At 41.9% G+C, this 144179-nt stretch overlaps 8 protein-coding genes across 10 annotated transcripts in view; 5 read left to right on the top strand and 3 right to left on the bottom strand.

Moving 5' to 3' along the window:
• The window catches only part of pkd2 (polycystic kidney disease 2), a 13736-nt gene extending 6590 nt beyond the window's left edge, over window positions 1–7146 (top strand). Inside the window, exons 9-15 of the mRNA XM_083766112.1 lie at window positions 70–190; window positions 366–464; window positions 778–899; window positions 1447–1564; window positions 5169–5332; window positions 5853–6000; window positions 6680–7146. Of these exons, the coding sequence (XP_083622238.1) occupies window positions 70–190; window positions 366–464; window positions 778–899; window positions 1447–1564; window positions 5169–5332; window positions 5853–6000; window positions 6680–6889 (982 nt within the window). The 3' untranslated portion in view covers window positions 6890–7146. The remainder of the gene's footprint in view (window positions 1–69; window positions 191–365; window positions 465–777; window positions 900–1446; window positions 1565–5168; window positions 5333–5852; window positions 6001–6679) is intronic.
• Window positions 7147–8239: 1093 nt separating this feature from the next.
• On the bottom strand, window positions 8240–26479 carry LOC310859075 (broad substrate specificity ATP-binding cassette transporter ABCG2-like). Its single transcript, XM_083765449.1, has 15 exons — window positions 26247–26479; window positions 24276–24335; window positions 23841–23955; window positions 23141–23293; window positions 22262–22419; window positions 19371–19522; window positions 19129–19233; window positions 17087–17337; window positions 15055–15137; window positions 13197–13286; window positions 12627–12751; window positions 12086–12240; window positions 11655–11744; window positions 11208–11320; window positions 8240–8941 (listed from the first exon to the last, which is right to left on the bottom strand). Exons 1-15 carry the CDS (start codon window positions 26456–26458, stop codon window positions 8794–8796), a joined length of 2010 nt encoding a protein of 669 aa, XP_083621575.1. The 5' UTR covers window positions 26459–26479; the 3' UTR covers window positions 8240–8793.
• Window positions 26480–32098: 5619 nt separating this feature from the next.
• LOC310858492 (inter-alpha-trypsin inhibitor heavy chain H3-like) lies at window positions 32099–45260 on the bottom strand. The gene is made up of 22 exons (XM_083764624.1): window positions 45193–45260; window positions 44549–44578; window positions 44139–44162; window positions 42851–43005; window positions 42519–42623; window positions 41793–41955; window positions 41152–41262; window positions 40139–40267; window positions 39608–39727; window positions 38869–39037; window positions 37870–37995; window positions 37047–37228; window positions 35527–35712; window positions 35309–35448; window positions 35057–35217; window positions 34885–34914; window positions 34713–34790; window positions 34362–34475; window positions 33903–34104; window positions 32914–33086; window positions 32458–32569; window positions 32099–32317 (listed from the first exon to the last, which is right to left on the bottom strand). Exons 1-22 carry the CDS (start codon window positions 45196–45198, stop codon window positions 32179–32181), a joined length of 2655 nt encoding a protein of 884 aa, XP_083620750.1. The 5' UTR covers window positions 45199–45260; the 3' UTR covers window positions 32099–32178.
• A 1757-nt stretch (window positions 45261–47017) lies between these two features.
• ppm1kb (protein phosphatase, Mg2+/Mn2+ dependent 1Kb) lies at window positions 47018–60157 on the bottom strand. 2 transcript variants are annotated; one of them, XM_083766139.1, is made up of 7 exons: window positions 60013–60157; window positions 56522–57033; window positions 55295–55395; window positions 52534–52699; window positions 51302–51446; window positions 50009–50143; window positions 47018–49889 (listed from the first exon to the last, which is right to left on the bottom strand). In XM_083766139.1, the coding sequence occupies exons 2-7, from the start codon at window positions 56986–56988 to the stop codon at window positions 49758–49760; spliced, it is 1146 nt and encodes a 381-aa protein (XP_083622265.1). In that variant the 5' UTR covers window positions 56989–57033; window positions 60013–60157; the 3' UTR covers window positions 47018–49757. The 2 variants fall into 2 exon arrangements, with proteins under 2 accessions (XP_083622265.1, XP_083622266.1); XM_083766140.1 differs by having other exon boundaries at window positions 56522–57029; window positions 60013–60149.
• On the top strand, window positions 57021–75190 carry LOC310858429 (putative E3 ubiquitin-protein ligase HERC3; the record flags this gene model as incomplete). The annotated part of the gene is made up of 15 exons (XM_083764536.1): window positions 57021–57052; window positions 61168–61238; window positions 64316–64436; window positions 64555–64631; window positions 64793–65017; window positions 65561–65652; window positions 65786–65916; window positions 68531–68645; window positions 71985–72110; window positions 72301–72447; window positions 72593–72759; window positions 72871–72937; window positions 73038–73096; window positions 73875–74058; window positions 75179–75190. 15 exons carry the CDS (start codon window positions 57021–57023, stop codon window positions 75188–75190), a joined length of 1626 nt encoding a protein of 541 aa, XP_083620662.1.
• A 1590-nt stretch (window positions 75191–76780) lies between these two features.
• pdcd4a (programmed cell death 4a) lies at window positions 76781–107387 on the top strand. The gene is made up of 11 exons (XM_083765903.1): window positions 76781–77201; window positions 87244–87531; window positions 88272–88369; window positions 92638–92757; window positions 93346–93567; window positions 93965–94062; window positions 96559–96673; window positions 101831–101938; window positions 103801–103911; window positions 105840–105979; window positions 106519–107387. Exons 1-11 carry the CDS (start codon window positions 77156–77158, stop codon window positions 106568–106570), a joined length of 1398 nt encoding a protein of 465 aa, XP_083622029.1. The 5' UTR covers window positions 76781–77155; the 3' UTR covers window positions 106571–107387.
• A 3319-nt stretch (window positions 107388–110706) lies between these two features.
• Window positions 110707–120336, top strand: mogs (mannosyl-oligosaccharide glucosidase). 2 transcript variants are annotated; one of them, XM_083764748.1, is made up of 5 exons: window positions 110707–110806; window positions 111789–112152; window positions 113018–113241; window positions 114035–114225; window positions 118324–120336. In XM_083764748.1, exons 2-5 carry the CDS (start codon window positions 111804–111806, stop codon window positions 120092–120094), a joined length of 2535 nt encoding a protein of 844 aa, XP_083620874.1. In that variant the 5' UTR covers window positions 110707–110806; window positions 111789–111803; the 3' UTR covers window positions 120095–120336. The 2 variants fall into 2 exon arrangements, with proteins under 2 accessions (XP_083620874.1, XP_083620875.1); XM_083764749.1 differs by lacking the exon at window positions 110707–110806 and having other exon boundaries at window positions 111982–112106.
• Window positions 120337–135458: 15122 nt separating this feature from the next.
• LOC310858933 (uncharacterized protein) lies at window positions 135459–137275 on the top strand (the record flags this gene model as incomplete). Its single annotated transcript, XM_083765240.1, has 2 exons — window positions 135459–135615; window positions 135957–137275. The coding sequence occupies 2 exons, from the start codon at window positions 135459–135461 to the stop codon at window positions 137273–137275; spliced, it is 1476 nt and encodes a 491-aa protein (XP_083621366.1).
• Between the last annotated feature and the right edge of the window lie 6904 nt (window positions 137276–144179).

Below are 144179 nucleotides of genomic sequence, written 5' to 3'. Positions count from 1 at the left end.
TCCTTTAAGGCAATTTTAATATAAGATGTTTTTAACAAACTGTCTTGACATTTACCTTCTCCCATCTAGTTTTACCCAGTTCCGGATTATTCTGGGAGATTTTGAGTTCTCTCAGATTGAAGAGGCCAACCCTGTCCTTGGACCAATCTACTTCACCACCTTTGTCTTCTTCATCTTCTTCATCCTCATGGTAACTTGTAAAAGGCCTGCCTACAAGGGTCCTTACCTAGGGGACTGCCTACTACTATTCTCCCACGGAAAATAAGTTTCATCATTTTTAATTGTGGCTCTTGTGTGTTTCAAATGGTGGATGCCTCATTTTGAAATGAATGAAAACAATTATTTTCTCACTGACTTTTGTATAGAATATGTTCCTGGCTATCATCAATGACACATATTCAGAGGTGAAAGCAGACATGTCTCAGCAGAGGTCTGAGATGGAGATGACCGACCTCATTAAAAAGGTAGTGCACCTACATGGATTATAATAACCTAATCAAGTATGTATCAATTATAATGAACTGTGTATGCATATGCCTGTATATCTTTATATGTCTGTACATCATGTATCTGTTCATTTATGTGCACTGGACTGATATTGATTATCAGTATATCAGGCTGGCTAGGAATCCTATGATATTGCAAAATCATATAGTAAAGCCATACATAATGAACTTAAACTTGAGGGTTAAAATATTAAGTACTGAACTATCCATCCAAGCTGTAATCCTTTAGAAACACCCTTAAGAAGCGCTTTCCTCCACCGTCTTCTTCCAGGGTTGTAACAAGGCCTTGATGAAGCTGAGGTTGAAGAAGACTGCAGTAGACGACATCTCAGACAGCCTGCGCCAGGCCGGTGGGAAAGTCAATTTGCAGGAACTTCGGCAGGATCTCAAAGGGTGAGCAGTTCAGAGCCTTCATATCAGATATTTTGTTCAGCACACGCATGCTAAAATAACACGGTTAATTGCTTGTCTGACTGAGGGTCTAAGTACGGACAGGGTGTGATGTTTTCTGCCCTTGTTAAATATGGGACTGTAAAGCCCCTTGAGACTGTCACAGTGATTAGATGAAATGTCCCACGTGGAACATTGATTTGGCCCAGGTCAGTACAATAAAGATGATCAAATACACAGTGGTGGAAGAAGTACTCAAATGTTTTACTTAAGTAAAAGTGTAAATACTGCAATGAAGATGTACTCTGTTACAAGTAAAAGTCACGTATTCAAAATGTACTCAAGTGAAAGTACAAAAGTATCGGCATCAAAATGTACTTTTCAAATAATTGTAGTGGAGAAAAAATAAAACATTTGGCTCTGAGGTGTAGTGGAGTAGAAGTATTGGAAATTGGAAATACTCAAGTAAAGTACAAATACCTCAACATGCAGTACTTGAGTAAATGTACTTAATTTACACCATTTACAACAGTTATGTTTGTGTGCACAGGAAAGGCCACACAGATGCAGAGATTGAGGCCATCTTTGCCAAGTATGACCACGATGGAGAGCAGGAGCTGACAGAAAATGAGCATCAACAGATGAGAGATGACCTGGATAAAGAGAGGGTGAGTCATGTTGCCATGTCCCTTTTGTACAGCGTGGCTGTATGGCAAATCAAGAGTCATCTCTGTCTGTCTGTCTGTCTGTATGTATAGTCTGTAATATATACTATACGTACAGAAAGACAGAGATGTATATATGCAGGGCTGCACATAAGTGGTGCGCAGGTGCGCATGCGGCGTCAAAATTAAAAATGCGCTGTCAATCAAGCGCCGGGAAGCGCTTCTGCGTACCACAGCTGGGGCCGCCCAGAATGATTATTATGGCCAGAATACTAGAAAATGTTGTGGCGAGAGCATTTCCAACCGACTGCCACTCAAAGTGGCTACTGGCCGATCACAGCAGTGACAGCACGTCTTGCGAGAGTGCACTGGCCATTGTGGCCAATCACAGCGCGTCCTTACTCAAACGAGGGAGGATTCCAAATCCAAGCATGCTGCTTTGCTACTGGGAGAGTGGGAGGAGGAGGACAGGAGTTTAGAGTTTACCACGGAGAAAAAGTTACCTGGCAGTATTACAGCCAAACTCTCGTCAAAATGTCCAAGAAGCAAGCGCCATTAAGTAACTATTTTGGTGTTCCAGCACCACCACCTCCAAAGAGACGCCAAACGGAACCACCAAAACGTGTGTTTGCGGAAAAGTGGTTGGATGATGTCGGCTGGCTCCAAACTAATGCTGAGCGCAGTGAGATGTGGTGCAAAATATGCCGTGAGCATCCCAATCTGGCCGATAAAAACTGCACCTTTTATACAGGGACAAAGAATTTCAGTCACCCAGCTTTTGATAAGCATGAGAAAAGCAAAGAGCACGTCAACATAGTTGAAACAATTAACAAGGATCCAAGTCGCCCACTTGACAAGTGGCAGGAAAAATATAATGAAGAACAGCGTCAAGCACTGTGCAACATATTTCTGTTGGCCTTTCACAAAGTGAAACATGCACGGCTCATGAGTTCATTTGAAGAGGACATTTCACTGTTCAAGAGGCTTGGAGTTAACGTTGGAAGTGCCTATCATTCACGCGAAGGGGGGTCCCGCATCATGCAAACCATTGCACAGACAATCAGCTCAGAACTGTGTGAAAAGTTAAAAGCAGCAGAATTTTGGGGTTTGCTCTTTGACGGATCAGAAGACATCAACAAAATGGAGCAGGAGATTGTGTACATTGTGTCGGTGTCTAGCAGTGGAGAGTTTAACTCAGATTTCCTTGGATTAATTAATCTGGGGGAAAAGCGATCGGCACAGGACATCGGAGGATGGATTTGTGCAGCTATTCCAGGAATGTGGTTTAGCGGATGAGTGGAAGACGAAGTTGGTCTCGGTGTGCACAGACGGGGCAGCTGTCAACGTGGGAGTATACAAGTTAAACTACGTCAGAAGGTGGTCATCGGGGATTCCCTTGTGCACATTCTGTGTACAGCACACACCCTGGAGAACTGCGTCAAATCAGCTGATCGTATGATACTGTACTGTGAGTCTTTTAATCGTTCCGTTGTCAGGCAGCTGCTAAGCTTTTATTTGCACTACAGAAAATATCTGATGAGAATGGCATTGTCTGTGTAAAACTAGGAAAGTTTCACAACATTAGATGGTCTGCATGGAGACAGGGGACTCTGTTGAAAATATGGAGAATGTTGCCTGCCATTAAAATCCAACTGGCTACTAGTGATGACAGTGACCTAAAACATGTATGCACAGAGCGTTTTCACTGTTTCCTAGCCAACATGCTTGATACTGGGGAGATCTTACAGTCCCTCTCCCTCAAGTTCCAGCAAGATAGATTGTGTATTGGAGAATGTAAAGATGAGCTGATGGTAGCTGTTGGACATCTGACACTTGCGTGACAGTGAGGGCAAGTGCAGGAAAGAGGCTGTTGCACATGCTGATGCTGACAGGGACAAGATTGGTGTACTGAATGGTCTAATTCAGGAGTTTGAAGCCAGATATGAAGCCCTCAAGGCATGTGACCAATTTCTCATTTTTTATCCTTCAACTTGGCCTCAGGAAATGAAAGACCTCCACAGTTTTGGAAACACAACACTCAGTAGCATCCTCCAGAATTATGAGGCCAGCATGTCTGTTGACAAAGACTCCACTCTAAGAGAATGGATGCGTTTAAAGCAAGCAGGGAAACGTTTAGCAGCCTCCTCTGTGTATGACTTGGTCAAAATAGTGAAAACAAACAATCCAGAGAATTACTCCAACATTCAGAAAGTCATGGTGTTGTCCCTTACACTGCCCTTGAGCAGTGCTGCATGTGAGAGAGGACTTTCACACCTCAACATAATAAAAATATAATAAAAAACAAGTACAGATCCAGCCTGTCAGATTCTCGCCTGTCATCCCTGATGCACATCCACCTGTGTGACCTGTCTAAGATGACATCAGAGACTTTTGACCCAAAACCAGCTGTTGACTTGTGGATGCAAACAGCTGATCGCAGGCTCAACCAGGGGAAGAGTACTAGGCCTGCATCATCATCTGCCATGGTTGAAATTGAGGACAGTGATGACAGCAGTCAAGAGAGCAGTGATGATGATGATGATGGCCAGCTTGTAGCATAAATGTTTAGGTTGTAGCTTTAAGCAAACTGAGCTCAAAGAGCAGTCAGTGTACAGTGTTTACAGAATATTGTATAGGTTGGTGGAGGGTGTGTAGAGCCCAGGATCACATTAGATGATTGACACAGGGGTGAAAAATGGGTTACAAAATCGTGGGATAAAAAATATATATTAAAAAAAAAGAATATTCAGTTTACAGTGTTTACAGAATATTCAGTGCTCAAGTTGATTTCAGTGTGTTTAAAAAACAGACTTTCATGCTTAAAGAGAAAAGCAGTAATTAGATTTTTCACTTGTTTCTTTTGTTTTGCATCCAACACCCTCACACTATATTTGCACACATCCACTCACCTACACTACTGATTCTACAGACTAACACACACACCATCATTTGTTAATTCATCTTTATTTATGAATAAATATCGTTTTGCTATAAGTTATTCATGCATCCCTCTTTTATCCATCCGGCGAGACGGGTCGCCGCATTTTAGGAGCACCAAGTAACTCCTCCAGGTGCTCCTCTGAGTACTAGACCAAAAAAGTTGTGTGCAGCCCTGTATATATGTATGTATGTGTGTATGTGTGTGTGTATGTATGTATGTATACTGTATGTATGTATGTGTCTCAACAGTAGATCAATCGACAATCACAGCACATGCCACTATGGGAATGACGTCACTAAACAGAACTAAACCTGACCTTTGGCCATGAATTGAATTGAGATCCTGAAATACCTAGTGAAGTAAAAGTGACCGTAAAACAATATGAAGTGCATGAACATTTTCTCTTCTGCAAATCTATAAGTAGCACATAGATTGTGCTATAAAAAAGTGAACATGTGTGCAAATCCTTGAATATATATTCTTTCACAGCGAATGTTTTTAAAGGTTTCATGACATTAAAGGTAAAAACCCTAGTTTCGGTTTGGGCTTTGGGTGGCAAAGCCTTCATCCAATCAGGATGAGAGGGGCCTTCCTCCAATCATGATCGAGTGGGGGACGTGTTTCACACTTTGGCACACGCTCAGTTTGTTTGTGCCCATGAACCAGGAGGACTTGGAACTGGAGCGTAATTCACTTACCAGACCGACCAGTGGACGCAGCTTCCCCCGTACCCAGGATGACTCGGAGGAGGATGACGACGAGGACAGCGGACACAGCTCCCGTCGCCGTGGTAGCAGCTCAGGGGGCGTGTCTTACGAGGAGTTTCAAGTGTACGATTTGTTTTTCTCTTCAAACATAATTGACAGTTTGACACTTAAGTTTCAAGTGAAAGCCTGTGAAACACACATTGGTTTATCAGAAGGTAATGTAATGAGTTAAAATAATTAGGCAGACATATCCATTAGGGAAAGAATATCTACCAAGCAGAAATCTTTAAATGATATACGGTAAACTTAGGCCTCTCTAACATACTAGTTGGAGCTGTATATTATCTTTTAGCAAAACAATTAAATTCAATGAAACCCTAACCCTATATATTATCACTGTTGCAATTAACCACTCAAAACTTCTATACTTGAATTGCCCTGAGTTGACCGGAGTTGGCTCTGTATTTGGTCTACTCTTTTTTTCCTTCTACACCAAATCCTTTTGCCTGAAATAAAAGATCTGCAAGCTCACAACGTGTCACTACGCGTTGTGAGCTTGTAGATCACCCTAGGTTCAACTGGTTAAACTAAAGTAAGCTGAACAAAAGTAACTCAATTAATTAGAACGTATTGTATTGTCTAGGCTTGTCCGGCGAGTGGATAGGATGGAGCACTCCATTGGCAGTATAGTGTCCAAGATCGACGCTGTCATAGTGAAGCTGGAGGGCATGGAGAGAGCTAAGCTCAAGAGGAGAGATGTTCTTGGCAGACTGCTGGACGGAGTGGTGGAGGTGAGTGGTCACCGAAAACTGCTACATTATGACACATTTTGTCACTGCCCGGGGGTAAACCTGGTGTTAAAACTGTAACTTTTTGGGGAAATGGACAAAAGAACCCTGTATTCCAATGGATCCAATGCAGTTATTATTTAGTCACAAGCTCTAATACTTTTCATTGGTTCAGTATTTACAAAACACACAGAACTAACCACTTTAAAACTAGGCCGAGACTATGACTAGGTCGTCTAGTTTTCATGAGTTTCATTAGTCAAGTTTCACCTGACTAATGTGACTAACTTTCACAAATTGCAAAAACAGCCTATCTGCAAGTTCACAGCTTGTAGAATAGATAGATGATCTGCTATTTTTGCAGGACACTCTTCTCTTCACATTGTGAATTAATTTACAAAACCATAAAAAGATGAAGTATGGAGATATAAAGTTTCTGCCCGACTTGCAATGAGTTATCCACTGGTTCTGAATGTGGGCTCTGGGGGGGGGGGGACCCCTCCCAGTCTGTAACTCTGAAAGTGTGCAAATGGAACCAAATGGACCAATTGGATTTGGTTCCTTTTGCACAAAGTTGAATTAACACTGATTGGGGTCCCAGAGAGACAAAATATTTTCAACCTGTCCTATTGCATATCAAACTGGGGGTCCTTGAGAATCACTGCCTTCATCTGTGTGTTAGGATGAGCGGCTTGGCCGGGACACAGACGGCCACAAGGAGCAGATGGAGAGACTGGTGAGGGAAGAGCTGGAGCGCTGGGAGTCAGATGACACTGTGTCACAGGTCAGCCACCAGCCACCAGCCACTCCAATTGGCCCTCGCCCCCGCCCATCTTCTTCACTGTCCACTGACAGCCCCGACGCTGGCACCAATGGGAGTGGCCACGTGTGAAGATTTGGCGCTCTATCCCCAGCTTTTCCACTGACGAACATCCATTCCATTCTGGTTATTAAACATTTCCCCCAAGTTGAATTAAGTAACTTGTGGAAACTTAATTGTTGTGAGTTGGAGGGGCATTTTTTCATCCTAAAACACAGGTACCTCGGTACAGTGTGTGCTGAAAGCCTCGGCATACCACAATGACAAAGTAAAAGTGCACAACCACCTCAAATATGAAATGCACTGAAATGCATTGAGGTACGTTACAGTATACATTGGAAATACAGAGCTGTTTAAAACTAAAGTGAAGTGTTAATAGGACAAGCATATGACAGTTATGTTAGAATGTTCTTTCTCAAGCTGATGCTAATGCTTACAGAACAATGCAAAGTACAAATGAATTAATGATTGTAGTGTTTGAAAAAGATCTATATGAAGAGAAAAGGTATAATGAAGGATTTGATGAAGGGTATACTTTAAAATAGAAGTGCATGAAGGGCACAGCATTTAAATGCAATACACTTTGTAAGTAAGCTTATTTTGTTAAATTGTATTAAAAATACACAGCATATCATTTTAAAATACTTTATCCTGAGAATTAAGTTTAGTGTCTTTTGATTTTTATTTGATTATACACCAGATCTTTTGTTTCACAATGCAAGACATTTGTTGTCCAATGTTAATTTTGCTGCTTGATACTTTTGGTACTTTTAATAGGTTACAATACAAAAGTGTGACACATTCTCTCTCTCTCTCACACGCGTGCACACTGCGCACACACACACACTGCGCGCGCACACACACACACACACACACACACACACACACACACACACACACACACACACACACACACACACACACACACACACACACACACACACACACACACACACACACACATTCACTTCTGCAACACAAAATGAATACCTTATTTTGATTTATATGATGCATATTGTAACTTGAAACAAGCTTCAATTTGGAGTGCAATTAGTGTTCATGGGAAACCCATGCATTTATGATGTTCTGCTTAGGCCCACCGTGCCTCACAATATTTCGTAGTCTATTTTGTATATCTATGTTATTGTACACAATAAAGTATATTGTTATTATTTCCTGTAATGTTTTATTGATTCAAATTGACACTGGTGCCATACCAACTATTAAAGATTCAAATTTCAATTACAAAACCAAATAATACATATAGTAGGTTACCGTGCAATGTTTCTAAAAGTTTGTTTTTAAACAATAGCATAAGAACACCATTTATAACTGTTCTCAAACACTTAATACTGTTGAACAAATTAGAGATCTACTGTAGAGCAAGTAAAACATTCAGCATCTACTTTGATTCAGTCATACAGCATCCTTCCCAAAACAATCAACATTACTTGAAGTGATCATTGTAAAGAATCATTCAATTTGGTGTGATTCAGAATGAATTACAGATTAAGGAGCACTCAATTAAAATAACATGGAAAAGATATTCTGGCCTAGTCATAATTTAGTTTATCTACAAAACTAATAAATAACCAGTGTAAAGCTCTTCATTATAAAAAATAGCCAGTGTAAACCTCTTCATGATATAAAATACTACATCTAATCTAATCCGAATCTTCAGCTTGGTAAAATAAAGATAACCAACGCACCAACACAGTCAGTGCAAATGTGATGAATCACAAAAACATACACATCAGCCACTGCCATCGGTGAATGTCAACTTAATTGCAGATTTGCTGATGGCAGTCAACGAGGCGAATAACAGCTGATACCGATATATCGGTCCATCCCTAATGCAAACCATACACATTCCTTCATGGCAGAATATATATATATATATTTGTATATACAGTATTGTTTCTCACATTTTCTTACTCACTGAAGAGGACAGTAAACTGCACAAGAGAGACATGCTCTTAAGTGAATTTCTTGATGAAGCGTAGTTTCAGGTAAGAGATGATGAGGAAGATGACAGCCATGACAGCCAGAGCCACGTGATTCTCCCACAGACCCCATGTGGTGTATTCTATTCCTAGATAGTCGAGGTGCTGTTCCCCTGTGCATCTGGAACAAGACAATTCAGGAGGTTTACTACATTCATTCTTTTTTAGTTTTTCAGTATATAGATAGGATAGGATCTTACCTGTCTTTTGAAAGATTATTTATTCATACAGTATGAGGGGGAAAAAAAGAAATGATCACATAGTGATATTTGTCAGGTGAAAGAAGCGCTGTCTCCGTTGTGTTCTCCCCCCCATATTAGTATGATTATTATTTTAGTTATTATGTGTATGTTTGTGTCACAACCTCGCGCCTCACAGCCGTTGTTTGCATGCGCTGTCTCTGTTGTGTTCTGTCGTCACAATAACTCAAAACCTCGCGCCTCGCGGGTCGTTTACGACGTTCTGTGCGTGGTTCAATGACTGTGTTTTGTTGTGGCTTTGCATTGGCTGCTCTGCGCTGTTTCAGCCATGTTTGGTTTGAAGTTATATCGAGTACTAGTTATATCGATACTCTTCTTTCCCCCGTCACCCTGTGAGTGTGACTGTGACTATGCTTCTCTGCTGCGTTTGCTCTGCACTGACTGTCTGCAACCTGCGTGGCTGCCAGGCATATTTGAAATCTCCCCTTCCCATTGGCTAGAGGGCAGTTTCTTTGTGATTTCTGGATCCAAGTACACCCTTTACCGCAAAGACTTGCAACGCACACTGTCCCGGGAAGCACCTCCACCTCCCAATTCTGCGTGTGTATAGCGTCAACACACGCAGAGATGACAGATCAGAATAACAAACACGCGATAGAGTTTGGTATGGAATGAACATAATATAATAATTAGGCATGCATCGCTTTGCCTAAAACACTGAATGATATAAGGACCGCAATTGGAAAAAGCCTACGTCGGCTCCCATGCATTTGTTGAAGAGACATCTATACATTTTCAAATTAACTAAAAAACATTGCATGGATGTACCTGGGACGTATCCTCAGTGATGTATCCTGAGGTCAACAGGGTTTCGGGTCTCTCAACATCATACCCCTCACTCAGGCGACCCAGCCGGGAGTGATCAAGTCCCGACTTACGTCCCAGTAGCTACCCTCAATCAGTCCCACTAGAGAAAAACCAGGGGCACACAATCTGTTGGAACTACTCCAGAACTACTCTGCCAGGGCTGGGAGGTACACTTCTGGCGCATGGAAAGACTAGGCTCTGTGGGTTGTCTCCTGTCCGGGCCCCTCCTACGTCTCACCAGGTCCACTCCTGCTCTCACCAGGCTCAGGACCTGTGCGTTGCACCAGAGTCCCAGCACCAGACAGTTCATTCTGGAATGGTTCCGCAGGGACATGGTGCCGCAGTTCTGCTTACTGCTTGCATGGCCCTCCTAAAGGCCTCACCGAGGGTTGTTGGGCTTCCTCCTCACGGAGGACACAGGCTGGGGCGCTAACCCATACTGCTCCCCCGGGTGGGGTCTACATTCCGGCTGTCACCCGTTTCTCCGGTGGTCACCAGACTATACCTGGTTGTCACATTCCTATGAGTCACTATTATATTATAATTATATTGTTATTGCTTAAATTATCGCTTTGGCTAAAACGCTAAATCCCGCGGATAAAGTAGGCTATGTAGGCTACATATAACTACAGGCATTAATAACTACAGACATTAGTCTACCCACCGCATATGTACAATTATATAGCTTACATTTAACAAACAAGCTTGATTGACATTTGTAAATAGGTCAATACAAAAACTGCTACCAGGAAAAAAGTAAAACTAAAACGTGACAACAGTATGGAGGGGCAGAAGAACTGGGTGCACTGCCCAGGCCAGTGTGCATTGCAAGTCTTTGTTTAGAAAAACAAAAAGAGAAAATATCTAATCTAGCATATCGTTGCTATAGGGCAGAAACCTTATAACTCCATATTTAAACTTTGCCATACTACAGTATCATACAAAAGTAGCAAAAATAGCAGATGTACAAGCTCAAAACACGTTGAATTTGAATCCTGAAATGTAGCCGTTTTGAACATACCAGAAGCTATATGAATGAACGATAATCCACATTTAGAATAATATATTGAAGAATATAACATTACAAATAAGAAAAGGATTTGAAATTAGACCATCATGAGCACTTTTACTCCATTTTCCACTTTCGCTCATGTACCCCCTGTAGTACGACTGCAGCATACCCATAGGCTTACACGACACGTACCCCCATTTGAGAACCATTGGTCTAAGGACAATATACAAATGAGGTTGAGTTATACAAATATTATTATGTTGTGTATATACCCACTGTTATATACTGTGCATATTAAATAAACTTACGTTAGGGCAGCTAGGCTCACACTGCAGTTGGTCGAGGCAGGAGACATGGCAGCATTGCGTATCGCAAGGTCATCACAGAACTTCAAACCCAAAAACTCATTGATGTTGAGGGCCTAGACATACAGTACAGTAGAGCTTTATCTATTAAAGTTACAGATATATTTTATACAGGAGAAATGTGATAACAATGATTCAAACAAAGTCTGCAAAGCACTGTAGCAAGTTGTTTGTATGCAGCTTAAACAGGAAAGGTTCTTTGGCACATGATGCAGACAAACAGGACTCGCTTTAGTAAGCAAGTGGGTAAAGCTCTATTCATGAAGCCCCTTTAGCCCCTTAAACTAAGTCTCCAGAATGCATCATTGAGGTATTAGATGACATTGTAAAATGTGTATTAAACTTATTTTGGAATGATTAGTCACAGTTAAGGAATCAAATGTCACTTACAGCCAGACCATAGCGAGGAATACTGAAGTACTTGAGCCAGGCCAGCCAGTCCATGATGGTAGGGAGGTTCACCAGAAGACCAGAAAAGATCTGAACACACACAAGATTAATTAAACCATTCTGAACTTGAGCCCCACTCTTCCTTCCTTTTGATCCCAATATCTTGTTCTGCTTGTTTGTTACAAAGGCTGCTTCATGCTGTTTAGTTCATGTCACCCCTCTTCATCTACTCAATCTTTTCTGTACTCACAGATGGGTAGAATCTGCCGTTAAAAGCACAATGATGAAAGGATGAAAACACAAATATGTGTAGGTAAGAAAAGCATGAATAAATAAATGAAAGCATCCTGACAACAAAAATCCACAAAAACAATGAGCACAAAAATCAAGACGTCAAAGGTTTTCAAAGCTCAAAGGTGAACTCCTCTGACCATCATAAAGACGAAGGTGATGGTCATCAAGATGTTTGCTACAGCGACAACGCTCTGGTCTGCTGATATGGCCATGGTCATGGCTGTGGCGGTGTACCCCACCAGAGTCACTGTCAGGGTGAAGGTGAGAAAGGCGGAAGTTGTGGCTTTCAAACCTGAAACCCCCCCCCACACACACACACACACACACACACACACACACACACACACACACGTACACATGTACGCATGCATGCATACATGCATTGCACACACATGAGATGCATGAATTAAGGATGAACGCTAGAATTTGCCACCAGAAATGAAAAATACCAAAAAGCTCGACTTGTTATCTAAACTCCAAACGAGAAGACCCGCTGCTGTGTGTATATTTCTAACCCAAGTTTACAGAATCATGTAGCAGAGGCTGAAAGAGAGTACGTGGAAAGCGCTCTGTAGCTCTGTTCTATATATTATACCTTCAATATGACTTTATTACTACTACTTGTATTGAAGCAATAATAATAATGACGTAGAAAACTGCTCCACCTTTCCATCTTACCGATCATGAAATAGACGATGCAGCTGAAGATGATTGTGGGGATGGTGCGCAAAGTGATGATGTCTGACAGGATCTTAGACAGAAAGTAAACAGAAACCCTGTAGTAGCCACTGATGTATTCATGCCTATCAGGGGAGAAATTAAAATATGTGAAAGCTTTGGTTTGCCATGCTTTATTAGTTGCTATACCAGCTCTGTGTAGTATTGTTTTAATTCTGTTAAATTAATACAATACTCTGTAACATTATACTGTTTAATTAGTTTGTAAGCTATTTTACAGGGAAATCATGAAATTAAACCAGATTAAAGTTTGGGGGCAACTGGGTCAAAAGAAGAAGTTCAATTTGCATTTTTCGAGACAAAAATAGTCACATTTACATCAAAATCAAAGTCAAAGTCTATCCATTTCTGAGCTCTAATCGCCCACTGAACAATGGTAGGCTTTACCACAAGGGTAATAGCCAGAGCTCACCCGGTGTTTGTTCTTTTTAAAGGGGGACAGGAGTTGTTGTGCTTGGCACCACCTGCTTCACATAGGTACAATAATAAATAATTTGGCATATTACGTACACAAAGAGCTGCCTCTCGGTGATGAAGAGTTCAGCTGCGGATACTGTGCTAAAACACTGGTTGGTGGTGATGAAGAAGAGGGCTCCCATCCTACAACAAGATATAACAGGAGAAGTTAACCTGTGGAAAGGTGTATTAACCACTTAAACCCTATGTACTCATCCTAGCGCCACACGTCGCAAATGGGAAGAAGGCAATAGCAGGAGGGTGATACTGTTTTTATTTATTTTTACTTGGAAAAGCAAACATGGCAACCCATGATGTTTCATACACCCAGTTGCTTGGAAAGCGCAAACTTGGCAACCTGGCTGAGTGTCCCTATTTTAGTTTTTCTTGTATTTTGCCGTATAAAAGCAAGCATGGCAAGTCGCAATATTTCTATATACAAAGTTGCTTGGAAGCCGCAAATGTGGCAACCTAGCAGGAATACTGTACTGTACTGTACTGTACTGTACTGTACTGTACTGTACTGTACAAGGGTGTAATGTTGTATAGGTACCTCGTTTTCAAAGTCTATAGTCATCAATATGTATTTAATTTATTATAAACATTTGTTTGAACGGGGCAAGTATTTTTCTTAACAGTTTCCGTGCCGGGAATGGATTACTCCAGGTTACTGTCGCTGCCAACCTCGCTAATCGCGACTTTTGTTTTATTTGTTTAATCCGCCGTAATGTAATAAATAAAAAGAAAATCCGTCTTTGCCGCGGAGAAAGAGAGTAGATGCATTTGTTTTGATGACGAAACCGGAAATCGTCACATGCTGTGGGCTGCTAGGGCTTCTGGGAAATTGAGGCCAATGCAAACGAATGGGGTTCAACGCCTCATGGAGGAGGGTCCTGTGCTGCGTCTTCCGGGTGTACCAAGATGGCGGGTGGTGCGATCGTTCATAACAAACGGAGGAAGCTTTTTTCGCTCGATTTTCGCGGATTAAAAGCCCAAATAATTCAGCGTATGCTCTAAAGGTAATACAACAATCTCGGCAGTGAAGGGGGGTTGATTAAAATGCGGGTTAAGCGTGTAAAACAGTCAAATGTTAATGAACGGCAATTAAAGATATTTATGGGGGGGGGCAATATCTCACAACGGGTAAGGGCTAGTATCAATAATAGACTATGATCTAACTTCGAACAGGTAAGAACTACAGTGTATATATATAACTTATACTATAGTGTCGCAGTCCCGCCCCCTTTCATGACGACGCCAGGCCCAGGAAATGAATCCCAATGCATTTTTCCCATAGACATTTCAAAAAGTAAGACCTTTTAAGTGTCGTACGAAGCCAACTCGAGTCGTGACAAATCATGACAACAAACACAATATTTTGGACCAAACAAATAATTACGAAGAAGAAAAACAACAAAAAAAGTGTTGTAACCTGCCGTTTTTTTCTACTTACTAATTCTTTGTTTGGCCCAAAACATTGTGTTTATTGTGATGATTTGTCACGACAAGAGTTGGCTTTGTCCGCGGCGTAAACATCTTTAAATAAATACTTTCTGAAAAGTCTATGAGGAAAATGTATATAAAAATAACGGGGATTTATTTTCCGGGTCTCTCGAGGGGGCGGGACTGCGACGCTCTATTGGGGTGGGGTTTAAGGATATCTATAGTTTCCAGTCTACCTATGTATTGTCTAATATATATTTATTTTATGTGCATCATATTATATCAATGTGTTTTCAAAGCAATAAATAAGAAGTCTCGACATGTTCCGTTCCTTCTGTGAATCTGTCGTACAGAAAAATAACAATGCACACACATGCATGCATGCATGCATGCACGCACGCACACACACACACACACACACACACACACACACACACACACGCTAGAACTGTTGTTGTGTCATACCCACCTGTTCTGGATCCCGCTCTGGTCATCTTTGACCCCAAAGAAAATGGCACCCACAATGAGAGCCAGGAAAATGTTCACTCCTAGCTGCAAATAAAATACATACAATATATATTATCTACCTGTATCTTTATCTAAATCTATATTTAAAGATAATACATACAGTATATATTATCTACTGTATATATCTGGACCACTACTGTATATAATGGACCATTACGGGTCCATTTGGTTTCATTTTACACTCTCAAGAGTTACACTATTGTTAACATAATGCATTACTAAATTTACAAAAGTCTACACAATTAGAGAATGTAGAAGAATTGTTATTTTGATCGTTTGCCTGTTGCCTATATCTCCTATGGTACCACATCAATATGGCATGGAATTGTGGAAGAAATATATAGAGATAGCTTGGCCCTCTTCTTGTTTCCCTCTACACCAAATCTCTGTACCAAAAGTAGCTGATATACAAGCTCACAAAACATCACAAATGCAAAGCATTGTGAGCTTGTAGACATGAATGTTCGCTTATTATGACATGCCCAGAATAGGGATGCTATGGTTCATTTGTTCAAGAAAGCTAAGGTTAAGGGACACTAGGTGGACAAGTCTTACTGTATTTCCAACAATTTAAACAGCAACACATTATGGGACGACAGGGCCTAAACAATCATCAGTGTGTTGATGACAGTAGTAGTGCATACTAATCTCTTTTGTCATCATGGCAGAGAAAGGTTTAACTCTGTGGCTCTTTTGGGAGATGGAAAAATGGGGAAGAGGCTGGTGACAAGGGAAGAATGAACTGATGAGGAATTAATCAAATACTGTGCTTGGTTCTTTTTGACGAAGAATAATTAAACATCAAGCACAGTGCTGTTTATTTATGAAAGACAGTGTTCTGGGATTAAGCAGACTAAGGTTTCCCATATTATTCATCCCTCTTGGTCAAGACCAGAGAACCAGCAGTACAGGAGAACCCTAGAGAAACACCAAAGATAGAGAACCACTAGAGCCAGAGAACGACCAGGACCAGAGAACCCTCAACACCCAAGAAGCACCAAAGACAGAGATCACTGGGGTGTGGAGGATGACAGCAAGTCAGCAACACATACTGAGAGAACGAGTGAAAGAGACTTTGCAGTCTAATCCTGACAGTTTACAGTTTATGACAGGGCTCAGAGGGCCCTGTGGTTCCCAGGGAGAAGGGATAAGCTAATAGCTCCATTCCCCCCGGCCCCTCATCTGGAAGCGGGGCGGCGGGAGTGACGGGTCACTTTCACTTCATTCCCCCCGGCCCCTCATCTGGGTGACGGGTCATGACGCCATCATGTGATGGGGTCCCGGCCCAGGGCCAAGGGTGGCTCTGGCCAGATATGATATCAGTTTAGATCCCTGGCCAAACAGGCAAGAGTAGGGTCACAACAGTCACCAAAGCCAATTAGGGTGCCCACACCACCCAGAGTCTCCTCTTGTGGAGGGGATTAATGTGACTTATTTGGGGCCAATTAACTGTTAATAATTCTTAAAGTGAGCTGACTTTTCTGTTGGCATTTTGCCGCCATGGGGTGGCTAATGAGAGCACCAAGTCCTTCATCTCCAGCTCCACCCACCTCAACCTCAACCCGACCCCACTGAACCAACCTGCCTCACCTCAACTCCTGTCTCTCTGCCTTGTTCCTAAACATAAGAATGTTTGAAAGGCATTAATGGGATATTGGTACAATATATTTTAAGCTTTTATCCTACTACATAGTTGCATAAGAGAGTCTGTGACCACAAGTGAGTTTGATGTTACTCTGCAGCACAATCCAAATAACACCATACAGTACATAATGCTGAATGCTGGATAGAAAATGTAATGTTTGAAACATAACCACTTAAGTAATGTTTGAATAAATACTATGCCCTAACAAATATGTATCTGATTTAATCCCAGCAACATTAATCTCCTATTCTTAAGCAAGGCACTGAATAACAAAGCAGTCTGAATAAGACTGTGAGTTAAATAAATGATTGGGCATGCGTTCTCAAACCTGGGCCACTGAGGTCTGTGGATTCAGCATGAGATTCTGGAAGGTTCTCTTGAGCACCCAGTGGAGCTGGTGGAAGAAGGAGGTGTTATAGGTGATGGTGTGGGACCTTGGCCGGGTGATGCACTCTTTCCCCTGGGCAATGTGCTCCAGCTCGGCCTGCATATCCCTGGAGTTGCGGCTGTTCCTGTACTCCTCCACCAGGCGCTCTTCAATCCTCTGTCTGGAGATGCTCAACTCCTCAAAGTCCAGTTCTTGCCAGGCATGCAGACAGGGAAAATAGAAGGGTTTCACAGAGATGAATAATCAAACCGTGATGGTATACTGGCATTTCTGGTTACATGATCTTTGTAGGATCACAGGAAGAGATTGTTTGGGCCCTACTGTATGGCTCCTATTGGTTCATGGCCGACTATGAATTGACTTATTGTACAGTGAACTTTAGGTCACTTTGGATCATCATTTAAATTAAAATGTGGTGGGTAACGGTGGCACAGTCAATAGTGCTGTCGCCTCACAGCTAGTAGGTCGTGGAAGGGCGTGTTCCCCCCTCCGCGTCATCAGTGCCCATACCCGAGGCGGGGTTGGTGAAAGGGCCTTTCTGTGTGGAGTTTGCATGTTCTCCCCGTGTCCCCTAGGGTACTAGGCACCCCAAGCCCCCAGTAAAGCTCTCCAACGTTGAGGGAGGTCGGCCCAAGTGGTAAGAACACGGACTAAGAGGCGGACCCGTGGAGTTATGACGAGGAAACCCTGTGCAGCTGGGCTTTAACATTGAGCGCCCGTTTGCGGTTCAGTCTATATCCTTTTAATACTCTATGAGGTACCCTCACAAAAAACAAGCAGTAATCCTGGTCGGAATAACGTGTTCCTTCCACACACTACGTCCGGCCGGGGAAACTCCCCCCTGTCAGTGAAGCAGCTTGGACTCCTCATGCATAGAAGGAAGCATGAGGTCAATCCGCTGCCCCCCCAGGTTGGCAGAGGAAGTGTAGCGCCCAGGATTACATTAGATAATTGACACTAGGTGGAAAAAAATGGGTTGCAAAATCGATAAAAAATATTTTACAGTCAATTCAAATGTGGTGTCCCAGTGACACACCCTCACAATGGGAAGAATCTGGGGTTTGATTCCTCTGTGGGCACTCCTCCTTCCACACCCTCAGTGAAGTGGATAAAACTATTAAAAAAACTAGTCCTCAGTGACTTGAAGTAGTTTCAATGTACTTTTCACAATGGTTTGAACTGCTAGTGACCTCAACCCTTAACTCTGAACTTTAAACAATACAAGTACAGGCTTAAATCATTACTAAAACCAACACGCCTCACATAGCAGTTCAGTTCAGTGCACCCAAAACCACATCAGTTGCCCTGCACCCTCTTTACATCCTGCTATAGCAATGGTGAAAAGCTACCAAATTAGGTTCAATAAACCCAAGGCGCATTGCCCCAAGGTACAAGAGGATTATTCTTTTTTTCCCTTCTTTTTCTGCACACTGATACAAACAACTTTTGACCTGGGGTCAGCCAGATTAGAGGTCCAGTCTTTGTTTGATACTGGCCAGACAGGATTTGAGAGTGTTAGGGAGCGGGTGGCTCAGGTTAAAGTCTTGAAGCGACTGGCAAGACTGTCTGTCAGTTAACATCCATACACGCTCAGTGCTTGCCATGAGAATACACAGAAATGAGAAAACACCTATGATACAGTTTGTGATCTGTTGGGGTTGTTTGGAGTCTGTAAAAATATTAGTGTATGAAATAATAAGTAGGTTCTTTTATTTTTTTGAACGTTTTTTTGTTAATGCTATTAAGATACATGGCTTATACTCATCTTTATGTATTATACAAAACCAGGGTATTCACTTTTCGATCCTTCCGGCTCTTCATCAAAGTATTGTTTATTCTATCTTTATAACATCCTTGAAATGGGATTTCTGCCTTCTTGTCAGTATCGTCTGTGAACATGTTGAAACGGTTTGTGTGTGTGTGTGTGTGTGTGTGTGTGTGCGTGCGTGCGTGCGTGCGTGCGTGCGTGCATATGTCCTTACCTTCAGAGCCATGATGCATCTTGGTGATAGTGATAGCAGTAGAATCTCCATTGATGACATCTAGAAAGAAGTCTGCTGGGTTGTTGTGAGGCTCACAGGTATAACCTGGAAGGAACAGTTACAAATTATGACACAGATATGCAATACAAATAACCTGGAACATAGTTAACATTATACAGACATTCAATATTTATATGTGGCTGTTAGGTAGTAGTGTTATTCAGTTTGAGGAGTTTAGTCACCAATGTTGCTGAAGTAGTCCAGAGCATTTAGTGCAGGCCCATGGTACACCATTTTGCCACTAACCAGCAAGGTCAGGGTGTCAAAAAGTCTGTAGATGGAATAGCGTGGTTGGTGGATGGACATGATGATGGTACGTCCATGACTGGCCATCCTGAAAACAGGAAGACAATAAAATGAGGACTGCATTATGTCGCTAATAATTCACCTGTCTCTTAATCCTCATTTATAATTATGGTACTAAAGCCTAATGTATCGTACAAATAGCCGACTATTGCTCAGTGGGAAGTTATGACAAATCACTGACAAGAGGACATACATTGCATCAATCATTGTCTCCACCAGGCCGAAGGCATGGGGGGAGAGTATGTTTTGCACTCCGTCCGTCCGTCCGTCCGTCCGTGTGTGTGTCCGTCCGTGTGTGTGTGTGTGTGTGTGTGTCCGTCAGTGTTGGGGAGTATTAAGCTACATGTAGCTGAGCTACGTAGCTGAGCTACATTTTGCTGTAGCTTGTGGTATTTTAGCTACATTCATATTTGTGTACCTCGTCAAGTAGCTCAGCTACCTTTTGGGTCATTTTTTGTAGCTTAGCTACTCAAGTTACAAGCTACAATTTTGGGCAATAACATGAAAGAAATATATTAATTTTGACCATTGGTTGCTGTGTTAATTCTTGTACTAGAACCCCCTTTGAAAAATCAAGGACTGTTCCTTTTTCTGATTGCTTTGAGGGCATATCAGCACTTGACAGCTGCCTCTAATTGGCCTCTGATTGGCCCTGGTATCACAGGGTGGGAGGGGTCTCCCAGAGGGGAGCAGGGGTCTCCTAGAGGGGAGGAGGGGTCTCCCAGAGGGGAGCAGGGTGAGGAGGGGTCTCCCAGAGGGGAGCAGGGTGGGGGGGTCTCCCAGAGGGGAGCAGGGGGAGGAGGGGTCTCCCAGAGGGGAGCAGGGTGGGAGGAGGGGTCTCCCAGAGGGGAGCAGGGTGAGGAGGGGTCTCCCAGAGGGGAGCAGGGGGAGGAGGGGTCTCCCAGAGGAGAGCAGGGGGAGGAGGGGTCTCCCAGAGGGGAGCAGGGTGGGGGGGTCTCCCAGAGGGGAGCAGGGTGAGGAGGGGTCTCCCAGAGGGGAGCAGGGTGGGGGGGTCTCCCAGAGGGGAGCAGGGGAGGAGGGGTCTCCCAGAGGGGAGCAGGGTGGGAGGGGTCTCCCAGAGGGGAGGAGGGGTCTCCCAGAGGGGAGCAGGGTGGGAGGAGGGGTCTCCCAGAGGGGAGCAGGGTGAGGAGGGGTCTCCCAGAGGGGAGCAGGGGTCTCCCAGAGGGGAGCAGGGTGAGGAGGGGTCTCCCAGAGGGGAGCAGGGTGAGGAGGGGTCTCCCAGAGGGGAGCAGGCTGGGAGGGGTCTCCCAGAGGGGAGCAGGCTGGGAGGGGTCTCCCAGAGGGGAGCAGGGTGGGAGGGGTCTCCCAGAGGGGAGCAGGCTGGGAGGGGTCTCCCAGAGGGGAGCAGGCTGGGAGGGGTCTCCCAGAGGGGAGCAGGGTGGGAGGGGTCTCCCAGAGGGGAGCAGGGTGGGAGGGGTCTCCCAGGGGGGAGCAGGGGGAGGAGGGGTCTCCCAGAGGGGAGCAGGGTGAGGAGGGGTCTCCCAGAGGGGAGCAGGGGGAGGAGGGGTCTCCCAGAGGGGAGCAGGGGGAGGAGGGGTCTCCCCGAGGGGAGCAGGGTGGGAGGGGTCTCCCAGAGGGGAGGAGGGGTCTCCCGCATGTACATTCTCAATTTAACGCTGAAAAATAAAAAGTAGCTGAGCTACTTTGAGCTACTTTTTCCATGTAGCTGTAGCTTTACAAGCTACATCTCTCCAGGGGTAGCTATGTAGCTTGATCAAGCTACTGCCATGGTGAGCTACTTGTAGCTTTACAAGCTACGCTTTCAAAGTAACTTGCCCAACACTGGTGTCCGTCCGTGTGTCCGTGAGCAGCTAATCTCGGCCACCGTTAACCCGGTCGATGCCAAATTTTGCACACACACTCCCTGGATGCCAACGATGAACCTCTGCCCCAAACTTTCCAGAACGGCCTGTTATAGCGCCACCAGGAGGCCGCTTTGTGCAAAATTTCTCAGACTCCATCCTGATTGGTTAAGATTGGCTTCCAAAGTTCACAGGAGTGCTCAGTTTCAAACAAAATGCTGCAAATCATGAACACATCGCGTGATTTCCGTGAAATTGTGCACCCACATTCCCACTAGGCCGAGGACGAAATGCCACATGAACAATTTCAACTCAGCCTCAAGGTGGCGCTATAACTGGCCGAAAACTGTTTTTACCTCTAACTGCACGGATCTGTGGATAACTTTGTATGCCAACTCCCTAGAGGCCAAGGAAAAACCTTTGCCTGGAATTTTTCACATCTGCTCTTTATAGCGCCACCAGGAGGCCGACATATGTAAAACACATTTTCTATTATTACTCCTTCAGATTTTATCCAAATTTCACGCAAATCGGTACACATGATCTCCATAGTCATGTGATCAAGACAGGTTTGTTTGATTTCTCATATTCCATCCTGATTGGCCACGATTGGCTCAGGAGTGCTCAGTTTCAAACAAAATGCTGCAAATCATGAACACATCGCGTGATTTCCGTGAAATTGTGCACCCACATTCCCACTAGGCCGAGGACGAAATGCCACATGAACAATTTCAACTCAGCCTCAAGGTGGCACTATAACTGGCCGAAAAGTGTTTTCACCTCTAACTGCACGGATCTGTGGATAACTTTGTATGCCAACTCCCTAGAGGCCAAGGAAAAACCTTTGCCTGGAATTCTTCACATCTGCTCATCCTGGTGGAGACCTGTGCCCAGAAGGGCACTTTTTCTAGTTTATTCATGCGTTCATGCTGATTCCTCCCTACCTTTTGAGCAGCAGCAGGACGGAGTTGGCAGTGCTGGCGTCCAGGCCTGTGGTGGGTTCGTCCAGAAACAGAACAGAAGGGTCAATGATGAGCTCCATGCCAATGTTGGTCCTCTTCCTCTCTCCGCCCGAGATCCCCCGGATGGTCTGCGTGCCCACCTACACAGTTCCATTTACAGTCACACTGTGAAACATTCATTCACCGCGCCAGGCCAGAACGGCTGAAGGCAAATTAATACGTTTTCGCTTGTGTGACCCTGTCCGTCCGTCAGTATGTGTGTCTGTCTAATCTGTGGCACCGCTGCTCACCTTTCTTCTTCCCATATCTCTAGGGCTGTACTGTCCAATAAATCACAACTTTCCCTTTTATTGTAGCAGATGTCATTTAATATATTTCTCTAATCACTCCTCAGAGAATACTGCTGATTTGGAAGAATCCATTGGCCCTTCACATTCTTCATGGATGCGTGACACAATGTCTTTCATTGGAGTAGGAGCCGATCAAATTCTCGTTACGGGGCTCAACTGATCTACAGTCATTGGGCAATCCTTGATCAATTATTTTGGGAGGTTGACTTCCCTTTCTCCAGAATGATTATCTGTGATCAATATAATGTAGTGACTGTGTCCTATATTTTAATGTGGAACTGTTCTCTGATGAGCAATTTCTCATTAGTATTGAATATCCTAATAGTCTGTAGATGTGACAAATGACCCATACGTATAGTACGTGAGCAATGTTTTTTTATTGTTTTATTTTATTTTATTATAATTCAGTACTTCACCAGTACTATTCATTGATGCTGTCATTGTCACATATATAAAACTTTCCCATTTAAAAAATAATAATCTATCTAATTCTAGACTTGGTGACTTTTACCTTGGAGTCTGCCACCTTTGTGAGTCCCAGCTCTCTGATTAAGTGATTCACACGAGCCTCCTTCTCCCCCTGAGGCAATGAAGTTGGGAGGCGCAGCGCTGCAGAGAAACGGAGGTTCTCCCTCACCGTCAGTGTACCCATCACCACATCATCCTGGAGGTGGAGGTGTGGGGCAACCAGAGGTTCAACATCAGTGTGGGGCAACCAGAGGTTCAACATCAGCAGTCAACGACTAAGGCTTAATTCATAGTCTGTCACATTATGGTGCTGACAATAAATGACAAGCTATTCACATATTCTTGAACGCTTGAAGATCTGTTCTTTTTAGCAAGTGACACCATCATACATCGACGAGTATAAATTGAGCTTAGGGAGAACACACATTTTACTAAGCCTGTTTTCATAAGATTCTGTGTTTTTTGTGCTTCTTAGTTTGGACAGGAAAAACACATAAATCAGCTTTGTTGAAATAATTGTACAAGAAAATATATGAATATAACAGAGACAAGAAGTGACAAAGAGGGCTTTAGAGATTTTCTTAATGCTATTCACAAATCTTAAATTGTTGGCTTTGTTGAAAAGTACAGTTGCAAATCAGGCCTGTTTTGGGTTAAATTCGGGTTAAAGTGGTTAATAATGCCGATTCCAGATCATTTGAAAATAAACCAGGATGGGAGATCATGATCAATAAAATAGACACCTGAACCACATAGCCTGAGAGACACTTGAAGTTGGGAGGCTGTGGAGCTCCATCTATGAGAACCTCCCCAGAGAGACCTGCTGGCTCCTTCCTCGCAGCGAGAACATCCAGGAAACTTTCAATTACAAAACAATGGAAAACAACATAAATTTCTATGTACACCAACTGCAAATATAATGTGTGTGTGTGTGTGTGTGTGTGTGTGTGTGTGTGCGTGCGCGTGTGTGCGTGTTTTGTCAAACGGTATATATCATAACGGTATATATCGCATAGCACTTTAAACGCCTGCACTTTAATAGTTGTGTGCACCTTTGTACATTGTTTAATGTACTGTCTATGCTGCAACCCAATTTGCCCTTCGGGGACACTAAATAAACTTGAACCTTGAACGTTGAACAAAATTTAGTGAAAGGTGGAGGTGAGTGTATGACTCACGAGGACTTTCCACTTCCGGTTGGTCCAAGAATAGCGTTCAGACCAGGTCTCATGATCCCACTGCAAGAAGACAATAGGTAGCATAAGGAGAAGAGACTGGAGCAGCACGGACATTTAGAGCCTTTTATTACGTGCTAAAGTATAACGACTAACGTTTCGACCTTGCAGTCTTCATCAGAGTCAGAAGAAAACTAGTCTAGGAAAATTGGCCTCAGATCCTGTGCAGCAGGGGCGTGGCCCAGTGCGTTGCGTTTCAAATGAAATGCGAATCAAAAGACAGGGGCGGGTTACACATGGAGTGGGCGCTACATCTAAATAAGACGGAAGGGAAACAATTGCTCCTTGAGCGGTGGTGGCCTACTACAATTCAATTTGGAAATGGATTCCCTTCGGACTATTTTCATGGTATGCACAGTGCTTCAGACCGAAAAGGGGAGTGTCCGCTCAGATTCTGAGCTCAACGTACTTCCCTCACATGGATACGGTCCTTTTTTCCCAGAAGTCTTTCTCGCCCGCCTAGTGGTGAAAAATAAAACTTCTGGGAACTCAGATTAGAAGAAAACAGGTAGCTTGCTACTCTAACCAGCAGAGGTGCCATCTTATATCATAAGAAAGTCTAATAATTAAAAAATAAGGCAAATTTGTATTAAATTAACCCAGTGGAGAAAGACAGGAAAGACAGATCAAGGGCCCTATCTTGCGTCAGAGGCACTTTATCCGTAATTTGGGGATTTAGCATTTAGCATAGCGTGCCCCCGTAAAAATTGGCTATGATGCCAGGCACCCGTCGAAGAAAACTCATTCCGGCCGCTTGTATTCGCAATCTTATTCTTTCGGTCATGACCCACACTTCATGACCATAGGTGAGAGTAGGAACGAAGATTGCTTGGAAGACAGAGAGCTTTGCCTCCTGGCTCAACTCTCTTTTCGTCACAATAGTGCGGTACAGCGACTGCAATACCAGAGGCAAAGACATTTAGGGATAAGGGGTATAGCACTGGCGAAATTAGGGCCCTTGGTCTGTGCCAACATAGCACAAGATGGTTGAGCCACAAAGTTTCTGTTTCCATGCTTATATAAACAAAATGTTATGGTAAATTTGTGCAAAATAAAAACATAAATCACACCCAAAGTAGTACTTTGTCTGTCTGTGTGTGTGTATGTGTGTGTGTGTGTGTGTGTGTGTGTGTGTGTGCGTGCGTGAGTGACTGTGTGTGTGTGTGTGTGTGTGTGTGTGTGTGTGTGTGTGTGTGTGTGCCTCACTAAGCCTCTTTGGAAATTCATGATATATTTCTATTATGTATTCATCAAAGCAAATTCAATCAGATTACAATATGTTTGACCTGTTCACACCCACAACAGATTATTTAAAACAGTGATAATCCAGCTTTTCACACCAGCCCACTGCACATACTTAAAATGTTAGTCTAAGTATGGAGAATAAAGATAATAAGAGAAAGGAGAATTAAACAGAATTAAAAAGCAGGCTGAATTTAAACCCCATAGCGGCACATGTGACAAATTGTTAATTCGATTCCCTGGCAGACTGCTCTTTAGTGCACCAGAGAGATTATATGCAAGAAACCATGCTTAATATCATATAATTAACACTAGACCAGGAAAACTTGTGTTGCATTTTTCCATGGGAAATGTCAGGTAAATGTAATTATGTTAGAGAGAAGTTATTTAAAAGTCAGTCTGTGGTTGTACATTATATGTTTTGAAAATTCAAGTCTAAAGTCTCATCTTGTGGTTTCTCATATAATGATGATGATCGTATTCAGAGTTTTATTTACACCTGTCGTACAACGTATAAGGTACAGTACATGTCACTACAGGAGATAAAGAACTTACGTGATGTCATTCCAGAGACAGACAGACAGACCAAGACGGAGCAAGACAGAGCAAGACAGATGGAGAGAGGAAAGCCAAAGGGGCAAAGTGAAATCAAATAACAGTTGCACCACTAACTTGAGGTCCATCAGTATTTGCCTGGGTGTGGTCTTCTTTTTGCAGAGGAAGCCGGACTTCAGCTTCACTTTATACTGGATGTTGTGAAAACTCACAGTGGAGCCAGGCGGCTGCTTGGCCAGCTCCACAGCTGTCAAGCCCGTTGACATTATCGTCCCATTGGTGCCAGGATCTTCCACCATGGCGATGTGTATGTGATTGGCTCTCTCCATCACCCTCTGTAGAGAACAACCTGTCAGGTTGGAACATTGATCAGGAACTGACAGAATGAAACGATATACATTGTGTAGCAGCCCTCGATTGTTGACAAAGACGGATGGTCTTCTCTTAAACTCCTTCAGTGCCACCTGGTGGTCACCAGTTTAGGCTCTGAGTGCGTAAATTACGTCTTGTCGGCCTTGGCACCCATTGCAAAGACGTCTAGAAGACGGGATTACGGTTTTGGCACTTAAACAGGTGTGTTTATTTTTTGTTCCAACACCGTGAAAACGATAAAATATAGAATAAATACTGTTACAATTTCATAATCTAATTATTTTAGTTTCACTAATAAAAACTTAAATTCATCACTTCAGTTATACAATCAACAATGTAATGGTTAATTTATGGTCAATTATAATAGCGGAGGCCCTATAGGCAGAATTTTGATGGAATCGTGCACTTGAATGTGTGAAATCTGGCACACAGTTAGAGCATGCCATAAGGAAGATTTTTGGCTATAGGGCCATCGCAGATTTGTCCCGTAGTGACGTTTGGAAAATGGCCGCCAAATGGTCGTACTCCACGTACTCCTCATCAGATCCCATTCCAGCTCGCAAACCAGCTCTGCCCCTGAGTCACCAGTACCCTCAGTGAGGTCAGAACACCAGTCTGTGTACTCTTATCCAGATCCCCTTCCAGCTCGCCAACCAGCTCTGCCCCTGAACTGCCAGTATCTGGCATGGTCTGAACACCAGGCCTTGTGCCCAGCGGCGTCAACTCCGCGGGTGCTCAGGCGCAGAAGCACCCACGGGCAAAATAATAAGCGGCGCGAATATCAATATGCAGTAATATGCACCCACTGTCCTGACTGAAATGTCCCTTCCCCAGTGGACATGTTGTCATGCACGTAGTCACATACCTTTGGCTTTACGGGGGGTTGGGGGCGCTTGGGCGCAAGATAGGTGTTGGGCCGCCGCCCATGGGCATTCAAAGGTAATAAGGTGGCTTTTGTTCTGCTGCCAGGTAGTTTCTTGTCGGGAAGGGCGAAGGAGAAAGGAGTAAGGAGAAACACTTTCCTCGTAAAATGGTACGTCAATAAGCGACCGCCACAAAGCGACTGCTAGCTGTTTATCATTGATCATGCTGAAATTTTGAAACAAGCTGCTGAAACAATTTAATGTTATAGCTGTAAGGAGAAACACTTTCCTCGTAAGCGACCGCCACAAAGAGACTGCTTTACTGTTTATCATTGATCATGCTGAAATGTTGAAACAAGATGCTGAAACAATTTAATGTGTACTGAAACACTGTGTTCATTAGCAAACTGTAAATAAAGTACCAACCGAAAAAACTAAACTCGTTTTTTTCCACCGCTGGGGGAGGGGGGCGGGGGGCTGCACCCACTGCCGTTATAGGAACCTTACGCCTCTGCTTGTGCCCCCCACCAGATAACACAGTGGAGCAGCAATACAGGGGGCCACGACCTACCATCCCCGACTTCACCAACAAAGACCGGTCACCTGATTGAGTTTTCCCGCCTCAAATTATCACTCAAACCTGCTGCCATCAACGCCACCCAGCAGTTCAAGTATCAAGTCCTAGTTGACCACCACAACCTTGAAGAGGCTCGCCTGGTGGCCGACGCTTACATGAACTTCCACATTGCGTACTCAACGACAAGTTTGCACAGGCCCATCAATTAGCGGTACGGAAAATAGCCAGTGTCTGTTGAGGCGATGGGGCGGCCTTTGAGAAGTTTACGCTTCAAGTACAGTACCGGTACTTCAAGTATGTGTGCAGCTCCCTAGTAATGAGCCAAAACATAGGTTGCGAGGCTGCAGCCCCACCCTAAGAGACAGGGAAAGCTAATGCCTACTGTCCATTCTGTGAGATTAACGAACACTTCCTCAGTCAGTGTACTAGAGACTCACGACAGAACAGATCACAGAATAGATTACTAGGGAGCTGCACACGTACTTGAAGTACTGTACTCGAAGCGTAAACTTCTCAAATGCCGCCCCATCGCCTCGACAGATGTCGACTGCCTCCAGGACACTGGCTATTTTCCGTAACGCTAATTGGTGGGCCAATCAACTTGTCGTTGAGTACGCCGTGTGGAAGTTCAGGTAAGCGTCGGCAACCTTGAGGTGGTCAACTAAGACTTGATACTTGAACCGCTGGGTGGCGTTGATGGCAACAGGTTTGTGTGATAATTTGAGGATATTGGCAGTTCAGGGGCAGAGCTGGTTGGCGAGCGGTTAGGGGGTCTGATGATGAGTACATGGAGTATGCCAGCTGTTGACCTGGGCTCACTTGACTCTCACATGTCACATTTTTTTTGCCTGTAGGGCATCCGCTATAAAGCAGTGATACAATAACTCAATTCATTTAAATTATAAGACAAATAAATGTGTGTGTGTGTGTGTGTGTCAGAGGCATTATTCATTATTCTATAAAGAGCAACATTTTTGGCAAGTTTCTGACAGTGTGCGGGACCCTTCTTTGTTTTTCAAAGATAACCTGTTAAAGAGGCATTATTCTGCCAGTGATGTGATGAGCCCCCACTGGGAGGCGGGAGGATGTAATATTAAAAAAATAAAATAATAATAATAATAATAATTCATTTTATTGTCCCTGAAGAAAGCCAATAGTGTTGGTATATAGACGCTGGATAAAGCCAGATGTGGTTGGGTGCAGCACTGCACTGGCCCCGTCATGTGCTCCTGACAGTCTGCCTCTAACTATGGTGGATGGTTCAGTTGAGTGGCGAGCTTGGAGAACAAGATGACACCAGGCAGGCAGCAGTATCACACATGTTCCAAAGATAATCACACGCACGCTCACGCGCACACACACACACACACACACACACACACACACACACACACACACACACACACAGACTACTGTAGCCTACTGGACACACGTGGCGATGATGGCAATCATTACCAAGATATGACAAATGGAAAATATCAAATACAAATGTAGTAAGGAAACAACAAATGCATCTCATGTCATGTCATTGTGCACAAGCTTATCTAGCTGATTGTTAACAATACCAGTAAACACTACTAAACTATTTAGGCTACACTATCACACTATCAATAAACTAGCCTACTAAATATTACGTTTCCAGCTGTAGGCCTATCTATCAATTAATCTATCACTAAGCCTGAAGATAACCTAATTTATTTATTTATAATAATTCACGGAAGAAAACAATAATGTAAATCCAAATTAATTTAAATTATTAAGACTATAGTGGCTATACAGATTCGCAAGGTAAACGTTGTGAAGTGCAAGTCTGCTGTAGGCTACTGCTACATGGCTTCATTGGCTTGCAAGTCAACATATGATGCGAAATGTAATTAAGGAATATCACGACATTTTGATTGATCGTTTCAGTTAGGCAGACTAGTACTTACTCAACGAAACTTGGAGAAAGCCACAGCCGATGTGGTGGTGGTGGATGTGCAGTGCAGTTATCTTCCACTCCGAATCCACGCGTGTTACTTATGAGGGAACTTGAGATGCAGTGAATTTATAGTTGAAGTTAGATGTAGGAAAGTGAGGAGGGTCACTCTGGCTGCAAGGCTGGTTAGTGGTTATAAGTAACCTCGGGGAGTCACAGATGCTTCACTGACTGACTCCCCCACCCTAGGGTAAAATATTTTTCAGTCAAATTAACACTTTGCAAGGATGATATTTAATAATATCATAAAAACAAAACAAAAAAAATCTATAGAGTCTATTTATATAGGCTATTGTGTATCTCTTGATGGATTGAGCCTGCCTACAAGGACTCAATGTAATAATACATGAAATTTAGCACTTTTCCAGATATCAGGAACAGCAATGTCCATGTTCACCTATGTGCTGGTTAATTGAGCATTGAGCACCATGACTATGAGTACCAGTAGGGGCGCTGTTGTGCCAGAAACAGAAAGAGGGATAGTGCTGCACTGTTGCCTGCTAATGAGAGAGGTTGGTGGGGGGGGGTTGCACAACTCAGTTCACACGGGTGTGATTTTTATAGAGGGACAGACAGTGGGCTGACAGGGAATGGGGGAGAAAGATGGGGGTGTGACATGCAGTGAGGGCCGTTGGGATCGGGAGTCGAACCTGTGGCACACTGCCAGACTCGGACTACCGGCCAAGATGCCTGGACCACTGAGCCACAACCCAGGCCTACAGCCTTCTGTTTCTATGCATTAATATAAAACAAATAATAATACCGGTAGCTAGCTGCAAGGAGCGATAACAGGGGTCAATAATGCAGCAGCATAAGATGCACACTAAGCCATAGAAAAATATAAGACCGGACGAGAGAAAGAAATCCATGCAATTAACAAATTAAATAGCTGACACTAACCTAACCTTAACCCTAACCCTGACCTCATGCAGTTAAACTATGTTAACATAACCCAACCCTAACCTCAGTAAAACTATGCTGCCTACATCGGAGTGGTCTCATCATCTCATGAGTCTCCATCTGGTGGGTGAGGATCAGCGGAGTCGTGCACACGGAGAACATAATGTCAACACCAGGCCATAGACCGACACAGAAATATACAGTATGACAGTATATATGGCTATATGACATGCCTAGCAGATATGGAAACAAAATGAGTGTTTCGCACACTGATTCAAACAGTTATGGTCAAAAATCAATTTCAATATACCTAACCCAATTTCCAACTTGTCAGGAAATGAATACATGGATAGTCAATCATAGGTCACCACCAGATCATTCAGTTCACGGTTTCTCAACTAGTGCTAAAAAAAATCAACAAATCCTAAATCCAACAAATACTAAATGCATGGTCAGGGACCACAGGCGGAAAACCCTTGCATAATAGCATGCTACATTTTCAGGAATAGAAAACCTTAGCTTGGATTCCCATCGATGATGTCACAAGTGAGAGAATTTGAGGCATATAAGACTAATTGCAAATTAAATTTTAAGTGTTCACAAAATGTTGACCTTGACCTTGATTGTGACTGACATTTTCAATTCAGAAGTCAATCATCTCTTATGGTCAACCTGCAATATCTGACCAGGTTTCGTGAAGTTCTGCCCATAAGGATATATATATAGGATATACCGTATATAGATTTATAAACAATGGTTATTATTGACTGAAAATTGTAAGTAGAGTGTTTTCAAAGTACAACTGTAGAACGAAAAAGTAAAAACGTGTCAATGCAACACAGGTGTATTTTTTATTTTTATTATTACCAGACTCCAACCATTCCCTTTCAAAATGTATAATCTACAATTCACATACATTCACAATAGGCTTTGAAGAACACAAGGAGTGCATTCCACATTCCTCAGGCAATAATGCCTGGTAGGAAGTCCCTAGTTCGATTCCTGACTGGAACATTTGCTGCATGTCACAGTGGTTTTCAAAGTTGGGTCCAGGGACCATCTGTGCTCTTTGACAGGGTTCCCTTACAGGTCTGTAACTAAAGAGTTGTGGGGGTCCTTGAAATGTAAACATTTGAGAACCAATGCCCTTATCATGTTTGCTGTCTCTCTTCACTGTGCCCCCCCCCCCCACACACACACACACACACACACACACACACACACACACACACACACACACTAAAATTCAAATCTTAGTGTACAATTGCAGTTTACGTAAGTACGGAACGTTCCAATTAAGGAATGATAATCATGAACATTAAAATTGGAATCCGGTGAGTCCTGTTGTTTCCACTATTATCAGTAGGTCTGAAACAGGCCAGACACTATGTAATCTGAGGCATCTCCATCTATGAGGCCTGTTCCATTACTATGAATGAACCAGCAGGGAATATTTACTCCATTCTTCACATCATTCCTATAGTCCTTCTGCCAGCCTCTGTGGACCAATGAGAAAGAGACATTATATTGACTCAAATGTATTAAAATAAAATAAAATAAAAATACAGACACACTTTTATCTGTACCAGATCTAGGAACATTCGTTCAGTTTATATAGGATGAGACAATCATGTGTACCTGGTCACATTGAGCTCCTGTCCTTTCACATACATGGTGGCATCAGGTTTCTCAGGGACCTCTCCTGGACGCAGATCTCCCACCTCAAACTCAACCCCATGGTAAAACTGACCTGAAGGAGGATAAGGGGATCATTCTGGACTTCAGTTTATCTGCACTGAAACTACATTGGCAAAATAACCCTAGCCCATTGCGAATGTAAAATAATTAAGCATCTGAAAGCATTTGTATGCGATTCCATGAGTTCTAACCATTCATGGTAATCTAATACTGCCACACTGCAACATGCATAATGGGTTAAAAGCAACTTAACTACACATTTACTGTATGCCAAAGGGGGTCAATTATTTTGACATTGTATCCTAGGTGTGATTTGATTGGGAGGAGGATAGAATAGATGTTTCAATATTCATTCTATCCTGTTCTAGTGTTGCCCCCTAGTGTGATGTTCTGTACCTAGCAGGCCGTGAACAGATGGGGAGAGAAGGTGGCTGTCCAGGGTGTAGAAACCCAGGTAGTCTTGGTGGTATGGGTGGCTCTTCCAGACCCGGTGTAGCAGGACCACAAACGTCACAGAATCTTTAAGATTGACCATCAGGGTGCAGTCTTTGGTCAACAGAAGATCCATACTGGAAAGGAGGTGCCAGGGCAGAGAGAAGGTAGTGAGAAGATAGGGAGGAAGAAGGGATGAGGAGTCAGTGGGGAGGGCAGGAAGAGAGGAGGGAGGCAGAGGAGAAGGGAATGTTGATACAATAGGTGGAAGGGTGGGCAGCAGACATTCAGCCTAGTTTGACCACGCTCTGAATCCCTAAAAAGAGGACTCAAAAGATACGTAAATACAAAAAGTTTACTACTCAAAAGTGCTTCATGAATCTTATCTATTCCTTCAGAGTTTGCCTCTTCTGTACAAATAAAAAAATTGCAGATGAATCTCCCTAAAACAAGTCTTAATTGGGCTTAATTTATCTCTAGAACAATAATATAAATAAAACAGTAATAATAAGAGAGATAGCCTGCTGGCAGTTTTTATTCAATGTCAGCGGCAGAGCTCAGTGCATTCAGCTCAGTGCACATTTTGATCTGCGTGAAGAAGCTGCAGCCACTCAGTTACATCATGCATGCAACATAAACTTCTACAATGGGTGTGTTCGAACTACCCTATGAGAATCTGAATCTGAAGTCTGAATTTATGAATGACCTATACCTGGAGTGCGCCCCAGCACTCTCAGAAAGATTTTCTGAAGGTTTTTCTGCTTACACATACCCTGACATTTTAAGGAATTTATATTAAAAAAAACATGGACAGATTTATTGACCCAAAACGAGGACTTGTCTGGGTAAGACGACATTTGGTCACATTTGGCCTTAGCTTTAAATATCATTATTGTGTAGCCTACTTGTATTGTCCTTTGTCATTGAGTGAGAAGGTACAAGATATAACTTACTTGGGTCCTTTGAGGGCAGTTTCATCTGACCACAGTAACTTGACATGTTTTCCATCTTGTAACACAGAGATGTCTTCAGTGGTCACCTCCAGTCTCACCCCAAGGGTCTTGTGAATGATGCCGAAACGTCCAAAGTAGGTGTTGATTTTACCATCGGGGGCAACTTTTTTATCTCCAATAGTCTGACCATTGACTAAAATGCCTGAGCAAGCGAAATTATTCAGTCACTCACAAAGCACAGATGCTTATACAATTAAAGGTTCCCCAACTTACCCTTTACCTCATACAAAATACTATTCAAATACAAAATAGTATTCAAATCTACATCAATATTATGTCCAAATCTTAAGTGTAAACCTAAAATGGATGTCAGAATATTCTTCAGAAGTTGTCCACTACAGTATCTTTGGCTCTGACAATGTGAATAATAAAACAAAAATATAATCATATTTTAATCACCTGTGGTTGTGTCTCTAATCAGGTTGAAGATGGTGCCTGGTGTGTCATTGATATTGAAGCACAGTGCATCATCTCTCTGTGGAAGCTCTATCATGAAATGAGGATCTCCATCCACTGAAATGACATTATCAAGGTGAGAGCTCATTTAACATTGGACACTCAGGGCCCAGACGGTTAGCGGTTAGCTCAACCGTCTGGGCACCTAGGCTGCCAAGCCAGCCGGACAGCATGCCACGTGTCACTCCCCATCTCTCTCCTCCTTTCCTGTCTAGTTACTGTACCCTATCAATAAAGGCAAAAAAAGCTGCCAATATCTGAAGCTGAGCTATATGTTAGCACTTGAGTATTTACCCATGTATATGGGATCAGGCACTGATGGTCCGTGGTTTTGCCTGGTTGCTGGTATATATGGTCCACGTGACGTTGGACCTGGTTATACACAAAATGGCAGATTCAAAATAAATACATTGGAAGTATAAACCTAACCTCAATTATTCTGCCGGGTGGAAATTGAATGTTTTACCTTGTAGTCTCTCTGCAATTTGTCGTTGCTCTGTAGAAAAGAAATAGTGAAAATATATTAGAAAATGACAACGTATGGATTCAGCAGCTTCAATAGTGCTTGTTGTCATGATGGACACAAGACCACAGTCAAGTGTCACATTTTTTTCCCCTTCCCATTCCATCTTAACTACCCTCAGTCAGTTTGTCAGCAATGAGGGAATCACTGTCGCCATCCTCAGTCTGAGGCTTGGTGACCACCATGGACGTCAGTGGAGTGACAAAATTGTACTGCAGGGACATTTCAAGAGCCTTGGCTGTGGCATTGCTTTTTTCCTCTGTAGTACCCATCTTACTGAAAATAAAAGAAAATCAGTATTCATAATAGACAATCCAGAGTTTCAAAGTCCTGACAGAGCAGCTAGCTTGCGATGATTCAAACAGACCTCTGCTCCATTAGCTGTTGGATGGTGATGTAGGCCCACAGACGTTCTGTGAAGTCCCCAAAGATGTATTCCTTCTCTGGGTAGATAACGTTCCAATCTACAGCGGTTGCCTGGCCCTGCACTTGGAAGTCCTCACCAGACTAGAGAAAGAGAAGAGAGTGTAAACAGCTACAATGCTTTTTCAGCTAAAGTAAGAAATTACAACTTCTCTGTCTCACCCCCTTGGCGAACACTTCCACCATGAAGTTATCAATGTCATTGTCACTCAGTCGTCCAGCCACCACAATCTCTGTGCCGTTGAACAGCTGATTGAAGTGGTTGTTGGTCAGAAAATCCACTGTGTTGTCAGGGTAACGAAAGTCCACCTCTAGTAGTAGAGTACTGGCCACCTCCTCATAGAAACCCTGGGAAAATATTATTAATATAATAATAATAATGATAATAACTAGAAATTTGTAGCACAGAAGGTTTATGTATGGTACTATAGGAGCTAAACCAATATAAGGCTTTGGGTCCTATTTTGCATACCTTAAGTAGGCTACCAGGTCATAACGTAAGACCTGGAGGCGTGGTCAATGCTGTTCTGCTGTTTTGAGTGGCCAAACAGCATTGGCCATGCCTCCAGGTCTTAAGTTAAGTCATACGCAAAATAGGGCCCACAGCTGTGTCAGTGACAACTATCCACATTGTGTGTTCCAACAGTAAAAGTAGCAGTCTAAAGAGAACTAAAATGTAACAGTTTACTTGAGGATAAGTTGATTTATTTGAAGCATGTTTAAAACAACATGGGACACGGCAGGAGTTATGGAGCAGTCACTAAATGTAAACAAAGAAAATAACTCACTTCTCAAATTAATAGCCTAACATTTTTGGCCAATACCCTCATTTGGGGCTCAAATGAGTCTCAACAGAACCAGATGAATGCATTGGGTTCAACTAAAAATTTGGCTAATGCCTTCATTGTCTCTACCAGGCCGAAGGCATGGGGAGAGAGTATGTTTTGCACTCCGTCCATCCATCAGTCCGTGTGTCAGTCCGTCCGTCTGTGAACAGCTAATCTCCGGCACCGAACCCGGTCGATGCCAAACTCCCTGGATGACAACATGAACCTCTGCCCCAAACGGCCTGTTATAGCACCACCAGGAGGCCGACTTTTGAAAAATACATTTTTTGATATTACTCCTCCAGATTCTGTCCAAAAATCCCGAAAATCGTTACACTATCTCTATAGTCATGTGTTCAAGATGGATCTGTCCGATATTTCATATTCAATCCGAATTGGCTAACATTGGCTTTCAAAGTTTACAGGATTGGCCCTTTTGAAACAAAATCAAATCAAATTATGAACGCAGCATGCAATTTACATTAAATCTTTCACAGACTTTCCTACTAGGCTGAGGAATATATCCAACCCTTTTCACATTGGCCTATACAACCTGACCTGGCCTGGTGCAGACCTGTGCCCCGAGGGGCACTTTTTCTTGTTTATGTTTGGGCTTGTTATAGGACCCAGTTGAGGTGTCACTAAGACTGTTTGATCTATTCAATTCAGTCAGCAGCATCCAACACTGTAGTGTCTGATATAATTCATTTCATTTGTATTAGTAGTAAGCAGTACCTGCTTAAAATTATTGACATAACTGTAATAGCTGTGTCCTATCAGATACTGTATCATACCTGCTAACAAATATCACATGCATATCACATGAATCCTATATCACACCCTCCCTTACTGCACCTGGAGTTGGGCGGCTGCATCTGAGTCCTCATGTATTCTACGTGCCAGTCCCTTGTTTTGTTGTGCCATAACATCCAGAAAGGAGTAATCCACATCATTTCCAAATCCCAGACAGAAGAGAGACATTTGTCCATCAACAGCTTTACGGACATTTTCTTGGATCGTTGGGAGGTCTCTAACTCCTATGTAAATATGCGGTACATATGCTGTTATGTTGTACATATACAGTATGTAGAATATAACTAACACAAATATTTACAGTACAATGGTACCTTCCATCATTTCATTGACAGGACTAGAAAGATGGTAAAAGTAACACGTAGTCAATAATAGCTTATGCATTCCCAAAAGCACACACACACACACAGATTCAGAATATGGAGTATATTATAAACACATAGTTTATACAATATTAGTACTAAATACACAATTATCCGAAATGTTTGTTACAGGGCTCACTAAATCAGTTCAAGATAAATACACTAGCCTATACTCAGGGATGCATATGATGTGCCCCAAGTACAGCACTTAGAGTACTGTACTGTATGTACAGTCTTCTGCGTGCCACAACTCTGCACAGACTTGCCAAAAATTACAAATAAACAGCTTATTAGAAACATCAGCTTTGTCACTGTTTGGTTAAGCCAATGCTCATGTATTCTTTCAAATGAATTGGCCAACCCAGTGAGATGAAAAATGGACAGACACAAAGACCGTTTTCTAAATGTTATAGTGTTTGTAACCCCTATAGTGGCATGGCTACCTTTTGTTAAACTTCAGGATTAGTCCTTTAATTGAATTATATTTCAAAAGTTGAGCTCACCCTCGTTTGGCATTCCATCAGTCATGAAGATAATCATGTCAAAACTCCTTTCTGGGAGGATGTTGTCTTGTCTGTCTTTCACCAGCATGTTTACAGCAGCCAATGCTGCATCGTTAATATTAGTAGCTGGAAGGGGAACACACACAGTCAACTGTCTACAATGATATTAAATCAAATTCATATGGATGCTTTCAAACATTATCCATCATCCGTATAAGGAAGCTTATTATTATTTTAGCCAAGTATTTTCCCATTTTCTCCACACTGTAGTTGAGGTGGACATGCAGTAACTGAGAAAATGTACTGTACTGTACTCAGGTACTGTACTGAAGGACCACTTCACCACTTTACAACCTATGTTCATATAATTGGTCCATACTAATGTTCATGATAAAATTCCACACAGGTTTTCTACTTGGTCTGTGTCTCATGGGAGGTCTAGTTCAGAAACCCGTCCACCAGTGACATCATCAATGGGGAACCCAAGCTAATAGAAACTGCAGGCTTTCTATTCCTGAAAAGTTTCAATGCGAAAATGGAAGCCAACATTCTCACGATAATAAAAATCTACGATGATGTCACTGGTGGACGGGTTTCTGAACTGCTCACAGCCCTCCTATGAGACACAGACGTAGTAGAAATAAATAGTGGTATTTTATCATGAACATTAGTGAGGGCAAATTATATGAAGATAAGTTGAAAAGTGGTGAAGTGGTCCTTTAAGTACAGATTCTGAATACTTTACTTGAGTATTTCATTTTTTTATACTTTTTTTTTTATACATTTCCAAGACAAATTATTTTACTTTTACTCAAGTAAATGTAGTAGAGTACTGAGTACTTTTAGGTTGGCTCACTTGGCAGTTTTTTGGGGCTTTCAGACATGATGTCATGTGGCAGCTAGGTGTTGATACACTGTTCTTCCTGGTGCCACACTTCCTAGACCAACCTCTAGGTGCATGAGTGCAGCACCCAAGATGTGACTTATTCTGACGCTTACCTGAAGTTGTTTGTATCCCTCTGGCGAATGTTAGCGCTTCGGCCACATTTTCCTTGCTGGCCTTAATAAGAGATTTTTTCCAGAATTCAACGAAACGAGCAAACAGGATGATAGCAAAGTAGTCGTCCTCGTGTAAGTCCGGTAGGATGGCCAACAATGCCTCACGTGTCTGCAAGATCAGAGCTCATGCATAAACATCAAGGTTCAAGGTTCAAGTTTATTTAGTGTCCCCGAAGGGCAAATTGGGTTGCAGCATAGACAGTACATTAAACAATGAATGAAACAGTACAAACAAAACAAACAGTTCACATAGCGGATACCAGAGTACAAAGGTGCACACAACCATTAAAGTGCAGGCGTTTAAAGTGCTATGCGATAGGTCATAAAAGTGCATGTGCATAGACATAGGCACGAGATAATACAGTAAAAAGTGAAAGTGCTCATCATAAGGTTATATCCTCGATCTACCCACAGCAGCATTCAGTGTGTGAATATAGACCGGGACAAAGGAATGTTTGTGCATAGAATAGCACAATATACTGGAGACATAGCCTACTGTAGTTATTCCTCGCACGCACGCACGCACGCACGCACGCACGCACGCACGCACGCACACACACACACACACACACACACACACACACACACACACACACACACACACACACACACACACACACACACACACACACACACACACACACACACACACACACACACAGTCTGTACACTTTCTCACCTGCTCCATTTTATTTCCATCATCCATTGAATAACTAACGTCAATCACAAACACCACATTCTTTGGAACTCTGGGTAAGTCAGGAGGTGCAAAGAAGTGGACGAAGTATCCATTCACAATCTGAGGGGAAAAAGACAAATCTACTGTATACTCAGAAAGCAGTGACAGAAGTAACAAAGTAACAGAGTAACTACAGTATACATCTAGTAATAACATTTTTAGTCAACAGCTTTGCTGCATTAAAGTTTCAGGAGGACATGCTTTTCAAAGCTCAATGGTAAAAATGTCAGCACTGTCAAAACCGGGTTCAAATCAGGGGTAGAAGAGGACATATAATTACATGCAGCTTTAAGGTCAAACCGGATGGTGCACTGTACAGTATTTGTTGACAAGGCAAGGCAACTGTATTTATACAGCACCTTTCATACACCAGGGCAACTCTGAGTGATTCACAGAATGAAAACAATTACAATCAAATTGCAGCACACTAAAAAAGAAAGATGAGATAAAAAAATAGAAGAGACAGCCGACCTGAACGTCCCCTAGGCTCGTGGCCCGTTTCACATCATACTTGATGATGAAATCTCCATCGATCAGAGTTCCATTACATTCTGGACACTTCTTCTGCTGCTCTGGTGTCGGGGAGAAGGAGATGTGTGCCTGAAAGAAGGATACAATACTGTCAATAAATTCACTTTAGTGCAAACTTACATCTGATATGTCTAATAGAAGACAACGTAGAAGCACTGCTGGGTGGCCTCAGGGGTGTTAAAAAGTATTAATTCTTAAGCAAGATTGTAAACAGCAGATTCCCTTCAATAAATGCAAGGCACACTGTATTTTTATGTTTAAAAAAAGAAGAAGAAATCTTGGACACAGGCCTATTCTCTCAGAGGATCTCAGCGATGAGAGTGACATCCGACGACAGTGTCGCAAAATATATGCTCAGGCCAATATGCTTTTAACGTAATTTTCTGTGTTCACTATGTAAAATGTGCATTGTTCAGATCACTATGCAGCCCATCTATGGCCATTGGTCCTCTTACAGAAGCACGCAACGGCTTAGAGTGGCATACAGCGATGCCGTAAGATTACTTCTCCGTGTTCCTATGTGGCACAGTGCCATTCAGTTGTTCACTTCTGTTGGCATGCCCACCTGCGAGGCACTGTGTTGAGGCAACTAATGTAGCACTGGCTCAGCAACCTGCTGCTGATTTGGTAGGATGGCACTATAGGGCCTTAATTGCACTATTGTACTTTTTTTGTTTGCTTTTTGTCATTTTACCATGTTTTACCATGTCTCTTATGTTTTTGTATGTTGATTTTATGTGTTATGGACTTCTTTCTGAAATAAAGATTATATATTACTTTTTCATTCTACAAAACTACAGTGTGCCTTGGATTTATGAGAGGTGATAGTTATTAGTTTAATTATAGGGAAGGGTACGGTAGAAGATACTCAAAGATGAATTTGACAGATTATTGAGATTAATGAAACAAGCTGTCCAAAGAACCTTGAGAATGATCCATTTTACCCCATCTACCTTTTTGTCTGTGACAGTTTTCTCCACCAGAGGGAGCAGCTCATTGGATAAGAAGGTCCCATAGGCATCAACATATGCAATACCCTGTGGCTCATAGATATCTGCCACAATCTGTGAAAAGGTAGACACAAACATACACAAAGTGAGATTAGCCTTTCATTAAAGGACCACTTCAATTTATATTCATATAATTGGTTCTCACTATAATGCATTGTTCACAGTCATTATAAGATGGTATCATTTCTGTCTACTCTGTGTCTCAGAGGATGGCGGACAGTTCAGAATAGATATCTGCCTGCCAGTGACATCATTGGTAGACAGACAGGTTTGGTCATTTCAAACAAGAATTTCAAACTTCCAGGAAGAAATAGTCTTATTACCTTGGAATTCCCCTATTAATGATGTCACTGGTATACGTTTCTGATTGACTGGAATGACTGAAAAGTGAAGTAAAAAACAAAACAAAATGCTTAACGTAGCAAATCAGTCTGGATGTCCAGGCTAGGTTTCTGAACTGTCTGCAGAGTGAGTAGCTAGAAATGGTGTCATCTTGAGTGATAAGTGACGACCAGTTATGATGAAGTGATCCTTAAAGTTTAAGCAGTGTGTGATATGAACATATTGCATGCATGGAGATCCACCTGAAAGTTCTGGACAAGCTGCTTGGGTTTGACCCGGGTCAGAATCTCATACTGGCCTAGTTTCCTGTTAAGAAGCTCCTCATAGGTCAGAATGAATTTCACATTGCTATTGGCAGCAATGTTTACTGACACAGAGAACTTCTCCATTTTTCTTCCAGATGCCCTAGTCAGAACACACACACCAAAAACAATTAATAAAGGAATGATTGGCAATATGTATCTACCATGTGATGTGATGTAATGTGATGTCTAGCCAACATCAACTTGATCGGGACTCCTGAATTGCTGCCCTCCACATCATCCTGTCTAGCATCAGGGTCTTGAACACTGCTCCACCCGAGCGATGAGGACCACATTTCTGATGTGGTCCGTCCATGTGACACCTATAGTGCCATTTGTGGCATTCTTGTGTAGACTCTATCCAGGGCCCTTTCAAACAGACGCTTCTTGAAGTGTTCTTCCATGTCAGATTTCCCTCTCATCATCCCATTGCAGAGCATTCCAGGCAAGTGCCCTCCAGACCTTCAGGTCCTGTTCTGTTGAAGTAGTCCAGGCCCGGAGATATTTGAAGTCCTCCACTACCTCGAGCACCGCCCCGTCTGCAGTGGTTTTGTCCTCAACTGTCAATACTTTTCTTCTTGACATTGAGCTTGAGTCCGATCCTCCTGCACTGTGTCTAGGACTAGGGCAATGTCAGACATCTGCTACAGTATAGCTATTACTTACTTGACCAGTCCAGCAGTCTGTCCTGATGAGACAGCTTTCTCATATTGCTTCTTGGCTTTTTTCTTCTCCTTGACCTCTCCAACATACATCTGATTATCAATTTCCCTGGAAATCAAACAGGAAGAGTTACAACTCAACAGGGGTTTTGGGTTTATCACTAATAGTTGTTTTTACAACACGCACACACACGCACGCGCACGCACACGCACACGCACACGCACACACACGCGCACACACACACACACACACACACGCCACACACACACACACACACACACACACACACACACACACACACACACACAGTAAGAAGTGAGAGAGAATGCACTGACATGCTGAAGTTGGTGATGAAGGCTGTCTTGGGCAGGTCCACCTCAAAGAAGATTTCCTGAGAGGAGTTGGCCTTATTCAGAGCAGTGGAGGTCATGACAGTGTGAGCGAAACGAGATGCTACGGTACAGTCCACAGTAACACTGTCCACCTCCACCTGAGAGGGAGAAATACAGTATTTGCTATACAGCTCAAAAAGTGTTGACGTTCAACACTGTCCACAAACACTTGTCTTGAGAATATGAAACAGCTTTAAAGGTTTCTCACTTTCACTAAGGATATAGCTGCCTATTAAGAAAAAGTATTAGCATTTTGCTATTCTACATCTACAGCGGTGAATAGCGCCTTTGGGTGAATCAGGCTAGTAGAAACTTTGTCCTACACTATCATTACATTCCCATTGACAATGAATGGACTATTTTACGTAATAGTGTAAACAGAAACATTGCGTAACACAAACATTGATATGTTGTATATATAACATGGACCGTCACCTCCTCTCTGTCCCCAAAGCAGTCAAGCGAACCTTCGGGGACAGAGCGTTCAGTGTGACAAATTTGTTTCTTTTGCATTGATTATTGTAGGCCTATTTTATGGGCTTTTGCTGTGTTAAGCATGACAGGGTTAATATCTAAAAATGCCCTATTCTGAAATCAAATATATTGTACATACTGTATCCTCATTCATGGATAAACACTCTACACGCATGTAGAAAGCAAATTTGATGCATTTAGACCAAGTAATTCGCATGAAATACCATAAAACTTTATTTTCAGGGATTTGTCAGTATTTCAGGCATTAGGTTAATAACTAAATTTGCCCAAGGGATATCACTGGGCACCCTCTTGAATTCATGAGTGGTGAACCCAAGCTACAAGAATAATTTGAGAAAGAAACTTTATCTAACAAAACCACGTTCAGCCCCACGGCTCCCGGACTATTGGGTTCATGAAAGGCGCTATATAAATTCAAGCTACGGTATTATTATTATTATTATATATGAGGCTTTCATCTCCTATGTCCAGCTTTTAGTGTGTGTGTGCACAAACTTTGTCCTACACTAACATTAAATCCCCATTGACAATGAATGGACTATTTTACATCATAGTGTAAACACAATCATTATTGCCCAACACAAACATTGATATGTTATAGGCCTATACGAGGCTTTCAACTCTCAACTGTCAGTAAGAAGTCGGCGAGGATGATGTACGATGATAAGAGCCCCCCTCACTTCACACAGGTGTGATTTCTTTCATTAACAGACTGAAAAGGGATATTGTTTTATACCTCTATGTTGTTTGTACTTCTTTTCTGCAATAAAAATATAAAGAGACACACATCATAATGTTAGTAATTAGATTGACTAATACTGGCATATAATACATAGGTCTAATAAATAGGTCAAAACTTTGGACTTTATGAGGTTTACAGTGAAGTAGGCATTTTCAATGAGTGAGTACTTGAATCATTTAGCACCATTAAAATATAATTTTAAGTTTATAACGATGATTAATAACAATGTCAAAAGTTACAAATGTTTAAGCAGTGAGTTTCCAACTACATGAAGTAGTAAATAATTGGTTGTAAGGCTTTCACAAAGTAAAGTAATGCGAACTTCAAAGTTCAAAGTAATGTTAGCAGGGAAAATAAGGACGTTTTGTGTGTGGAAATAATTTAATTTAACTATATAGGCCTACCTTAAGTAACCTGGTGGGATGCGGTTTCTCCTAGAAATCATATAGAAAGAAAGGTGAATTAAAATAGAGGTACCGTACAAACCAATGCAAGTCACTCACAAAATATATTACAATCTATGCAGTAAAGTAAATTTTTAATCTGTTTATTATGGTGCATTGGCTCAGAGACAGAAATTATACAGAGAGATAAGATAAATTATAAAACATGCAGTAAAAAGAGCAAAACGCTGTGATGAGATAAGGCATGTATAATATTGTACAAAATGACCATAGGGATGGGAAATTATAGGATTTTATTTATATCAATGCCATTAGCAATTCTGTTATTTTTCTAATTCTTGGTCTAAAACATGGGTAAAGGGAATTGATAAGCGTAGAGACGCATACAATGTTGATTCTCTGAGTTAACTATTAGGCTTTTCTAATTATTAGGGTTTGTGATTCATGTGGGCCATTAAAGACGACTCAAAAGGACTAAAGGCAAAGCAGCATTGAGATCCAACAGTCCAAAAAGGAACCACGGGTTGACTGAAAATACTGAATTACATGAATTGCATTAAAATCTGTTGTGCTGTTCCATCAGTATTATGATTATTATAAATTCAACTACAAAATAGCAAAAAGAAAAGAGAATGTGATGTTACCTGCATGACAGCATCATGGTGGGAGATAACCAAAGCTCCTTGAGCCTCGCTGAGAAGCCAGAGGCAGACACAGCCCCACAGCCCCACAGCACTCCTCCACCTAGACATGACTAGACTCCACTAAACACACTGAGAAGCCAGAGGCAGACACAGCCCCACAGAGGCAGACACAGCGGTAACAAGACTACTCGCCCCATTTCTGTTTTCCTCCCAGAATTTTCCCCAGTGAGGGGTGGGAGAGGCTGGACAGCAGACGGCTGGACTTTGAATTTCTCTAACTATAAACTTTCATGACAGCAGAACAGCCTAAGTACAAATATAATTTATGAAAAGCAACTACAGTGAAGTCTGTTCACAGAAGTTGTTGTAGGATATGTGGGGATTATCTGACGAGGTACCATTTGAGGGGGCAAAACCTTACATATACTAAATAATACTAAATTGTTTATAGGTTCAATATAAGTCAAATAATATAGCCTTTCCACAGGAGTATCTTTTTATATTTTTCCAAAAAGAATACAAACAGCCAATAGCATATTACAAAGTTATCCCCCTCACTGGGGAAAATTCCGGGAGGAAAAACGGGCAAGCACCGGGGCGAGTAGTCCAGTATTCGACACAGCCCCACAGCAGCACAACACTCTTCCACCTAGACATGACTAAACTCCACTAAACACACAGCCCCACAGCAGCACAACACTCCTCCACCTAGACATGACTAAACTCAACTAAACACAGCCCCACAGCAGCACAACACTCCTCCACCTAGACATGACTAAACTCCACTAAACACAGCCCCACAACACTCCTCCACCTAGACATGACTAAACTCCACTAAACACACTGAGAAGCCAGAGGCAGACACAGCCCCACAGCAGCACAACACTCCTCCACCTAGACATGACTAAACTCCACTAAACACACTGAGAAGCCAGAGGCAGACACAGCCCCACAGCAGCACAACACTCCTCCACCCAGACATGACTAAACTCCACTAAACACACTCACTTCATCGCTTAGAAGAGAGACCAAAGTCCCTGCCCAGGAGGACTGAAGATATTGACAAAACATATTTTCCCCCTCTTTGCTTTTTCTGCCTTAAGTTTAGATATTAGATAGTTCCCCCCAGGGCCCCTAGGGCTTGGGCCCCCCAGGGCCCAAGCAACTAGACAGGACACATGTAATGGTATGGCATGCACACATATTGTGTACAGCTACAATGATACATTTCAATTACCTCATTGTAGTTGATAATGCAGTATGTGTGCATGCCATACCATGTGTCCTGTCTAGTTGCTTGGGCCTTGGGGGGCACACGTCCCCTCACTCCCCACTATGGTCATGGCAGACTACTGAGAAGTGTTTATATCAAGTTTGTCCTCGAATGCATTATAATATAAGTGAATCTACAAAAACAAATCTACTGATAAGTATCAGTGTCCACTGTAGAGAGGTAGGCTGCTGTATAAACTGCAAAGTCCACTCACTAATGTCAATATTTCTTTGGAAAGTGAACAGACATTCACTTTCCAAATATACCCAGTACCCACTATTTATTCATTTACCAAGGGCAATGCACACTAATCAACATTTCAGTTTCATCAATGTAAATGTGTCAGTTAGCTAAGAGCACATGAATAAAATTGGTGATCTATTTCATAGCTATCAATACAACTACACATAAGTCCAAAAGACAAAATATTGACATAATTCCAGAATTACTGATGCTTTGACATGCTTTTGTCTATTGTATTTCACACTTTACTTTCTTCGTCAAGTGTTGCTGTCATACATTCAATTAAGAAAAAAGGTTTTGAAAACCTACTTTTATTTGGAGAAATACAATATTTACATCATGATTCACAAATAGAGAAGGCTGCAAATACAGTACTACTACAGTCTGGCTGATAGTCACACTTATGTACCAAGAACAGGTCAGGTCATATCTAGTATAGATATGGATGGCATTATACAGAGGCTATACACAATATATTAATAAAAAACAGAAGTATAGTATACAAATAGCACATGACAAGCCTTGTGAGGAAGAAAATGACAACATTAGTGCAGTGTTTCTTACCCTGTGTGTTCGGGGTAAGAAGTGGGTCCCGAGATGTGGAAAAAAGCTAATTATAGGATAGAATATTGTTGATTGTATTTAATGTATTGGGCCCTGATTTCATGGTGAATGTGAAATGTGGGTCTCAGGGCAAAACCTGTTTATAACTTTTGGAAGAGTATGGAGAAAAGTCATTATCATTAATAAAGGCTGCAGTCTGTACAAGTGTTGCATAACCGTAAAAGCCGTTGAGATATGTTAGGGGGGATAAACGTATATATTTATATATAGTACACAAACACACACATAACATTAATAAAAGGATGTTAGATGAACACAATATTGGTTGCAAAAACAAATTCAGTATCTCACACACACAACTATTACAGTTCAAAGTCAACATGACAAGCATGAACAGTGTTGCCAGTTCAGCAACTTGGAAGAACGCTGAACACAGTATCTAAAGGATAGTGAACGCCAACTGTAGATGGAGAACATTTGACTGTTGAATGCCTCCTTGCATTGATAAATATACACCTCAGTGTAAAAAAAGTGTTTTTGTTCAACTGTCAAACCTAAAGCCATCTCACTACCACAGCTTCAGAATAAATAGTATCAATATTCAGGTAACAGGATTAACTGTCTTTTCTGTGCAACTCTTGGTCAAAAAGATAGGACAAGTATAACAGCTCCACTTTCACAGGACTTTGTATTGGAGTTAAGCAGAGTTTAAAAGAAAACCAAGGGTTTAATACAAACATTCTTGTGTCAAGATATGGCTCTTGGCTAAGCAATACATTTGTTTAACGTTCAATTGAGTGTGATGCTCTGTCAGAGTGGAATACGAGTAGTGACTGGAACATGTATTTGATTATTGGTTCATACATCATCACATTACATGTACCACGAGAGTAGGTTTCAGAGCAAATCACACCACCATCACCAGCTGTACAAAAATTGCTTACAAGTAGTAGCAGTGAGAAGAACACACATTTGGTAAGTATTTTGGTATGCAAGTGAGATTCTCCTAAACTTGTATGTAGAACACTACATATAATGTAATACACTAATGGTTAGCTTGAAATATACATAAATATACCTATATACAAAACTCACAAAATAGGGGATTTCTGTAACATTTCTGTAACATTTTCAGTACACTGGTGAAACCTTTTTGTGATCAGCAAGTTTCAATTATGTTCTGATTGCACCATCAGATTGACCCACTGAAATGCTATGTGGTAAAATAGCATTTTCCATCATTCACACAGAGAACTTAAGGTGTTTGCACAATGGTGCGTTTCTTTGGCCGAGTATCGGAGCAAATTTCAGCGGACGTAAAAACACTGACACTGGGTGAAAAAATGGGTTGCAAAATCATGGGATAAAATGTATATATATATATTTATATATATAAAAAAATCAACCTCACTTTATGTAAATCATGTTTTTACATAAATATTTCGTCCGTAGTGTTTTTGGACCATGGTCAGTTTTATCCGTTTAGGGAAAAATGCACCAGTGTGCAACCACCTTAATTCCCCACAACTTTCTAGACATCAGATTTTCAATTCCTCTCCCACCTCAACATTCAAGCTTGTGCATCAATGCATTTTGTGGGGCATTACTATATTGTATCAATACAAAATTGCAAAAAGGCTTTGCACACATTTGCAGAACTACTTCAGGCCAAAGCTAGCTCCAAAGTCCAACATCTATGGATTATGTAATTCTGTGCAATCTACGGATGGTACAGTTTCAATGTATTTAGCTACATATAGGGAAATAAGGATTCACAATTCTTTACAAGAAACTGGATAGATTTCCCTCATCGTGTTTCTCACCATAGAGGCATAGACCAATATACCCGTACCGGAATAAGTGTTTAAGAGATCTTGTGTGAAAATGTATTTGATATTTTACTAATTGGGAAGACGCACGTTACTGTCAATTATAAAGCTTTGCATGTCATTGAACTTTATTTTCCCACTCTGCCATGTCCTTTAGGTTAGTAGTTCAAACCTTGACACTGAGAACTGGTCCGAGCTTAAAGTTGGCAAATTCAAAAAACCAGGACAACTCAAATGCAAATAAAGAAGATGGATTTAAACACGCAAGCTTTGTCTTCAAATATTAACTAATGTAGGGTGGGTAAAATATTTGTTCAGTGATGGTTTACAATGTAACCATGAATAATATTCTGCCTATGAGAAGAATCTTAGCCATTTAGCAGCAATGAAGCCATTGCATCCCTAGATATACTGCGTATGATTCAGGACGTGTTTCATTTTAAGTGCACATAATAGGCCCACAGCCTCTCGTCTCACCGAGTCCAATAAATACCATGCTAGTCTAAAATGTCACACTGTATCCTTACAGTATTATTTTCACTTGGGCTCACTGCACTCTTCACAACTATATCCAAAAAGGGGCACCATTGTTCAAAAGACTGTATTGCACATTAATGGGGACCACCGTTAGACCCCTCACTTCCCATTCTCCCTAACTAAGCGTAACGGCCACTGGACACAAAACTTCGACTGAATGAGAAACTAGTATCAGCGCTCTTCTGTTTTCCCCAGGCACCAAATGGGACCACAACAATTGTGCTGTTGTCCTCCGAGCCGTAGTGCAGGGCCTGAGACAGAGAAGAATGATGGTTAAAATCATGGAAAGGGCGTGAACACCGAGTTGACCTTCTGGCCTTATCCATGTTTTATACTTGAGCAAATAACAAATCTAAAGAAAGCTTGATACCTGCTCAGAGATCCTATGGGCGGCCTCTTTGGGGTCATGGCACTGGTTGATGACATCACAGATCTCCTGGCTGTTCATGATGAAGTTAATGCCATCGGTGGTCAGTGCCACGAAGGAGTCATGAACATGACTCAACTGAAGGGAGTGAAGGTTTGACAGTTGCCATAGTGTGTATGTATATATATATATATATATATATATATATATATATCTTAAGCTCTATTTATTCTAATCAACTGATATCTGCTTTTGGGAAGAAACCACCTAACTCCAAAATGCAAATTCTTCAGGACATGAAAGTTGGTGTTGTGACTATAAATTGTCAATTTATACTTGCTTGAGAGGGGGGAGAGGTGGAGTTAGTTGCTTTAGCAGACAGTTTGAAACTTTGAGGGTCCAATGGAGTTAAGAGGTTTTGTCCGAAGCACTTTTGTAATACTTTGATTTAATTATTCTTTTAACCAACAGGCATAAAGGGTGTTCAATAGCACTTATTTACCGTAATTTCCGGACTATAAGCCGCGGCTTTTTACTCATGATTTGAACCCTGCGGCTTATACAACGGTGCGGCTAATCTATGGATTTTTACAGCTAACGCAGAGCCATCTCAGGCTCTGAGCTAACGTAGCTGCGGCTTATAGTCCGGTGCGGCTTGTATATGGGATTTTCCCTAAATTTGGCTGGTGCGGCTTATATTCAGGTGCGGCTTATAGTCCGGAAATTACGGTATGTAAAAATCAAAAACCTCAAAAATGATGTCGGGAGGTTTCCTCCCGACAGTAACGATATGATGGAGGGAACAGGTCATGTTTAAACAATGCCACTTAAAATATTTATTTATTCTGATTTAAATTTTAAATTATAAAGACGAGGACATATTTCCAACACTAGACACTATCTATGAAGCCAGCAGTAGTGATGCACTGACTACACAGTGGTGATGTAGTGCTTCAAACCTGATCCTCATGAAATCTTACTGGCATAAGACATTATACTTTGTATCAATAAAGACAAAAATGACGATGACATAGAAATGTGTCATTTTTGGTTTCATAAAGTGTAATTCCTGCTAAGCTGACCCTGTCGGATCTCAAAAAGAGCTAGCTTTTAACGGTTAGCTCAACCGTCTGGGCACCTAGGCCGGACGGCGTGCCGCGGGTTCGACTCCCGAGCCCGACAGCCTTTGCCACGTGTCACTCCCCAACTCTCTCCCCCTTTCCTGTCTGTCTACTGTCACTGTCAATAAAGGTAAATCTGTAAAAAAAAAAGATGTGCCAAGTTTCAGACACCTACCATTATCCTCTTGGTCTCTGGCTCAGCGATGACACCCGTGTTCTTGAGGTCAAAGTCTCCGATGCTGCGTGTCATGGCCAACCTTCCGTTTACATTGGGCTGACCCAGACTGTTCCATGTCACAAAACCTCCACTCTTCTTTATCCTAGGTACAGTGAGAAGGAAGTAAACCAGGAGTCAATGTAGAGGAAGGAGAGGCGCAGAAAAACAGAGAAGGGGGAGGGAGACAGAAAATACAGTGGGGAGAAGACAAGTATACAGTACAGTATACGCAGGATTAGAATTCGATAGCTGGTTCAATTTTTCCATTTTCAATATTTGCACCACACATCTAAATGTGTGTGCCTCTTGCCATGATGCTCACATATCTGAATATTTTCTTACAATGAAGCACGCCGACTCCAGCAGACTGAGCTGTTCCCAACATTTAGTAAATACATCGTGAAGCCAATGCCATATACAAGACTGTATACAGAAGTTGGCCTATTAAAATATACTTTCATTGCCATGACCCATGGTACTATTGGATTTTCATCCTACCAGGAAGGAACACTTTGACTACAGAACCCGAGTTACTCGAGTTTACTAGTTGTAGGTAACAGTTTTATTGCCGGGATTATACGATCGGGTTTCAAGCTTCACTACCCATGTTTAGAGTTACCTTTGAACAGCCAGTGCACCGACCGCTGAGTTGCTCGTCATGAAAATCCACTTTAAAACGATGTAATCGGCTTGTAGTGTTAAAGTATTCCAAAGTGGTGATCACAACAGATTGGACGAGGAAGGTGCACGCTGCGCGGAACCTTCCCTATTGTAATGAATAGGGACTAAATTGCCCTTAATTGCATTCACTTGGTGTCCTTGTAATTCTAGCTAGTTGGAAGTGGAAGTGTTATAACAGCACAGCAGCCCTAGGGTTTCTAATCGCCAGAGTTGGGAACCAGTGCTCTACTATAATCTTAACCCATTCTGACCTGAGATCAGATTCATACGAGGTTTCCGCCAGACACACACTGGACTGATGAACCCATTCTGACCTGAGATCAGATTCTGAAAATGTCAGTCGTTCTTCGATTTTTCAAAAATAGCAGACCTACAAGCTCGTAGCGCGCCACTCGGTGGCGCGCTATGAGCTTGTAGATCTGCTATTTTTAAATAGCTAAAGCATAACATGATGCTGACACCAAAATGGGTGCCCGGTCAGAATGGGTTAAATATTCTCATGTGCGCACCTCTCTTTCTCGTCCTTCCTCTCAGGGGTGTGGTCGACTGTGAGTTTAAGGGCCTTGCCCTTGCGGCACATCATGGCGCGGCTATCGCCAACACTGGCGACCACCAGTTCAATGCCATCCCTCAGCAGAGCCACGGTAGCTGTGGTTCCAGGGTTCGTCCCAGGCCCTATACAGTAATCAAAGAGAACATCAGAGGTGAAGTGGAAGAAGTTGAAGAGGTTTACTCAAGTGGCACACAAATTGTCTAAGCACGTTCACACTAACACTCACTATTACACATACATCCATTCTCTCCAACGCATGTTGTGTGAGAAGTCATACAAAAGGGGCATAAGCTACAAATTTGCTAACATGATACAATAGAGGAGACAGAGTCACATGCAGGTGAAACTGTTCATGGCAAGTTGAGAGACAGAGTAAATCTTGTAGCAGAGTGTAATGGAGTGGGACAGTGTCTGGCAAAAAACATCGGAACGATTGAAGTCTGAAACAACATATAAGTGCACTGCATTGCATGCATCTACTGAACATCACTGGTACTGTTTTAACTCAAGAATTATGGGTGGGTCTATGTGCACAGCTGTAAGGATGGGTATCATTAGGACTTTATCGATACTGGTATATACAATCTGATAATCATCAATAATCCTCACCAGAAATGTCATAAAAATGATTTAAGGTCAGTTCCTGATCTACTGGATGCTTTTTCTTTTCATGCTTTTCTGCATTTGCCTGTGTTGTGTGAGGGCAGTGTTCCATTTATATGGAAAAGTATCCATATGTAGTCAGGGCCTAAAATATTTGCTTACAAAATAGCTTAAATCATGTTGATATTATTCTTGGATAAAAAGAAAAGTGAAATAAACTTGCTGTCTCTGTGTCTGCGTATATCAGTCAACTCAAGTCCAATTCAAGAAAGATGATAAACGCTCAATTGCATACTAGTGCCTAGAACTAACACTTTGATGCATTCAGTTTTAAGTAATTCTAATTAGTTGTTTTTGAGTTACTTCGATTAAATCTACAAAAGTAGTTTAGCCGATTAAAAAGTTATCATCCCGATAACGATGGTCCAGTCAGGTTATGGGATCTATTCTAGACCATCAACTAATCATTTTCAACTCTCCTGTCAATCTAGTTTATGGGATGTCTCTGACAGAAAATAGAAATGTGCTAAAATGGATAATCAAATATACCTCATCAGTTAATATGGCAGAGCAAAGTAGGCCACCCCAGTAAAGCCGGTTTGTTAAAAACTTTGTTAGAATGAATCGACTAAAATACAGCAGCACCGTTTGCCCATGACTTAAAACCACAGTCAAATTGGCACTAGTTCTCATTCCCTATCCTTAATGAGCTTAATGAAATCAGCTTAATGAAAATGTGTTTGCTTTTGATCAATGCTTTTGATATTCCCATATAAAATGTGAAGATTTCTTTCTCAAGGACTTGAGAGGCTGCACATATTAATGTAGTGTTAATGTAATGTTAGCACAGACCCTGGTGACAAATTACTATATCTGGTACAGATCTCTAAAAAGGAACAGAGTGCACCCTGGTGTAACATTACCATATCTGGTGCACTAACTTCACTGAAAATAATGTTCAATGAACTTCAATGAGCAGGGGACACTGCCATTTTGATTATTACTTAGGATAACACAATCTTTGCAGGTTCACACTGAGATGAAACATTTGTCTCGACAAGCAGCTTGGCAAACACTTTGAGAGAAAGAGGGAGAGAGAAAGAAGAAAAGCAAGAAAGAGATATAAGCGAGGAAGGAAGAGAGAGAAAGTTAAGGAACCTTCCAGTAGTCCAGGAAAGGACCCGCTGGACTCTCCTTCATTATCTAGCCCCTCGCCATCCACAAAAGGTGCCAAGGGCCTCTAGCTCTTGTCTGCAGCTGCCGTAGAATAGATAACATGCACACACACACACACACAGGCATATTGGGACATTTCACACAGCGAGGCCAATGTATAGCCAAATGAAATAAATGCTAACTTCTATGTCAGTAGATTATGGAAATCAAATAAGATGGCTGGCTGTAAGTGTAACCAAGTCAAACTTAGCATAACAGTCTTTATATGACGAGGACAAACATTAGCAACTTAAGTTTATTTTGTTTTCTACTTTTGAAGAATCTGAACAGTTGGCATGAGGCAATTTTGTATAAAGTCTAGTAGCGGCCAAATAAATGCTCGTCTTAAAACACTAAACGATGCAGTAAAATATAAAGCAGACATTTTTGTTTCAACGGTGGAGGCAATTAACAACTGATGATTGGATTTAAGATAAAACTCATTCTATTTAAAGGTATTTTAGAGACCGCATCAATGATTAAAGTCATACTGCGTAACATTCACTTTAGTAGTCTTTATGGTGACACCTCGGATCTGTCAAAACAGCAAATTCCAGAATTCAGGTCAAAACCATATAAGTACTTCTCCGAATGCTGCAGGGTTGTAGTGCCAAGGATATTTTGGAAAGCAACAACAGTGTTGTCAGAAATGATATGAATTAAGTTTAAAATACATTCAAAATAAATCCGGTACATTTCCCATGCCTGTGCATCAAAAATAACTTTTATTTGAAAAGGTTACACAGTATAACTTTAAGCAATCTTAAAAAACAATAACTGCCCCCGACTCAATGTATGACAGGAAAAATAAAAGCTTCAAAAACCAGGTAGTAACTACGTTTTGAAAAATACGAATTTGAGCATCTCCAGTCATCAACAGGCCCTGATGAAGAACCTACCAGTTGGAGAGAAGTGGAGGTGCCTCATAAAGGCTTTGTCTACTTCGAGGAAGGCTTTTGTCAAAACCAATTCCAGATTGTCCTCCTCTGCAACAATGTCCCTGAAATAACCAGTCAAAATTAGTTTTTGTTGCTTGAGTAATATCTGATACATCCGTGACCGGAGAGCAAAAGGTTCGTTTTTCAGTGGATTTATCATCTATTAAGGATTAAAAAAACAAATCGAGCCTCCATGCCCCTCGCAAAAATGCGGGCAAAATTCGCGAGAGCCCCAAATCCATATTGCCACCAATGACCATTAACAACCTGTAAGGCACAAAAAGCACAATTTTCTGAATTTCATTATGCTTTAAGTAGCATGTGACGTGTCAAACTAGGGGGTTTTCATGATTCAGAATCCATTCCAATCATTAGTTTTGCACATAAAACACTCCTTGGGCTAAATCTGGCCATAGTCACTTGCCTACATGTGATGACCTCATCACAATTGTGATGACAGCTATTGCCTCATACTCAATATTATGTGATCATAAAGCCAGCTATTTTCCACCCGTTTCAATTGAAACGGGCCCTGCCCTCAGGGGGACCCTGACTGATTATCCTGTGGTATCAATAGAATGTTGAATACAAGGGGAATTGGTGATTATTAATTGGTTATTTTCCATTCTAAATGAATTAGTTAGAGCTTGCAAACTTTCGGTGATGTGTTTTGATGTGTTCAATCATCTTTGACCATTTACTTAATAACAGAAGTGCAGGAGTAGCTCATTATATTCTATTAAAACTGTTGGTTTATTTGAGAAACAGTCTAATATCATGTGGAGTAAACAGGGTGTAGACCAGATTAAATCAGGGCTCATTTAAATGAATCATCCGATTATTTTGGAAAGAAAGTGGTTCATGTAACACAGACTGGTGTCAAATGTGCACCGTGCCAACTTGGATAGCTGGCACAAGATGAAAACATGCTTAGTTCAGAATGCACAATGTTGACATTGACAATAAAATGCACATCATTAAGGCCAACCTGGGTATTTGGACATAACCGTTGCCTTGCTATGCATCCCATGTCTATAATGAATTAAGCATACTTATATAATCTTATATAATATAATCTGCTTATAACAGTATAATTATAGTTATACTCAATGATTTAGAACAATAATAACATTAGACTAAAGAGTCTTGGCACTTTTAATCCTTTTGTGCATATCAAAGTTTACTTACTTGATATACTTCTTCATATACTTGTCACAGAAGTCGGCGGCCTCCGGTCCTCCATGCCCATCAAACACAGCAATGTAGAGAATGTTATCGGTCATCTGGGAGACCTGGAAGCGGTCTTCATTCTCTTTCCGCTGGCCGATGAGTGAGGCACAACCCACCCTGGATATGCTGACCTTGGGGATGAGCTTGCCATAGCGGATGCTGGGCGGCAGCAAAATGGGCTCATCAATACGATTGTCCCAGATACCGAATGAGTCCCAGGTGGTCGGACGGCCACTGCTGTCTGGGTCAAACCTTGTGTTGCTGGCACGTGAACCTGAAGGGCTGTGGAACTGTCGGCGGGCAACAAAGTACTGGAAGTGGGTGTCCTGTTGAAATGGGACAACCAGGGCCATCTGGAGGAGACTGCCACGACCCGAGTGAAGACCACCACACTTTGCCAGGCGCACAAGACAGGCTGTTGACATTACCCTGACAGCACTGAAGACTCCGGAGGAAGATGGACCTGCTTTCTGAACACAAAGGAGTAGAGTTAGTAAATAGAAGCTGGGGCCATGCAAATATTTCCACATGGGTCACATGACCAAAATGTTTTATTGGTGTCACTGGCCGTTTTTTTTGTTTGCCCCCAAACCAAACAAAGATGAACTCAACTTGTGTGTGCATGTGCACAGACCTTAAATCAAGACCCGAAGAAATTGTGTTGGAATGGAATGTGGAAGTTTTTTAATGTGTTTTAGGTGGCAGTATAGGTGTCTAACACTATAAATATTAACAAATATTAACCACAATATGTTGTCAGGATGTTTTCACCATATATTTAATTATTTTTTTACAATATTATCAATGGCAAAACCGACAATATACTAAGCAACTATCCTACATTTGTATAATTATAAGTATAGTGTATAAAGTAAGAAACTTTATACAGAATCTAGATTCTGAGTTTGACACCCCTGGTCTAGATTTACCAGAGCACCCTTGTGCACTGAAGATAGTAACTTTTCTTCCACTGAACCAGTGCAAACCACACAATGTTATCGTGATTAACATTTTGACCCATTCTTGACATTTTTATTTCCATGTTTTTGTTTTCCTTAATATCTCAAAAACCTCAAAACAAGCTACACAAAAATAACACTTAGCTAATAACTTCCTGGTCCTTGCTGCAGATATAACGTAGCAGACAGGACATTGACTTTCATTCAAACATAGCAGCCAGCAAAAATTACATGCATGGATGGATGTTAGCTCTGGTCCTAGCCACAACTCTAGATCTTTTTATAATGGGATGACTCTAGAGTTGCAATACCCTCCATTGACTCCCCAATCATCCAAATTGCTTTTGCGATCTGCTTGTATTAAACAACGTTAAACTCACCAACATTGCAGCTGTAGGGAAAGCTTGAATTATCCTCTTTCAATCTTCAAAGTGTTTGTTTCATAAAAATCCACTGTAGACATGTTATGCTGTCAAGAAATTCTGTGCAGGTGATTCTGTTTCTAAGTGTTGGAGTTTGGTAGCACTTGTCGAACGCCCCTGCGTACCACCCGTTTCAAATTTGCACAATGCAGGAGGCAGCAGCGTGACCCGTTAATATAAACGAGTGCTTCCAAACTCCAACACTGAACACTTAGAAAAAGAATCACCTGCACAGCATTTCTTGACAGAAAGTAGCTCATAACATGTCTAGTTTGTCTACGGTACTATATTTATGAAACAAACGCTTTGCATATTGAAAGAGGACAATTCAAGCTTTCCCTACAGCTGCAATGTTGGTGAGTTTAACGTAGTTTAATATAATTCATCCCATTATAAGAAATCACACCCGTGTGAAGTGAGTGGTGCAACTCCGTGTGGGGGTCCCCCGGAAGTTCCAGACCCCCAGGAACGCACCCAGGGGGATGGCCCGGTTACGGCGAGCCGCGTCCAAAATGGTTGAGAAATGACAAGAGTTACCGTGTGAGGGGCCCTCTACTGTACTGTAACACCCCAAAGCATCATATATACAGTTAATATGTCCAAACTTCAGAAAAGCTTAACAGAGGGTCCCGAAAGGGGCTAGTATGCAATATGCATGTATGCATGCGTGTGTACACTTGGTTGTGAAAACCAACCAAAAGCTATTTTCGTGCTCGGACAGACCTAGCCCCTCTCGGAACCCTCCATAAAGCTTTTCTGAAATTTTTATGTCGCTTTATTGTAGGGTCCCTGTTCATAACTATATTTTTGTATGGGAATTTTGGAACGCGGACATAAATATGCTCACTAACATCGTATCTGCGCCGTTTGACGGCCTGTTTTCCTTTGAGGGCTTCTGAAATCGTGAACTATAAGTACCTATACAAACCGCTGCTTATATCTCCTGTGGCGCGGAAGCCGTTAAGTATTTTTAATCTTTGTTTGACCGATTTGGTCGCTTTATTTCTTCTTGTTTGTTTACCGTTTATTGTACCGCCTCCCGGTGTGCGGTTGGCTTGTGCGGCTACGTCCCTGCCTCTGAACTGCTCTGTCATAGCTATAGCACCACTAGCTAGCCAGATAGGCGGTACAATGAGGTGTCAATAAACAAGGAAGGAAGAGAAGAATCAAAGCGACCAAATCGGCCAAACAAAGATTAAAAATACTTAACGGCTTCCGCGCCACAGGAGATATTCACAGCGGCATGTATAGGTACTTATAGTTCACAGATTCAGAAGCCCTCACACGAAAGAAAGTCGTCAAAGAGCGCAGACAGGCCGTAAACACGGTGTTTATGTTTTATTATGTCCGCGTACCAGGTGGCAGGATACTGCTGCAAAAGGACCCCATGGTCTGTGTCGTCAAAAATGTCAGAAACTTCAGTACCATTGGGTTCTGCTTGGAGGGCTAGGACAGACCCAGCCAGGACCAGACAGGGACACATAGCTGTCTATAGGAATGGTTGCACCACTCAAAAATCTAGAGTTGCAAATTGGCTAGCTCTGGTCCATACATAGCCCTAATGCCGAGCTAAGTATTTATAAAGATACGATTGTGTGCGATGTAATACGATGTAATAATTGTGATAAGAATAAAATATTCAAAGATATTGATAGCAATTAATTAGCAATCAATTAAAAAAAGAAGTAATCTTAAAGCTCTGAATGACGCAACACCTTCGCCTTTCTTAGGTAGAAAACATTAGCTAATAGTAACATTTAGATTCTTAAAACCTCTACGAGAATCTAAATGTTTGGGCTAAGCTAATAGCTATGTAGAATACGGAAACAATGCATCGAAGTGCTGCTTTGTTTTTAAATGAATTAAATGTCTATATTCCCATGCAAGTACAAAACATAAAAACAAACACACGCGTGCAGTTTCATCTTATATAATGTCACATTACTACCTTTAATAGGCCGACATACTAATGTTAGCTAATATTAGCTTTAGCACAGTGAATAATTTGTGAAAGGACTTGATAAGGCTTTCGGTTATTTTATCCACCAGGATGTTAACGAAATCTTACCTTGGGTGTTTTAAACCGCTAATACTGCACGTTGTTTACTTTGTGCTAGTATTATTTTTAGAGGTAATGAACGTGTAAAATCTGAATGAAACTGTAAGAAAGCCGCCCTTGTATTCGCAGCCAGCGTTAGACCATCAATGTTGTCAAACAAGGGCTCTCAGCTCTGATGATGGCCGCGCCAATCACAATGCCAGAATCGCTTACGCCTCCTGCGGCCCCTCACCGTCGGGCACCGGATTGGTCGAATACAAACCGTGAAATGAACACGAGCCAATCACTAGTACACTGGGTACACTAGCCCAGCACGTAGAGCCGTATGACCTCACGTAACCCCTGGAGCTTTCTTGGCGCGTGACCAAGGTCTAGAGCCCGCCTACTTGTCTGTATCCCATAGTTGTATCCGGCCCACACCCACACTAGTTATATCCGCTTTAGAACGGATATGCAACGTGCAAAGCATTTTGATCTACCTAATGATTCCTAATCCTATGCGCAGCGCATACATTGACACAGATCATATCTCATCATAAATCTGTGATATTTTTTACGTCTCTAAATGTTTTGATGAATTGAACATGGTGGACCCTCTTGTAAACAAGTGTAATGCTTAATTGGGTCGTCCACTCACAGTTAACAGTCTTTGTATTGAGTAAGTTTGTGCTTGAAATGTACTGTAATTCTGCAAACTGTTAATACATATTTCAATCAATCAATCAATATGAAATGTATCATGTCAGTATAGACATGAATTATATGGATTTTTTTTTGTAAACCGGATTATTTAAAATAAATGGCTGATGATATTTTAGCCGATAAGTTTCGTTTTAGAGGAAAGGATCGAGCAAAGCTTCATTTTCAGTTTCATTTCCGACCATAATACTTTACATTCAGAAGTGACGTCACGTAGGGTAGATTTATAAGCAATGAGTTTGTCATCTTTTGCCCATTTTCTTTGCTGCCTTTACATGAGGGACGAGGATGAACAACTAACAAGATCATGTTTTCGTGGGGAGAAACCACGCGCAATGGATTTGGTTTAATGAAAGTAAACGATTTACTGAAACACAATGCAGACACAGGAGTCAGTTTTACGCCCCCCTTGAATCCTCCTATTACGCGATTGTCCGCAAGTAACAAAGTTATTGCGATTTTAAGGAAAGATGGCACGTTATCAATTGCTCGAATTCAAGAGAGTCAAGAGGGAAACACAATTACTTCCAGACCAAGTAAGTTGTTGATCTATTTATTGAATAATAATAATAATAATATTTTGTATTTTGTGAATTTTCATTTTTGTCTCTGTAATTATTTTAGTTTATATTGTCTTTATCAGGCCATGTGTTTATATTTGTGTCTGACATGGTGGTGGGTCTGATCTGATTTATGACCCGATTCTAGCCCCATATGTTCCCTCTCTACGCTCATTCTGTAGCTCCGAGATGAGGTCACACACTGGGCCCCTCCCACCGCGTTTCAGAAACGGCGCAAGTTTCCGCTATGTAAGTTTCTTACCCTGACGCCACGATTCATCCAAACGTGAATGGGACGTGAATGGTTTACACTAATTCAACCATAACAACGCCCAAGAAAATCCAACTAGAGATTTGAACCGAGCCTTTACGTCCCGTATTTTGTCAGTCGCTTCCATGTTTATCAAGGAAGTTGAAAAGCTTTAGCGCCTCCCCGGCGCCTCCCCTGGTCGAAATTTCCAACTGACTTCAGTTCACTCGACATGCACGCGCACACGCGGTGGGAGGGGCCCAGTGTGTGACCTCATCTCGGAGCTACAAAATGAGCGTAGGGAGAGGGAACATATGGGGCTAGACCCGAATCCAAACTTCATTTGAAGGACAGAAAGTTTATCGCTTGTGTGGGACAAGTGGGACGGTGGCCAGTTACAGCGCCACAAACAGGTGGATCTGTTGTTGTTGTTGTTGTAGTAACGACCCAGCACACTCAAACAAAAGAAGCTGATGACCCCCCTTGGGCCCCCTCAACTCTCACTATAACTAGACACTTTACCTCCTCCCCCCCTCTCTTTCTCTCTCTGTTTAAAAGTACAGGAAAAAGTACAGTACAGTACAGTACCAAGCCGTGGATATCCACGGCTTTGTCTATTTATTATAATAATAATATTTTGTATTTTGTGAATTTTCATTTTTGTCTCTGTAATAATTTTAGTTTATATTGTCTTCAGGCCATGTGTTTATATTTGTGTCTGACATGGTGGTGGGTTTGATCTGATTTATGACCCGATTCCAAACTTCATTTAAAGGACAGAAAGTTTATCGCTTGTGAGGGGACAAGTGGGACGGGACAGGTTGTGGCCAGTTTCGAATTGCAGCCGTCCGTAGACCGTAGGTGGCAGGTGCCCTTTGAGAGCGGTTTTGAAGGAGTCAAGGGATTCGCATGTAATGACTGTTGGTAGGGCGTTCCACATTTTGGTGGCATCATGTCATGGCGAAATGAATTTAGTCCCTTGTTTGTGCCGAATCTTTTTGAGATGGTTTTTGAGCTCCCTCTGTGGGTGTGGACTTCGTTAACATTAAGGAAGTATTTAGACATGGGTACATGGGTATCTTGCTGCCTGGTGTAGCGAATCTTGTGGACCAGACCCATTGCAAGATGCTGTACTTGTTCGTCAACCCTAAGCCATTCCAGTCATTCAAAATCGGCAGGGGTGAGGTGGGTTCGGGGAGTGTGGCCAAGTTTGTTTTGGGAAGTCTGGAGTCTGGACCCTTGTTTTGAGGGCATTTGAGGTGCTGTGGTACCAAGAGGTGCATGCAGTCGAAGAAACCTTGTACTAGGGCTCCTGTTAGGGTCTTCAAGGTGTTTTTGTTGACCAGTGAGGAGATCCTGTATAGGAATCTCTTAGGTTGACTTTTTTCATTACGTTGGTGGCCATTTTATCACCGGAAAGATTTTCCTCCAGGATGGAACCTGTAGGTAATTTCAGATAGTTTGTTATCACCTAGCCCTGAAACATGACTGCCATGATGATTATCATGACAGTCATGCAGAAACTTAGCCCTGTTTTTGGCGCTCGCTGCATTTACAAGATTTCCGTATATATAAACATTCAGATTTCAAATATAAAGTACTCACAATTTGTCCCACGGGTGTTAGTTAGTAGCAGCGCCAGCGATTAGAATTGCTGCATCCCGCGTTGTTTAATAAAAAGCATTTTTGTCCAAGCTCCCCGGCTACTTTTTTAAAACGGGGTTCGTTTGGGAAACCCACAGTTGCACACCGGGAGCGTACTCGCCTATTAGTCTGTATTGGCAGGGCGGTCAGCGTACCTACTGTATATCGAACACACCGAGTGGCACCCTCCTCCCGACCGATAGGGGCGCGTAGTTGAAAGCCAATGGCAAAATAACACCTCGGATAAAAATGCTTTTTATTAAACAACGCGGGATGCAGAAATTCTAATCGCTGGAGCTGCTACTAACTAACACCCGTGGGACAAATTGTGAGTACTTTATATTTGAAATCTGAATGTTTATATATACGGAAATCTTGTAAATGCAGCGTTCGCCAAAAACAGGGTGAAGTTTCTTCATGACTCTCGTATGAATACGAGAGTCATGAACCATGGCTAGTTATCACCGAGCCAGGTGCAGATTCTACCGAGCTCAGAGCTGAGGGCCTTTTCAACCCAACGTTTGTTCCTGTCCGAGACCAGCAGTGCTGACTGCTGAGTCATCTGGAACAAGTTGCAGTCACAAGCTGATGTCATGTCGTTTACATATATCAACGTATTATTTAAGTTGCTATTAAATGCCTTGATGTCATATTCGACCATAGGCATAATATTGCCTATGATTTTGTTATTAAACCCCTCTGAATCTTTGTCAGGTATGCTGACTTGGTACTCTAGTCATGACATTGGTACTCTCATGTTATCTTAACAGGCTTAAAAACACATCTAGCAGGAAAAGAGACAAACAAGAGTGCTTTACAACAGAAAGCCAACTATTAGAGGACTAACTAAATTATTTGCCTGCCAATCCAATGTGGCACAGGCAGGGTCTCAATTTGTGGGACGCCTGAAAAGTCTTGGAAATGAGGGACTGTCCCACACAAAGGGGGGACATCTGGACTGGTCACCCTAGATCTGAAGTCTGGTTGAATTTGTAGGGTCCCTGGAACAAAATAGTTTAAAATGTGGGACCGCAGCCAAATACATATAATTTTGAGGGTCCTTGACATTAAATAGTTTGAGAATGCATTGTGTTGCTGACATGTGATTGGCTGATTTGTTTATTTATGTATGTGTAATTGTATTTTATGTTTTCCGTAGAGCCTGTCACGATCAAATCACATATTTGGTCAGTGAGCAGCGGCGATGTCTCTGTTCTTTTACTGACCAGGAGTGGCAACGTTTGGTGCCTCGACCTCAATGGCAATGCATCTGTGCCGAAGTGAGATCCACTAGCTACTTAATTTCACACATGCACTAAAACCCTGAGCTGTCTATTACTTGAGTAAGGGTTTGCACAATTTAAATACATTTGTGTGGTTGTGTGCACTCTCATGCAGATTCCTGGATCATTTTCATAACAAACAGGTTACTCAAGTTGCATGTGGAGACCAACATTTCATTGCTTTAACACAAGGTAAATATATTCATCATTAATATTATTGTTGATTTTATACTAAATAAGTAATTACAATGTCAAATTGTTTAATCTAATTTACTTGCCAATAAGCAGAGAACAAATTCATTACATTCATGTAAGCCACAACATTCTCACTATGGGTCCCTTTTCCTTTCCAGATGGTTTGGTGTTCACATGGGGCAACAATACCAATGGCCAGTTGGGTCTGGGGTATACAGAACGACCCATCATCCGATCTCCAGAGCCACTCAAGGCTCTCTCAGGAGTACCCCTGACCCAGATCACTGCTGGGGGAGACCATAGCTTTGCCCTGTCCCTCTCTGGCACCGTGTTTGGCTGGGGACACAACAGTGCTGGGCAGCTGGGGCTTGGAAACGCAACAGGTACATTATGTAATCTCTCAAGACAGATTCTGCTAGTGTAGCAGAGTGGCTCAGAGCCTCTGCCTGATGGCCTCAAAAGTCTAATATCTCCCCTGGTACATAGGGACGGTAAGGGACCTTTGATCTAGTGGTTAAGATATTGGACTTTCACGCTGGAGACCCGAGCTCAAATCCCAGGCATTGCACTAACAGCAGAATTTGGAGTTAGTTAGAGGTTCTTCCTTGGCCTACTGTGAGGGTGAGTGCAAAGTTTCAGCGTCGGAAATGAGCTCTTCACAGACACACAGACACACACACACACACACACACACACACACACACACACACACACACACACACACACACACACACACACGGATGGACATACAGGGGTAAAAACCTTATCTTCGGCCTTCGGTTGTCTGGCTGTCGGCCAGGCAGAGGTAAACTATTGTTGTGTTATTTTATCTATTTTATTTGGTTCTGTTATTATAATCGGTTAACACAACCTTATAGTAGGCTATGCAGTATATTGTAATGTTTTGCTAGTACCTTCTCTTACAGACAGCTACACTCCAGTTCCGGTTGTGTGTCTCAGTTTGAAGAAGGCTATTTCTATCTCTTGTGGACACAAACACACTGCTGTTCTTACAAAGGTTTGTACTTTACATATACATATCATACAATACACATATGCAATTTTTGTTAACAATGTTTGTCATAAGCTATATCTTTATTTGTGTTGAAGCTGCAAGATAACTTCCCATATCCTCTGATATTATATTGTAGGGAGGTCTTGTATTCACCTTTGGCAGTGGTTGCTATGGTCAGCTTGGCCACAACTCTCTACGAGATGAACTAAAACCTCGCCTGGTGGCAGAGCTGTGGGGGGCTGAGGTCACTCAAATTGCATGTGGGAGGTAGGTTTTATTAAGAATTTATGCAAGATGTACCAATATGACCAGTGTTTCCTGCAGTAAAAGGCCTTGGCATGGTGCTGGGCGGCGAAAATGTTGATTGATTCATTAATTAATTTGATTAATAAATTAAGATTAATTTGTATTATTGCTCTTGTATTGCTATTGGAGACACTGGGGAGGCACTGGGGGGACACTGGGGAGGCACTGCAGGGGCACTGGGGAGACACTGGGGAGTCACTGGGGGGACACTGGGGAGACACTGGGGAGACACTGGGGGGGCACTGGGGGGACACTGGGGAGACACTGGGGAGGCACTGGGGAGACACTGGGGAGGCACTGGGGAGACTGGGGAGGCACTGGGGAGACACTGGGGAGACACTGGGGAGACACTGGGGGGGCACTGGGGAGACACTGGGGGAGGCACTGGGGAGGCACTGGGGAGACACTGGGGAGGCACTGGGGAGACATGGGGAGGCACTGGGGGACACTGGGCAGGCACTGGGCAGGCACTGGGAAGACACTGGGAATGCACTGGGGGGACACTGGGGAGACATGGGGAGGCACTGGGGGGACACTGGGCAGGCACTGGGGAGGCATTGGGAAGACACTGGGGAGGCACTTGGCGGAAACTGGGCAGACACTGGGCAGACACTGGGGTGGCACTGGGGGAGGCACTGGGGAGGTACTGGACATTTCATATCACACACACTATGATTCACTATCCCCCTCAAAAAAAAAAAAAAAAAGAAAAAGAAATTGAAGCTTGGCATGGCGCGATTTATTTCAATCATGGCTCAGCGCCATGCCAACAACATTGTGCAGGAAACCCTGATGACCATGTTGCCTGGCCTGAGCAAGGCACTACACTGACTACAGTATACACCAAATAGAGCTAGTCAGTTTCCAGAAGACTCAGATCCCAGGTGTGAATAAATAACTAATGTGCATTGCTATAAAAGTAGCATTCATGTTCATTCAAGGTTGTCAAGTTAATAAACATCAACTAGAAAAAGTGCCCTTCTGGGCACAGGTCTCCACCAGGATAGGAATGTAGGACATTGCAGCTTGAATTCATCTGGTGGTTGGATAAAAGGGCAACAAAAGTAAATTATCCACAGATCCGTGCAGTTAGGTAAAAACACTTTTCGGCCAGTTATAGCGCCACCTTGAGGCTGAGTTGAAATTGTTCATGTGGCATTTCGTCCTCGGCCTAGTGGGAATGTGCGTGCACAATTTCACGGAAATCACGCGATGTGTTCATGATTTGCAGCATTTTGTTTGAAACTGAGCACTCCTGTGAACTTTGGAAGCCAATCTTAACCAATCAGGATGGAGTCTGAGAAATCTGAAAGACCGGTTTCGTTGAATGGCTCTAGAGAGACTGTGTACCAATTTGCGCGATGTTTGGACAAAATCTGTAGGTGTACTGTGCAAAAACTTGTTTTGCACAAAGCGGCCTCCTGGTGGCGCTATAACAGGCCGTTCTGGAAAGTTTGGGGCAGAGGTTCATCGTTGGCATCCAGGGAGTGTGTGTGCAAAATTTAGCATCGACCGGGTTAACGGTGGCCGAGATTAGCTGCTCACGGACACACACACGGACACACACACACGGACGGACGGACGGAGTGCAAAACATACTCTCCCCCCATGCCTTCGGCCTGGTGGAGACAACAATGGACAATGGCTTGAGTATTGTCTTGCATTCAATCATTGTGGGGCTTTAGCAGAGCCAACAGTATCTAACTATAGTCTTACACGCTTTGACTTAGAAACTCCATTCAAACTTTTTTTTAATGTTCAGCTTACTGTAGAATCGTGCGGTATCTCTTTGGTAATTGAAATGTTTAGTCATTTTTTAGATCATTTACTTTAAACATTATAATGGAAGTCAATGGAGGATTTTGATACGTTGAAACGTCTTCATACTTTCACCTGGAGACTCCATTCACAATTAAAAAACATCACCTTACTGTGGACACACAGACCTGGACTTTTTACTTTGAAATGTTATGTCGTTTTTTAGATAATTAACTTTGAAAACTCAAGTTATAAAACTTTGGACCCTCCCTATTCCTTCATACTTACACAGAGAAACTCAATTCACAGTTAAAAGAAATCCACTTTATTGTGGACATGCACGCTTGACATTATTACTTTTAAATAATTGACAGTTTTTTAAATATATAACATAAAGCCCCAATCCATTGTCAATGGCCATCGCGCAGCACACCACAGGCTGCCTGCTGCCTGTCAATCAGCAGCGGCACTCCGTTTCGTGCTTGCAGGCTAGTGATGCGCGGGCCGGCCCGTTGCCCACTGGTCCCGCGGGATGCGGGTTAATGTTGGCAAATGGCAATAGCACAGTAAAGATGATAATAATCTAATATGCTGTGTGTAGTTTTTTTTATAGATCTAGCCTCTTAATTTTGATCTAAAAATGCACTAGATTGAAGCATTTTCTTTGCAAAATTACTTTATATATTGTTTTATTTTCATATTTGTAGTTCCAATGTTGAGATTGTAGTTTAATTTACGTTATTATTGAAATAGAGTTTCATGTTGTAACAGATTGGTTGAAACGAGTGTTCTTTGTTTAAATTTGTTTTACTTTTAGGAACCACACTCTAGCATTAGTTGGTTCCTCTAATAAGAAGATCTACTCATTTGGACAAGGACAGAAAGGACAACTGGGGAATGGAGTCAAGACAGATCAGTCTGTCCCTCTACCTGTAAACCTATTGCAGGGTACTGACATTTTGGAAATGTAATATCAATACAAATATCTTCTGCATTTAATTTACTTTTTGCTTTCAATTTAATTAGCTATTTCAGCCACAGGTTTGTGCTAACAACATGGTTATGCTGTAATAAGGTTTTGGTTTTTGCCTTTCAGATCGCAAAGATGATGAGCGGATTTGTCACATATTTGCCGGGGGAAACTATTCTGCAGCAGTGCTCTTTTGATCAGGTATGACATTTTTCATTGTGTTTAGAATTTGGGGGGGATTATTTTATGTAGTTCTGTTACGTGTCATCAGTCGTTTTGGAATATTGTCCATTTATTCAGTATATTAGTATATATATTTTCCATTTATTCATATTACAGAAGTGTGAAGAAAAAGCCAGCACTCATATTTCAGTCATCAAAACTTTGGATGAGAACACTGTAGAAATGTGGCTGTCAGAATGTGATAAACCCAAATCATGGGAGAGAATACAGAGGTGAGCCCATATAAAGTTTCAAGACTGTTGTGATTCAAGTTGAACTAAAATAGGATTTCGGTTTCAACATTTATTTTCATCCACATGTATACACTTCCACACTTAATTGTAGAGACATCAAGATAACCTTCTCCTCTCCAATGTGCTTGAATGGCAGCTTCCTTGACAGAAGGTAATAAGATTTCTTACTTATTCATACAGATAAAACATAATAATGAAATGATCTTCAGGAATCTTTGTCTTATTATTATCAATGTAGCCTTGACAAGCATTACCAGACCTCACCGAGATACTCTGGCTTGGACATGTCCCTTGCTCGAATTGCTTTTGAGAAGCTGGCGACAAAAGACAAAGTACTAAATGAGGTATTGTAACATTTCATGACATATCACTGCAACAGCACAATTATTCAGTGCTTGTAGTGAGTGACAAATGTATACTATAGCAGTAATATGAGCTGAGGTCCTTTACCCGAATATTTAAATTGTATTACCTACCAATGAAATATTGGCAATAATCCTGCCATAGAAATACAGTGGAAGCAGCGTTTGAAGGTAAAAGTTACCAGCCAAAACCTACTTTATGGGAATGTTCTTTTCACCCACTACATTACTTGGCTTAAGCTTTCCAATGTATAGGGAATGTTGTTATAATGACCTACATTCATGTTTCAAGATTGAGGTGGTGGTCCGAGACACTCTCCTTCCATCACTGTGTAAGGACCCCATTGGAGTTGAGAGTCTAAGGGTTTTCCTGATAGTCCCAGAGCTCCTGAGAGTCCTGGTCCAGCAAGGCCACGGTTGGGAGCTGACCACAGCTGTTGCTGCTGCTATCCTTTCATTGAAGCATCACAAGCTCAAACTCCTTGGTAAGTGGCTTTATGATGGCCCACTGGCACTGAGAGTATGCATGCAAAGTTTGACACCGATCAGTCCAGTAGTGTCCTAGACTAGCTGGGCACAGATGGACACCCACGCGCGTGTGCAACACATCTTGCCTGCCCAAATTGTAATTCCTGGAAACGCTACTGCATGCATTCCTTTCCCTTTTTTTTAAACAAAAATTTAATTCCACGATTTTGCAACCCATTTTTGCACCCAGTGTCAATGATCTAATCATGTAATCCTGGGCGCTACACTTCCTCTGCCAACCTGGGGGGACAGCGGACTGACCTCATGCTTCATGTATTCCTTTCCGATTGGCTATGATTGCCTTCCAGGCAGGAGAGACAAAAAAAGCCCAAAATCATTAACATAGCGTGATCAACCCCAAATTTGAGGGGCCTCTAAACAACGCAAAAAGTGAATTAACTTACAGTAGCCTATGCTACTCTAAGTAGCACAGGGTGTAACATAAATGGTACAAATGTCACAGTTTGATGCAGAGAGTTGCAAATAATCTTGTGAGCCATGAGCCAAATAGCAATTTCTAAGATCTGTATCTTTTTAATTTCTTCAGAGGGCTTATGGTCCAGAATGCCCTACTACTTTTTCAGATCTGCAGTGAAAACGTTCTGCACAGTGACCGCAAAGCACCTTGAACTGACCGATGACCAGTACGACAAGTGCGGTAGATCAATATTCGATAATTTGAGGGTTCTGCAAAAGCTGTACAATGTGAGTGTATTTTGGATCCACAAAAGTTTCTATAGAAGGCTCTCATGTTTTATTCTTGTTCATTTGTTCACTAATTTCATCCAAAAATCTGCCTGTAGGTCAACAGCAAAAGCCCAAGATCGTTACCTGCCAAGGTTTTCCACATCGACACAACATGTGTCTTGATTCGTGTAAGTGCTTACTTAAACAAGGGGTGAATTGCTGTGGTTCAATTCCTGCTGTATAGAGCACCGAAGTCTGACGTCAATATCGGCAGAGAGCGCTGTTCCCAGGGTTCGTCTTAGATCGCCTCATATAAGAACGGTGTTCTTATAAATAAACAAATCATCCTGGCCGTTTCACTCATATGGATATGAAGAATCACCTGACTGACTATGAGAAAACACTATTTTATTGCCAAATTAGTTACATTTTACGTTTTAGCTAGAAACAGACAGTATCAAATATGACCTTCGTAAACAATACAGAGACACCTCCCCGACAATATCGCAGAGACCGTTTTTGGACCACAATTCTTATATGAGACGATTTTAAGATGACCCCATGTTATTATCCATAGAGAAAAACGTCAGCAATCTATAAACAAGTCTTTGATTTGTTTAGTGATTACTGCTGCAGAGCATGATAAGCTGAGTTTGATTCTACATCCTGCATTAAAGAACATTTGCTAAATGGATTAATACATTCACTTTATTTGTTTTTAAATTCAGCTTAAAAAGCTGGAGCATTCTCGTTGGTTCTGTCCTCCATCTTCTCATCAAGAGCGTAGGTTAAATGAGGCCAGGACATTAAATAAGGTAAAGAATCTTTCATAGAGATATCAGATACTCTAGTATCTGTCCCATATTATCATTATGTTTCTTCTATTTTAATGATGCTTTAAACTTACAGAATGCAATTGACTTCCTGATGGCATACCCCTGCATCTTGGACACAAACGCTAAATGTGGATTTTGGGCACTTCAGATATGTCAATACAAAGTAGGCATTTTATCTGAAAATAAATTATATATTCAGAAATTCATATTTGTGGCAGTAGTACTGGCTCCTAATGAGCAGTTAAGGTGTTTGCAGACTGTTGTGAATATTGAAGCAAATTTCTGCAAACACCTTTATGGTGCCTTGCATGATTGCCTCTGTTGCTGGTGTGTGAATGTGTCTGTGAATGGATGAATTGTAAAGCTCTTTGGAGAAAGACACTATGCATTCATCCACTGTTTTGGCTGACAGGATTTTCATGGACAACATTTTCTTCGCCTTTTTGAAAATAAACTCCTCGTGGGCAGGAGCACACTGCTGCAGGATACATTTGATTGCCTGCGAAAGAAGTCCTGCTATCTCAAAGTGCCTGTGACGGTAAATATTTTCTGTATAATATTATTTTTGTGATCCTTCTTTTGTGATCTTATTCTCATCTTACTGTTATGACTCAATCTCCTTAGAGTCTTAGAGGGATTTGTACAGGCCCAATTACTAAACTGCACTGTAAAACATCAACATTCTACTCCAGTAGGTCATTGATTCACATAATGCAACCTAACTTTAGGTCAAATTCAAAGAGGAGGATGGTATCGATGAAGGTGGTGTGTCAATGGAGTTTTTCAACCTCCTTGGAAAAGAACTTCTCAATCTCAACACAGAGCCAGCAATACTACAAGTCAATGAGTATGGACTGGCCTGGTTCTCCCAAGACGTGTGTACATATTTTCCAAATGTATCTGATAATAACATTGCAATAAAGTAAAGTATGAAAATAAAGTAGAGCGAGGTAGATAATATCTCTTCACTTTCCATGCCAAGAGTTTCTGTATTCTAATCTTTTGTCATGCTATTTATAGGATGATAGTGTGTCTGATGAGTTCTTCTTACTGGGCCTGCTCTGTGGTATGGCTCTCTACAACCGTTGTTTACTCAACCTCCGCTTTCCACTCATCATTTTCAAGAAACTCTTGGGTTTGGATCCATCAATGGACGACATGGAAGAGATGGCACCAACCGAAGCACAGTAGTTACATTCAACTAGTCATACGTATATTGCCACATTTTATATTTAAATAAGGTTTTAAATGGTTTTCTTTTTAATTCGTTATAATTGTATATTATTTCCCACAAACAGGGGTTTACAGGAGCTGTTGAAATATGACGAGGAGATTGTTGAAGACCTAGGATTGGATTTTGGTTGGGTAAGATTTATACTCAGAAATGTCAAATAATTTGTATTTCTAGTTTGTGTGAGTGAGTATTTACATTGCAGTGGATTTACAGTAGCATCTGTGTTTTTAGTGTAGAGGGCGACCACTCCTACCAAACGGAGAGATGACCCCAGTAACAAAGATCAATAGGTATGTCTTGATAATGGATTTGGTATTAGAATCACTTTCAAATACCTGTACATTCTATTTAGAATTTATCTCAATGCCGTTGCTGTACATGATGGTGTAGTGTGACCAGTGGCGGACAAAGTAAAGTAATCTACCCTAGTACTTGAGTCAAAGTACTAGGGTAGAAGTAAAGATACTCCTGGTTAAATATTACTCCACAAGTGAAATTACTCATTAATGTTTTACTTGATTGTACTTGCTTTTAAAAAGACTTTAAAGGTATTCAAAAGTACAAATTTCAAAGTACATTCCTTGCAAAATAATGTAAAAAAAGGATGTAAAAATTTAAATACTCAAGTAAAGTATCAAGTAAATTTATTTCTATAACTGCATGTTATGTAGACAGCACTATAATTGCATTGTATGTAGTCATAGCACGCCATAGTACATATGTATAGCATAGTAGTATATATCTATAGTTTATATGTATAGTTTCATTATATAGATATTCCACTGTTACTTTCTTAGCTTACGCATGTTTCATGATAAATGCTTTTATGTGATGTATTCCCATGCTTTTTGTTCTTGCTTAATGTAAGTCGCTCTGGATTAAGAGCGTCTGCTAAATGCCTAAATTGTAAATTGTAAATTGTACTTCATTACTGTCCACCAATGGTAGTGACATACTGCTGTAGATGCATGCCGGCACGATATACATAAAATGTAACCTCATGGGATAGTTAATGTGAGTCTGACACATAATGATAATTAATCTTTCACAATAATTGGTCATTCACAGGCAGGAATATGTTGACCTTTACATTGACATGGTGTTCAACAAGTCGGTAGACGGTCAGTTTAAGCCGTTTCAGAGAGGCTTTTTAGAAGGCTGTCCCCCACATGCATGGAGAATGTTCCTTCCTGATGAACTGATGATACTTCTCCATGGAGATGAAAACTTCAAGTGGGAGGAGCTGAGAGAGGTGAAGTTTGGAAAATCAATTGGATTTGATCGTGGAATTATTTCTGTTTGCACTCTGGGTGAATTCAGATCAGATTGAATTATTGTCACAGACATATGGCCATTTGTATGGTTAAACACTGCTGCAACCCTGCAGAATACTGCACAATACAGAATGGATATGTCAGTGGACATAGTTTTGGGTCTGCATTGCAAGGCTAAATCTCATCATATGGTGGTCTGTGGCTCAAATGCAGGACCCCCCCAGAAAAACATCAAATCTGTGCCCGTATTGCTGGACCAATGATGACGAAATGACCATTTCTTACGTCATCATTTAGAGCTAGTCATACACGTATGTGTATGACTAGCTCTAAATGATGACGTAAGAAATACGTGTATGACCAGCTCTAAATGATGACGTAAGAGATATGGTCATTTCGTCATCATTGGTCCAGCAATACGGGCACAGATTTGATGTTTTTCTGGGGGGGTCCTGAAATGGCGGAACGGCTGTCACGACAAATGGACCAGGCCGATCACATTACTTGCGCGCTCTGCTTGCGCAAGTAACAAGCCCCCAGCCAGGGCTTTCTGTAATCCTTTTTAAAAGCATTATTGTCAATAAATGTATTAAAATATTAATGTATTAAAGAGTATTCAATCAAAGTAAGATGTTTTAATAATTTCTTCTGAACGGCAATCTTATTCTTTTTTAATATCTTATTTGTAACTGTATTCAAATTAAAATGTATATGCCTTAATGTTGTCTATCAGCAGAGCCAGAGTGTTTCTATTCATGTTTCTGCAGGTAGGCTAATTACACCACCACATTACTCTATGGCTCTAATAGCGTGAAGGACTGACAGAGCTGCTTGATCAATGATGAGGGGTGAAATGTATATTACGTTTTTTTGCAACCTTATCATTTTAATATTTCGTGTAGCACCCTTTGAATAAACTAGACCATTCATTCAGCATTTGAGCCACGAACCACCATTTGATGACATTTAGCCTTGCAGACCCAAAACGTAGGCCTACAAATATTTTGTTATCGTTGGATAACATGTTGTCCACAATTCCATGCTGTATTGATGTTGGTGGTACCATTAACAATTCTTCTACATTCTCTAATTGTGTAGATACTAAATTGATGCAGATGTTTAGCACTTGTGCTTTCTTTTTAAATGTTTTTGATTGATTGATTGAAATATTTATTAACAGTTTGTAGAATTTACAGTACATTTTAAGCACAAACTCAATACAAAGACTGTCAACTGTGAGTGGACGACCCAATTAAGCATTACACTTGTTTACAACAGGGTCCACATTGTTCAATTCATCAAAACATTTAAAGACATACAAACATTTAGAGACATACAAATAGACATTTCTATGTAGCTAAATTCATCATATGGGAAGCAAAAAAGGGAAAAGATACAATATACAGTGAGGGAAAATGGGGTGGGGGGGGTGGGGGGGGATTCAGATTTTACAGAGGCCAGTTTCGAATTGCAGCCATCCGTAGGTGCCCTTTGAGAGCGGTTTTGAAGGAGTCAAGGGATTCACATGTCTTAATGACTGTTGGTAGGGCGTTCCACATTTTGGTGGCATAGGAGCGAAAAGAATTTAGTCCCTTGTTTGTGCCGAATCTGGGTTGTACATGGTTTGTTGTACTCCCTCTGGTGTTGTGGGTGTGGACTTCGTTTACACTAAGGAAGTATTTAGACAGGTACATGGGTATCTTGGTGGTGTATCGAATCTTGTGGACCAGACCCATTGCAAGATGCTGTACTCTGTCGTCGACCCTAAGCCATCCCAGCCTGTCAAAGTGGGCAGGGGGGTGAGGCCAAGTAGGAGCCTGACCAGTTTGTTTTGGGAGGTCTGGAGCCTTGTTTTAAGGGCCTTTGAGGTGCTGTGGTACCAAGAGGTGGATGCATAGTCAAAGAAACCTTGTACGAGGGCTCCTGTTAAGGTCTTCAAGGTGTTTTTGCTGACCAGTGAGGAGATCCTGTAAAGGAATCTTGTTCTTTGATTGACTTTTTTGATTACGTTGGTGGCCATCTTATCACCGGAAAGATTGGCCTCCAGGATGGAACCTAGGTAGGTAATTTGATCTTTTCGTGTGATAATATTGTCACCCACTCTAACCAAGAAGCCATCTGCCTTGCTGAGATTACTATTTGATCCGAAGAGGATGGATTCAGTTTTTCCCAGGTGTAAGGATAGTTTGTACCCAGTGGTACCCATTCTACATACTGTGAATAAAAGATTCAATCAATTGAAAGCGTAAAATTAAACCAAATGGATCCATAACCATAAGGGTCCATTTGGTTTTATTGTACACTCACAAGATAAAGATCTATAAGGGATTAGGGTCCATTTGGTTACCAACTCTCCTCAAATGACCTCAAATGAGCGGACCACCTGAAACCTCCACTAGCTGGTTGAAAACCACTGAACTAGTGTGGTATTGTGGTTTGTTTGAATGAGTGAGATGGATGTATTGTACACTTGTTAGAGTACAAGTTGTACTGTCTCTAAAGATTGTACATTACTCTTAAGATTGTGCCAGAGCTGGATTGTACATGCATTATGGGACTGTTGTTTTCCTCCTCTGTGATTGGTCAGAACGGGTCTGTACCTGCCCCCCTCTACTGACCACTCCCCGTCCGCGTTTTCTCCACGTGACTCCGTGTAGAGACAGCCTTCCAAAGTTAAAAACACACTTTGTTTATTCTATCTTGCACACTGCTCGTCTGATTCTGAACACACAAGCTAACTCACTTCTCACTGCATTTTGATATCTTGACTTAACTCTTTGCAGACCTCTGCGAGGGATACAATTAATAGCATTTTTGTGCATAGTCGATTCATTGTGATTTATTTTTGCGTTTGTATTATTGTGTGCATTTTGCACAGATTGTATTTTAAGGTGAGCGAACGTGGTGTTCTTTCAAGTCACACGACTTTTCCCATTTTACTGACATTACTTTTGCTCGTTTTTGCACTCTGTTTTTGGGTTCCGTAGCGATTTGGAAGAGCTCGCGCACAGTGAGTATTTCGGTTTCACGCTAAAATAGAGACAAAAGAATACAAGCATTTTTTTTAAGAGCGCCATGGCGACAGAAGTGGAGACATGGACCATCGCTCAACAACACGACGGTGAGTCATGCATCGACAAGTGATTTGAGTGGTACTGTGCAGTGTGCAATGCATTTGGGGGGTAATCTGGAGGGAGGACATTGCGTGCAGTGCCGTGCACCCCCTGATCCATTCCATTGTCCTGTGGTTGGAAGGGATGGGCAGTGGAGACAGTGGAGTGGAGTAGCACCAGCATGCTACACCACCATGTGCTCTCTCTCGAACACACAGCACTGCGATTCACAGCCATTGTGCTGCACACATTTCGACCTCCGTCTCGCTCTGTTTGACATGGCATGGTGTGTCTGTGACGATGTTCGGAGCTTCGTGTTATGTTTTGACTGGTTTGTTTTCGTTTTCAGTCGTTCGACGTCGTCTGGCCCGAACACGTTAACGTTTAACCCGTTCACTCTCGTGATTGGCTCAACCCCCCCATAGTCAGCGCCTACTTCCGCTTTACGAAGCCTTGTTTGTGTCTAGTGCTTGGTTTTGTTTAGCCTAATCTGCACCAGGCTCCCTGGCCTACACGATACGTGATCTACACACGATGGTCTACATTCTGTTTTTGTACATAATATGTACATGTGTTAAGATGCATGTGTTAACCATATAGTTATCATATTCATATTGGTATTAATTATTAACATGTGCGGTAGACAACAAGACAAGTTCTTTTTTTGGACATGCGACACCGTTGTACTACGGAGTGTAAATGTTGCTTTGGAAACCACACGCCCCCTTTCGTGGGGGCGTGTGGTTGTTGTCATCAACACAAGCCACATTCTTTCTTTTGCAACCTTTTCACTTCAATTACTGAGATTGCATTAATTTACCGGACGCGCATCATCAGACATACACCATATAGCATATATGCGAGATTTTGAACCACCCACCCACAATAACCATATTGTAACAGAGTAGTTGAACCGATATACCTTAATTTTACATGCGCAAACGGACGTGGTGTGTTAATATGAATAGCACGTGTAAAGTCATTTTAAGTCATCAGTCTGACTGTCACCGTCAGTCTTTGACGTGACGCCACTAGTGTAACAGTGACGCTGAGCGTATATCTTACTACTAGGACATAGGGCCACCTTACATAATCTCAATTGCCTTGCATTTAATGTTGTAAAAGAAATAGACTTTTTGAGAGCAAAAAGAGTATTGAGAGCAGCACTGCAATTAGACTGAGATATAGTTTAGTTACTACAAATGACGCCTGCCCAATGTAAACCATTTTTGGAATTATTACTGCACAGACAGGAAATTGATTTGTGTTTAAGGTCGGAGATTCATAAGTTACGTTGTGGTCATAATAATAACCCACTATTTGTTTGAAATTTGACAATAAGTTTAGTATTTAGAATTTGATGGTTCAACATGAGGCAGGAAGCGTCACACACATTCTAAAATGAATTGCACACACACGCACACACACAGTACTCGACACATGATGTGACCAGAAGATATAAGAAATGGAACTTAACAGAATGAGTAGGAATTAGGAAAACAACATGCGTCTCGTATGATTGTGCAGTGTGCACAGATGTCAATTTATTTGATAATGCAGATGTCTAGTGTCTACAAGTGTATCAATATGTGCTTACGCAAATGAGAGTGAGCAAGCAACGCTTTTTTTTTACTGGTCAAGCAGACCAGTGCTATTTATTCAATAATCATAACAAGTATAAAAATAGGACAAGACAGACATTATTGTACACGTATTCATGCCCCCCTACACACAACAACATTAATAAATACTGTTGTAATGCAATACACAAAACAGGCGAATGGTTGCCAAGCCAGTGCAAATGAACAAAAGGCGACAAATGCCGCGATAACTACAGTGCACAACTCAATTGGAATATCAATGTCGCTTTGAGACCACGCTTAGAGAAGCCAGGTGACATTACCTCCATGCAGTCCTCCTCGATCTATGTGTCTGTTTTACCTTTAGATTATAGTAAGACAACCATGTGACCCAAAGGGATAACGGAGAACTCGCCAGTTAACCAACTCGCAGTCGCCACAGCGAAAATTCTTCGCTTCAATGTCTTCATCGCTGTCTTCAACAGTGTGGTATGTCAACCCCACAGATGTTATATTTCATTTCTAACGTGATCAAATTATTTTGTGCAATTAAATGGTCAGCTCTGCTAGATAATGATACAAAATTGAGTATGTGAATACCAATGATGGTAGACATACCAATTCAGGATATTATTTACTAATTAATTACATTGTTTCGGTACTTTGGTGTTTAAACTTTAGCATTCCTACTTCATCTAGTGTAAACTCTAAACAACTATCCTCTCTATCTCTCAATTCAATTCAATTTAAAGTAAAACTAAAAATGCACTAAACCGCTGCGAGTCGGAAAACTTGCGAGTTCTCCGGATACCACCCAAAGACCCTCCTGCACACCCTGTAGCTGTATCTCAAATAAGATTCTGACCTGCCCGCCACCTGCTCACCCACCCCTGAATCACCCCTTTGGATAAGAGAATCAGCTAAATCCGCAAATATAGAAACATTTTGGGTGACATACAGTAGGTACTAGGCAGGTCTGTCCTCTGACCAATGGCACTGATTAATATTATACCGTAGCACAAAGATCATGTCATAGGATCGTTATTAACACCATTGCAACGTCTACTCTTTCTGGTCATTTCTGTGACTGCTGTTTAAATGGAGGAAAACTGGAACATACTCTGCCACAGATGTCAAGCCTGATTTGTTCATGGCCTGCTGAATACACATAATGTATGTTGAGGTCTTACTCTTGTTCTTTTGTCAACTCCTGCCTCCTCCCTTCCTCGCAACCCTAATACATAAACACACGCCCTGACCTGCCAGTGCTACTACATGCTTTTGCAATTGTACAATTGTACAATTGTACTGTACAATTCTGGACTGGTCATTTTTCATCTTATGAATAACTTTGACCATAGGGATGCTGGAGTCCCTGTTTTGGGGAGATTTCCAAAGCTTTGTGTGTAAAGTGTATATAGCGATAAAAGTGGTTAATGTTTGTACTGTAAGATTCGTTTAATTGTGGGCAGGTATACTATTACAATAAAGTCTTGAACTTGAATTGGCAGCAACAGTACATTGATCAGCATTTTTGCTTTGTTGATTAAGTCATTATCTGAATCTTAACCGTTTATTATTCTTGCTCTAATCTTTTGTATACAACCTAACATTCTTGTTACAGCTCGTTATCAGTGTTGTTGCACTGCAGCTGTCAGACGGCCGAAGTCAAATAGGCCTAACTTAATTCAATGTAGAGCAGAAGTTAGTTTTGATTGAACTGTAACATAATGGGTCTAGACTCTAGTGTGGTGTATTGTTGGGCGGGGTGGTCTAAAATTTAGACCCTAAATGTTACAGAAACAATCACAGTGGAAGCGGTGTGGCTTGCTAGAAGCAATATGCAGCTTTTATTCATATATTTTGTTCATGCAACAAGCATTCACTTGTGTTTGACCACCACAAGTCGTCTTGTTTTGTGATTTGGTTAAAATGAAACCAACAATCTTATTAGGCACTCTATTTACTTGAACATTTATTTACCCTGTCTTACCTTGCATCTGGTGGTGGTAAATCGCAAATACACATTTGCCACCCTACTGAAATGTCAAGAGTTGAGCTTGTGGCATGTAGCTCCCTCCACATTCATGTCTGTAAGAAATGACAGTTGAACCCCTTGAGCCAAACGCACCGCCCACCGCACCCTTCTCTCCCTCTGGTCTTGTAGGGATTACTTGGTCCATATCATAATGTGGCTGTTTATTTGACTTTTTAGAGTACATATTATGTGTAGTTTACCTCTGCTACCATTACCCTGAGGTGTGTGGATTGTGGAATGGATGTGTGTGGGGCAGGTGTTAGTGACAATCTGTTGAGCGTGGTCATCTTAGACGAGGCAGCCATTTACATAAAAAAAAAAAAAACTAGGGCAATCTTGTGAGGGCTCTGGAAAAAAAAAACCTCTTTGCACTATACTGAGTACTGACCCCCTTTGCAAATCAGTCACCCAATGGCATACCCTCTCTTCTTGTGGCTGACTGCTACACAGGGACATTTTCCCCATCATAGTACTAGCCCGCAAATAGTATTTCTGCTGTTTTTGAAAATTGTGATTTAAAATAATGATTGCCTATAATTAAATGGCTAGAATTGAGATGTCATGTCAGGGTTAGAATAGTTAAACAGCTGTCATGAGGGTTTAACACTGTTTGGGTCAGTCCTCCAGTCACTGTGGTGGTAGGTTCAAGGTTGGTTGACCTTGTGGTCTGTGGTGAGGTTGGTGGATTTATTGGTAGAGCAAATGGAAGGTAACTCACCGCATCACTTGCCTGTCTCCTCTGTGGTACTGTATTGGCTCGGTATGCCTTCTGTCTGGTCAGTGTGCAGGTGGCAGACAGTACTGGGTATGTTTAACATGGCAGCAGGCGAATGTTGCTCGTTTATTGCTTCAATTGGAGAAGGGGAAGTGAGCTGTGAGAAGTGATTAAAGGCAAAAACATCTCACAATACAATACAGAAAACTCACAGCAAAACAAACAGCATCGATAGGATCTGCATGTAAGCAGAACATAACATGGTGACAATATGAAAACAGAAGAGGCGAGGCAAGGCGAAGAAAAGCAAACCCTTTGTCCCTTTTTTTTTTTTATTTCAAATTTGGAACCTAACTATTGGATCTTGAGGATGAGATCTGCATTACAGATGCCCAAAGACATATAGGGCTGTATTTTGCGTGTCTTAAGTACCAGGTCTTATTACTTAACTTAAGACCTTAAGACCAATGCTCTTTGGCCACTCAGAATAGCCAAATGGCATTGATCACGCCTCCAGGTCTTAAGTTAAGTAATAAGACCTGGTACTGGCAAAATACAGCCCATAGTCTCCTATTGGTTTCAAGTTGCCCATACTTATTAGGTAACATTGCAATTTTGGTCCTTTATGATGGCTGTATTGGTTTGCAGGCCAATTTACTTCTGCCCTTCCTTTTTTGTCTGACTGGGTGTGTTTTTGGCTGGCTGACATTGGTTTGTTGATTTACAGTCCTGGCAGGGCGTGTGGTCTGCATGAGCGAAAGAGGAGAAGATGACACGTGGTCAGTTGTTTACTCGTTTTTGCAGGCCCAGGGAGTGTTTGACAGTAGTGCTCTACCTGTTCTGCAGCAGTTTGAAACAGTGTGACATATACAGTACTTGCACACAGGATGTGGTCCTCTGTGAAAGTCAGTTAAAAAGCTTTCTGCCTTGAGTTTTTTAACATCATGCATGATATATTAGTAATCATTTGCAAAATTGTTCAATACACACATTTTGTCTAAAGTCTGCACTGCATACTTTAGCTTGTGAAAGGAAAAAAGGAACATAATGGGATGTTAATGACTGAGATTTAAATATACATATAATGAAAGAATAGAATTGTAGCCTCTTGGATTTTAGTTTTTTTTTAGTTAAATTAACATTACGTATTGTACTTGGTATGCAGTACCATGGTACTTGGTGTGCATGTTGTACACGAGATCTATAACTTTCTAGTCTAGTATTCACTGAGTATGTAGTATAGGCTGTATAATGCTGCATTCACACTACTAATGGTAACAAGTTTCAGCTTATTTCAGCTCGGCTCTAGTGTGAATGCAGCATAAGTGAGTACTAGCCTAATGGTGGGATACATGCATCTGTATGATAGTGAGGACTCGTAGTTGGTTTGTAGTATACTAGGAAAGTACAGGCTCCTGAGTAAGAGCAAGGAGTAGCCCAACGGTTGGTTTGGGTTTTGTGGTTTGGCCAATGTCCCGCTCTCCTCCCTTGCCCTTCCCACTACATGTCCTGTAATCTATAGGAACATAACGTTGTCAGAACCAAGATAACTTCTCATACTCACTGACTGACATTTGGTAGAGTAGAGGGCTCGTTTGTATAGTAGAAGGGCTCTGGGGTATCCATTACACCCCTCCAATGTTCATTGCCCTATCTCCCACAGTTGGGTCATGTGACCAGTAGTAAGCCCAACAACACTGCCATATGTAGTCAGACCCATGTTGTGCTGCTCTAGACAGTGCCATGAGACACCGAAGGAGAAAGAGAAGCTGGTGTCAGCATTTCTCCACCACGTGCTACCTCCCTCCGTCGTCCTATCCTATGCCTGCCAACAGCACCACGCCTACTATGTCAATTGCCAAAACTACAGTAACACTCAGATCGTTGTTGTTGTTTTTCTGCAGAGTTCAACTTCTACAGCCAATCAGCCATTTTCTTACCACTTTCTTTTTACCGTCACAACATATCCTTGTTTACAAACACTTCAACTTGAGTTGAATGGCAGAAGATCACTGGAAGACTATACAAGTTATTTATGTTGGTGCTTAAAAAAAAGTTTCAAGAATCAGCAAATTTGCAATATTGGTCTCAAGTAATTTGTAATTAATTAATTATACATTAGTTTTTTTGAGAAATCCTTGAATTGCATACAAATCCAACATACTGTTTGAATAAATGTTCAGATGATAGCATAGTACAACACAAACACTGAACATGAACACATAAGTTCAATTTCTACTACAGTTGCAATTAGGGCATTAACCAATTAACCATACCATCAAAATAGATTTATAGTCGATTAGTCTGCGGTAAAATATGATATTTATTCCATCCAATCAAGCATTAAAACACCGTGTTCTGAAACAGCCAGCGAGTGAAGCAAAACAGAGCCGGTGAATGCAGGCCGAGTGGAATAGTACTGAGAGAGTGGTGACACACTTTGATCTCACCGCAAAGCGGGTACCTATGGGCTATAGTTCCAACATTGGAACTATCCCATTGAGATAGAATGAGCACTTCCGCATTCCATTGTTACAGTGGGAGTCAACGCGAGTGTCACCACTCTCTTACTAGAGTACGCTGAATGCCGCTCTGATTGGCCGAAATTAGCTCAGCTGTTTCAAGTCAAAGTTGCAAGTCCACAATGACTCACGGATGGACACGTTGTGAGCTTGTAAATCTGCTATTTTTGATGCGCAAGACCGTTCTACGGAGCAGCATAGCATGTTACGTTGTTCACAATGTTTGGAGAGTGGAGACTGGAGCGGGGAGGAGGAGGAGGAGGAATGAACCATGCGATGTTTTTCATACAACCCTAAATGTTCAACAACAAGTTACAACCACAGTTCCTTTGGTTTTTAGAAGGAGCTACAAGCTAGGAGGAGGTTATGATTACATACTAGGTTTGCTAGCTAGCAGGCTCAAGGCTGCCAGGCTATGAAGATGATCAACTACTTAACTTCATCGCGACTATTATAACTATGAACGTGCGGCATAGCGTTTTTTGTTGTTGTTGGATAAGCATGAAGAAACATGAAATCACGGCAAGAGCTACTGTAGTTTGACTGTCACCAAACTGGATAATATTGGGCAGAGTGAGGAGGAACTCCTGCTACTTTACTGTACCGGACGACACGTCTCCAATCTAACTTGTTGAACAAACTACAGTAATAAACTCACCAATAGTAAAAGTATTTACACACTGTAGTTGTCCCCATTGAGCGTATGAGGCATATCGCATTATGCTTTTCCCAAAGAAAAACTGTCTTGAATGCTGCTAGACTAGCAGCATGCTGCTAGACTAGCAACGCCACCGCCGATCCGCCGCCGCACCTACACGAGTGAGGGTGACGGCAAAACCCACGTACAGTAGGCTTGTATATGATATGAAAACAATCAGCCAGGAATGGATTAGTACTGAAGTTGGCGAATTACCAACAAAACAACCGAGCTCACAGCTGCATGTCTGCTGTAGAAAAAGAAATATCATAAAAATCATAAAAAAATATTAAAATTAATATTAGCGAATAATCGGATGTCAATTAACAGTGTCGAATAGTGTTTTGCTAGTCGACTATTCGATTATTATGTTAATGCCCTAGTTGCAATGCAATGTTCTGCCGTGCCAAATTATTGTAATCTGATTTTCTTTTAATATTGTCCTGCTGTGATGTAGCTACTTGTGCATGTGTTTTCCATGTCGCTGAATCATAGGAATTATATTGCTTTTTCCCCGTGGATGGGACATTTAGATTGAAAAACGGTTGGAAGCCTGGATAAAACCATTGTTGTGTGCCACAGAAAGGTTCCATATGGACATGGGGCTACACTACAGCAACGTTTAACGTTAGCTTCCATGCTAGGCTTGCTAGCTGGCATCGACATAATATGTTGGTATATATCCTCTGAAGCAACAGATGTTTTCTAATGCTCAGATTGTTCTGGAATTGCTGCCCCAACACGGTGGAATGCACACCCCAAAACGCTCTCATTCCACAGTTTTTATTGATTGTATTTATTATTATTATTATTTATTGATCCTTCGTCTTAGTATTCCCCCTAATAAAGTTGTTTTTATTTGTTTTCTCATGCCAACCATGTAATAGACATTTGAGTATTCATATACCTGCATTGCTGCACGTTATCTGTTGGTCTTTGATCAAGTAGCCTACACCAACATTTTATAAGCTACTGTAGTCACTATTCATTGATTCACTGGTAGGCTACACCAAAATAACGAAATCCATTTGAAAATAAATATCACTGTTCTCAGGTTGAATATTGATATGCGATTAAAATATGATTAATTTAGATTAATTAATTACAAATTTACAATGCCTCTGATTAATTCGATTAACATTTTTAACCAAGCCCTATTTTTCATCTGGGAGCATTTTGACTAAATCAGTGTATCTACAGAAGAAACATGAAGCCAAACAAATAATGTACTGTCTGCATGTATTCAATACGGTACATTATTTGTTTGGCTTAATTATATTTCTATTACAATAGGAATAGTTATTAATTTCACAATTTTTGAGTGGTGCTTTTTTGTACCCCCCGGGACGGTATACATTTACTTCGGGACGGTTCAAATTGTATTTTGGGACGGTTCCGGGACGGTGGTGAAAAAAGTTAGTCTGGAGCCCTGCTATTATGTCACAAAGAGGACAGCTACTCCATATCATTTGAAAATCAGCGTAGTAAAATGCTGGTGGCCTAAAACTTTAGTGGGAATCGCTGCTGGTAGCAGATAGTTCTCAAATTATAAGGTAGCATTTTAAGCAGTCTACTGAGTCTAATGTGGTTGGCCTAATGTAATGCATAACCTCCTGAAAACCCTTGGAGAGAATTACATGAAGGGCTGGAACAATGCAGTTCAGATGTATTATATTGGTGAAATTCCCCTTTAACCAAGTATCCAAACAGCTGCAAGTGTCTCATTAGAGTCTCACCAGTTTCTGGCGCCATTCTGTGAAACGGCATGTTCTGCATGCTTTCAGAGGGGACACACACTAAATGTATACTGTTGCAGACTTGCATGACAGTGTTGCTCATCTGAAAAAACTTATTTTCAAGCTTCAAAACACGTTTTTTGACAAGCTACACAGCCATGAGACGGTATAGGTTGAACAGGATCACTGTTTTTAGACTTCTCACTAGACTGCATCTCTTGCATGGACAGACCATATCCAACAGCTGTTGTGTTTGCGCAGTATTTCTTTTTCTTTGTCTGATAACCCACTCAGAGAGAGAGAGCCATTGGCTTTACTCAGCCTATGGAAAAAAATATTGTAGCATGAAGTGAGTACTTAACTGCCTAATAGCCTATGTCTCTGTATATATATATATATATATATATATATATATATATATTTGTACACATTTTATTATTATTTATAATATAGTGCCAGAGGTTGTGAACACAGATAGATAACCGATAAGCTAACTTACAGTCATTAAAACGTATGTCCTCATTCTTGTGTGTGTGTGCGTGATTTCAGAGTCAAGACTATTAAGGTTCAAACTCAACTGTTGTCTAAAATCTGTGGTATCCATTGTTGACAGTACTACTGTAGCTATTGCAGTATAACACCTCCAAGGTTATCTGCACATCCTGTCAAAGTAGAAAGACAAATGTTATACTCTGTTGCACAAATGGATATAAATCAAGCTTTACTGACTCTGGCCACCATTTCCCCTCTGTCTGTACACAGGAGTATTCTCCATGGAAGGTGATCTAGCAAATGGCGATGAAGACGACGGGCTGCATGAAGCGGAGATCAATGGTAACTGGACGCCCCAGGAGAAGGCTCTCCACGAGGCCCGGCTCAAGGCCAAAGCTAAACGGCGTCTGCGCAAGTCCTCGTCCCGAAACTCAAACAGTGAGTCGTTCTCTGAGTCGGGTGACTTGGCGGGTAGCGACCCCAACAGCCCTAAAGGCAAAGCCAACACCAATGACCGCAAGTCACGCACCGGCAAAGGCCGGGGCCTGCCTAAGAAAGGTAAGGGCTCCTTGTTTCTTCATCGTGAATCTGTCCACTAATTGATTACTTTATTAGACTTTATTGATAACAGTGCGGCAGTACAGGAAAAAAAAGATCAGTTTAAAGCATGACACAATAATCCTGTGAGTTATTGTACTCAATTCCTTCGCAAGACATACAATACATTACATATCGGCAACAATCATATAACATAACTTAAATAGTCGATCAACAAGCTCTTAGTTTGTCACATTAGCCTGGGTTCCAGCCTGATTCGCTGCATTCCGTGGATTTGTTTTGTCACTCAGTCTGGAAAGGGTCGGGACATGTAAAAGGGACCTGTGGCTTCTGATTGGTCTGTGGTGCGGGTTGGGTGAAAAAAAAGTTTAGTGAACTTATCATTCACTAAACACTAAATACATCTGTGGACTACTGAATCTAATTATTTTTTTGACTTTTGACTGTAGGTTTAGTCTCGAACTGGAGCTATTTCTTTCAACAGTGAGAAGCATGGATTGAGTGGCACAGGCTGACGTATTAGCAACAACGCTGGCCAGACTGAGTAGCGAGTGACAGGCTGGAACCCAGGCTAGTGTCACATTGCAACTGATGTAAACATTTTTAAAGAAATGCCAGGGGTAATGTGGTCAAGGTAGAACTATCTATGCTAATAATAAATTAATTATGGCACCCAATCAAGGCTTATGCTAGCTCTGACTACGACTCGTGCTATGCTAACAGTGGTATTTGTTGGTCAGGTGGTGCTGGTGGTAAAGGAGTGTGGGGGGCAGCAGGACAGGTTTATGAAGTTGAGGAACCCGACGCACGAGACCCAAACTACGATGAAGCTGCACAGGTATGGGCCTAATGTGGGCACATTATGGCTCTTGTTATAATGCAGTTGAGACGAATAACGGCCTAACTCCATAATTTATGAAAAACAAACATTAAACCTGTGTATAAAGGAGGGGCTATAAAACTTTATTTGTATAGCCCCTTTCATGACATGAAATGCAGCTCAAATTAGCATTAAACATAAAAATAATAGGAGTAATGCAATACCGTGAGGACATGAATAACAACAAAGATTTTAAAAGTTCAACTAAAAGCAAGAGTGTAGAAGTTGTGCTTTAAAAATGTCTACAGAGGCTGCCTGTCGAAGGTATAGTGGGAGTTTTTTCCACGCCGTCGACCCGTAGAAGCAGAAGGCTGCTTCACCATGTTTTTTTAGGCACATCGAGCAGGCCAGCAATGGTAGACCTGAGGGGGCGGTTTGGGACATATCTAGGCAAGCACTGGCAGTCGTGTATGTAGGAAGGTGCGAGACCATTGAGAGCTTTATAAACTATAAGCTTTATAAGTTGTTTAAAAGTTGTTTCTGACTAGTTGTCAGAAGAGACGGTTTTGACTCTGAACTGCCCCCTAGTGGAAGTATGGCTTTAAATCAACAAAGGACACATGGAAGTACTGTATGTGAGCAGTGACGGTTACATCATATGGATAATGTTATTTTAAGTAAAAGGAGCATAAATGAGCCTTAGTGCATCAGCATCTAGTGTTAAACCCGCCCGGCAGCACTGTTTAATGCAAATTGTTTGTGCAAGTTATAAGTATGTTTTGTTGAATTACTCATCACAAAGTTGTAAAAGTCACAGTATGTATATCCATAAAATAAGCAAGCAGCACGCGCAGACAATACACTAGTTCTTTCTTTCAATAATTTTATTATTATTATTATTATTATATTGTCACAATCTGATACAATGCCGGCTAGCCTACTTTCTAATGTTTTGATAATTCGCGCGACAGATGTATGCATGACGGTATAGTTTACAACTAGTGTATTTTAGAAGAAGATGATCAGGTAATATAATTGTGAAAAATGATAATAATAAAATGATTGAAACAAAGAACTAGTGAATTGTTTGCGAGCGTGCTACTTGTTTGTTATGGATATACATACTGTACAACTTTGTCATGAATAATTCAACAGAAAATACTTATAACTTGCACAAATAAATTGCATTAACCCATTCTGACCTGAGATCAGATTCATACGAGGTTTCCGCCGGACACACACTGTGTCTGATTAACCCATTCTGACCTGAGATCAGATTCTAAAAATGTCAGTCGCTCTTCGATTTAAAAAAAAAATAGCAGACCTACAAGCTCGTATCGCGCCACTCGGTGGCGCGATATGAGCTTGTAGATCTGCTATTTTTCAATAGCTAAAGCATAACATGATGCTGACACCAAAATGGGTGCCCGGTCAGAATGGGTTAAACAGTGCTGCCGGGCGGGGTCTTTGCGCAACCGCTCCGTCATTTAGATATATGCTGTTAAACTGTGCTGTTTGGCAGCTGTTATCAGTAGATTTTTAATACATTTACAACCATCGCCTAAACAGGATCCTAGTTACATTTTAGAAATGGTGGTCCCATATGAACCTTAGCATTGAGCCTCAGATAAGGCCCTCTTAGTTGTTCCTAAAATTCACCTTAACACCTGGTGCGATCACGCTATTCAGCCCAGGCACCGAAAGACGAGCAATGTCCGTGTCATCTCTGGATTTATACTTGAGTACTGTAAGGTTTTATTCGATACCGGTGCTAAGCCATTAAGTCAAGTCGCACTATATAGTTTTGAGTATCGGTGGCCACTTTGGACCCAAATAACTTGGCAGTCAACGTATTGGAACCGGTATACATCCCTAGTGGGGAAACGACACACTGGTGAATAAAAGAGGCCTCACACACCTCACACAAGACAGTAATTGTCCACATACAGACAACAAGCATATGCACACCTGTCCGTCTAATGAATCCCACAATGTACTGTATAATCCTTCGGTGAAAACGATGGCACAGTGTGGGATGACATGATTAATGCCCTCTGTTGTTGCCGCTGTGAACGGCACTGACAGTTTAATTCATGTATGTCCATGAGAACAGATGGCATTAGCTGTGGTATCCTATGATCTGCGCTTCCTTCATGCTAGATTCTTTTTGCAGTTAAAGGCCAAAGTCCGTAAGAATATTTTGCGACTGTAGGTCGCATTTACTATGAAAACGTGCATCTCCCATCCGTGCCTCCATATATGGTCATGCCTCGTGACATCACGTCTCCATATATTGTCACCACTCGTGACATCACGTCTCCATATATGGTCATGCCTCGTGTGACATCATGAAGACCCTTAGACCTCCATATATGGTGACGCATCACGCCATCATATATGGCCATCACCATATATGAAGATCGCGACACTGACCTCATCTAACCCTGGATAACCATACATGGAGAATACTGGATCTTCACCTAGATCTGCATATATGGAGCCAGCATAACTCGGCAGCTGGCAGCAACTCTACATCTGACCTCAAACCCTTAGATCTCCATATATATATATATAAAAACTACACTACTCATGACTATAATTTAACACGTATGGCTCTGTCCCCAGCCCACCGCAATCACACTGTATTGTCAATCTTTAACCCCGTTATCAAGAAAACGTTCAACGCGATGCTCAAGGCCTGTTGTATTTGTATTTGTATTCTGGTCAGTCTGACATGGGACCGACGTAGTGGGAATGGAGCATCTGTCAAGGAGGATGGCCCACTTGGCACTTGATAATAGACTCTGAAGAGCTTAAACAGACCCCAGTCATGTCTTTTGGCCCTGGTGTGGTATGGTCAGAAGATCTGTATAGTTTCTGAATGTCATATGGCTACCATATCTTTAGTCAGATGGTATGTAATGCCCTTTTGATTTATCAACTGTTTACTGAGGAGACATGGGCAAGGGCAACAGGTGACCACATATGTTGTTTAACCCTTTTTGGGCGGGAACCCCTTTTGGTGTTAGCATTACGTTATGCTTCAGCTATTTAAAAATAGCAGATCTACAAGCTCATAGCGCGCCACCGAGTGGCGCGCTACGAGCTTGTAGGTCTGCTTTATTTTTATATTTATGATTTGTGCTTTATTAATTTTCTTTCATATATATATATATATATATATATATATATATATATATATATATATATGAAACATGGACAAAACAGTCAAATACAAAACAATATTACAGATACACAGATGCACAGAAATATCCCGCAGTCCACCCCAGCCCCGTAGGTCTGATATTTTTGAAAAATCAAAGAGCGACTGACATAGACATTTTTAAAATCTGATCTCAGGTCAGAATGAAAACTGTCAGGATGTAGAAGACATTTTTAGAATCTGATCTCAGGTCAGAATGGGTTAAATGAATTTGAAGGACGTACTGTCTACCATACGTGTGTTCTGAAAGGTCTTGTTTTGACTCCCTTCAGTAAAAAGAAAAACCCCCAGAGAGAGAGAGAGACTTTCAGAACAATAGAACTTACTATTCTTACTTGCTGAAACAAACTAGAGAAAGATGACTTTTTCTCCCTTCTAGTTGGTGTCAAGACAACTGAAAGTTGACAATTGTTCTCTAAGCCTACCATGTTTCTCCTGTACACACCTGAAAAGCGCTCAAGCTCACTCTGGTAATCTTGGCAACAAATGTACACAGGAATTTAAGTTTCAATTTACATATAAATAATGCATAATTATGTTCCAGATAGTATTTGTCCAAGCTATGGTATTTAAGTAATGAATGTTGGATATTGACTTGGATATTGTCTATCAAACTAGCATTTGATAGAAGTTCAATGGCAAGGTAAAAAAAAAACAACAACCTCTGATGCAAGTGACATGCAAGTGTTCTTGCTGTGTCGTTCCTTTTCAGAATGAGTATTGTCTCATGTATGAGGTACATATGAATATTCCTTTACATTAGGTGTATTGCAACCAAACGAACTATTAATGCAGGAGGACTATTTAGGGTACATGGACATGTAGGAGTGATGAATATAATTGGCCATATTCACACATTAATAAGTAATTTTGCTCTTGCATCATATTTATCATGTTCTAATGAGTGTTCTGTTGAATAATGGCCACTGTGGAAATATGGTCACTTGTAGCAGTGCATTCAGAGTGTGTGTATACTATAAGCCAATGAAGCCATACCGTAAATTCAAATCCTAGCAGTGCTGTTTCTATTTCAGATGATGTGAAATTGGTTTGTCCTTGACAGGGGGACACAGTTTATGCCACAGTGAAGCCAGAGTTGGACTTGAATGAAAAGGAGCTTGAGAAAACGGTCAACCCTATTGTACAAGAATACTTTGAACACGGAGACACAAAAGAAGTCCAGGTAAGTGAGACAACAAAATCTGAGATGCACTGGTAGCCCATCTATCTTTGTATGGGTGAGTTCTTTAGGAAAATATCTTGTGTGCATAGAATTAACTGAGAATATTTGCTATAGCAATTATATTTGATGGTTCTGCATACATTTTACAGCTTTATTTCACATTTAATAACCTAACATTATTGCAAAATGTATAGAAAATATACTTTTATCTTCTCAGGTCAGTTGTGTGGCTATCCAGGACAACTTGCATTTTTACATTTCAGATATGTAGTTTAGCTGTTATGTATATTCACTTTTTTTTTTTTTAACACTTTTATTGATGAATAAATGAAAAAACATATGTGTACATTTTGTTGTATCCGACATGTAAATATCCCCCCCTCCCCCCCCAATGTATATTAACTTTTTTATCATCATAGCGGTCCCAACAGTAGATGTCTGTAAATAATACCCCACATCCATGATCCATCTTTTCCTTTTTTTATCCATTTTTGGAAAGCTAGGCTTTGCTGTTAAGGGCATCACTGTTTTACTCCTGACCTTCCCACATTAAATTGACATTTGTACAACAATGTTGCCTTTGTTTAGATGTTGCTGAAGGAACTGAACCTGGGCTCCAATAAGTATGAGTTCTCCTCGCTGGCTGTCTCCCTGTCCCTTGAGGGGAAGGCCAGCCACAGAGAGCTTACCTCCCGGCTGCTTTCTGACCTGTCCGGCAAAGTGATGTCCCAGTCAGACATGGCCCGAGCCTTTGACAAGATAATCCGAGATCTACCAGACCTCATTCTTGACACACCAGAAGCTCCACAGGTAGGCCTGACTAACTGGCTCTCTCTCTCTCATTGTCCATGTGGAATCCAAAATTACAGGTAGTTCCAAGCAAGCACCCTCATAGGTCAAATACTTGTTCCATCCATGATCTTTTCCCCATAAAGTAGTTTGCCATGCTAGTTGGTGATCATTATGTAAGCATACAATATTGGCTAAATTAATTAATTGAAGAAAATGAAGATATGTAAGACGCCCAATGTGCAATTATGTATTACTCATTTAGTTTAAGTATTTAATCACAATATCCAACAAAAATAATTTAGATTTTTTTTTAGTCGTGTTATGCTGCTCCATGTCCATACCACCATATTACATTTAGATGAGGAAATGGTTGTGTGACGACAACAAATTAACTTTTCCCTTCTGTCATCCTCAGATGTTGGGTCAGTTTATTGCCAGAGCTATAGCAGACCATGCCCTCCCCATGTCATTCTTGGACCGTTACAAGGGCAAAGTGGACTGTGACTACGCTAGGTGAGCACAAGTAGATTGATGCAAATTTGAGACTTAAAGTTGTTTTGCAAACTTCCCTAAGATTGCAATTTAATGGCGGGCCATGTTGAACTGGCATGTTGAACTGAATAATGAAGTTTAAAAGATTTATATTTCTATATTTATATTTCATTCACAATCTTGCAAATGCAGATTACAAAATTGGGAGTTTTGCAATCAGAAGTATTAGAACATCCTGAGTTTAAACCCCCAAAATTATGATGAATTCACTCTGCCTCCAATGCAAGTAAAAACCAATCCTTTAGGTCAGGGGTTTTCAACAGGTGGTCCGTGGACCACTGGTGGTCCGTGGAGGTATTGCATGTGGTCCCTGAACATGCATTTAGTAATGTAGCAAAGTGTAGATTTTGTATTTTCTTCCACGGAACAGTGCACTAAACGTCTGTGCACTCACTGTTCCGTGGAAGACGTGTGTCAATGTTATCAGAATTACTGGGAAGTCTGAGGTTAAGAAATTCCATAGAAAAGGCAGTTAGAATCTCAAGAGGGGTGAAGTGTACCAGCTTGCCTGATTGAGTCATCATTATTACGAAATGTGCCCATATAATCATGTCATCATGTGCTATATCTTGCACGTATTTTCAATTTTTACTATATATATATATATATATTACTATTATTAAAATGGTTCAAATAGCCGATAATAGCCATAATGTATGGATGTAGATCTGCTTCAAGATAGTAAAATATGGAGAAAAAAAAGTTTAGGGATAAAGGTTATGTAGCGCTATATTGGATCACTCCAATATATGATAGTTCCGTCCGCCAGGCGGAGCGTCGAGCGGACTTACCGATGATCCCGTGCTAAAAGACACGGGAAAATGACGTGTGAGTGAGGCACCGCCTCCCGAGGGTACTTTGCCCGCACACGTCATTTCCCCTTCCTCTTTCCTTTCCTCGGCGTCGTCGGTTGGTAAGGACTAAAGGCAAGTATTTACCGTAAGAAGGTATAACTCCCTTTGAGCAGCCAGCTTGGCCCCTCTCTGAGTTGCCTTCTTTGTATCAGTGTGTTTGAAGCTAAAGCTAAAAACACCACCGTGCTACGGTGGCACGAGCCGGTCGCTCGTGCTACGGCGTCAAGAGGTTGCCCTTGTTAGGTGTCTTTCGTTTGTCTGACGGTCTGTCTGCTTTGCCTGTCCCTCACGGCTCACTTCGGGAACGAACGCCTTCCCTAGACGGCTGCGGAGCGCGTCTCGCTAGCCCCCTGGGCAGCTAGCCCGTCTCCCAGGGAAAGAAGGAAACGCCGCGCGTTCTCCACTTCCCCGTCTTGTTACTTTAACTCGCTCTCCATGGGAGCTGTGGTGGTTTAAATCCAACAGAATAGGCGAGCATTAAATCGACCGTTCAGCTTTGCGCAGTACACCAAGCACACAGCTGATTTCACTCAGTTGGCTGGAGTACTAACATTACATGAAGCATTAAGTCAGTTGCACAAGCACTATACCTGTTATTTTGCCCTGTTTTGTCCCTTCGTATAATGCCACAGGCTAATAAACGGTGTGTGATAAGGCTTTCCATTATATTATTTTACACAAGTGCAGTGTATATTGTAATCGCCCGTGTAAGCCGAGGGCTAACACACGGTGCGCATTTAAAACTTTGTATATTATTATTATATGTTACACAAGTAAGTTGAGTAATATTGATTTCTGTCCTATCACCCGTATAAAGCCACGGGCTACTGAACGGTGTGTGATAAGGTTCTGTATAGTATAATACGTTGCACAAGTGACTATATTGTACAGATATTGTTGTGTTAACATAGCAGTATATTTAACTCTTTCTGTGCTGTCACCCGTATGAGCCGTGGGCCTATATACGGTGTGTGATATAGTCTGCATTGTATATTCTATACGCACGCAGGTGTCTGTGAATATAATAATTTCTGGGCTGTCACCAGTATGAGCCAAGGGCCAATATACGTTGTGTGATATAGCGTATATTTTATACGTTGCACGGGTAACTGGGCATATAATAACTTCTGTCGCGTCACCCGTACGAGCCAAGGGCCAGTGTACGGTGTACGATACAGCCTTGTATGTTTATATGTTGCACAGTTGACTGTTGTCTGTGTTCTATCACCCGTATGAGCCAAGGGCCAGTATACGGTGTGTGATAGTTATACTGTATATTATATACGTTACACGGGTAACTGGGTATATAATAATTCTGTCCTGTCACCCGTACGAGCCAAGGGCCAATGTACGGTGTGTGACAAAGTGTTATACATTTGTAAGTTCACAAGTAACTGTTTATCTTGTATACTTAATATGGAAGGTTAATTTCCCCCCATATCCCCCTCCTCCCAACACAACAGTGGTCCCCAGGTTGATTCTCAGTCAGGGTGGTGGTCCCTGGTTCATAATCGGTTAAAAACCCCTGCTTTAGGTTCACCATGCCTTCATCAATGTTTACAGAAACAATTGTCCATGGTGTATGTTCTCTCTCTCACTGCAGAGCGGCGCTGGACCGTGCCGCTGTGCTCCTCTCCATGAAGAAGGAGATCGTCAGGCTAGACAACGTGTGGGGCGTGGGGGGCGGCCTCAGACCTGTCAAACACCTTGTCAAAGAGGTAAGCTCCAACCACATTGGGCATAACACTATAGATCATAACATTTAACCCATTCTGACCTGAGATCAGATTCTATAAACGTCTTCTACATCCTGACAGTTTTCTGAAAAAGCTATGTTTCTATGTCAGTCGTTATTCGATTTTTCAAAAATAGCAGACCTACAAGCTCGTATCGCGCCACTCGGTGGCGCGATATGAGCTTGTAGATCTGCTATTTTATAATAGCTAAAGCATAACATGATGCTAACACCAAAATGGGTGCCCGGTCAGAATGGGTTAAACAAAGCTATACTGTATAGTGTGGCTCAGTGGTCAGTCTCGACTGCCACCTCTAGAGCTTAAATCTGGATGGGGGGAACAGTCAAAAGCAGCTGGCCGGGCAGACCTCAAGGGTCTCGCTGGAGTATAATCATCCAAGAGGTCAGATAAGTATGAGGGGCCCATGTAGAGATTTATAAACAAACTAGATAAAGTGCCCCTCGGGGCACAGGTCCTCCACCAGGGCAGGTCAGGTTGTGGCCTCCTGGTGGCGCTATAATAGGCCAATGTGAAAAGGGTGCCATTTCTTCTTATGCCTTGGATGGCAATTGGATGATTTGAGGCATTTTGTTCCAAAAATGTGTTTTGCAAAAATCCACCTGTTGGTGGCGCTATAACAGGCCAATGTGAAAAGGGTGGGATATATTCCTCAGCCTAGTAGGAAAGTCCGTGAAATATTTCACGTAAATTGCTATATAAATGCAGTCCATTTATAGAATGTTAAAGGACCACTTCACCACTTTTCAACCTATCTTCATATAATAGGTCCTCACTAATAATCATGACAAAATGGCGCAATTTATTTCTACTCTGTCTGTGTCTCATAGGAGGGCTGTGGGCAGGTCAGAAACCGTCTTCCAGTGACATCATCGATGGGGAATACAAGCTAATAGAAACTGCAGGCTTTCTAGTCCTGAAAAGTTGCAATGCGAACATGGAAGCCATCGTTCTCACGATAATGAAAATCTAAACCTTTTTGTAAAAGAAAAGCTTGTTTAAAAAATAATCTGCCTAATGATGATGTCACTGGAAGACGGTTTCTAAACTGCCCACAGCCCTCCTATGAGACACAGACTGAGTAGAAGAAAATCGTGCCATTTCTTCATGATTATTAGTGAGGACCTATTATATGAAGATGGGTTGAAAAGTGGTGAAGTGGTCCTTTAACTAAAAGAAAATCATATTTCTATTGAATAATTGCAATACACAGTACAATATGCAATCCATGTGCTTCCATATTGTGAAAGGATGGAAGAATGTGTGACGGTGATGGGCCAATGTTCAGATAAAGATCACCATGTAGTACTACCTGCAAACCAGCCTTTCTCTGCTCTTACATAACATAAACAGACGCGCACACTGGGTAAAGAGCCACAGGCCAGCCCTGTGCTTGCTTGCTGTGTTGGCAGAGCAACCTTCCCCTCTGAGAATTTGTATTTGAAAAAGGAGGGACCGATATCTGTCGGTACGGAAGTCCGGTCATGACCTAATGTGTGCTTTGTGCAGCTGGTCTTGCAACTTGCTGGGGGTTTAATTCTTGCTTTTCATTTGATTGTGACCATAGGTCGCAGATTACTATGAAAACCTGTCAGTCCGTCCGTCCGTCAGTCGATCTGTCCATATATTATGGTTGTCATCACGCCTCGTGACATGTCACGCCACCATATGGTCATCAGTCCGTCATGCTTCGTGACACACTCCATATATGGCCGTCTCCATACATGAAGATCACGATGACACTGACCTCATCAAACCCTACATGGAGAAGGCTGGATCATCACCTAGATCTGCATATATGGAGCTGGCCAGGAACTCTACCGCAAACCCTTAGATCTCCATATTTGGAGCTGACCTGTTCCGACATTCCATTATGTTGAACTTCCTCCACCCGTCCTTCTTCTTCGATCTCTCCATTTGACTGATACCTGTCCTTTCAAACTCGAGACGGACCCGCACCAAATTATTAGTGCTGCCGGCGCTACCTGGGCCCTCATCAGACCCTGTACTCTCAAGACACTGCCCCGCTGCCACCCTTAGATCTCCATATATGGAGCTGACCTGTTATGACATTCCATATGTTGATCTGACCTCATCAAAACCTGTACACTCAAGACACACTCCATATATGGCCAGACCTCATCAAACCCTGTACACTCCATATATGGTCAGTGCAGAATTCATTCCATATGTTGATCTGACCCCCCCATGTCAGATCAACCAATGTCTGCGTCACCCAGGCGGATGTGTCCACGCTTCTCGCCCTCAGGGCGTCTTACTGGTTGTTGTGCAGGGAGACGTTGGAAATCCATATCAAATGTTAGCATCAGAAAGTTGCATATTGTAATGACAACTTATTTATCAGTGTGCTTCTGTGTTTTTACCATTGCGCAAACAAATGCCAAACCACACTCATGTTCATGACACGCCCCCACACCCCCGATGAGACGTGATCTCTCTTAGCATGGCTTTGTGTGGGATTGCTGTTCCCTGGAAGAGACAGTTGGGTTTAGCATGTTAATGTAATGTGTACGTGCTGTAAAGATAATGCTTTGTTTGTGTACATTTCTGTTGCTGTGTGTGTTGTACATGCATTATAGCATGCGTTTGTGTACACTATGTTTAGGAAAGAAAGTGTGATCTCACCCTGCTAATCTGGAATGTTACATAAGCCCTCTGAAGAACTCGTACCACGGTCCAGTTTTGATTTCCTGCTTGGCTGTATGTAACCGCCCCTCTAGGCAGAGCAGAGTGGGCTTGCATTGGGGCTTTAGTGAGCTTGGTTATTCTTCACTGCTCTCTTTGATCTCACCCATTCTGTATCCTATGCACAGATCTGGAGTGTTAATTTAACTTAAAAAAACGGTTAATGTTTCACTGTCAGGCTTTCTATTATTTTCCTCCTATATTCTGTTAAATTGAGTTGAAAACCAGAGCAGGACCCACAGCATCCCTTAGCCTCACAAGTTAGTTTGATTTTAGCCAACAGCACTAACAGATGCCCGTGGGAAGTACTGGCCACAGCTCTCGTTGCTAAGCAACTATTGAAAATCATGCTTGAAGCACAGCTAGAAGTTGAATATTTAACTATTTTTCGGGCTTGGGTTCTTAGAACCGTGTTCTAAGAACTGTTGTGGTATTTACATTACCAAAAAGAAGAAAAAATGGAAGACAAGCTAGACTTGACTGTACAGTCTACTACTACACAAGGGATAATGAATGAATGGTGATAAATAAAAAGTCATTGTAGGTTATTAATTCCCACCACTGCTTGCTACTGCTGCTGTATCTGCCTCCGTCCTCCCATTCAATGCTGAAAGACACTGCCCTATCTTCTAGTACGTGCACTTACAAATATCACTCTCCGGCCTGCCTTCTTTCTCATGAACAAGGCCAGTTGTGTTCGTTTTTAGAGGCTCAGCAGGCCGGATGCAGTGAATTCAAACATGTAGACTCTGGTGGTGGGCAGGTAATATTTCCCCTGCACCACCCAAGCGTTGAGTAGTGATACTTGAGCCCCCCCCCCCCTTCTGCACTCGCATGTATACAATACACCCATGCTAGCACAGGGTCTAATTCTTTCCGGGCCCTCTCCTGGCTTCCCATACGGTTTCTCTGCTGTTCTCATTTAAAGAAAGGTACATATTAACTGGCGAGTAGACTGCCCACTCTCCTTTTTCAAATTATGAAAAGGGAAAGCTTGGGTTATAGCCTGTTTGAAGGTTCCATTGAGTGGCTTGAAATTATACTGTGGCTCTGCTTAAAAAGGGCAGTAACATTAAAGCCATCCCAATTATGGCTTGGCTGTATTTCTTTCAGGTCTTCTTCTTTAGTTCATTACCACACCCAAGAAGAAGAAGAAAAATCACACCCGTGTGAAGTGAAGGGCGCTACTATATTAACACATTATGTGCCCTTTCATTCTTAAAAAAATAGCGACGTGGGGGGGCCCCCATCTGATTTTGAAAAAAATCGCAAGATATCACAAGCTCCTATATACAGGTTTAATGTTTGTTTTGTCACAGTTTTGTTTTACATCATCACTGTAAGACGATAAGAGCGCCCCTCACTTCACACGGGTGTGATTTTTTTTTTTTTTTTAATCACAATCGCAACATTGTGCATTTATCTGTGTAAGTGGCTGTAGAGCGTGGGCTTTTGGAGAACAGACTATTTCTTGGAAGTTATGGTGTGGTTGGGACAGGGTTTGATATTGAGGTGGGCTATGTTGTGGCTCCTCCCAGCTGAGGCGTGTGCATCCATGTGCACATTTGCACCTCTTGCCAAGTTGCCATTCAGTACAGTGCTCCAAGAAAATTCCATAGGAGATTGCACTCGACGGACATTATAGGCTGATTTCCTTTACTGAAATGCTCTGGTCTGTTCAAAATTCCATTGTGTAAATCATAGTGGATAAAAATGTATAAAAGAAATGAACAGGAAATTTGTTCAGTTCAACTACAGTAGCACAATGTGTTCCCGGTTTGTTTAACATTGTTGCTGCAAACTATATCCAGAGTTTGGTGCACAGACTTCATGCCTCAAACATGTTGAGAGAAAAAGTCGTGTAAGAAGGAAATTCGGAAGTGGAATACAATTTGCCATTTGAATGTTGTTTTTATTTTTTCCTCCATGAATGCACTGAGTAATGTCTCTAATGAAGACTAATTTCCTGACGTACCAATGTGAAAACAAATGCTTTCATCATGTCACGCATGATGAACATTAACGTTTGAGTGCAGGCACTGCACACAGGAACTTAATATGAACGTTGCTGCTGCCACCCTGTGTGTGTGTGTTTGTGGGGTCATGATGAGACTCTTGACAGACCCTGTTGGTTCAGACTCCTCTCCTTCCCCCATAAACTTCTGGAATGAGTGTCAAATTTGAAGTCGGTGGGGCTAACTGTTCTCAAGTTACGTGGATTACAGATGTACGTGCATTACTGCCGTACGTACAGACAGTGCATGACATGGTGCATTTATAGATGGATAAGTCTGCCGTCACCCAGGCGGATGCGTGCACCTCAGGGCTTATTACTGGTATTATTTAAAGAAAATGCACTTTAACTCAACTTTAACACACTTTTGTGTATACATTTGTTTGTATTCTGTGTTTCAGATACATCTCCTGCTGAAGGAGTACCTGATATCAGGCGTTCTGTCGGAAGCAGAACGTTGTCTACATGACTTGGAGGTGCCACACTTCCACCATGAGTTGGTGTATGAGGTTTGACCCCAGTCTTCCTCCTGTACAATTCTTTTTATATTAAAATAGCCCTTATGTTATTTGTTTAGTCCTGTGTATATATTGTATCCAACTGGCCCTCAATGTATGCCTGACATACTGGTTAATGACGTGGACCTCCATAACTTATTCAGATCAGTGTAAGGTGATTGTATGTATTTTGCTCAACCAACTCTTTGGGGCCATTTTTCATTACCTTTCTAGGGACTTTGCACAATATGCTGTGTGCATTACTGTAGTCCCGGGTTTACAGAACGTGGGATACATGTTTCCCATTTTGTTTAATAATCGATTTGTTTGTTTGGCTCAGCAGCAGATTTGAACAAGCAAGACATATATGACATCTTCATAATGTCTTTTCCGAACGAAGTTATGGGAAAATGAACCACACAAGTGTTTGTATGCCATCTTCTGAAGCTCTGGACCACAGTTATGCACAGAGCCTATAGAGCGTCGCAGTCCCGCACCCTGCGAGGGCACCGGAAGAGATTATTCCATTCATTTTTCCATTAGATGTTTCAAAACGTATTTATTTAACCCATTTTGTGCGGGAACCCCTTTTGGTGTTTTAAACATTGTTATAATTTAGCTATTGAAAAATAGCTCATGGCGCGCTATAAGCTGTTTTTATTCTATTTTATTTTTTATTTTTGTAGGTCTGCTATTTTTGAAAAATCGTAAAAATGTGTCGCAAATCTTTGAATATATATTCTTTCAAAGTGAACGTTTTTAACTCTGGTCTAAATGGGTTAAAGACCTGTAAGCCCCAGACAAAGCCAACAGCCAGAGTTGACAAATCATGACTATAAACAATTTTTTTTGGGGCCGAACAAATAATTAGAAAGAAGGGCAGGGTACAACACTGCACACTATTTTTTAGTTTGTCCTCTTTCTAATTATTTGTTCGACTTAATTTTTTTTTTTTATTGTCATGATTTGTAAACTCGGCTGTTGGCTTTGTCTGAAGCTTACAGGTCTTTAAATAAATACTGTTTGAAACTTCTAATGGAAAAATGAATGGGAAATTATTTTCTGGTGCCCTCGTTCTGAAAGGGGCGGGACTGCGGCGCTCTCTATAACAAACCAAGATGCAGCACTGCCACCTTATGGTAAAACAAAGTTGATTAAATATTTACACTTTAATGTTATGATCACTTTTTCTTTTATTTATTTTTTTAGACAGAGTACAAGTACTTAATTTTTAGTACTCACTGATACAGACTACCGATATGAGTACTTTATTTTTGTTGAGTAACCACTTATTTGACCCCCTTTTTCTCATAGATGCAGATGGATCTCCGATCTACACTTGTCAGTTGTCATTTATGCTTGTAGATCGGCTGTTTTTGGTGATTTGCTGCAGTGTTGAGTCAGACTTGCTCCGGTTGCCTTCGTTCAGCCTAGTGTCAATTGGATGTTTTGGTACTCTGGTCAAAGTATCGGGCTACTTGACTACTTGAGGGTGTAATAATCGAGTAACCGATACCAGTATCGGAACAACTCTACCCTTTATTTTTATTTTTATTGAATTTGAAAAGAAAGACATCAGAGTTGCACATAGCACACGTACCATGGGTCATGTCAAGACACATTTATGAAACTCGAGAATAGAGGGTATGCATAAAGTGAAGGGCAAATCGAGGTCGTTGAATGCAATCAAATACAACTTTTCTGTTTGGATGTATGGGCTGTCAAGGCCAGAAAGTAGTTTTTTGACACTCATTCCTGCATAACCTCCGGGTTTGATGATGATGTCACGTGCATACCCTCTATAAAATCAGAATTGCATAATGCCCTATTGTGGGAAAAACTAAAGTCAAGTTGTGGATGTGTTTATTTGACAGGCTGTGGTGATGGTCCTGGAGTCTCAAGGAGACACAGCCGTCCATATGATGGTAAAGCTGCTTCAGACCTTCGGAAAGAGTGGCATCATCACTGTGGACCAGATGAACCGGGTCAGTGCCGCTCTAGAACATTCTGTTCTTGGGGTGCTTGGTGGCTCAACCAGTTGATACACGGGTTCCCAACCTGTTCAATTCCAACCATCTCCAAATGGCAAAATGTCTTAAAAAACTAACGGAAATAAACTAAAATAGCTGATCTGCAAGCTCACAAATTCAAACATTTGAAAGGTGTTTGAGGAATTGTGAAAGATCTTGACAATGATGACATAACGAAAATAGCCAGGTTGAAAGTGGTTAAGCCAAATGTATTTTCTGTCACATGACTATCAAATGCGAAAATAGCATGTGGTATGTCTGCTGTTTTAGATGTGTGATATTGTCTTATGACAAAGTCTTAATCAGGCTTTATTGTGACAACAATTCAACCTTCACTATCTTTTCACTTTTTTTTTTTTCCTAAATGTTTTTTGCGGCTTTCGCCTTTATTTTATATTTTTGAGTGGTGCAACCACTCCAAAGAACAGCAATGTCCTAACCTACTGTATGTGACTATGTCCTAACCTATTGACTATGTTTAACCCATTCTGACCGGGCACCCATTTTGGTGTCGGCATCATGTTATGCTTTAGCTATTGAAAAATAGCAGATCTACAAGCTCATATCGCGCCACCGAGTGGCGCGATACGAGCTTGTAGGTCTGCTATTTTTGAAAAATCGAAGAGCGACTGACATTTTTAGAATCTGATCTCAGGTCAGAATGGGTTCATCAGGACCAGTGTGTGTCCGGCGGAAACCTCGTATGAATCTGATCTCAGGTCAGAATGGGTTAAGAGTACCAGTAGGGGGCGGGGCAAAAGTGGCGCTGTGCCAGAAACAGAGAGAGAGAGTGTTGTACTGTTGCCTGCTAATTACAGAGAGAGAGAGAGGCAGGGGAGAGGGGAGTTGCACCACTCAGTTCACACAGGTGTGATTTTTCTCTTTAGAGAGAGACAGACAGTAGGCTGACAGGAAATGGGGGAGAGAGATGGGGGAGTGACATGCAGGGCCGTCGGGATCGGGAGTCGAACCCACGGCACACTGCCAGGCTCGGGCTACCGGCCAAGGTGCCTGGACCGCTGAGCCACGGCCCAGGCCTCTTAACTGAAGAAGACTGAGACAGTCAAAACATTGTGTCACAATAAAGTTTGGAAGATTAAAAGCAAGTTGTGAGCCCTTTCTTTTCTAAATTATTTCCCTGTCCTTGGCTCAGCTCTAAAATAAAGAGATGTGTGTTAAATTGTTCTTGAACGCTTATTGGATTTTAATTTAAATTATTCATTTATTGTTGCTGCCATATTCTATTTTTTTGTGTTTTTCTGTAAATGAATACCCTACTTGATCATACTACATACTGTATGGACAAGTATCAAAAGTAGCAGATATACAAGCTCAAAATGCGACACGATGCAGATGGACACTTGAGGTTTCCACCCGACTAGCTGTTTTTTTTTAAACCCTGGAGGAGATCCCCTGGACATGTGACATGAGAGCACTAACACTTCTTTCTGTCTCTGCTGATTACTGATGCCCTGCACTGACCTCGTCCCTTCCCGTCCTCGTCCCATTCTGGGAAGGGACATAGTCTGCGTATTTTTGGCAGACTGATACAGAGATCTCCATATTATATGGGCATAAAAGGGTCACAGACAGACAGTTACAGCGGGTACTCACAGGTATAATGGTTATTGCATAACAGGATGGCATGCATTTCTTTCCCAAATTGCATAATTTCCGAATAGGCCGTGTCTGTCTAGTCAATGAAATAAAACGCCAACAGAAAGGAGATGAATAAATATATAATTTGACAATACAATTGGTATTGAAATTAAACGTACATAAGAATGTATCCACATCTACAATCTATAAATGTACATTATATTTCCCTGTTCATATTCATACTGTATGTCTTACATGCATATATCTGATTGTTTGTGCTCCAGGGCTTCCAGCGTGTGTACGATGAACTCCCAGAGATCAACGTAGATGTACCTCACGCTCACTCCATCATGGAGACGTTTGTGGACCTCTGTTACCAGGAGTCTGTTATCACCAAACAGCTGAGAGATACCTGTCCCTCCAGGTTGGAGCCTTGATCAAAGTATTTACAATATTGCTGATATGATGAATGCTGAAAGACACAGATGGACACATATTACAAGATATACTTGTATATACATAGTATACTGTAGGTCAAGGACATGGTGAATATATTTTTCATACCAACTAGAATTGACCTATTATTATAAACATGAACTTAATTCACTATTGCTGGCCAAACACCAAAACATATTGCCATTTCCTTTTTAAAGGTCCATCCCAGGGATGTTTTGAAAATGGGGCTATATTTACATTCTGCAAAAGATTGATCGGTTGATTGAAACATTTATATGTTCAATTTTTGTCTATTATTGCATTAAAAGAAAAGATTAAAGGTCTGTCAATTTTTACAAACTACCTAAACAAACCTATTACAGGCACAAAATACAGAAAATCTGTTTTGGTTGTGGGGCTATCCATTATGTTTGTTTTTTTTCCACTGATTGGGCCTTTATTTAGCAATTTTATGCTCAGAAATGTCTGTCTGCCACTTAACAGTTTTTTTTTCCATTTTTCCACTAGAGGGCGGAAGCGCTTTGTCAGTGAGGGAGATGGCGGCAGGATTAAAGACTAATGAAGATGAGGACGAATATCGAAAGGACGCCAGCCTTCCTGAAGTTCAGCAAACTGGCTCTCTAATTTCACCCTGTTCTGATTTGTGTCATCAGTAAACACAAAGCCACACATAGTTTAAAGCAGCCCTAAGAGAGACCAGGGCGCCAAGTTGCCTTCACGTTTTCCCATCTCTCTGTTTTTCTTTTGTTTTATTGAAAGGTTTGTAAATCTTTATTTCTGAGCCCTCTTTCCTCTGTCTTTGTACCTGTCAGTCACAGGTGATTCATGTGGAAGCTTGAGAGGAAGTGGGTCGGAGGGTTCACAGGGTTAATTGGGAGTTGAATGTGGTTGATATTTGGCACTGGGGATGAAGGTTGCTTTGGCTGTGCTTCTGCTGCACATTTTCACCACGTTTCTCTGTTGTTTTTAGGTTCTTTTAGTTTTTGCACGTATAAGCTCTTAAGCTACAGTATGACACTTAAATGAGGTGGAAAATTACACCATTCTGCCATTTCTCAGCAAGCACTTGGTTATGCTTATGCATCAGTGACGAGGACCATGGCAATTTATTTTCTTTTTTTAATTTCATTCAAAGATAATGTTCTTTGTGGCTTTCTGGCGCTGATTTCATTAGTTTTTGTTCTTGCCACCTCAGCAGCTCAGCCTAGTTCATGTAAAGTGCAGCAGTCAAAGCAAAAGTCTTTGAGGGGTTCTCAAATTAAGCAGGCTTCAGGGCAGTACGGAATTGCCCAACTGTTTCTAAGAGCTGAGACTATCGAGCTTTAGTTTTTGTTTAACGTTTTGCAGACACAACATGGGAAAACTGCTTTTTTATTTTTATTTTATTTCTTCAAATTCCTTAGGGACACAGAAGCAAATGCTGACATTTGGGTGTGGGTTATAACCTCTGCTAAACTGATGTGAATTCCTGCCATGGTTTAGGTCTACTTAGCCTCTTATAATGGTTGTGTATGTAGTAATGGTTTTGGCATTTACCATACTTTAAGAGTGACCTTTCATTTTTTTTAACCCATTAATACCTGAGGCCGATTCTACAAATACCTTCTAAATCAGCAATTCTCAAACTCCCAAAATGATATGTAATTATATGTAACCCCTATCTGAAAATGTCCCCCAGAAGAAAAAAAATGTGTTAAAAAAAATAATCCAAATTATTCAGAATTTTCAAAATGTTTCAAAAATAGCACTTACAAGCTGGAAGTGTGTCACAAAGTGACGTGTGAGCTTATATATCTGCTACTTTTGAGAACCAATATTCTTAATGGTTTTAAGAAAGAAATGTTGCTATAGCAAAAATTACACAGATGCTTTCCTGGTTTTAATGGGTCACAGTGAGGCAGTTGAGAATGGATGGATTGTTGTTTTTATTTTTCCCCCTCAGATTGACAGTGATGGGCATTGCGAGTGGTCACTGGAGTGGCCTCCTCGGTCACTCGTCAGTCACCAGTTTTTCAGTCTTTACGGATTCTAGGACTCAAGGTAAATAGCAACCTGAACAGTAGTTTCAGTAGTCCCCTCATTCAGTGAGGCATTTTCTTTGCGACATTTACTGACTTTTTTTTGTTGTTGTTCTGCACCTGTATTGCTTTACTCTACCCCCAGTATCAATGTCAGATATGGTCAATGTGGGTATAACAAGATGTGACGGTAACAGTTGAGTTTCACCGTTAGATTTGACCCCTAAAGAACGCACACCCTGAACCCATTTATGGTACATTCATTGACTTTAAAACATATAGGATATCTGGCAATGTCTGTTATTGCACAGCTGTAATGCCACCAAATGTAAATAATTGATTTAGGGGGGAAATCCTTTCTAAATGTGTAGATTTGTATCGATGTTTCAGAAATATCCAGAGCTACCCACACCCTCATGCATGCAGCTGTCAATTTTTTAAGTCATATGAGGCATTTTTTTGGTGTACATTTCTGTACATACACACAGAGACATCTTTTTATTGACAGAACCTTCACACGATTTAAGCAGATTGTTCCCCGTTTTGTCTCGCATAAGCTCATCTCGAAAGTTGTATTTCAATAAAACAACTTATTCCCCACTTATGACATTTGTGTGATTTTTTTGTATCGTCTCGTCTGTCTTTATCTTGTCATCACCCGTGATCTGATATGGGCGTGTGTATTGTGTAGTGCGTGCTTGTCAAACCCAGGTGAGGTTTAGGGCAGGTCTACTGCAGTCTGTGGTTCTCAAACCTTCATCTGAATCTTCATTTTAAGGACCACCAGTTTGACATGTATTTAATAATCGTCTACGGGCCCCAATTTAATTGTATTTCTATCTCTGGGACCCCAATTCATATTAATGATGATTTTGAGTTTACAGACCCTGAGACCCATAAGGGTCCATGTGGCTTCTGTCATTAAATGATAGAAGCCACATGGACCCTCATTGAGGGAGTCCCCAACCCCAACTACGTTTTAGTTTACATTTAGTGTTGGGGACTCCCTCAATGACCCTGTGTCCCCGCCGGACGCCACTTTGAGAACCATTGGTTGACCGTGTATAGATGATTTATATGCAGCCTGCGACCGAGGCTAATTTATATGTGGTTAATGTTAAATGCCGCTGATCAGTTTTGGGTGGGTCTTTGTCTATAGACGGACGTAGTGAAACATGCCCGTCCAACGCATGGTCATGCTGGACCTCCAAAGGTTTTTGACACCGTGAACCACTCCATACTGGTTAACAAGCTTAAAGCTATTGGTTTTGATAGCACATCAGTGAGCTGGATGCAATCCTACCTGGAGGGGAGAGAACAGATGGTGGAAGTGAACGGAACACTGTCCCCCCCCCCCTCCCAGTGAGCTGTGGCGTCCCACAAGGAAGCATACTAGGGCCTTTACTGTTCCTAATATATGTTAACGACATGACATCAGCTTGTGACTGCAACTTGTTCCTGTTCGCAGACGACTCAGCACTGCTGGTCTCGGACAGGAACAAACTGCAGGTTGAAAAGACCCTCAGCTCTGAACTCGGTAGAATCTGCACCTGGCTCGCTGATAAACTATCCTTACACCTGGGAAAAACTGAATCCATTCTCTTCGGATCAAATAGTAATCTCAGCAAGGCAGATGGCTTCTTGGTTAGAGTGGGTGACAACATTATCACACGAAAAGATGAAATTACCTACCTAGGTTCCATCCTGGAGGCCAATCTTTCCGGTGATAAAATGGCCACCAACGTAATCAAAAAAGTCAATCAAAGAACAAGATTCCTTTACAGGATCTTCTCACTGGTCAACAAAAACACCTTGAAGACCTTAACAGGAGCCCTCATACAAGGTTTCTTTGACTATATGCATCCACCTCTTGGTACCACAGCACCTCAAAGGCCCTTAAAACAAGGCTCCAGACCTCCCAAAACAAACTGGTCAGGCTCCTACTTGGCCTCACCCCCCGAACCCACCTCACCCCTGCCCACTTTGACAGGCTGGGATGGCTTAGGGTCGACGACAGAGTACAGCATCTTGCAATATGGGTCTGGTCCACAAGATTCGATACACCACTAAGATACCCATGTACCTGTCTAAATACTTCCTTAATGTAAACGAAGTCCACACCCACAACACCAGAGGGAGTGCAACAAACCATGTACAACCCAGATTCGGCACAAACAAGGGACTAAATTATTTTCGCTCCTATGCCACCAAAATGTGGAACGCCCTACCAACAGTCATTAAGACATGTGAATCCCTTGACTCCTTCAAAACCGCTCTCAAAGGGCACCTACGGATGGCTGCAATTCGAAACTGGCCTCTGTAAAATCTGAATCCCCCCACCGCCCCCCCCCCCCCTTTCCCCTCACTGTATATGTATCTTTTCCCTTTTTGCTTCCTATAGGCCTATGATGAATTCCTGTTCTGTTCTTTAACTACATAGAAGTGTCTATTTGTATGTCTCTAAATGTTTTGATGAATTGAACAATGTGGACCCTGTTGTAAACAAGTGTAATGCTTCATTGGGTCGTCCACTCACAGTCTTTGTATATACATAGTTTGTGCTTGAAATGTACTGTAATTCTACAAACTGTTAATAAATATTTCAATCAAAAACGCACTCAGCCAGCAGAGCAGACAACACATGGGACTAGTACACGTCAGTGGTGGTGAAGTGGAGGCGGGGCAACCTACAACCAAGCCTACAACCAGGAAGTAGCTACTAGTGCATTGCTAGCAACGGTTATAATGAGCAGTTGAGATTCTGTTACATTGGACAGGTGAGTAACTAACAAACATTTGTGTGAACTGTGAACGTTCCGTCACAATAATGTCTTAACCTTCCGTGTCAGTCGTAAACCAGACCTCATTAAACTTAAGACACTGAAAACGTTGCATATGCATCGTGCTACTACTTGTAAGGGCTCAGTCACGGCTGCTTGTCACCGTGGCGCCAGTTGATACCGGTATGTGCGTCTTTTCAATGAGCACGGTTTACGGGCCAAATCCTTCCAGATTGAAATGTCATTCATTATAATATATCTTACTGTGTCAACAATGAGTACCAGTCAGACAACGTTCAGATGGTTAGCTGACCTGACCAATCACATAACGCGCCGCTCTGCCGCTAAGGTGTGATATTCCAGAGACATTATTTTCGTTATTATGCCTGAATAGCCTGTATACAACATTATATACCGATAATAAAGTGGTGCCTTTCTCAAGGGATAGTTAACACCATCACATTTTATCAAATTAATACATACAAAACAACTGGGCAGAGGAAGCTCTTCTGAATCCGAATACAGCTCAGGAAACTGGTTTATTTGCACCTTTTGCAGCCAGTAGACTTTACTTTTAAAGATGGAGTGCCACAATTTTTGTATTTGTCCAGTTTTTCATTATAATACCTGATCATGTTTTAGGGTGGGAAAAAATCGTGGCACTGTTTTAAAGCCCATCATGGTTGTGTAACAGAAGTGCAGTGAAAACAATCAAACAAATGTACAGTAATAGACACAACACTGATCATTATAAAAATGTATCTCAATTCCGATCTGAAATATGAAGGGCAGTAACGCAATAATGATAAAGTCAGTGTTGTGCACACTGTTGCATGCTGGGTGGGAAGGAAAGTCCTCTGTACAATCGCACACTCCATGACGATATTGTTGTATTGCAATATATTATTTGCCTTCTTTTACTGGAGTCCACACAGACATATCGGAACTGAACTAATTCGACATCTGTCCTTTTTCTCAGCTCCAGTAGGGCCGGATGGGCAAGCAGAGGAAGAGGGTGGGGGCTGGCGAATCTGCTCCCCTACCGTGGAAAGATGAGAAGCCCAATGTGTTGCCCCGCAAGGAAAAGAAGAAGAAGGTCGACATCGGCAAAGTATTCATCAACATCTCCATTGGCCTTTGCATCTTCAGCCTCATTTGGTTCTTCTATGCTCTGTACATGAGATCGGCCATGGCCAAACGAGTGGTGACCCTGCACCCTTCACCCCGCGTCCTTGATGCCAATAGCACCAGTGCTGAGGTCTCCCCTGAAAGATTCTGGGGATCATATAGACCTCAGGTATACTTTGGCATGAAAAGCAGAAGTCCCAGGTCTACTGTCACAGGTAGCTTGCCTCCTCTTTGTTGGTGTTCTTCCTTTAACCCATTCTGACCGGAGATCAGATTCATACGAGGTTTCCGCCGGACACACACTGGTCTGATGAACCCATTCTGACCTGAGATCAGATTCTAAAAATGTCAGTCGCTCTTCGATTTTTCAAAAATAGCAGACCTACAAGCTCGTATCGCGCCACTCGGTGGCGCGATATGAGCTTGTAGATCTGCTATTTTTCAATAGATAAAGCATAACATGATGCTGACACCAAAATGGGTGCCCGGTCAGAATGGGTTATGTCGGATGTCTGGGTGTGTGCGCACTGCGCAGTCTGCGCACCAATCTTTCGACCCAGGATAATATAAGCACCTTTATTGTTTTTTGGGGCATTTGTCACTGTACATTTTTGGACCTAATGAGACATTTGTCTCAACCTAACTATTTTATGAGCAGAGGGGAAGCCGTTAATATGGCGCCCCAGCCAAAATACATATATTTCTATGGTTTACTCACCCCATGTCTGATTTGTTGAATACAAAATGTCATATATATTTATATATACACATAAATATTATGGGAGCAGACCAAGACTTCCTGAAGAAGATCAATGTGATCAACAACATTGGTGTGTGTGTGTGTGTGTGTGTGTGTGTGTGTGTGTGTGTGTGTGGGGCACGGCACGATGCTTCCTGTTTACATTCAAATAATCCAACACTAACTCAAATTTTAGCTTTCAGCCAATATATGCCGAGACGAGAACCCAATTATATTACTTTATCTTAAAAGGTTGAGTGTGCATAGAAAACACCAGAGAGAGCCCTATAGCTAATCTGAAATCCCATGCCAAAGTTACATAGACTTATCTGTCTTCCCAGGTCTGATGTGGATGCGTCAGTTCTCAGACATGGACGTGAACCTGAGGCACACCTGTGAACAGGGAGACCGTCTACCAGGCTATGGCTGGCTGATGCACGATGGCCTCAGCTTCGGCGTCCAGGAGATCCGAGACATTGACTTTACCCTGACCACAGAGTTTGTAAAGAGGGCCGGCGGGGACCATGGTGGGGACTGGACCTGGAGGATCACTGCCAACCAGCATGTGAGGATTCAGGACGATAATAATCTGTTTTTGCTAATTTACAGTAGTTTCAAAGCATGTGTTGACTTTTGAGATTTACTTGTCAATCACACTGTCCAGTTAGACAGCAAGTAGAGTACAGGCAGAGGTGAGTGTTTGTACACAGCATGTGTGAAAGTGGAAAAGGAATGCAGTCCACGAATGAGCATAATTGAATAAGAACATGAATGGGAAATTATCTTTATTCTTCTGTATGAACGTAATTTTTCACACTAGCTTTTTTTAGGGGCACTAGCTCCTCCAATGAATGGCTGTGCACCTCACTTCACGTGTGTGTGTGTGTGTGTGTGTGTGTGTGTGTGTGTGTGTGTGTGTGTGTGTGTGTCACTATAAAGTGTCTTGTCTATAATCATTCAAATAGGCACCCCACACCAGATTCAAAACTCCCCCATAACCAGCATCACTTTCTCCGGACAGGACCTCTCACCGGTTGTCACCAACCTGGGAGTAAAAATGTACCCTAAATTTCGAGCCCCACATCAGACATCTTTGCAAAACGTCCTTTTTCCACCTCACTAACATCTCAAAACTCCGCTCGACACTCAATCGCGTGATGTTTTTAATCGTGTGATGTTTCTTAGTTCGTGCATTTCTATTGTAGCACTTTGAGATTCCATGGAATGTAAAGTGCATTATAAATAACATCCATTATTATTATAAATTGACCAAACTCATTGCTCTATGTGATGGTATTCAAAGCTTCCTCCTCAAACAAATGATAATCACAGGTTTCCTTTGACCTTTTCTCCATCAGAGTTCTGCCCCTCAGGCGCCAGTCATCTCTCTAATGTTCTATGCAGCAGCAGACACACAGGGTTCCCTGGAGACCCACATAGAGAAAAGTCGCCTGAGTTCCATCACTGGGTTCTCTGAGGAACTTGGTAACTACAAGATTACCTTCCGCAAGCCTGTCACCGGGGAGTCCTCCAGTGTCAAATATGCCAGGTATGATAATAATCCTGTATGCTGCTATAAAATGAAAACCTCTGTCTGATCTGCATTTTTTTTCCTCAGTGGGTTGAGCATTGGCATGGGCATTGACCATTAGCATATGAACTGTAAAGCGTTATTCATAGTCTGATTTATCGATGGTGAGGTGACCACCGCAACTACAACATAACGTCACAGATGAAGAGCAAACCACCGCTCTCCCCAGCCCTTCTCTCTGTTTTTACTCACTAACGCTCCACGTTATTACAGCTCCGGTGGTCACCTCACCACCGAAAATCCAGACTATGAATAGGCCTTGACAAAGCCAATTACCGTAGTCACTGTTCCCAAAAGTAAGCTGTTTATTAGCATTTTGTGAACTGTCCTTGCAGGCTATGGGATCTGTAGTTGGGTAATAAGTCAATCAATCAAAATTTGTATAGCACATTTCATACAGCAAGTGCAACCCAATGTGCTTCACAGATTGCAAATAGAAGAGACATTAAAAGAAAACAAAGTAGTGACAACCTTGCCCGTCTAGAATGAATACAAATTATATCATTCTTATTCTAACAACTGGTTATTGTTTTTGAAATGCCAAACAATAGCCTAACTTCTCTGTTTAGCTAACGTATCAATTTTGTTCAGAGCTATCAGTAATCAACTGTAATGTTACCTAGTTTGTAGTAATTAATGAGATAATATTCCTTCTGATATATATGGATACATATTTGAGAAAATGGCAAAGCCATACAGTGAATAACTGAATAATATAGAGCATCCGTCTAGAGAAAAGTATTGTGGAAATAGATAAAGCTATAATGGCAGGAATTGAATATATATTATTTGTCAAGGCACAGGGGTAAAGTTCCTGTCTACCACCAGAGACTGTGGGTTTAAATCCGCCACGGCGCCTTCTGGGCGTCCATACGAGCACAATTGGCCATGCTCGCGGGAGGGAAGCCGGACGGGCAGGAAAATGTGTCGCTGCACCAGTTCCTCCTACAGGTTAGGCAGGGAGCCTGTCAGCAGGGGATGTTGAACTGTGAGGAATAGGGTGTTCACCCGCTCACGCTAACGTCCTCTTGGTGAAGCTCCTCACTGGCAGCTGAACCAGTAGGTGGAAAAAAGCAGTGACAAGGCCACACACACAAGTGTGAGGGGAATTGGCATAACGACTAAATTGGAAGGAAAAGGGGAAAAATAATTGGCTACTCAAATGTGTATATACTGTATTATATAAAACAGAACTTGTAAAGATTCAAAATGAAAGCAAATGAGCAATAAAACTGTTAAGATCTTGGGTAATGTGAAATAGGAGTGTTCACCAGAATTGTGTAAAATTGTGGGCTTTAATAAAAAGCAATGAAGTGACAGCAGGAAGGCAATGTGTGGAAGCAGCATGACAGGCAGTACAGAAGACATTTTCAAGTATGTGTAGTACAGATGGCCTGTCAAATTGTAATGAGTGCAAGTTCCTTGCACAAACACAATGTGTATCGCATGTTGCCTGAACTGCTTATCCAAAAATAGGATGGTAAAGGAACATGCAAATAATAAACGTGTATGTTGCATATTAGGTCCTGTTCTAGAACGATAACATTTAAATTGGTATATGAGATCATGCAATATTTTTATATATAAAAAAAATAAAATAAGAAAATGGAATCATATCTTTGACTGAATACAAAGTGGAGACATGACTAAAGCAGAATTGCAAAGAGAAAAGGCACAGTATGCAACCGTTGGCAAGAAATGGAGAGGGACTAGCAATATATTTGCTATCCACCATGATATGGCTGGTGAAAACTGTACTACTTCGTGTTATGAGACCATGAGCCAGGTTCTAGCCTCAAGGTACATCAAGGATCAATATACAGCTAGTAGATTAGCTACTTGTTTGATAGCAGTAGTTAACACATACTGTAAGCTTTGAGGGACTTTGCTCTCAACAGAAACAGGCTGGCACAATTTAAATCATATCTCCCTTATTCATTGATAGTTATTTTTCCTATATTCAGCTATAGTGTAGATTGTTGTAACTTAAATACCATTGACAATGAATGGAAAATATGTTTCTAAGCAAATTGGTATTTTTGTCCTAACAAACATTAAATACCATTGACAATGAATGGAGAATTTACATCAACGAGCAAATCAGTATTTTTGTTAAATTGCCATCCTATGCCCAGCTTTGTGTGTCTGTGTGTGTACCCCATAGCGATGATTTGATTGGCTGAGGGCTTAAAAAGTAAAGATAAAAAGTGAGGGCAGAAAAGGGAGATCGCCAGAAGTGATTGGCCGCAATGTGATGAGGTATGATAAGAGCGCCCTTCACTTTGTGTGACTTTTGAGGGGTGCTAGCCCCTCCTATATACAGCTTTTGTCCCCACGCGTCTCTTAGTTGCCATTGACAATGAAAGGAGAAATTAGGTCATATGTGCCTCAATATGACGTAAATTTGTGGCAACACAAACATTAAATGCCATTGACAATGATGGGAAAATTTAAGTCGTATGTACACGAGCAAATCGGCTAACCAATCACATAAATTCAGTTGAGATGATGTATGTGTATGATGATGTATAATGATAAGAGCTGTATATGTACGCGGATGACCTTGCCATACTTTCCCCTAGTAGCAGTGGGTTCCAACAGCTACTCAATATTTGTACAAATGACGGTATTGACTTTGATATTCAGTATAATGTATAAGTGAGGGGCGCTAGCCCCTCTTATATACAGCTTTTGTCCCCACACGTCTCAATATTTGCCATTGACAATGAAAGGAGAAATTAGGTCAAACGTCCACCAAATATGTTGTAAATTTAACCAACCAATCACAAATGCAGTTGTTCATGAGATGATGTATAATGATAAGAGCGACCTCACTTCACACACGTGTGATTTTTAAGGGGCACTGCCCCTTCTATAAGCGGCTTTTGTCCCCACACGTCTCAATGTTTGCTATTGACAATGAACGGAGATATTATGTCAGAATTCCGCTAAATATGACGTAAATTAAACATCAAAACATTAAACGCCATTGACATTGAGGGAATACTTACTTGCGTCATATCTATGTAAACGAGCAAATCGGCTAACCAATCACTTGTTGGTGGGAGAGTGCTTGGCCAATAAGGAACCACCTTATGTAGCAATGTCAAATGTCCGCTAACAAATTGATGTACGATGACAAGGGCGCCCCTCATTTCACACGGTGTGATTTTTAATAACTAGCACCTAATGTCCCACAAAACATTCCATCTTTAAGCAATAACAATCATCCTTCCATAAATGTATAGACTCTGTGGTGCTTGGGGCTCGAACTCTAGATGTGAGGACCGTGTAGTGGCTCGAACCTCTAGTTTTCTATACTGTATATTCCTGTCATTTCCCTCCCCTACTCTTGGTCCGTGGAGAGTGTAGAGTAGAGTCGACAACCACATGTCTCCTCTGATAAACGTGGAGTCGCCAACTGCTTCTTTTTACCTGAATGTGAGTAGTTTCATACAGAGATACCTGCTATCCCTTCCAGTTCTGCTCCCTGTTATTGAACAGGCTCCCCGACCAACCTGATAAGAGTCACTTACTAGTGCTGCGACAGAGGGCACCCTCCCATACTTGCTTCCCACCTGTGAAAAACTGCCAATTGTCTACATTGAAGCACCTGGCCAAGCCGGAGCCACCATGGTGGAATTGAACCCCAGTCCACAGTTGTGGGCAGTTATTTTTACCCCATGCCACCAGGATGCCCCAAACAAATATGTTCAACCTTATCTTTATCTTCTACAATGTAATGCCTAAACACAACTACTGTATGTTCACACAAGTGAGGGGCGCTCTTATCATCACACATCATGCATAATCTCATTCCGGCCAATCACAATTTGCGTCCTCACTTTTGTCAATGTCAATCAATGTTTGTGTTAAGACAATGTTTGTGTTTACACAAACCCTCAAATAGGATGGGCTAGCGTCACTGAAAAATATAGCATTATGTATTGTTTTCCTTTCATGTCCATTGTGCAGGCATACTGAATTATACTGCGAAAACAGATGATTAATGTCCAAGGAAAGTGACAGTGTGTACTGTTGTTTTCTCCTTTGCAGTTACAACTACCTTCAGACGGTCTCTCCTGGTTTGGAGAAGCTGACCGACATTGTGAAGAACAGTCTAAACCGCAGGTTTGTCTACAATCCCCCCTCTGGTGAGAAGAGGCATTACATTGGCCTGGACTCCTATAAGCCGCCCCACCACCAGCACCAACAGAAACCTACTGACACCCGGAAGGAGAGTGACTTTGTGGTTCACCAGGTGACCATCCAGACTCCATTCCAGTTTGAAGTTCAGTTTGAGTCCGAGAGCTTTCACGACCGGCCTAACCAGCTGGTGGGTGCCACCATGACAGAAGAACTGGAAAACAGGAAAGATGCCTTTAATGCCAAGTTTGAGAAGACGTTTGGCCTCGAGAGCAAAGGCTACAGTCAGGCTCAAGTTAAATTCAGCAAGGCAGCCCTCAGTAATATGCTTGGTGGGATGGGCTATTTCTATGGTCAGTCGGTGGTCCAGTCACACTACAATGAATACCCTCTTCTCTACCCTGATGGTTCATTGTTCACTGCTGTACCTTCCCGCTCCTTCTTCCCAAGAGGGTTTCTGTGGGATGAGGGTTTCCACCAGCTGTTGCTGAGCAAGTGGGACCCCCAGGTATCCCGTGAATCCATCTCTCATTGGCTGGACCTTATTAACATTGAGGGCTGGATCCCCCGTGAGCAAATCCTCGGAGATGAGGCTCGAAGTAAGGTCCCTGCTGAGTTTGTGGTCCAGCGAAATGAGAATGCCAACCCACCCACCCTCTTCTTGGTTCTTCAGGAGCTCATTGAGCAGTTCTCTTCAAACCCAGATGCTGTGTCATCTCAGAAGACCTTTCCGTTTCTCCGAAGGCTGTACCCAAGACTCAAGACTTGGTTTGAGTGGTACAATACCACACAATCTGGGCTCCTGCCCAACTCGTACCGCTGGCGCGGACGTGACAAGGATACTAATCTCTTCCTCAACCCCAAGACGCTGACGTCTGGGCTCGATGATTATCCACGAGCCTCCCATCCCTCGGCAGACGAGCGGCATGTAGATCTACACTGCTGGATGGCATTGGCATCGGGTATCATGGCTAGCATTGCACAGCTCCTGGGCGAACCGCACCAGGAATTTGAGCGCACCCACCGAGTGCTGAGTGACGACAGCCTACTCGATGAGTACTACTGGTCCGAGCAGCTCCGTGCCTTCAGTGACTATGGCAACCACACCCAGGCAGTGTCCTTACAGCAGGAGAAGATATACGTGCCTCCTGGGCAGCCACGGCACCAGTTCCCTGTGGCGCGGCTAGTGCGCTCTGTCCGCCGTGCCCCCAAACCGCAATATGTAAATGCTTTTGGTTATGTTAGCCTGTTCCCTTTCCTGCTGCACATCCTCGAGCCAAACTCGCCCAAGCTAGAACACATCCTGAGAGATATGAGGGACTCTGACAAGCTGTGGACTCCCTATGGCCTCCGCTCACTCTCCAGGGCGGACCCCATGTACATGAAGAGAAATACAGAACATGACGCCCCGTACTGGAGGGGCCCCATATGGATCAACATCAACTACCTGACCGTGAGAGCCCTGCACCACTACAGCAACCAAGAAGGCCCCTATCAGGAGAAGGCAGCTATCCTTTATCAGGAACTCAGGACAAATATTATCAACAATGTTTACAGACAATATGCTGAGACAGGGTATATTTGGGAACAATACAATGATGGAACTGGCAGAGGCCAAGGAAGCCACCCTTTCACAGGCTGGTCAGCCCTGACCGTCTTAATGATGGCTGAACAGTACTGATACGTTCAGATCTCACCTCAATAAAATAATATTGGTTCTCATTTGTCATAAGTCATAAGTGTTTATGATTAAGACAATGTATCTCATTGGTCAAATGTTCCTACCACTTTGATATGAAAGCAAACTCCAAAGTCAGACTCATCTGAGTCATGTTGTCAAGAGCATTGTTCATTTGGTATTAACCTCTAATGAGACCCTCAGGTTCCATGCAAGCATCTTATTAAATATTGTTTTTATTTAAACGATGATTGTAGACAGCCAGTTTTTGTTTGCAGATTTGTTTTGAAAAGTCTGGTATTTCTGTTAACATAATGTGTAACATGATGTTCATTAGCACTGATTTATGCAAAAATAAGTCAAGAGGTTTCCTCTTGACAGCAACGATATACAATTGACATACAGCTGTGCAGAAAGACTAGTACACTCAACATCAGATCAGACCATGAACTTATTTAAATTATACACAAATTAGTGAATTTTGTTCTTTATGCTGTCTGAACTATACATTCCCGATTGATCTTGGAATGAAAACCGTTTGTATTATAGTCTGTCAGACAGTCGTTAAATCCAAGGACAACCCATAACTCTGAGAGTGTACAGATGGAACCCAATCAAGGAGCCCTGATGGAGAACCACTGCTGTAGCCTGGTTAATAAACCAGACTAATATCGCACGGACCGCGGGATATTGGTCTGGGGAGGCTCAGCTTGGATTTCATTTCCAGGGGGGCGGGTTGATACATTTTCTCTTTGACGCAATTGGTCAGAGCTACTGTCAGTCAAATGTCTCAAGCGTTGAAAGTCACTGTACCAAAGCCTGCCCATATTGCATACCGTGTCCCGATTGGCCGCCCCATTTCTCTGGTGTAGGAAATGGGCGTACAATTGAGCCTCTCCAGACCGTAATCCGCCAGCAGGCAATTTATTTTTGCCAACGGCTGATTCGGTCTGGTTTATTAACCAGGCTACCACTGCTGTACAGTGTTGGGTAGCTTTGACTGAATTGTCTGGAGAAGCACCAGGAAATTGGTGTGACACAACTTGTGTGTTGAGTGCCAAGGAATAATATGAAATATGATTGAGGGATTGTTTTGTTAAACAATAAATTATCTAATTAATTATGTTTACTTATGTGTTACTTTAACATGTTTAATTTATATGAATCAGATTTTTTTTTCTTCTTCACTGAGCATGAGAAATAATCAGTGAGTCTTGGTGCAGCAAATTTCAAAATGAGAATCAGTTTATTGTCCAAGTAATGTACTATCATGTGTGTTTGTACATCAAGAATTTGGCTTGCTGCATGGCTCTCCTGTTCATACACAAGTTCTGGCCGGCTTATCCTCCCTTAAGCCAATTTTAATATAGGAGAGGATACATACAGTATCAGCATTGTACTTAACAAGTGAAAATAGCAATAAGTGATGTGTGCAGCACTGGATAGTGGATACCAGCACATAGTCTACAGTCCAATGTTATAATCCTTGTTTTTGAGGAGAGCTAGCCCCTCCAATGCCTGGCCTTTGAAATTACGTTATGCCAGCCAAGTCAGCCAAGCCATTGACGACGTGAGACGTCTTGTGACTGATTTCGTTTTACACAATAACACTGCATTCATGTCTCGTAACGCATATAGTGGCAGTGAAACTGCAATGAAGGATATTGAGGAACTGATGTGGCCAAGATGAGAGGTGGGGCCCCAGGCCCTGCAAGCTCACCTGACGAAGAAATCCTTGACCCCACCAGTGGAGTGCTGCCAGGACTTCCCTCCCCACTTGAACCAGCCAAAAAAGGTATGAGAATAGGCACATTAGAGATTATTGACTAAATACATTAAATAACTAGAACTACACTCTGTCGAGTGCCTGTATACTTGCTTGTTGCACACATTTATGGCCTACTAGTGCGCAAGCAGAACGTGCAAGTACTGTCGACCGCTACAAACTTTCAAATCTCAGCCTCTGTGAAAGAACATGAATTATTAGGTTTAGATATTTCCTATGTACCTAGTGTTTGGAGGTAAAAAGTTATATTTTGTAAGTATGGTAAAAGCATCTACATATAAAATAAATGCAGTCCCATCGATTTAGAAGTGTCCAGGATCCACTTGTAGTTTCTCAAAGAAAAATAAGTCATGGATATCAGATGAAAGAAAAATTTTATCACGTATACAGTATAATATTATTTATTTTAAACTGCCAATAACATTGCTTTAAATTGACTTCATCTTGCACTATAGTGATATCAATACTAAATCATGGTCTGAGTAATAGGTGTCATTACCTTTACCGTTAGTCCACCCGACACTGAAACATGTCACCATCGATAACCAATTGGTAAATATCTTCATCACGTCATTATGCTCATATGATGCTAAGGGACATACGCATCGTAGCACCTGACGAACAACATTACTTGCACGCTCTGCTTGCGCATGTAAATACATTAGGCATGTGGCAGTCACAGTGGGCGCCCCTGACTTCACAATTTTTTTAGATTTAACTGCACAGTAATTGACTTTCCATGATACTTGCAATTCAAAGCACCTTAATTACTTGCGCAAGCAGAGCGTGCAAGTATTGTGGTCGTACTGGTACGAATGTGCGTATGCTCGGAGGTATATATGTACTGATGGTGATGGTGACGTAATTAAGATATGTTTCAATGTCGGGTTATAACTGGATTATAACTGGCTGCCGAAAGGCATGTCCGACGAGACTATGTTATACACCCTGTCCGTGTGTGTGTGGTCGAGATTATGTTTTGCACACTCATTCATTCATGCAAATCGGTACACATAAGTCAAGTAAATGATCAAGACAGATCCTTTGCTGTTTACATATTCCTGTTCTATAACAGGGCTCTCGTGCAGCAATATATGGGTACAAGAACCCTTATTTAACTTAGTGTTGTGCAGAAAGTCTTCCACCATCCAGGAGGAAGACGTATCAACATCCTGAGCATACTGTCTGTGACCTTAAACGCTGCAGCTTGGCTCTTTCTCCTTTTGTCAGAGCCACAAACCGAAGGTCACTAGTTGACGTCAATCTGCTGCAAGTGATTTGTTTACCTGCACGGTTTCCATGGCTCATCATTGTTGTGAGCACTTCGATTGCATCAAAAGGCACGGAGGGAACACATAGGGATGGCATTTTCTTTTCACTCGCTGACATGTTGACATACATTCTCACACTGAGCCATACAAGTAGCCAGGTTTCTTATTAATACTTTGACATGACATAACATAACCAGTGTCTCGTGGCGGTGCATGTTGGCTCTCAGAGAGAAAGAAAGACGTGTGTGTGTGTGTGTGTGTGTGTGTGTGTGTGTGTGTGTGTGTGTGTGTGTGTGTGTGTGTGTGTGTCTTATGAATCCTTTCAATAGGATACAGTAGATGTAGTAGCTTAGTTTAAGGTCCAGCATGCTGCAGCAGGGCTAAATATAGTGCTCGACTAACTACATTCTGGTAGTGATTGTGAAGGCACAGATTGGCAAACAAAATCTCAGTAGCTTATATAACAGGCTCTATCCGCAGACATTATTTTGTCCATCAAAATGTTAAATAGCAGAAATTGTTTATCCAATGTTGCCCTGCACATTTCATAGTTGCAATGGATGTGAGACTTTTTTTGTATTAGTTCCTGCACCAATGTGACCCAAGAAAATGTCATGTACTTTCTTTTGCAGTCACTAAATACGTAGTCACTATACCCAATTTAGTAGTCACTAAATAGTACCCAATTTGTCGTACAACAATGGCATAAAAATAGTCAAAGAAAGAAAGAAATCTAAACAAAATACTTGGTTTCAGAAAGATATAGAGCCTTCACAAGTTGTTTACCATCAGAAGCCTGTGCGATCAATACCTCCCAGAGACCCACAGCCCATCGTTCAACCTTTGACCCGTTAACACAAAACACATCATCATGGGATTTGAGCGCTGGTGAGCCATATCATCTGACTTTTTTTTACCGTTTCTCTCTGAGGAAATGGATGCTGCATCCCCTCAAAGCAAACCACTGTCAGAGGGAAAAATGCATTTATTCCTTTGAAGAGTATGGCTGTTCTGTGTGACTAACCCATTCTGACCTGAGATCAGATTCATACGAGGTTTCCGCCGGACACACACTGGTCTGACGAACCCATTCTGACCTGAGATCAGATTCTAAAAATGTCAGTCGTTCTTCGATTTTTTTCAAAAATAGCAGACCTACAAGCTCGTATCGCGCCACTCGGTGGCGCGATATGAGCTTGTAGATCTGCTATTTTTCAATAGCTAAAGCATAACATGATGCTGACACCAAAATGGGTGCCCGTTCAGAATGGACTAAAGCACTCTCCACAATCCAACCCCCTCACCCAAGACCCCTTTTTTCCATGGTGCGATGGTGGATAATAGCCAGGCGGCATCAGATCTAACTAATGTGACTGCATAATAAACAGATGAGTCAGGGAGAGAGGTTCCAATTTGCATATCATCTCATCCTATCAGAGCTTTTCCTTAGAGGAATATGTTGGCTATTTTGCAACTTCCCTGTAACAACTAACAGGCTTGTACATACAGCACATACAGCTGTAGAATATTGCCCTGAAGAGTTTGTATATATGTGGTTAAAAAAATAGGGGGAAAAAAGAAAGAAAGGACAAAGCGTTCATGAAGTTGCCTTAATAGTGGATTAAGAGTCCTTCAGCACTGGCTACACTTTATCATGTAATTACTGAGAACTTATGCTAGAGGGAGCTAATTAATAAGGCATTTGAAAGGTTGATAGGGCCCTTATTTGAATACATCTCAGCTATCATTTCACTGACAATAGAGAGCTGCATAGCATTGCAGAGGTGTAAGTGGATCATTTTGTTAATAGTTCCATTTGGAGTTTAAGATATTATGATGGCAGGTTGTATTTGTAGGAAATTGCTGTTCATGGATGATCTCTACACATTCCTCGTGTGTGTGTGTGTGTGTGTGTGTGTGTGTGTGTGTGTGTGTGTGTGTGTGTGTGTGTGTACAGCTAATCTCCAGCACCATTAAAGCGCCACCAGAAGTCTGACTTTTGAAAAACATTTCTTTTGGTATTACTCCTCCAGATTCTGCCCACAAATCGTTGCACACTATCTCTATATGCCTGTGTATGTTATTATGCTTTGTAATGTGAACCACTTTGGTTCGACCTTGGTCTATATACTATATAAATAAAGTTTGATTTGATTTATAGTCATGTGTTCAAGCCGGATCTGTCCGTTATTTCATATTCCATTCTAATTGGCTAACATGGGCTTTCAAAGTTGGCAGGATTGGCCCGTTTTGAACAAAAAGCCTCAAATCATGAACACCGTGTGCAATTTAGAGGCATCACATTGGCCTGTTATAGCACCACCATGAGGTGGTTTTTGACACTAACTCTGGGGGAGCCCAGGTTCGAACTGGCAACCTTGCAGTTACCATCCAGCCACTCTACCACTCTAACGGCATAGCTATCACTACTATAACGATGACACTCAACTGCTTTTTCTATCCCCCCCCCCCCCCCTGCTACTCAGGCAGAAGAGCACATCACTGCATGCCTGGCTGACATCTCACAGTGGATGTCTTCTAACCACCTCAAGCTGAACCCAGACAAGACTGAGATTCTCTTCTTCCCAGCTAAGTCCTGCCCCATGCGGGAGCTAACTATTTCCATAGACAACGCCTTGCTTACCTCTGTCCCGAGAGCCAGGAACCTTGGTGTTATCCTGGACAGTCAGCTCTCGTTCAAAGCACACATTACAGCCATCACTCAATCCTGTAGGTTTACACTCTATAACATCTGACGAATTAGACCCTTCCTCACCCAGGAGTCAGCCGAGCTCCACCTCCAGACATCAGTCATGTCAAAACTTGACTATTGTAACTCCCTCCTTACTGGCCTACCGGCATGCGCACTTAAGCCTCTCCAATTAATCCAAAATGCCACAGCTCGCTTGGTCTTCAACCAGCCAAAATTCTCACATGTATCCGTCTCCCCCTTCTCCGCTCCCTCCATTGGCTCCTGGTCGCTGCCCGCACAGTACAAAACTCTGATGCTGGCATTCAAAGCAATAAAAAGTATGGCACCCCCATATCTTGCAAGTCAGATCGAACCCTACAAACCCTCCCGCACGCTCAGATCAGCCAATGCAGGGAAGTTGGGAGTACCTTCATTAAAAACGCTGGGACAATGCTCCACACGTCCCAAACTCTTCTCACTTCTGGCTCCAAAACTATGGAATGCACTTCCCATTGCAGTCAGAACTGCATTCTCACTCCCAATCTTCCGCCAAAGGACTGAAAAGCCGCCTCTTCAGACTCTGAGACTACATTGTAGCCCGTAGCAGTAGCACTTGCCGTAGAACTTGCCCTAGCCTTGACGACCTTACAGGCGTATGCAATTAACCCATTCTGACCCGAGATCAGATTCATACGAGGTTTCCGCCGGACACACACTGGTCTGATGAACCCATTCTGACCTGAGATCAGATTCTAAAAATGTCAGTCGCTCTTCGATTTTTCAAAAATAGCTAAAGCATAACATGATGCCGACACCAAAATGGGTGCCCGGTCAGAATGAGTTAAAGGCTCAAATTACCTAACTTACCGGTTATAGCATTTTATGTAGACATAGCACTAGTATATATGCATAGTTTCATTTTATAGATATTCCACTGTTAGCTTCTTATCTTATGTATGATTCATGATCATGACTATTTTTATGTATAATGTATGGAGGGTATGCGTGTGACATCATCACCAAACCCGGAAGTTATGCAGGAATGCCTACTGAGTGGCAAAAAACTACTTTCTGGCCTTGACAACCCATACATCCAAACATAAAATTCCTATCTGATTGCATTAAACAACGTTAAACAATGTTAAACTCACTTTGCATGTTGCTTTGCCACTCGATGTTCCATTCACTTTAAAGGTATATTCAGTGATTTCACTCAAAAAACCTTAGGTTTCGTTTTTGGCTGTGGGACCCAGCCTTTCGTCCAATCAGGATATAGAGTCAAAAATGAAACCTAAGGTTTTTTGACCCCCAGGGGTTAACTGGGGACAGGGAGGAACTCCTTATATGGTCAGCACACTCTATAGTAGGGAGGATTATTACAACAAAACAAAAAAATAAGTGATATTTGAATTAAGTGAAATCACTGAATATACCTTTAAGCATGCACATACCCTCTTGCTTACTGTAAACCGCTCTGGATTAAGAGCATCTGCTAAATGCCTAAATTGTATGTTTATTTATTTGACATCACAATCACATTGCACATAATTGTACAATTTGTAGATGCATTGCTTATAGTACTAGCACGAGTGCTAGTTCTCAACACCTGTCCACAGGAGACTTTTCCAAAATACGATAACACTTTAGTCTAAAAACGTACGAGAAAAAGGAATATATACTAGTAATATTTACATCAAAATCATATCCATTACATTAATTTGTGAAACAAAACACTTATTACATTATCAAACAGTGAGCACAGTTTATATGTAAAAAACATTACCATCCGTCGTTTTAGAACCGTAGGCAAAGAGTTCCCCTTTACTGAGAAGGCAAACTGTCCGAACAGTACAGTTACCATGTCTTGAGGCTCGTGTAGATCTACGCCTCTACCAGAGGTCATTTACAAATGGACAAGCCATTTATTATGATGATTGATGATCATGTTGCATCATGTTACAATAAATGGCTACCTCCACCCATAGAGCTCCGAAAGTCCCTGTCCATTCATTTCAATAGAAGTTGCTCAGCCCCCGCCGACCCCTAGAGGACATTCTCCTCTAGCCCATTCTGAACGGGCACCCATTTTGGTGTCAGCATCATGTCATGCTTTATCTATTGAAAAATAGCAGATCTACAAGCTCATATCGCGCCACCGAGTGGCGCGATACGAGCTTGTAGGTCTGCTATTTTTTGAAAAATCGAAGAACGACTGACATTTTTTTTAATCTGATCTCAGGTCAGAATGGGTCAATCAAACCAATGTGTGTCCAGCGGAAACCTCGTTTGAATCTGATCTCAGGTCAGAATGGGCTAGGGTTTCAGGCTGTAGAAGCATGCACAGACTTTGTGTCCTTGAATATTATGGACACAAAATGAACGACACAAATGTCTTGTTGTTTGGTCTAAATGTTACCTGCTTCCTCTTCTGTCTTTACTACTGTGTCTTCTATCTTTACTACTGTGTGTGTGTGTGTGTGTGTGTGTGTGTGTGTGTGTGTGTGTGTGTGTGTGTGTGTGTGTGTGTGTGTGTGTGTGTGTGTGTGTCTGCCTGCCTGCGTGTGCGCGTGCTTGTGTGTGTTACGTAAAGATCACTATAAATAGTCTCACCCTGGATCTTTTGTCTTTACCTGATTCGCTCTTAGCACCAACATTTTTTATTTCTGGCCAGAGCTGTGGAAGCTAGTGCAATGTAGAGCTGCCCGTTACCATAGTTACTTTTGTTAGCTGCAGGCTCCCTGCACTCTCACACACGCACTCACATTCACTCACTAACATTCGTTCATTATGTCTTACTTCTGTGCGTGTGCGTGTGTGTGTGTGTCTGTGTGACACATACAGGAGTGATTATTTGATAGGTATTGTAGAGACGGGGAAACATGGAGAGAGAGAGGGGGGTGACATGAATCAAATGGTCCGGCCAGCCAGGACACGAACCGAGACTTAAGTCGATGAGAGCCAAGTCAAAGAATCCTAGTCACAGTCCACAAGACTAAAGCAGCAACAACAAAACCAATCCATGCCGATATCCTCAACCCACACACTGCTCGCATTCCATCTAGAAGACCAATTGGGAAGAATACCCCACCAGCTGACGTCACCATCCAATCAGCTTGGGAAATGGAATGGGTGTCCAAGGATGTCCTAAACAAGCACCTGGTGTCAGACCCCACCCAGTAGGTCCCTGGCATCAACCTCGCAATGAGACAGTGGTCTGTCTACCCTGAATAGATTCAGGACCAGACATGGCCTCATGCTTGGCCAGCCTTCATAAATGGGGCAGTAGCCCAAGCGCACTGTGTGCTTGTGGAGAGGAGAAAACAATGGAGCATTGAAGCTCGCCTTTGCAAAGTCTAGAAAGAGCACTATAGTCGCCCTCCATACTGCAGACCGGGATGTAGTAGTGTAGCGACTTTGCATTTGCCAAATAAATCTGGGCATTGATGGCAGGAGGTTTTAGTCACAGACTCAACTGGCTATAGTGTTTCAATGGGAGCATGTAGTGATTTACATGCATCTGAATCTCAATCTATAGGACAGATATCAGTAAATAGGCTTTGCATTCAATGAAATATGTGATACGGTCAGATTAGTTACCCTTCACCATATTCTCCACAAGTGGTGAGTGCATGTGTGGTGTAAGGTTGGTTTCCGCCGCCATGTATGAATGGGTGAATGTAATCTATGTAAAGCGCCTTGGTCTGGATAAAGGTGCTATATCCCATTCTGAACGGGAACCCATTTTGGTGTCAGCATCATGTCATGCTTTAGCTATTGAAAAATAGCAGATCTACAAGCTCATATCGCGCCACCGAGTGGCGCGATACGAGCTTGTAGGTCTGCTATTTTTGAAAAATCAAAGACACTTTTAGAATCTGATCTCAGGTCAGAATCGGTTAATAATGAAACTGTCATGATGTAATAGACATTTTTAGAATCTGATCTCAGGTCAGAATTGGATATATATGCACCATTTACTCATTTACTCTTCAGTGAGGGTGTTCGGTTTGATTCACCTGTCCGGAAGGGCCATGATGAAACACTTCCATCCTGATTGGATCCCGGATATAATTGCTGGCATCAACAGGGTACGAGGCGTCACTGAATTGTTTCATGATAATCAAAATGATGTGAATCATATAGATTGATAGATTGATTTATTAGATGGCATAATGCCGAAGGCCGCATATGCTATGGCCTTCGCAGTGACCAGATCTTAACCCTATTGAACACAGCTTGTGGTCAGGTGGGCCCAAAACCTTACAAAGACACCTTGTGTTGGTCTTCACTTTACTTTGTCACCTCAACTGTTTCCTGGCTTGCCTGGTTTGTTTTAAGATGTTGAAATTGGTTGTCATTATGTCTCCCTCCAGGGGGTCATGAATAAACGCTAAGCTAGGAAACATTGGGTTCTCCATTACCTTTTCAGGACCCGGTGTTCACTGTGTATTTCTTGACATTTTGTCACATTGTTATTTTTTTTTCTTTTTAAATGTTATGTTTATTAAGTTATTTTTTTAGTTTTTTACAAATATAGAGTCACATTGTTATTGCATAATGAGAAAGAGGATGATGTGTGAATGTGATATAATAGTTGGCAGTGTTACATCCTAATTGACGAAACAAATCATGGCAATAACATTTGCAAAAGGTGTCTTTGATTGGTCCCATGTTGGAATTTGAATGGCCTATAAATGTTATTACTTGAAAATACAGTCTTCGCGTTTTTGTCACATGCTACGTGCTACTCCCTATTCAATTTAAGTGGAATGAAAGCATGTCACAAAAAAATGCTTTACTAAACAAGATAAGAAGTGCGCAGTAAAGAGATATACTGAAAGACTTAATACTGGTTATATTTCTCAGCTAGAGGAAACATGAGTGTTGCATCTTGACCATTGAAGCACACGTATGACAGGACAGTTTGTATTTTAACCCATTCTGACCTGAGATCAGATTCATACGAGGTTTCCGCCGGACAAACACTGGGTCTGATGAACCCATTCTGACCTGAGATCAGATTCTAAAAATGTCAGTCGCTCTTCGATTTTTCAAAAATAGCAGACCTACAAGCTCGTATCGCGCCACTCGGTGGCGCGATATGAGCTTGTAGATCTGCTATTTTTAAATAGCTAAAGCATAACATGATGCTGACACCAAAATGGGTGCCCGGTCAGAATGGGTTAAACAACATATTTCCTATGGCATTAATACCTGACATGAGATTATGATTTAAATGTCACTTTTTTTTAATCTATTAATGATTTCAAAAGAGATAACAGCAGGTCGCTCAGGCCCAAGAACAGCTCTGTCAAAAATGCCTACAGAATTTGTATGGATCCTGCAGAGAAGAAGGGCCACGGTGGGGGAGCCATGTTAGAACAGTGCTCTGTGTGGGGGAGTCTGGGGGCATGGCTGAAGAATCACTGATGCCCTCAAACCGCAGTCACGATTAGTGGAGAGCGGAATATATGATTCTAACCTATCCCTGCTGGAGAAGCAGAGCGTATACAGGCGGCTGGGGACCGAGGTGGGCGATGTGGGTAAGTATTTTTGGAACGCAATGGGAAACCTGCCACTGCCAACAGTGATCCAATAGGGGGCCAGGTACCGGGCTTCCCTAACCCGCATGCACTCCCACATTGAGCGATAAGGGAGAATGCGAGAGATGCTGCATGGTTTCTTCAAAAGAGAGAAAGAAGTATATGCTCCATGCACTCTCTCTCTCTCTTTCTGTCTCTCTTTCTTCCTGCATTTCTTGATTGTCCAGCATTTAAATGATATATTTGTAACATTGCATTACCCAACATGAAAGAGAATGAGAGAGAGAGGCAGAGAGGGAGAGAGCGAGAGAGAGAGAGCATCTTGGCAGCTGAAGCGAGTATCTTATATTTATAGCAAGTTGTGTTTCCGGCAGAGGTTTCTCTGCTCTTAGCACTCTCAATCCCTTTTTTTGCGGTTTCTTAACCAGCTGCATTGTGTCCAGGCTTTAAAATGCAGCTGTTTTCCTCATCTATTGCCTGGGGAGGGAGGGGGCTTAAGATGTGACATGTTGTCACATTGTAATTTTGGGAGGGGGTAGGGTACACATTTCTCCCTATCTTATACCAACCACCCTTTGCTTTATCGTAGGATTGCTAAAAGAATAATCTGCCATGTATCTTGGAAAGTTGGAATAGCAATAATGGAAAGAGAATACCCAAGCTCTTGACGATGAATTTAAATTAATATGCATATGAAATGAATGTCATTACCATATGGAATGTTCAGCAAAGCATTTACGTCGTAAATGTGTGTTCCCATATCCATGTAGAATATTGTTATTCTCTTTATGCATTGGCATCTGATAATATTATGCGCAGTTAAGATCAACCAAAAAGGTTGTTCAAAAATGCGATGTACTGAATTATATAGCTAAACGGATATTATTTACATCAAAGGCAACTGCAAGGGTTCTTTTCAAAATGAATTTAAAATATTGCAATATTTAATAACGATAATAATTAGTATATTATTATTATTATATCTACTACTATTACCTATTCGTATTGGACATTGGCACTGGACATTGACATACTAATCCAATGCATTTCCTCAATCAACTAGAATAATGTAAATTACAGTAGGTTTAACACCAGTAACAAGAAGCACATTCATGTAAGATAGCAATTTGAGTACTGTATTGTTAATCCATACTGAATTGTATTGCTTTTCACCACATATAGGGGTATAATAACCATGAGATTCTGTAGAATAAGACTTATTACTCATGTATATATTACTAATTCACCATTACAGAATGTAATCCTTGTCTATAATAACTGCTGGCCGGCTAACATTGTTGCACATATGACTGTAGTCACCATTTAGAGATTATTGGCTTCTATGAGCTCAAAGGAATAGAATATTGGTTTTGACTTATTAATAAGGCAGACTTGAGTCCATCATATTATATCAATAGCCTATACTGTATGTCTCACTTGTTTGTTAAATGATCCATTCAAAAGCAGTGCTTGGAAGTCCTTCTTTCATTAGGCAATATATGTTTCATCCTCCTCCCATGGCCAACACTTTTGAAGTCAACGTTCTTATCAAGTAGTCATTAGTTTCACTGTCTCAAGATCTCAAGTGCCAGAAACTAAAGTGCCTCCTCGCCCCCACCCCATTTACATAAAATTACAAACAATAAAGGCATTCTTTTTACTTTTACAGGTGCCATGCCGTCGCGCTATAATGTCAGTAAGTGGTAACATTACATAAACGCTTTTACTTTGGTCCTGTGCTCTGGCATTTATGGGAGGAAAGAGAGGTGAAGCTGCAGCGTCCACGGTCATCATAATAGCGTCTCGTGACGTGAACCCCTGGTGATCCAGCTGGTTTTTGATAGAGCTGAATTACTTTAACCCATTCTGAACGGGCACCCATTTTGGTGTCGGCATCATGTTATGCTTTAGCTATTTAAAAATAGCAGATCTACAAGCTCATATCGCGCCACCGAGTGGCGCGATACGAGCTTGTAGGTCTGCTATTTTTTGAAAAATCGAAGAACGACTGACATTTTTTAGAATCTGATCTCAGGTCAGAATGGGTTCGTCAGACCAGTGTGTGTCCGGCGGAAACCTCGTATGAATCTGATCTCAGATCAGAATGGCTTAAAGGCAGTTCCGCCAGACTAAACATCTCAGGGCCCTAGAATTAGAGGGCACATCAGAGGTGAAAACAATTTGTTCCCGGAGAATGTCAACGCTGTAAATGAAAGAGCGTATATGCTATTATCACACGGTGCGGTAACTTCAAAAAGATGACTCAATGGTGCTCATTTAGAGAGCTGAGTATTACTGTATAGGCCTATACTTTATAGATCTTATAGACCAGCACAATGATGTAGACTGCATGGTGGTCCTCAAGGGTCCATGCAGGGACCCTCAGAGTTCCTTGAATGCATCCCATTTGGTTCCATTTGTAGCGACGCTCAGAGTTATGGGGGTGTCCTTGAAATGAAAAGAAACCACTATAGACTAATCGTGTATATTTTTGGGACAACTGGTCCTATAACTCCTAAACTGGCTTTAATCACTGCAGGGGCCTAGCTCGGGTGGGACAGATGTGGCAGGTGACACACACACACACACACACATGCGCTGGCCTTCCTTTGGTTTATGCACCCACAACAACCCAAGTCACGCACTCGAAAAACCACACTGGCGCTCTCCGTGGTGCTGAAAGAGCAACTCGTCACACAAAACTATACACAAAATACGACCACTTTCAGCGTGCATCCGGAAACGGGTGTGAAACTGCACATGAAATAAAAAACGATTCTGCCTGGGCCCAAATGTCAACCATTGAACACCTCAGGGGTTATCGACAGACTCCTGAAATACAAAGGGGATTCGCCCGCAATGTGAGCAATCACGTTTTGCAGTGACCCTGCACTGCAAAAACAGAGCCGTTGCATAGGCTAGAAATATAATAATATATATATTTAATACGAATTGTATAGCCGAAAAGACGCCTAAATCCAAAGAGTAATTGCCTGAGTCCTGAAATATAGAAAGTATCTTCAAAGTGTATCTATACAATCACGGTATCATGCACAGCATGGCAGCATGTTATCGTTATATGTTGATATAATCTGCACTTTTGCCACTGGCTATCCCCTCTTCCTCTGTCTTTTATTCAATACATTATTCAGTCATTGCGTTCCCGTTGACAAGCATTGCTATGTGACAACGAAGACGTGTCTGATTTGTACTTTCCCCCCAGTCCCAGGTTTCACTTTCGTTCACATGACGTGATTGTTACTGCCCCAGGGCATTATGAGATTCTTCAAATCATTACGTCTGTCTGTCTGTGTGCGTGTCCATGTGTGCGTGCGTGAGTCCACTAGTGGTTCTCAAACATTTTATTTCCATGCAAGGACCCCGTAACAATTGTACACACACAGTGTACCCATTTGTGCACACTCAGAGTTATAGACCTGCAAGTGGTCATTAAAGCTCTTGTGTTTGTCCTACTCAATTGGAATATTATGTCCATCATCCATGCATGCAAAAATAGAATTTTGACCAAAATGTGCACCATAAGCCAGCATGGCATGTGTGATGTTGTTTACATCACAAATGGTTATACTGTTCAATCGCTGATGCTCAGACATAAACAGACTTGGAGTGGCGCTCTTCTTCCCTCGGCTCTATACCTGCACCGGCCGGCCAGGCGGCCACTTGTTGCAGCAGCATACCGCAGCCAAAGCAAACCGTCGGTCCTTTTCGGGGGAAGCCTGTCACATCCTCTGTCCATGTATGGGCATGAAGTTTACACGCAGCGGGGAATCCTCTCACTGGAGGTGATGAATGGGGAGGAGGGCCGAGAGAACCAAGGTGTATATAAGGAGAGACAACGGTAGTCGCTGATCTGACAGCAACAGCAACAGATATCGGAGGACCAGCAAATGAACTGGACGACAAGGAATTGTTTTGGGTTGTTGGTTTTTTTACACCTTTTGACATATTAGCCTATACACTCCTTGGATCAATTGCAAGAATTTAGCTTTTTCTATTTAGTTTTCTAACACTTATTACCCTCATTGGAGATACGGACTTCTATAACCTCGCAATTATGTTGAACAACATGGATTTGAATGCCAAGGATTCTTTCTACCCACAGTTTGACAGTTGCAACAGTTCGTCCATGGGAATGGAAAATAACGTGCGGAAGGATAGCAAGGAGGTCTACGTGGATGCAGAGCGTGGGGTGCCGGCTCAGTTTGGCCATGGTGAGTTCGCATTATATACTGCAATAACAGCGCACAAGCAGTGCATGTAAAATGTGCGTGCGTGCGTGCATGCATGCAGTTGCAGTGAATCAAATGAACTGTGTCAGGTGTGAGGATTTCAATATGAGCCATAGCACTTGAATTGTTACTTCACTTGGCAGCTGTAATAAGGGTGATAAGGCGATCACACGCGTGCATGTTTATGTAACGGTGCATGTGCACCCTTTTTCGTTTCACATATATGCACTGCCGCTGATTGATTGTTATCAGAATTAAAAATTAGTGGTGGTGATGATGATGATGATGATGATGATGACATGGTTGCCTTCTTTATTCTACAGAGGGAGCCCCCGTCACCCTCAAAACCGAAGCATCCAACTCAGAATTCGCTTTTAACTCCTGCGAGAACCCAAAAGACAGCTACAGCACCCCCTCCTCTTCTGTCGCCTACTCCGGCAGTTTCTACGTGGAAGCTTCTCAAGGGGCGTCGTGCTGCACAGAAACGCTGCTCAACATGATTACAGAGATTGTCGGCATATCTACGGTGCCAATCACCGAAGTGGGTCTGCAGCAGAGTAATGTCAGCTGCCGTGGAACGTATCCGTCACCATCGCCGGGTGAAAACGGCCATGACGATTTTGGGGACCCCGATGCCAAGAGGCACCAGTCCTTCAACTCCACCGCTCCTCCCGTGGTGTACTCCCCAGAGCAGACCGCAGGCCACGAGGCTCCAGATACGGCCTGCTCACAGCTGAACTTTTGCGCCTCTCAGCTTCCAGACCACAAGACCGTGGAGCCGAAGTCAGAAGCCGCTTCTTTCCCCGTGGTGGTCAAGAACGAGTTTGAGAGCAGCTGTTACGAATGGGGTACTTTCCCCAAATCTGAGTATATGGAAACGGGCTTCCAAACCGAGTCCTTCCCGATGTCGAGTGACTTCCCCCCCGAGCAGCAAATGGATGTAAAGGAACTCTTAGACACATTTTCTCCTATTTGCCCCAACCCAGAGATGCAGTTTAATGTGGAAGGGGTTATCAAACAGGAGCCGTGTTTCTCTGAAACTTGTTCTCAGAGCTACTCCAGTCCTATATATACTAACTACCCAGCACCAATGGGCCTGTCATCTAACCTGAAACCAGTCACGTTCCCCGCTGAACGTCAACTTCCCAATAATCAATGTGATTCCTCATACACGCCATCTGCTGTACCGAGCACCATAGACTCCATCCTGTATTCTTCCTTATTGCCAGACTCCTTTGCCCAAAGTTACACCCGTGTGCCGAAAGCCCCTCGCGCCAGAAAAGCCCCAGCCGCCGGTAACGGCCAAGCCAAAGAGAAACCGTTCACCTGCCCCATGGAGAACTGCGACCGGCGCTTCTCTCGCTCGGATGAGCTCAACCGGCACATCCGCATCCACACGGGCCACAAACCCTTTCAGTGCCGCATCTGTTTGCGTAGCTTCAGCCGGAGCGACCACCTGACCACCCACACCAGGACTCACACGGGCGAGAAACCGTTTTCCTGCGATGTTTGTGGTAAACGGTTCGCGAGGAGCGACGAGAGGAAACGACACGGGCGCGTGCATCTGAAACAGAAGGAGAAAATGGAACTAAAGCCACAAGTGATCAACACGTGGCCGTTCACTCTTCCCGAGGGAATCTGAGGAACCTAATGACGTCCACTCAGTAGGCTACAATAGCCCTGTGTGTCCATATTAGAATCTTTCCGTCTTGGAAGATAATGCGAGCTGAATCACTAACACTTTCGGCGTTTGTGGTGTGACACGTTTGCGAAGGTTTTGCGAGAGGGTTAGAGTGGGGGTAGAGGCATTGTTGCTGTCCAGTCTTTATTGTGATCTGCTGTTGATGCTGCTGGCTCTATGCAATATGCATAAACTGTTAAAAAAGTGGGTTAATAGCAGCAGCACATCAACATTGACTTGTTGCTGTTCCAGCGAACAGAAAGCAAACCCCCGTGCCGTGCGGCATTGCATGGCTATACTGTTCAGCACCGCTTTAGCTGGACAGCTCCAGCCTCAGCAAGAGAACCTTTACCATCCGCCTTGTTAAACAGAGGATGGATTGCACTTAACACTAAACAAATATTATTGCGTTTCCACATAAGATTATTTTATTTTGTGCTTTTAGAACTTTTAGAGCAATGATTTGGAAAATGGTTTGTAAAATGCATGTTTATGTCAATGTTCTTTCTTTCAATGGCGTACAGGCCAGTATGACTGACAACGTTTATGACATGATCGTAGGAGAACATTTTATTGGCTTTTTGACCATAAGCTGTCAATCTTTTGCCAAGATTTGGTGTTTGTTTAACTTTTTATTATTTGGCTGTCATTGATATTTTTCGTCATTTAGTCCCATGTGTTGTGTTCCAATTGTATGAATTATTACAGTTGTTGAAAAATATAGCCTATCATAAATGGGAAATAAATATATTTGTAGGAATGTACTTCTTTGTATTTTTATAGCTAACTGTATATTTTACATCAAACACTTTTGAACTCCATTTTTAAAGGGACAAATTGCATTCTTACTAATATGGGTGCTATACTGTTCAAGCACAACAGAGTATTTTAAATATTATGAAATTGATATATGAAATATATATCTGTTCACTTCTCTGTTGATATGATACATTCTTATTTAATTGAACTACTATCTACCTGAGAGGTACCACACACAAAGTACACTTATAGACTACAGTTGGTGTTATTAGTTTTCTTCATGATGTGGTTTTACTTTATATTATGTACATTAAGTAATGTATAATCAAGCTGGAGATACAGTAACTAGCTGAACTAGAGGATACAAACATTGCTTTGAGGTGATCAAGTAGCTCACATTGCTGAGAGTTTGTGCTGTGGTTTCTTTTAACCCATTCTGACCGGGCACCCATTTTGGTGTCAGCATCATGTTATGCTTTAGCTATTTTTGAAAAAAATCGAAGAACGACTGACATTTTTAGAATCTGATCTCGGGTCAGAATGGGTTCATCAGACCAGTGTGTACACGTCCAGTGGAAACCTCGTATGAATCTGATCTCAGGTCAGAATGGGTTAACCGTGGGTGGTTGGGGCTCTGGGTATTATTTCCCTGGAGATATATTGTGATGTTTCATACTTATCAAAAATGGTGAGAATTTGGTGAAATTGTCACTAACAGGGTATTGCCAATAAAGTGACTGAACTCGCATTAAGTTATATTAACTATTTAAAGAGTTTTTGTACATAACAGTTTCTATACATTATCTTAAATGAATATTGATGTTGTTATTTTTATGAGAGGAAAAAAAGGTTTATGAATAAAAAAGTCATTGTTTTCTTGAACTGGCGAGCGACTGCTCCTTTCTTTTTTATCTTCAGCTCATTTCTCATTCCGTAGCCCGGTCCCGATGACTCACGATAGGCATTTGACTCAGACACATTGAAGCTCCTCACGGCTTATTCAAACATCACATTTTGGTAAATTAAAAACGTAGCGAAAGGTAGAGAAAGTCAAGAACTCCTCTACCTCCCACATTCATTTTTAATTCAGAGTCAAGTTTTTCGTCCATTTAGAATTGTGTGTGTGTGTGTGTGTGTGTGTGTGTGTGTGTGTGTGTGTGTGTGTGTGTGTGTGTGTGTGTGTGTGTGTGTGTGTGTGTGTGTGTGTGTGTGCGCGGGGACCTATTCAGATAAAAATCACTGGAAGAAAAAAATAATATTTTTTAACTACTAACTTTTGGAGAAAAGACTGTTAAATCATTCATGATACAATTATAGATCCACTTGTTGAAATGTCATGTGCCATACAAACCAAACATGATATAGTAAACATATACCTTGAGACAATCTATTTGCATTGACCAAAACAAATGAAGTGAATTGTACATGTAGAATGTAGGCAAATGTTAGCCTATAGATAGGGGGTGTTATAGAGTATATAGTAAGCAAGCAGTGCATAATGGCTCAGCCTACCATAGAGTTATATATATAGAGGCCTACCCTTTATTTTATATAGGTGACACTTTGATCTGAATCATACAGTGCCAACTGAACCCTGTCTCATGCTGTGGCCTGTATACTTTGTCCCCTTCATCAGCTCCATCCAACATCACTGTCCTTCCCCACGTGTTCTTTGGTTTGCCTCTCTTTCCTTTCCCAACCAGGTCCATCTCAAGGAAACTTTGGATAACCTTTCAATGGGCATCCATCCGTATAATGCGTATAAGCACAGTTTGTGGAAGATTTCAACCTTTGTCATATCATGTTTTGATACTCCCCATACTGCAGGACAGCCTTAACATTGTTACAACCCCCCCCCCCCCACACACACACACACACACACACACACACACACACACACCCTGACAAGCACTTTGGAATTGTAGAAGTTGAGGCATTACATTTAGTTTGACTCGTTTTCACAACGCCTCGCTATGTTTATTTTTTTGTCTCTTTCTTATATTATTTAACAAATTGGCCAATGTTTGACCATGTTTTTATAGTACAGTTTGTTGAATACTATTGATGCAGTAATTGTTTTAGGTAGCCTATTAAAAAGGTCATAAAAGTCCTTAAATGTCACTTCATTGTCATCTGGTGACCCTCAAAATCATGTGGGGAGTGAGGACCCCCCAGGTTGAGAACTGCTGTAATGAATGAATTAAGGACACAGATTGGGGCATTATCGTTGCACAAAATTGTCCAACTGACAATAAATTAGCCTGAGCCAATGGTGAGAGCTGTGTCTAATGTTGGATAAGGAGGGCACTGACGCACCTAAGTTGTTTAACCCATTCTGACCGGGCACCCATTTTGGTGTCGGCATCATGTCGTGCTTTAGCTATTTAAAAATAGCAGATCTACAAGCTCATATCGCACCACCGAGTGGCGCGATACGAGCTTGTAGGTCTGCTATTTTTTGAAAAATCGAAGAGCGACTGACATTTCTAGAATCTGATCTCAGGTCAGAATGGGTTCATCAGGACCAGTGTGTGTCCGGCGGAAACCTCGTATGAATCTGATCTCAGGTCAGAATGGGTTAACCAGGCTATACGAACATCTTTGACGTCGCTTTTTTGACATCAAGAGTCGATAGAGCAGATCATATACCGGTAATTAATTCATTTGGAGATCTAAAGGTCAGAGGTCCTTTGACGAATGACTGTGAGCTTCAGTTCTTGACCGATTCCATTCTCATGTGGCACAGTGGCAGCCAAGTCTATGGATATTTATGTTTTCCTTTATGCGTGCTCCCCGTGACGTCATGTGGCAGCCACATCTATGGACTTTTTACCATGATATATTGGGTGCCCTCAAAGGCACCCCTCACTTCACACAAGTGTGATTTTTAAATGTAACCTTGTCCGAGTGTGCTTGAAGCTGGTCTCAATGGGACCTCTATATTCTTTATAAACCTGTTTTAACTTTGTGAGCACCTCATCACCACCTTGACTGTCATCACCCATGTGAATTCTCAGCAGCACTCGGCTCTTCTTTGTTCTTTGAAATGGTGGTCCTGCAGGAATTTCCCCCGATCTCATGCATGGGGAGGAAGTTGAGTGAAAGCATGCTGATAGTGTTGGCTGCCAGCCTCGCCTGTATATGCACCAACTCTGAACTGTGAACCATCAAAGGATACCGTTTGCGTTCTGTGTTTTCGTTTTGACCGCAAATCTTCCACAGCAACCATTATTACATACACATCTGTAGAAAATGCCCTCCTGCCTTATAGCCTGGTTAATAAACCAGACCGAATCAGCCGTTGGCAAAATAGTCTAGTTTATTAACCAGGCTACTATACTGCCTAGCCTTGGGTAGGAGGAGCCAGACTCGGCACTTGCCTAATTTATAACACCCCTGCACTGAGTTTACTGAGAAGAGTGATTGGAACACACCTGACCTGGTTATACAGAAGGCCTTTAAAAGGCACCCACTTCAGCAGGTGTTAGAGATGCAGCTACCTGTGTTTGGTTTGCTGGTCCCCTGTATGTTCATCAGTTCAATGTCATCTTGATGCATATTTGAGTAAGTACTGTTTATCATTTCTTTGTGTTGTTAGTCGTTTGGTTGTTAGTTAAGTTGCCTTCCCTTGTGTTTATTTTGGTTTCCTTTGTTCCTTAGCCTTAAATCATCACCATCATTGTTTCCATCCTCTTCATCGTCCATGTCCATCTGTATAAGAACTGCTGAAGTGCATCTATCTGGTCCACTGGTCGTGATACTCTGATAGTTATCCAGATGCTCAGGCATCCGAGTATACTTGTTTATCCCATTCTGAACGGGCACCCGTTTTGGTGTCGGCATCATGTTATGCTTTATCTATTGAAAAATAGCAGATCTACAAGCTCATATCGCGCCACCGAGTGGCGCGATATGAGCTTGTAGGTCTGCTATTTTTGAAAAATCGAAGAACGACTGACATTTTTTTAAATCTGATCTCAGGTCAGAATGGGTTTAATCAGACCAGTGTGTGTCCAGTGGAAACCTCGTATGAATCTGATCTCAGGTCAGAATGGGTTAATATAGGGCTCTAACTATAACAGAACAGGAGCTGTGTTTCTCCTGTGTTTTTCAGGCCCGTTGAGAACTCTGCATGCATTCCTGCAATTTCTTGCAATCTGTCATAGTGAGGCAGGCAAGCGGGTGGCCGGCAGACGGGAAGTAGCAGGGACTCCTTGGCACTGGTATGTGTAGGACACCTATGATGTTGTGACGCAGCCGCTTGGCATAACACCCTTCTTGCCCACGGCAAATGCGTGAGCATTTGCGTTGTCTTCAGCTGACATACAGTACAGTAGTACAGTATCAGTATGATAGCACATGAATTCATTCTCTCCTGTCCATCACTCACTTAGTTATCATCATTCACTGACAATGAAATAGGGGTCCAGTGTGTGTGTGCGTGCGTGCGTGCGTGTGTGTGGAGGGGGGGGGGGCATATAATCCCTCATGCATTGTGTTAGTTGGCTAGCATTGTCCAGTGAAGGATGGTTGAGGTTTTTGAATTGCACGCTGTGCAGTCACCATTATCCAGACACTTGAAGAGTGAAGAGTTATTGAACTATGACCGCTGATGGAATCCTGCATCGGTGCGACTGAAATTCTCATTTGCATAACTGATAAAATGGCTCTTGATAGATTTGTACATGAAGTGCTGTTTGGACTTTCCGTCAGCTGTGTCGTCCTTGCTGAACATCTTTGACCAGATGAGGCTTTTATACTCGCGCTCCAACACACCACAAACCCACTTCCTTTCCACTGACTGACATTTATAGGCGCGACCACTATACAATGTGTGTAATTGTAGAGGCCATTAAGTAATTGTATTGGAAGGGCTCATGACCCCTACTAACCCATTCTGAACGGGCACCCATTTTGGTGTCGGCATCATGTTATGCTTTAGCTATTGAAAAATAGCAGATCTACAAGCTCATATCGCGCCACCGAGTGGCGCGATACGAGCTTGTAGGTCTGCTATTTTTGAAAAATTGAAGAGCGACTGACATTTCTAGAATCTGATCTCAGGTCAGAATGGGTTGATCAGACCAGTGTGTGTCCAGTGGAAACCTCGTATGAATCTGATCTCAGGTCAGAATGGGCTAAGCACCTATGATATCTCAGAACGTGTGACCCTGTCCATCTGCTGTGAACAGTAGCCCATCGAGTCCATTAGACCCTTTGCCATCACTTTACTAATGCAAACATGTTAACCTTAGACTGTTTGCATTGGTATTTCACCCACTTCAGTGGTTCTATATATGATTCAAGTATTCCACGTTTTCCAGTCAGGAAGCTACAACCAAAATGCTTTTTATTGTCTCATCCAATTAATCGCATGAGTTGGGATTGCATCTGGATAAGTCAATGGGTCTATTTATCTGCTGTACCAAATGAGGCTTTTGGCACAGGATTAAATAAAAAAAAGAATCCTTCTAAATGAAACAGAGAAGGGGATTAGGATGGGCTTGAAACCGTTGGATCAACATCATAGCAGAACGATGTGTCCTTACATGTACGTTTCTGGAAAAGACAAACATAGGATTGCAGTATATATACGTAGAGCACGTGAATGAAGTTTGGCGTTTGTACTGTTTACTTTAGCCTATTTACATTTTATTTTGTACTGGATTTTAAAACTAATTCTGGTGTGCACAATTAAGGTCTGCTGAGGGCTACAGGTTCATTGGAGAAGACCAGGTCATTTACATCTGTCATGTCAGGTATACTATAGGCTATATTATGTGGACCACTTTCTATTTCCCTGTGGATAGCTGCAGTAAATATCCCATTCTGACCGGGCACCCATTTTGGTGTCAGCATCATGTTATGCTTTAGCTATTTAAAAATAGCAGATCTACAAGCTCATATCGCGCCACCGAGTGGCGCGATACGAGCTTGTAGGTCTGCTATTTTTGAAAAATCGAAGAGCGACTGACATTTTTAGAATCTGATCTCAGGTCAGAATGGGTTAAGTAGACCAGTGTGTGTCCGGCGGAAACCTCGTATGAATCTGATCTCAGGTCAGAATGGGATATAGGACGTCTCACGTTGAGACAGTCAAACCCAA

This window comes from Protomyctophum parallelum (assembly GCF_964188405.1).
Source record: "Protomyctophum parallelum genome assembly, chromosome: 5".
NCBI lineage: Eukaryota > Metazoa > Chordata > Actinopteri > Myctophiformes > Myctophidae > Protomyctophum > Protomyctophum parallelum.
This window is presented reverse-complemented; position numbering and strand designations above follow the sequence as displayed.

What these genes read in the sequence shown, in the direction of transcription:
- LOC310859075 (XM_083765449.1), bottom strand. Translation starts at nt 26,458, where the DNA reads ATGGAGAGAGCCAATCACATACACATCGCCATGGTGGAAGATCCTGGC. An exon ending in GTCCTGCTGCTGCTCAAAAG is followed by an intron (nt 19,523 to 22,261) that starts GTAGGGAGGAAT and finishes TCCTGTTTTCAG; the next exon opens with GATGGCCAGTCATGGACGTA. An exon ending in CAGAGCGGGATCCAGAACAG is followed by an intron (nt 13,287 to 15,054) that starts GTGGGTATGACA and finishes ATCTTGTTGTAG; the next exon opens with GATGGGAGCCCTCTTCTTCA.
- LOC310858492 (XM_083764624.1), bottom strand. An exon ending in ATCCCACCAGGTTACTTAAG is followed by an intron (nt 44,163 to 44,548) that starts GTAGGCCTATAT and finishes TTTTTATTGCAG; the next exon opens with AAAAGAAGTACAAACAACAT. An exon ending in TGGAAGTGTTCGCCAAGGGG is followed by an intron (nt 35,449 to 35,526) that starts GTGAGACAGAGA and finishes CTCTTTCTCTAG; the next exon opens with TCTGGTGAGGACTTCCAAGT.
- ppm1kb (XM_083766139.1), bottom strand. Translation starts at nt 56,988, where the DNA reads ATGTCAACAGCCTGTCTTGTGCGCCTGGCAAAGTGTGGTGGTCTTCAC. An exon ending in TATATGAAGAAGTATATCAA is followed by an intron (nt 55,396 to 56,521) that starts GTAAGTAAACTT and finishes TGGTTATTTCAG; the next exon opens with GGACATTGTTGCAGAGGAGG. An exon ending in CCCATAGGATCTCTGAGCAG is followed by an intron (nt 49,890 to 50,008) that starts GTATCAAGCTTT and finishes TCTCTGTCTCAG; the next exon opens with GCCCTGCACTACGGCTCGGA.
- pdcd4a (XM_083765903.1), top strand. Translation starts at nt 77,156, where the DNA reads ATGGCGACAGAAGTGGAGACATGGACCATCGCTCAACAACACGACG. An exon ending in GAGACACAAAAGAAGTCCAG is followed by an intron (nt 92,758 to 93,345) that starts GTAAGTGAGACA and finishes GCCTTTGTTTAG; the next exon opens with ATGTTGCTGAAGGAACTGAA. An exon ending in ACACACCAGAAGCTCCACAG is followed by an intron (nt 93,568 to 93,964) that starts GTAGGCCTGACT and finishes TGTCATCCTCAG; the next exon opens with ATGTTGGGTCAGTTTATTGC.
- mogs (XM_083764748.1), top strand. Translation starts at nt 111,804, where the DNA reads ATGGGCAAGCAGAGGAAGAGGGTGGGGGCTGGCGAATCTGCTCCCCTA. An exon ending in TCCCAGGTCTACTGTCACAG is followed by an intron (nt 112,153 to 113,017) that starts GTAGCTTGCCTC and finishes CTGTCTTCCCAG; the next exon opens with GTCTGATGTGGATGCGTCAG. An exon ending in TCCAGTGTCAAATATGCCAG is followed by an intron (nt 114,226 to 118,323) that starts GTATGATAATAA and finishes TCTCCTTTGCAG; the next exon opens with TTACAACTACCTTCAGACGG.